Genomic DNA, 144,179 nt, shown 5'->3' with positions numbered 1-144,179 from the left:
TAGAGGACACCACGTGGGCTGCCCAGATCTTCCCTGTATGGCTTACAGGGAAGCTTCATTCCTCCAGCTGCCAGAAGCGTTGGTAGCCATCAGCTCACAGCTGGATCCTTCTCCAGGAGCTGCCCTCAGCTGAGGGAATCTGTCTTGTTTAAGGTTGTACGTCCTTCCTGGGGGCAGCCTCATGCAATGACTGGATGATGTAGGGTTCCAAGAGCCCTGCCTCATTTAAGGACATCTCTGAAGAGTCCTCCCAGCTATGGAGTCCCCTCTGGATCAGCTGAGGTCTCTCTTGCAACTCCAATGCGACTCAACTTCTCCCCTCGCCCATTCCCGCTTCCCTTGCTCCCTCCCTGGTGCTGTGCCCAAGAGCACCCCCCACAACGTTTCCCACGTGCAAATCTCTGCCTCAGAGCCTATTTCCTTAGAACCCAACCTATCACAAGGTAGAAAGGCAAAGGAGTTTATTCTAACTAGAAAATTTGGAAAGGCACTTCAGACATTTATTCAACCAATGTCTACTGAGTATCTATTCTGACCTGGCACTGTTCTAGGCACTGGGCAAGCAGCAGGTACAGTCACTGCTCTCAGACACAAATAAATAAACAAGGTATTTTCAGTGACCAATAAGTGCTAAGAAGAAAAGAAAGTGGCATCAGCTAATAATATGATAGGAAGTGACAAGGAAGGGCTCTTTTGGGTAGGCGGTCTTCTCCCGAAATGACGAAGGGGTCAGCCACATGCAGATCTGGGGGAGGAGAGCCCAGAGGGAGGAAATGGCAAGTGCAAAGGCCCTGAGATGGGTATGAGCTGGGTGAGTTTAAGGAACAGAATGAAGACCCATGTGACAAAATGAGACTGGATGTGGGAGAAAGCCCCACGGGGCCCAGATCATGGAAGACCTTGAAGATTAGGTGTTTGGATTTTATTCTAAGAAAGATGGAAAGGTGGATTGGCGGAGTCAAAGCTGGGGAGTGATATTTTCTGTAGTTTAGAAAGATGGTTCCAGGTGCTGGGCGAAGAGAGGATGAAGGCAGGGAGACGTGCTAGGAAGCTCCATCACAGTGGGGGTTAGAGTTGTTAGTGACTTGGTTTAAGGAGGTGGCAGAGAAGATAGAAAGAATGAGAGGGATGCTAGACCCACGTGGAAGAGAGACAGCAAAACTTGCTGCTGTCCTGCTAGATATGGGTGAGAAAAAGCAGGGAGGCTAGGACACGCCTAGATTTGGGGTTTCAGCAACTAGATGGACAGTGGTGCCATTTGCTAGAAAGAGGAAGAAGGACAATTAGGCAATTCGTGGGTAGACATTAGATGAGAAGGATTCCGGGTGCAGGTGATATTGAAGGCATGGAGATGGGAAAACTCAGCACACATTTGAGAATGTGCTGCTAGTTGAATGCAGTTGGAGCGTAAGGTGGTGGGGGTGGGGAAGGAAATGTGGAAGAAGTCATTCAACAGGACAAGGAACCCAGAGAGAAAATCAGGTGTGAGAGAGGAAGATAACTGAATCTGTGTTGGGCATTTTAAATCAGAGGTGACTGAGTGGCCTCTAGGTAGAAAGTGCTGTCGGAGATTAAAAGTACTTACCTGGAGTTCCCGAGAGACGTAAAGGCTCCAGACGTAGACTCGTGACGGTCGGTCGAAGCGATGGGCGCAAATGGGATCGCACGGGGAGACAGAGCTAGTGATGAGGACTGGGCTGAGGGAGGAGCTCTGGAGAACGGGGTCTGAGGGCGGGGAAGAAAAGGATGCAAAAGGAGACTTCGGGGTCAAGGAAAACCAAGATAGCTCAGAACAGTTGTGGAAGCCAGAAGAGGAGAGGGAGCACTTCTGCAAAGTAAAGGCTCCATTAATGAATAGTCACCCACCCTCTTTCTTTGCATCTTCAAGTCTTCCAGACAGGTGTGGCTCAGGGGTCTGCCCAGGTTTATGGAAAGAGTCGCCGGCGCCTCTCGACTGAATCTGGGTCCCAGCGGCCAGAGAGCATCCCCAGGGACCAACGCCTCCCTCCCCAAACCTCGCTGCTTCTGCTTTATCTTCTTTCCTCCCTTCGTTTCTCACAGCTGCAAGGTTATGGCTTGGAAGACGTTGCCGTCTGGAGCTGAGGTTAATGCAAAGACACTTTACAGCAGTGGTTCTCAACTTTGCGAGCATATAAATCATGGGAGAGCTTGGTAAACTGCAGCCCCAACCCCAGAGATTCTGGTTCAGAAGGTGTAAAGTGAGGTAGGCTCCCAGCTGCTGCCGCCGCCCCAGGACAGCAGACCACGCTTTGAGTTGCAGTGCCTTGAGGCATCCTGGACTGTAGGCAGGCCTCTGGTGTTGTAGTAATATAATAAAAATAAGAGTGCGCATTGATTGAGCTCTGCCCAGGTGCGACTCACTGCCAAGGGCTGCCTATGCCTTATCTTATTGAATCCTAAAATGATGCTATGAGGGAGGCACAGTTATTAGTCTCATTTATTCTCAGAGAGATTGAGTAACTTGCCCAAGGTCACACAGTTTTGGTAGCTGTGAGGTTCCAACACAGGCTGTCCTCCCTATGAGCCGGTGACCTTAACCAGTGCTTGCATGTCCTGCCCAAGTGGGTGGGACTTGCCAAGAACCTAGCACACTGAGGACCAGGCCAACCCTGCTGGTGGCCCTGAAAACTTCCTGTTCTAGAGAACAGCCAACTGTTCACCGTAACCATGGTTCTCACCCATCCCCCACCACTGACACACATTCCAGGTGGAATTCACAATATCCTTCCACAGACATAGCAAAATTTCTCCTTTGCACATGGGTAAAACATAAGAGAAACTTGAAGCAAGTACAAATCACAACTCACAAGCAGTCCAAGAATTCCCAACTCTTACAGGTGAGAAAACATCAACACGGCCATAATCGATCACTCTGAACCACGGCCGAGACCAGAGAGTCTGCAGGTCACGTGTCATTCTTCATACACTGCCGGGGACGCAAGAGGGTGAGAGCAAGGCGTTATGAGCGAAACTTTAAATCCATTGTAATTTGGGGAGTGCCCATCTGTTTGACATCTGTGTGTTTTGTTTTTTTTTAAGATTGGCACCTGAGCTAACAACCGCTGCCAAGTTTTTTTTCTGCTTTACCTACCTCACCCGCTCACCCCACCCGGTACATAGCTGTATATCTTGGTTGCAGGGCCTTCCATCTGTGGGATGTGGGACACCGCCTCAACGTTGCCTGATGAGCGGGGCCATGTCTGAGCCCAGGATCCGAACACTGGGCCGCCGCAGCAGAGCGCGCGAACTTAACCGCTCCGCCACAGAGCCGGCCCCAACATCTGTGTTTTTGCCTGCCTAATATCCATTCCACCTCCACTTCAGCCTGAAGAACAAGCCCTCCCCTTTCTAAGGTGATGTGGGTGGAGCCGGCTCCCATCCTGGCCCACACCCCCAGCCAGACCGTGGTTTCCAGAGTAGTCACTTGACTCAATCCGAGCCCGTCAGACTCTGTGCTGGGGCTTTTGTCAGAAGTGCTGAGAGACGGTCTCTTGTCTCTCCTGTCTCTTGGCCTCAAACCTGGGAGGAGGTAGGCCTGGAGCTCCTGAGGTCCACACAGGGAGTTGGGTGCCCACACAATTTATCATCCAAACCGGGACCAAAAGGAGATGCTATTAATAATTATGCTGGATAATAGGCAAACACCGGGACTGTCTCAGGGAAACTGGGGCGATTGGGCATTCTACCCTTGAGAAGAGCTGACAGACAGTAAGGAAAGCAGAACTCAGAAACAGACAGAAACTGGGTCCTGCTGATATTTTCATTTTTTAAAAAAACATTTTTTAAAAAGACGGTTTTTTTTGAGGAATATTAGCCCTGAGCTAACATCTGCTGTCAATCTTCCTCTTTTTTGCTGAGGAAGACTGGCCCTGAGCTAACATCCGTGCCCATCTTCTTCTACTTTATGTGTGGGACGCCTGCCACAGCATGGCTTGACAAGTGGTGTGTAGGTCTGCACCAGGATCGGAACCGGCCAAGCCCGGGCCACAGAGGTGGAACTGCGACCTTAACCACTGCGCCACCGGACCAGCCCCCAGACTTTATTTTTTAGAGCAGTTTTAGGTTCACAGAAAAATTGAGTGGAAAATACACAGAGTTCCCGTATACCCCCTGTCCCCATACACCCACAGCTTCCCTTACTGTCAACACCTCCACCAGAGTGGGACATTTGCGACAATGAACCTACATTGACACATTATCACCCAAAGTCCATAGTTTCCATTAGGGTCCATTCGTGATGCTTCGCATCCTCAGGGTTTAGACTTGGGTAAAATGTATGTGTCTATGTATGTATGTATCCACCATCATAGTATCATATAAAAGAGTTTCGCTACTCTACAAACCCTCTGTGCTCTGCCATCCCTCCCTCCCTCCTTCCTAACCCCTGGTAATCACTGATCTTTTTAACGTCTCCCTAGTCTTGCCTTTTCCAAAATGTCGTTGACTTGGAATCATAGTATGTAGCCTTTTCAGACGGCTTCTTTCACTTAGTAATATGCATTTAAAGTTCCTCCACGTCTTTTTGTGGTTGATAGCTCATTTATTTTTAGTGCTGAATACTATCCCATTGTCTGTTCACCTACTGAAGGACATCTTGGTTGCTTCCACATTTTGACGATTATGAACAAAGCTGCTATAAACATCCGTGTGCTGGCTTTTGTGTGGACATAAATTTTCAACTCATTTGGGTAAATACCAAGGACTTAGTAAACTTTTTACTTTGGATCAATTTTAGATTTACAGAAAAGTTGCAGAGATAGTACAGAGTTCCCATATATCCTTCACTCGGTTGCCCCCAATGTTAACATCGTTTACATTGCTCTGGGACATTTATCACAGCTCAGAAATCAACACTGGTACGTTACTATTAACTAAAGTCCAGACTTCAATCAGATTTCACTAGCTTTTCCACTAATGACATTTGTGGCTCCAGGATCCAGTCCAGGAGACCATTCCATCTAGTTGTCACATTTCCTTGAGCTCCTATAGCCTGTCATAGTTTCTCAGTCTTCCCTTGTTTTTCATGGTTTTGAGAGTTTTGCAGAGTACTGGTCAAGTATTTTGCAGAATGTCCCTTAATTTGGGTTTGTCTAATGTTTTTCTCATGGACTGGAGTTATGGGCTTGGGAGAAAAATATCCCGGAAGTGAAGTGGCCTCCTGGTCCCATCATAGCAGGCAGTACGTGTTACCAAGATGACTTGTCACTGGTGATATTAACCTCGATCACCTGGCCAACATAATGTTTGCCAGGCTTCTGCACTTGGCGTTACCTTGGTTTTTTCCCCTTTCCATACCCTGTTCTTTGGAAGCAAGTCCAGCTCATGCTCAAGAGAGAGGAGGTAATTAAGCACCACGTCCTGGCTAATGGTGGTTTTGAGCCCCTGCATCTACCTAAACTTGAGCCCTACACTCCCAGCCTTCTCAGTTACGTAAGTCAAAATGTCCTTTTATTGCTAGAACCAATTTGAGTTGAATTTCTGTCACTTGCAAATGAAAGACCACTAGCAGATGCCCCATACCTCGTCTTGCCTCCTCCAGTCCATCCTCCATGCAGAAGCCAGCATGACTTCTTAAGTGAATATATAAGTTCCCAGAACCACCACTAGGTCACAGCCTGTTTGTACAGCCTGCATGGTGAACATCTCTCGAGCTCCCAAACTGATGTCGCCCTGAGGCTTCAGCCCCATCTGCCTCTCTGGGATAGAACATTCTGTTGACCCAACCCTGTTAGGAAAGCGGTCTATTTAGACTTGTTATTTTACCGCATTTAAAGAGCTCAAATAGCCAGAAGTATTTATAGATATGATCTCCACCAAGGTGGGGGAAAGAGGTACTTTGTCAATCTCAGTGACCCAGATTGGAGGTTAATGATCTTGCTGGGTCTGTTAAGTTCAATCTTGTGCGTCTGTACATTTCACAGACTCACAAACTATGAGGAGAGCTCTGAAATACTGGAACACTGAGTTCATTCACTCATTCATTCATTCAATAAATATTCATTGAGTTTGTTATGTGTTGGGTACTGTGCCAGGCTCAGGGAATACAGTGGTGGACAAGACAACATCCTTACCATCAGGGAGCTTATTTCTAGTGGGTAGACAGGTAATAAAGAGGTAAACAAGGAAATAAACCAGGTAATTTCAGATGATAAATGCCATGAGGGAAATAACAGAGAGATCTGATCAGAGACTGACTGATGGGGGAGGTGAGGAGAGGGCTTTACATGGGTTTCTGAGGGAAGATGTCTCTAAAAACCAAAAGGAGAGAAGGAACCAATCATGAGAAACACTAAGGGAAGATCTTTCCAGGCAGAGGGAACAGCAATGCAAAAGCCGGAAGGCAAGAAAGAGCTTGGTGTGTTCCAGAAACTAGAGAGAAGCCAGTACGACTATAGTGTGGAGAGTGGGGAGAAGAGCAATGAAAGACTACATTGACGAAGTAAGCAAGGGCCGTCACATGGGACCTCTGTAGCCATGGAAATGAGCAATTGGAAGAAAAGGGGCGACATGCTCCAATTTATGTTTTGTTTTTGTTTTCTGTTTTTTTGGTGAGGAAGATTGGCCCTGAGCTAAAATCTGTTACCAGTCTTCCTCATTTTGCTTGAGGAAGATTGTCCCTGAGCTAACGTCTGTGCCAATCTTCCTCTATTTTGTATGTGGGACGCCACCACAGCATGGTATGATGAGCAGTGTGTAGGTCAGACCCGGGATCCAAGCATGAATCCCGGGCTGCCAAAGCAGAGCCAACAAACTTAACCACTGGGCCGCCCCCTCCTGTTTATGGTTTTTAAAGACTCTTCTGGCTATTGAATAGAAAATGGAGTATGAAGTGGCAGAATGGAAACAAGGAAGACCAGCCAGCTGTCACCAAAATCCAGGCAAGAGATGATGGTGACTAGATCCAAGGTCATGGCTATAGATGAAAAGAGAAGGGACAGATTTTAGCTTCCTTATGGATGATAGGACATGCTGTTGAACTAGAAGTGAGGAAAGAATTAAAGCTGACCTCTAGTTTGGGGCTTAATGATGGCACCATTAAGCCTGAATTGATCAGGTGGAGGAGTGTAGAGTTCCATTTGGGACATGTTACACTTGTGACATCTGTTAGTGAATGAAGAAGCAGGGTATCTGCTGAGAGGGAGGTGGGGGGAAAGAAGGAGGTTTGAGAAGAGATGGAAACATTTGCAATAGTCTCAGAGAGCAATTAAGCAAGTTTCATGAGGAACATGTGTTGGGGTTTCTGGGGAGCTTTATGTGCCCATTCAAAATTCATGGTCATGAAGCTGAGGTGCAACAAGGCAGCCCAGGTATGTGATTTTCTCCTGTAATATTCAGTTGCATGAGTACAGAGCGATGGTTTGGTCCAACCAGTAATGATTTTTCTTCTAGATGAAGAGATGAAGGGATAGTGGAGGATATTTGAAATAGTGTGATGATAGTAATGGGACATGGATTCTATATTGAATAAGATAGACTGGAAGGATATTCAAGAGGCTAGATGAAAACTTAATTAGGGCAATGGACTAGATTAGAGCTGCTCTGTCCAATATGGTAGCCACAACCACATGTGGCTATTGAGAACTTGAAATGCGGCTGGTCTGAATCGAGATGCACTATAAGTGTAAAGTACACATGCGTTTCAAAGACAATAGGTACAAAAAAGGTGTAAAATATCTCATTAATAATTTTATATCGTTTATAATGATAATATAACATTTTGGATCTATTGGGTTAAATAAAAAATATCATTAAAATGAATTTAATTCTTTATCTTATATTCTTAATGTGGCTACTAGAAAAATTTAAATAACATGGCGTTGCTTGCCATGATGTGACTTGCATTGTGTTCCTATTGGACAGGGCTGAACTAAAGATCTCACTGAGCTGGGAAAAGGTTTGGAGTGGAGGTATTAGAGTAGGAGAGAAAATAATGGTCAGAGAGGAGGAGATGTGAAATTCAGACTTAAGAGGCTGTACAGTTACCATCAATGGCAAGGTTACAGGAAGGCTGAGGAGGGATCGGGGGAAGAATCTTGGGTGTGAGGGAAGGCCAAAGAACAGAGAAGTCAGAAGATTGGCTCTATGTCAATGTCGAAACCACCAAGAAAGATGAAAGGAGGGTGGAAATAAAGATAGTGACTCGTTAGGCACTAGAGTCTTGAAAGATTGAAAGGATGGTAGGTGACCACTTTGAGGAGGAGCAGCTGGTACTGTGATCTGACTTCACTTGAAAGATTCTGGGATTATTTTGAAAGGGAACATGTTTTAAAAGTGGCAAAGGGGAGCCCTGACATACCGAAGGTGAGAGAGAAAAGCAACCTACAATTGGGAAGACTGAGCAGGAGGCTAGGGGACCGCTGGGTTTAAGCCAAGGCAAGAAATGAAAGAAAGTGTTTGGGAAGAGGTTGAGGATACAGAGATGTCTGTGGGTTACCGACTGGGAATTCCAGATGGCACAGAGCAAATGTTTGTTGGGGGGGAGGTGAGGGAAACTGGTCCAATCAGGATGTAGAAAGCACTGTAGATCTAAAGATTCTGAGTGATGACAGATGCCCTAGAAGACTTGGACTTCTGGGGGCGAGTGATGCAATCAGATAGGTGCCTGCGAGGGCGCTGGTCCTGATTGTCTCCCAGGGGCAAGTGGATGATCAGCTGAAGCTGCAGTCCTGACTCCTTAGCTGGATGGTTTGGAAGCAAGGTGACAGTCTTCAGCCATCTGACATCCTCACAGTTCTGAGAGACGTTTTAAAGGAACAGTAATTAGTAATGATTTAAAAAGAAGAATCATTATAATGAGAGGTACTGGGAATAATCAGAACTCACAATGATGTTGCTGTTGTGAAGACGAGTTAGAAAGGGCTTTTGATTAAACTAGATCAATGGGGACAGATATTAGAAACAATGAGTTAGAATGTCTGCAAATGTGTCAGTGGAGACGTGGGTGAAAAATGCTGCTGATGGAGAATTTAAGAATGCTTACCCAGGAAAATTGGCTCGCTTAGAGACATATTTCTTTTTTAGTATTGTTTTAATGGTATATGCAGATTAGTTTATGAACTAAAAGGAACCAGGAGGAATCTACACCAACTAGTTAACTGAGGCCACCAATAGGAATTGAGTTTAAAAAGACATGGTCACTATCATTATTACATATTTCTGTGATGTTATTTTTATCAGCATATATCACTTTTGTAAATATATATATAAATTTTGAAACTATACATTTTGAAACAGGAAGTATACATATCAATATAATTTGAAATTCTACATAAATCCTTTCAAAAGGATTTGAGGTTTATGATATAATGCAGAGCTTGGCAAACTTTACAGATAGTAAATATTTTAGGCTTTGTGAACCACACGATCTCTGCCATAACTGCTGGTCTGCCATGCGACATGAAAACAGCCGCAGACAATACGTAAATTAATGAGCATGGCTGCATTCCAATAAAAGTTTATTTACAAAAAGAGGCCTTGGACCCAGATTTGTCCCACAGGCTATGGTTTTCCAACCCCTGAAATAATACACACACAGAATGAAATAGTGGCCAACTGAAGAGAAACGATAATACAAAAGACACAGGCATTCTCTCATGTTTGCATGGTAAGAGTTATTTAATGTAATTCTGGGTGCAATTTGCACCATATGTTAAAATTTTTAAAGAGAAAAAAGACAATATAAAACAAGGCAGAGGCAATGAAACAGTTATTTCAGACAATCGAGACTGATAGATGTAACCGACATCCTCCAGAGAACTGACCTTGGAGCTTCTGTGAGGTCAAGGCGAAGAAGGAAACATGAGCGCCTCCAAACCTCCCATCAGCAGATGAAAGGAAACATCCTGGGGCAGCAGGAGAAAATGATCTTTTTCTCTCTTTTGAGCTTCAAGAGAATCTTGTTTGCCTTTGGGTCTTTATTTAGGGGAGGGTGACCAATTTGTCCCAGTTTCCCTGGGACCGTCCCACTTTAGCACTGCAAGTTTCGTGTCTTAGGAAACTTTTCCATCCCAGTCTTAAAACTGAACGTCCTGCATCCCAAGAATCTCCTTCAGCCTTGGGCAAATGAGGATGGTTGGTCACCCCAATTAATGGAGGGACATTGAGGATGAGTTCTCAATAATAATGTCTACAAAACACACACAGTTCTTTTTATACGTGCCCATTTCTTGTATCAATCAAAAATAATGGCAACACATCATTTGTGCAACACTCAAATATGTATTGAGTGTCTACCACGTACTAGGCACTGTAGATACCAAGGTAATTAAAATACTTACCTCCCCTTCCCAGAGTCAGACAGTAGGTCCTAGGAAATGGAACAGAAGCCTGTACAGCTTGCCTGAGTTGATGAGACCACGACGGGGAAGAGGAAGACAAAATCCTGGATTCTGGAGGAGGGATAAGATGAGTTGAACTGTGAGGTTCTAACATGCATGGCAGAGACAGTGATGCGATTGTTCTCATGGTCACAGTGGAAGAGGAGAAAGCAGAGGAAATCTCAAGGAGGGGACATGAGCTTTCCTCTGCTGAAACCTCGAAGGCATTTCTGACGCAGAGCTTCAGGTTGGGAACCCTGACTTGCAGAGGCCACCTGCAATCTCAGAATTTTTCTCAGTTTGCTGGAGCTTCTAAACACAACTCAGTGAGGGCAATGCTGCTGAAGGTCACAAACATAAGCCTGCAGGCTGGCCCTGGGCCGTAAACACTTGCACGTTTGTCATCTCTGTGAAGATCCTTGTATTTTTGAAAATTACTGCAATTTAAAAAATCTGGGATGTTCCGCAAAATCATCTGAATTTTGCTAAAAATCAGAAGACCTGATGATTTGCCCCCAATGGCACAATCAGCTGGAGTTAATGCTGGTGACCCCTTTAGACAGGTGTCCATGCTCCAGTTTGCTAAGGCCCCACCACTCCCTGTTACTTCTGACACTGAGGCAAGGCCAGTCACCATATACCATCATACTTGCCCTATTCTTTTGTTCACACTTTGACTGCTTCATTTATTTATGTTAAGTTCCTGCCCTGGTAGGCATTTCTACTCAAGTTAGTGACCCCCCAGGCTAAGCCAATAAGCTAAGTCATGGAGTTTTCTGGTGCTCCACGGGAACTGAGAAGAACTCAGACTTCACAGACCTCTTTAGATCAGCCCGTAAGTGTTGGAGCTCTAACCTCACCTAGGAGATGGTGTCCTTCCCAGTTCTCGCAGAAGCTGTAAAACTCTACCTCAGCCCTATGTCAATCCCTGCCCTCTTCACCTTTAGCTGACATTCTAGCCTCAGTTTCCCTACTGCTGAACCCCACACTTCTCCTTGGGGAACTCTTATCATCTTTATTATCTGCTACCCCACCGACCATCACTTTCACAAGGGCATAGACTATCTCTGTTCTGTTCACTGCCGGATCCTGAGCGCCTAGTGCCAGAAGTTCTCCATAAAGAAGCTGAATGAGCAAATAAAATGTCCTTCCTTCATCCAAGACTAATCTTGCTTCTGGCTCTTAGTCCCACTCGCTCCAAGCACCCATGGACACCGTGCCATAGTCAGGGGTCTTCTCCAAAATCTAGCATCAAGAAATCACCCTTCCTTCCCCCTGAGGAAAGATGAAGATTAAACATTCTAAGATTCAAGGGACTGTAGAGGTAGAAGGCAGAATTCTAAGATAGCCCCCAAAATTTCCAGCTCTAACACCCCGGACTGTGAATATGATGCAAAACACACCTGTGATCACATTAAAAAAACCCTATGTGTCAAAACGGATTTTGTAGATGTAATTAAGGTTACTTATCAGTTGACTTTGAGTTCATGAGATGGGAGGTTGTCTTTGAGCCTAATATAATCATGTGAGCCCTTTAAAAGTTGAGAGTTTTCTCAAACTTATAGCAGAAGAGTAAGTCAACAAGATTCAAAGGATGAGAAAGATTGGACATGCCATTGCTGCCTTTCAGTATGAAGGGGACCAGGTGTAAGGACCAGAGAGTGGGAATAGCCAGCAAGCAGACGGGAACCTCAGTCCTACAACCACAAGGAATTGAATTCTGCCAACACTCTTAGTGATGCTGGAAGTGGTTTCTCCCCAGGGCCTCCAGATGAGAGCACAGCCCAGCTGACACCTTGGTTTCAGCCTTGTTAGACCTGAAACAGAGAACCCAGATGAGCCCACCTTGACTCCTGACCCATAGAACTGTGAGATAATAAATAGATCTATTTTAACTTGTTTTACCTAGTTTGTGGTAGTTAGTTACACAGCAATAAAAAGCTAATACCGCTAGTTATCACCACCTGGCTCTGTTCAACAGATAAGGAGATACAGGATGACCAAGAGGTGAAATATTTCCCACACCTGAATAACAAGGATGAGAAGACACAAGCCAGGGCATGTTTGTTCAGAACTGCTGCCTGTTTATTGCAGGGCCTACTTCCCTGAAGCTGACTGAGTATGCCCTTTGAGGCTCTCTCCACATGAGACATCCCAAGCCCCAATGTGCAGCCAAGCCTGGGAGGAGAGGAATTGGGAGAAAGAACATGGAAGCAGAGAGCATTACAGGAAAGGGAGCACAAGCTAATAAGAGAGCCCCTGAGGTCTGTGACAAGTCATAGAGGAGCCTGGGTCCCACCTAGTTCCCAGGTGCTCTGTTTGTAGTGCTTAGCACACCACACAGGAGAATTATGTAACCTGAGAATGCCCCCAAGCTTACCAGCCTGGGGACGCCAATGAGGTCACATCAGCATTTATGCTCATAATTTGCTTGCTCAGACCCCTTCGTTAGGGCACAGGATAAGTTGCTGGAACAGAGACTCAAATACATAGTAGTTCAAGCAGAATAGAAGTTTATTTCTCTTCCATGTAACATCTCAGAGATATTCGGTGGTGCTGGGCAGGAAGGCCACTCTGCTCCACGATGTCACTCAAGTTCCCAGGTTCCTTCTACCTTGTTGATCCCTGAGGTGTTATTCTCATTCAAGTCAGAGCTCATGCACCACCACTAAGTCCACATTCCAGGCCACACAGAAGAGAAAGAGAGGAAGTAGAGGCCAAATAATTTCCTTTTAAGGAAGTGACACATCACTTCCTCTCACATTACATTGGCAAGAATGTGGCCATGCCCAGCAGCAAGGGAGGCTGGGAAATGTAGTCTCCACTGGGTAGCTGCCAAGTCCTATTACTAAAGGAAGGGAAGAGTATATGCTGGGGAGCAGAAGGGGTCTATGTGACAGCACCACCTCAAGTTTTTCTTGGAGCCTTGGAGGATGTTTTACATGTGCTTGAACACCACCCAGGTACCATGGTTCCCTATGCCAGTGCTCTGGGAATTGGAAGAGAAAGCACTGCCCTGACCAAGGGGTGGTCCCCTGAGTTCCCAGCATTGTATGACTTAGTTTAGCTTCCTCAGAGCAGCCAGAGACAAGGAGTTGAGCGCTGGTAGTTGATTTGAGAGGTGATTCCAAGAAGTAGGAGTGAAGAAGCAGGGAGAGTGATAGGTGAAGGAGGAAGAGCCAAAAAATTGTTCTCTGTTGACCTGATTACTACTGTGAGTAACTAGGACTCAGTCCCAGGGTGGACTCAGGAATTGTCCCTCTGAAGGACAGGAGGCTGGGACATTAATCCACCACATCCCTTATCTCATTGATTGAGGACTAACCCTGGGGGCGTTATCTCCCACTGAGGCAGAGAAGCAGAGAGAAGGAGGCACTTGAGGTCCGCGTGCATGAGAACTTCCCACCATGGCTGCTGCCAAAATCTGACAAGGGCCAAGGAATGTGATGTGGGCTGGACTGAGGGCATGCCATCCTGTCTTCTCTGAGCCTGGAAATGAGCCCTTAAAATGTCCTTGTCACAGTTCCCTTGCTCTCATGCAACCCACCCATGCAAATAATGCCTGGGGGTCCTAGGCTTCTGGGTCCAGTCTCAGCTGAGGCATAGCCCTAATCCCCACGAAAGTTACCCATTAACCTGTCTGTCTTATGGAGATTAAGTGGATTCATCAAAGCATTGTTTGGCTTTCAATAAATATTAGCTACCATTATTAGCTTGAGGGTTTATGAACAACGTCTGGCTCCTACGAAGTAGGCTGCATGTACTATAAAAGCTAACATTATTTGGGGCCAAGATCACACAGTTATTAAATGGTGGAGCCAGGATTTGGTCCAGGCAACATGATTCCCACTCTATGCTCTTTGCCACCATGGCCTGCCACGTCTACAGGGGTCATCACTGGCAGAATTTTATTCTGTCATGTTATAATTGTGACTCTAGTCTACGGGGCTACCTCAGGAAGTACCTAGGAAGAATGCTCAGGGGTGGGAATGGATGCTGCAGGAATTCCCAACCAAACCAAGCCCTCCAAGCAGCCCCATTCTGTCCTGCCCTCCCCAAGCAGCGCTGAAGAGACCATCTCAGCAGTGCTCAGTGCTGAGACCTTTGGCTGCCCCCATCAGATGGAAAGGATCGGGAGGCAGGGACGAGGTCAGGCTTTGGGGAACACTAAACACTGGTGCAGGAGTTTTAGAGCCTCACTGTAAGCGATTTCAGCTTGGTTAGCTTTTTAGGACACTGCAAAGAAATTGGATGTGGAGGGGGCAGGTGCTGGGAGCAGCCGCCGGGCCTGGAAGGCTGCCATGCCACCTGCCATGGGAGAGAACAGAGGAGGAAGCTCATTAACTGTCCCCAGATCATTAACTCATGGTCCCCAGGGGCACAATCACTGAGTTCGGACTTCTCCTTTGTCTCTGCAGGGGTCTCTGGGGGCTCCAGCCTGGGCTGGGGCTCTCGTCTCAAGAAGAAAGTAGTTCAAACCTCCCTTCCAGACAGACAAGTCCAGTGACCATTGTTTGGGCAGACTAACAAAGGCTACTGCCTACTGAAAGCATCATCTGCTCAGGTGGGGAAACTGAGGCTCAGAGGGGTTGACTAGCTTACCCAGGGCACACAGTTTGAAAGCAGCAGAGCCAGAGGTCAAAGAAAGCCCATCTAAACCCTCAGCCCATATTCTTAACCATTACCTAGCCCTCTGTCTTGTAGGATGGATGACAACAGTTCTCCATTGCCGGTGAGAGCATCTGAGAATGTACCACACACGGGCCTGAGCAGCCGGCAGAGGGGTGCAGATAGGAGGAGAGCTAGTCAGACGGCGTGGGTTACTCAAGTACGCACCGATGGTCCCTTGTTCAGTAAAGAAGTGTATTTGTTGATATTTATTAAGCACATGCTGTTTGTCAGGCCTTGGGGATGAAGGGGTGAATGAGAGAAACTGGGTCCCAGCTCTCATGGAGTTGGGGGGGGGGACACCAACACTGACCATTTCAGATGGTGGTGGGGACAGGAAGGAAAAAAGGATAAGACACAGAGTGACAGTGACACAGACTGCAGGGTGGTCCCAGAAGGCCTTCATGAGGAGGAGATATTCAGCTGAAGCCTAAATAGTGAGAACTGGCCCCTGAAAGGTCTGGGGAGAGAGAATCCAAGGGAAAGAGACAGCAAAACCCATGCAGTGAGAACAGACTTGATCGCTTTGAGACCTAGAAAGAAGCAATGTGTCTGGAGAAAATGAGTGAGGGAGAAGTGGGATGAGAGAAAGTCAGAGAGGGGGCAGCCTTGATCCCACCCCTGGCTGGGCTCCATGCCTGCCTCCATCTCCCACACTTAGGTTCTAATTTTCTGTGTCAGGTCTGCTGACCCATCTCTGGCACAGGTTGGGGCATGGAATCAGCGCTCAATTGGTGTTCATGGAACAGATCTGACCTGACCCCTCAAGGAGAATATGGGAACTGTTGGCAGGGTTTGGATGACAGCCCTCATGGCCACCAGGTGGTAGGAAGCAGGTTAAACTTTGCTACCACAGTGAGATGGGCGCCACGGCCTGCTGAGACTTCCCCCTGGATTGAGGCTATTCAGGTCTTCCTACCTGAAGGCCAGGGGTCTTGCATCTTGGCTGCTCCGGGATTAGGCAATGTTCTGTCCCCTCTGCCAGCTCTCCTCGAGGGCTATGTGGCTCGCTCACTCACCTCTTTCAGGACTTTTCTTACCTTCTGAGAAGGTTCCCTGATCACCTCTCCCCCAACCCCAGAACTTCTTGCCCTCTCCCCTGTCTTATTTTTCTCCAGAGCATTTATCGCTCTTAACATGCTGTATTTTATACTTTATATATTGACTTTATCTCTTGCCTCTCTCCCCAGCACTAGAATGTACACTCCGTAGAGGCAAAGATGTTTGTCTTTTGGTTAACCACTGTGACAAGCTCAAGAAATATTTGTTGCATGAATAAATGAACGAACGAATGAATGAATGTTACCAGAGCAAGATGACTCACGAGGCAGAACAAGCATCATCCTGGGCCACCAGTTAAGCAGTGACACCCCCAAAATAAGACTGCTACCATTTCGGTAAACTTACTCAACCGTCGCCCATTAGCCCATCTAGAAGGAAGCTATTTCCAAACGTACACTTTGTGTTTTATGCTTTAGTATTGCTTTTATTTTGAATTAATTGTGGCAGATCTGGGGAACACCATACTCTGTTCAATGCTTAAAGCCTTTAAACTCGCCTTAAATACTGAAGCTCGCCATCCTGCCAAAGCTTATCCATAAAACAGAGCCACCTAGTGAAAAACTCAGCTTCCATTGCCTGGATATTTTTTTAACCTTTCCTCTAAAATTTAGAGCTATATCAGTTAAATCCTAATCTTTCATTTGAGTAAGTTTTACCTGACTTCAGCACAGTTTAGTAAAATGCAGATTCCTGGGCCCAGCAGGTCTGGGGTGGAGCCTGGCCACGGACTCTACTACGAGAAACACAGGTCTCACTCCTGGGAAGGATGGATTTCACGTTGGGCTCCATCAGGACACGAGGTCAGAGGAGGGGCACTCAGTACGGGTTAGTAAACAACCCACGTACTCCAGATACTCTGAGTAGGCACTGAAAATCCTAAAGTGATGAAGAGTTCCAGGGGGGAAGATGGGGACTCCCCCAAGAGGGAGCAGCAAGCGGATTTCTCCATCTCCCAACAGCATTCCTTCCCCATCCCGAATCCTGCCCATTTACACCATGTGGCTAGTTATAATCCTGCACTGGAGAGAGTAAACATTGGCAAAGACTATTTACTCTTGCCCTGGGGGAAGGTGTTTCCGATGGCCTATAAATCTCAGGCAAAATCATCCCCTCGGAGATAAGCTTGGAGCAAGTAACTAGACACTTGAAAACACTAAAGTCCCTCTACTTACTGCCAGCCAGATGGGTCTTTGACATTTTTTCAACTTCCCCAGAACCTAAATAAGCCCCACATACTAAAAAGTGGGGCCCTAGTGAAGTCACCAGCCATGCATTTAAGCCCCTTTGCTGCTCAGTTGTTCACATCTCTTATCTCACTGTCTCTTCGCTGCATGCACCTGAGTCCTGGAGCTTCCATGGTTTGCCCAAGATCACCCAGAGGAGTGTGGAAGGAAGTTTCTCCTGGCTTCTGTAATCTCAGCTCAGAGGAAGGCTGGGCAGCCTTCCAGGGACAACCCCAGCTCCACGGGGGAGGGCCGGCAGATGAAGGTAGACTCAGGCTCACAGAGCAGGGATCCCAACCCAGTGCCCACGGAGACCAGGCAGACAACACTGAAGACCGGAGTGGGCTAGCCTGAAAACCACATGCCCTCTACCTGGGGCAGCTGTTGCTCGGTTTGTTGCCACACAAGATCCTCCAGGTTTGTCAAGACGACCTGAAAGTCTACATTTTGAAATGAAATATCCTTATTTTTCAATGATGTCAAAGAATTCCATTCTTTAAAAGTTGTGTGAGCCATAGAAAACATGTCCATGGACTGTCAGTTTGCAATTCCCTTTACGGACGAGCTGGGAGCCTGGACAACACCCATAGCAAGAACATGGGATGAGCAGCTGACTGGAATCCTGGTTCTCTAACAGAGAGACAGAGATTGGAGAGCTCAGGACTTGGGGCCAGGAGCCTTTTGATCAGACAGGAGCATCTCAAGAGAAGGGTGGCCTGGGACTCTGGGATTCTGGAGATCAGCCTGCAAGGAGTGACACTCCACTTTGCCTCACAGGATCAGACCTGCTTCCTCCACTCTGGCTTGGTTTGGGCTTGGGGCTGGTCCAGTCCGGTAAAGGAGAACTTAGCCCAGCCTCAGCAGGGCTGAGGATGACAGGGCAGGAGCATGGGAGCAGAGGAGGAGGTGTGGGGAGTGAAGTGTGGAGTGAACATCTTACTTCTTCCCTCCCAGCATCTGCTCGTTTTGCCTCTGCTGTGGAACCACCTCGTTTTTCTTTGGGGACCCACCGCTCTGCTACCCGCAGTTCATGCTGTCTGATGGAACTGGCCATGGCCTAGCACTCCCACAGTGAGCCCAGCATCTTATCTCATCCCTCCACATCTCTCCACAGTGATTGGACCCAGGCCTGGCCAATCCACAATCAGTATCCCACTCTCCAACTGCCTTACGCCATCAAAACTCCCAAATGGAATCTCATTGATCCGGCTTGTTTGAAGTGCCCATCACTGAATTAATCACTATGGCCAGGAGGATATGGATCCTGACTGCACTGACCGGGTCGTATGGCCACCCCTGGAGCCAAGGATGAGGTCAGTCCCACCCAAACATAGAGTGGCAGGAGGGTAGCTACCTGACTTATGAGTTTTTCTTCTATGTGTCCTGCAAATGTTTAAGCATCACAATTACTTAGTTAAGGTAGGAGGTCAAAACAGCCCTTGACTGTCTTCTTATAGAGACATAGCCATTGCTGCCAAGTGTGGATAAAAGCATGAGCATCAGGTTCAACTTCTGCCTATTCCACTCAGGGACTGTTTGACCCTGAAAAAGTTGTTTAGCATTGTGTGCCTCAGTTTGCTCATCTGAAAAATGGAGACAATGCTCATATCCACCTCATTAAACTGCTTAAGAGAATCAAAGTGCTTAGACAGTGCCGGCCAGGGTAACAGCTGTTATCTTCTTCTGAGATTCAAGAACCACTCCTCTCCGATCATTCTCTCGTGCCATGATTTGGGAGGGAGTTGCGTGCAACTCTCACTCTGAGTTTCCTCACCTGTCAAAAGGAGATGAGAATAGCTGCCCTTGTTGCCTGGAATTCGACCCAGGCACTGCTGGGTGGGCTGGATTCTGGATTCAATACTGAATGGGATGAAGTGGAGGCAAATGGAATGCAGCGAAGGGGGAAGGCTGAAATGAAACAGGAGAGATGGAGTGAAATGGAAAAGAAACGAGTGGAGCAGATGGGAAGCAGAGGAGTGTGGGTTGAAGTGGGATGGGGGTAAGGAATAGGGGGAGAGAAGAGAAAGGAGTGAGGAGGTGTGAGGTGGGATGGAGGGGAGAAGAAAGCATTGGTGAAGTGGGGTAACCTGCCTCCTGAACAAACTTGGGATCCTTCAACAGTCATTATCTAAACAGGGCATCAAGAGATGGTCTGGGGAGGGGACCCCAAGACTGCCTTCCTTGGTAAGATTAATAGGAGAGGAGGATAGAGAGAGGCCACTGTACTGGTGCAAGTATGGATCCCCCTAAGTGTACTTCTTGATTCTTACCCACTTCAAAGTTCACCAACACTTGTGCTTCCCTCTCTCTCAACCTGCAGAGCATCTCCCTGGACCTGGCTATGACCTTAAACATTCTGTGAGCTCCTCAGTGAAGTGCTGTGACCTTCATGCTATGACTTCATCCATGGTTCTGGTCCAGTAACTAGCCAAAGAGACAATCAGGCTCCCACAGTGAGCCCTCACAGGTGATGGTCAAGTCCCAGGCAGGGCTGGCCTGGTGGCACAGCGGTTGAGTTTGCATGTTCCACTTTGGTGGCCCGGGGTTCGCCAGTTTAGATCCTGGGTGCAGACATGGCACCGCTTGGCACGCCATGCTGTAGTAGGCGTCCCATGTATAAAGTATAGGAAGGTGGGCACGGATGTTAGCTCAGGGCTAATCTTTCTCAAAAAAAAAAAAAAAGTCCCAGGCATTGAGGGCAGCTATTCTCACCTCCTTTGAAACTGGTGGTAGTTAGGTGACTTGCCCCATGTCCAACGGCTGGTGTCAGAACTTTAGTGAGAATCTACATTCCCAAAGTCCCAATTTAAACCATTTTGGAGATGGGCTGACCACCGAAGTGAGAAAGAGACTCCAAGGTGTAGGCTCCAAGGAAAACCCGTTGTAAGTTGGAGCTTGCTGCTCCTCACCCCAGGGGGACTGCTCTCATCTCAGGACACCGCCTCACTCTCCCTGTCCTCAGACTGGGCTCAGGACACCCCGCAGGGGGAGTCTCGAATGAGAACCCTCAAATATCTGGGAGCTGGCTGGGTCTCGGCACACACAGGTTGTGAGTTCACTAATGACTGTGGTTGAGCAGGGCTTGGGCTGGCGGGCAAAGTGCTAGGAGACATATAGCAAGCAGGGAGGAGATGTGTTGGGACTCCAGCTTGCAAGGAATAGAAATGATACTCAAACTTACTTAAGCACCGAAAAAGTGAATATACTGCTTCACATGCCTAAGAAGTCCATGAGTTTGGATGCTTCAGACATGAATACAGATGATAGATAGACACAGATACAGATATAGATATAGGTAGAGGTAGAGGTGGAGACATAGATTAATAGATTATTTAATTAATAGGTTAATTCTCTAAAAGGTCTCTGATCCCACGTGGCTCACAACCCCCTGCATCCCTCCCTCTGTGTTGTGGGAGTGGTGGGTACGGAACTTGCACATCCAACCTTGAGTGTGGGTAAGAGCTCGGGCCTGATAATCGTGGGGTCAAGGCCTCTTTATTGATCACATCATAGAGTTAGAGGGAGAGAGGAAAGGGAAGTTTCCGGAAGTAAAGGACATGACCGTTTTCTATCGGATGGGAAGGCGGGCCAGAGCAGAGGTGATGAGCCCGAGCTCTGGAGTCGATCGTCCAGCGTGTGGACCTGGGCAGGTGCCTTCGCCTCCCTCCTCGGTGCTCTCTCCATCCATTTCTCTCATTAACATTAAAAAAACCCTTTTGATTTTAAGAAATTATAGATTCACATGCAGTTTTAAGAGAAAATAGAGATTATAGATTCTTTTACACAATTTTCCCCAACGGTCACATCTTGCATAAATATAATACAATGTCACAGCCAGGAACTTGACATTGATGCAATCCACCAACCTTATTCAGGTTTCACTAGTTTTACTTGCACTTGTGTGTGTGTGTGTGTGTGTGTTTAGTTCTATACAATTTTATGATATGTTTACATTTGTGTGATCACCACAGTCAAAACATATTACCACAAGAATCCCTTGTGCTGTCCTCTTATAGCCAAAGCCACCTGCATCCCTCCCCTGCTCTCTCATCCATAGCAACCATCACTCTGTTCTCCATTTCTATAATTTTGTCATTTCAAGGATGTTATATAAATGGACTCATATAGTATGTAATCTTTCGGGATTGGCTTTTTTCTCACTCAGCCTAATTCCCTTGAGATTCATCCAAGTTTTTGCGTGTATCAATAGCTTGTTCCTTTTTATTGCTGACTAGTAACTCATGGGATGGATGTTCCACAGTTTGCCTAACCATTCTCCCATTGAAAGACATTTGGATTCTTTCCAATTATTGGCTATTATGAATAAGGCTGCTATGAACATTCATGTACAGGCTTTTCTGGGAACATAAGTCTTCATTTCTCTGAGACAAATGCCCAAGAGCGCAGTTGCTGAGTTGTATGGTAAGCACGTGTTGAATTTCATAAGAAAGTGCCACACTGTTTTTGACAATGGCTGTATCCTTTTACATCCCTACCAGCAATGAATGAGTGATCCAGGTCCTCCACATCCTCACCAGCATTTGGTGTTATCACCATTTTAAAAAATGTTAACCATCCTCATAGAGGTATAGTGATATCTCCTTGTGGTTTTAACTTGCATTTCCCTAATGGCTAATGATGTGAACATCTTTTTTCTTTTTTTTTAAAGATTTTATTTTTTCCTTTTTCTCCCCAAAGCCCCTCCGGTACATAGTTGTATATTCTTCGTTGTGGGTCCTTCTAGTTGTGGTATGTGGGACGCTGCCTCAGCGTGGTTTGATGAGCTGTGCCATGTCCGCGCCCAGGATTCGAACCAACGAAACACTGGGCCGCCTGCAGCGGAGCGCGTGAACTTAACCACTCGACCACAGGGCCAGCCCCCTGTTGTGAACATCTTTTCACATGACTCTCACTAACTCTTACAAGATCAATCTTGAGAAAGTTTTCCCACTTGATAAATGGAGACAGCAGGACTTACCTACACAGAGACGCTTTGAAAGTTTTCATGAAGCACCTGAAGAGTGACTAGCACATAAGTATTTAAGAAACGTTAGCTGATACTATTCCTGTAAGAGAGGGGTTAATAGCATAAGCTTCAGAGTCAAACAGAACCTCACTCTACCTCACTTTATTCCTCTACAGAATGGGAAGAATAACATTACTTACCTTACAGGGTTGCCATGAAACTCAAATAGATAAGACATGCAAGGCACTACTTAACTCTGCTTTTCCCTCCAGCATTCAGCTTATTAGAGGCCCCAATTAAACCTTGTCTCCCTAACAGACTCTTCATGCCTCTCCAACCATTGCTTCCAAGTCCACCAGGGTCACTCTGCTGGGGCTGGGGTGGGAGATCCTGGATGCAAACTCGCCCTTTGAAGACTATTACTCCACCGGGGCCTCCACTGCTCCACGAGAAGAAACAACAGATGTGGCTGGGGAGCCGGGTGAGATCACATTTATGTAAGAAGCTTCCAAATGAAAACTAGCATTTGTACTTATTGCATTTCACCTCCAAATTTGATTACATTTCTCTCCTGCTGTAAATCTGCCTTCCCTTCTGCCAACTTATTATTAAAGCCGGGACGGAATTGGTGGAGTGATACGTAAAATTTCCTCCCTGGCTTTGACATTCCAGGAAGTTACAAACCAATTACAGCTGCTGAGCCCCAGGCCCTGATGAATCACAGAGCACAGCAAGGGATGGAAGAGGCCAGAGCAGGACGTGAGGGAGAGAGTGAGTTGGGAATCAAAGGTCAATTAAAATAAAACAGTCAATTTTAATTTGAATGTCTTGCTTATATTCACATCCTTTTCCCATAAATGAGGAAGCAAATGAAGCTTGTTCGTTTGTGTGGGTGTGGTGTGTGGCTTTTTGAAGACAAGGAGGACTTTTGAAATGGTTTCAGAGTCTCAAAGACTTGAAATTTGAAATGTCCCTGGGAGAAAACATGCAATCTGGTGACCTGCCCAAATGTCAGCAGCTCTTGGGCAGCTGCCTAACAAAGAGCCATTGGCACTAGCCTTAGGGGCGTGAGAGTCTAATGTCAGCACTTCAGCTTTGGAAACCTCTGTGTTTGAGCCCTGGCTCCACCCTTTAATAGCTGTGTGAGCTTGACCAAAGTATGAGCAACATCTCTGTGCCTCTATTTCCTCATCAGTAAAATGGAGATCATAATAGCCACCACGGCTGGTTATTTTAAAGATTAAGATAAACAATGTACCCAAGATGTTAAGCACAACGCCTGGCCATATGTTCAGTGTCATTTCCTTTCTCCTTGGTCAGTGGACCTGAAGCCCAACCAGATGACCTCAAATAACTACAGTTTAACCAGACCTTAATTTAGTGGTATGCACTTTCCTGATGGGGGCTTAGGTTCCAGGGCAGTAGGTTTTAATTTCCTTCATGTGGACTTCCAGATCCTGTTTCTCTCCTAGAGGCAAATGGTTGGAGGGTTCAGCACCATGGACAGCAACCGCTAACATCCTTACCGCGGAGTTCCATCCACCAACTGGTATTTTGGCCCCTTCCTGTCAGCTCATGGCTGAAAGACTTCCTGTGAGCTGTACAGTTGACTTGGTGTTAGGCTGGAGTCTTATGGTTCTGGCCTTCATCAGTGGGGGACAGTTGCTTCCAAGTTTACATTTCTCTTCTCCAGTTCAGGGCAGGGATTCCTCTTGAAGAAATTCGCACTCTTTTCCTTTGAGGCTGCTCGGTCTGCAGGCATGGTACTGGAATGGGAAGAGTGAGATGAAAATTACTAGGCAGAACTAGGAGTGGGAATTACTTATGGTAACCTACAGCAGTGTAGCTTTGGTGGAGAACTAAAAGAATTTTTGAGAAGAGCCAAGTTGCTATAAATCTGAAGGATGAAGAAAAGAGACGAATGGGAGAATGCATAGCAAATTCAGTAGCCAGAAGAGTCAAGTGCAATGAATGGATCAAAGTGGTTCAAGAATATAATCATGAATGGTGAGTGGGCACCAGAATGCACTTTCTATATGATCCATAAAACATGCAGGAGAAGGTAGGGTATTTTAAAGGTAATGGGTCAGCCTGGTGAGAACAAAAATGGAGCACCCAGGGAACAGAGACCAGAAATGGAGCAAGGCCCAGATTGGCAGGTGAGGAACAGTGTAGTAGCAATGCTTTATTTTCCTTTTTCCTCCCTCCATTGACCTTTCCTAGGACATTGAGAAAAATTCTAGCAAAGGTATTGGTGGTGATGGAGATTGTGGGGGTTTCCAAGAAGAAGGCAAGAAGGGGGCTGTTTCTCCACTCCTTTCTCATATTCCTCATCAAGCTACAAACCACTGCCCTAGATGAAGTAGACAGAGCAAAACTGTGGACCTATGGAAAAGTCCCAAATTAAGTATGCACATGGGAAGAGGTCAAGAGCAGCTCTAGCTGAAGGGGGTGAGGTGGTAGTGTTAGCCTAGGGCCAAAGGGAAAAGAAGACAGAAAACAATATCCACACATAACACACCTCTGCCTGGCAGCAATCAACATCTGTTAATTCATTTGCAAGGTTTGGTTCTTGAGAACACCTGCTCCTCTATTCCCCAAGCATCCGATGTTGTCCTTGAAACCAGAATGCCAGCTTCCCAGAGAGGAGCAGAGACACCAACAAACACAGCTGGCAGAAGTCACCCAGCCTGCCCTTTCTCCTCCTCCCAGCCCTGTACCTTTGCTAGCAAGGCCAATCCACAAGCTTCTCCCTCCCTCTGCCCACAGCTGAGCCCCGCTCTGCAGGAATCCCCGGCATTCATGTTTGCCAAGGATTCCAGCCACATTTTACCTGGCCCATGCTCTGAGTGATCAGGTTCGGGCTCCAGGCCAGTGGAGGGGAAATCAGAGGGTACCCCTCATTCTCCTCCTGGACTCCTGCCCAGGCCTCTCTGTCTCTCACTGTGCTGTCCCAGATCTGGACTAGGTCACACTTGAAGAAGATTTTCTCAGTTCTTTCCATATCAGTGGTTCTCAAAGTGTGATCCTGGGACTAGCAGCATCACCTGGGAGCTTATTAGAAATATAAATTCTTTGACTCCACCTCAGACCCACTAAAACAAAAAACTCTGGGAATAAGACCCAGCAATCTGTCTGAACAAGCTCTCCAGAGGATTCTGATGCACACTGACATTTAAGAACCCCCGTCTAAAGGAATTGCAGGAATAAGTTACTTAAAATCCCACCATGTGCAATTGTTCTATTGCTCACCCCAGTTAGTGGACTCCTGGATTAGTTCCGATTTTTTCTTACAACAACAAAAAGTCCGTGTTGGATACTCTTTCATACATAACTTCATGGACCCATGCAAGTATTTCTGTAGGGCACATTCTCAAAAATGGATTTGCTAGGACGAAGGATGTACACACTTAAAGACTGGTAGATATGCCAAATAGACCTCTTAGGAGGTTGCACCAATTTGTATCCCCACCTCTGAAGATGAAAAAGCACGTGTCCTCAGCAGTCTTCCCAGCTTAAACTAAGTGTTCTCAATGTTTTCATTTTCTTTTTCCATCTGAGAGGTGAAAATGATATCTTGTTTTGATTTGCATTTCTTTAAGAGTGAAATTGAGCATCTTTTCTTATGTTTATTAGCCATTTGAGCAGAGTACTTTTTTGGTTATCTCTGTGTTTGGCAATCAGCATGCATGATGTAGAATAAAAAAAAATCAAACAAATGAAAAATGCTGGCCCCTCTTTCCTGCTTAGCGCTTTGCAGTCTCGTGAAGGAGCCTGATGGAAGTTTTAGGGTTGAGTGTAGGGTGACCAACTGCAGCGGGTCAGGGAGGGGGCTGGGAGTTCCCAGGATGTGGGACTTGCAGTGCTAAAACCAGGAAAGTCCCTAGCAAAGTGCACAGAAGGAGCTGCCACCTAGTCAAGTGATTTGCTTCAGCCATCACATAGCAAGTCAGCAGCCAGTCTGAGAGGGGGCTCCCAGACCCCTGACCCCTGTCCAGGGCTCCTTCTTCTCCCTCAGGCACCACTCATGGAAAAACAGACATGGACACAGGGACGTTGGGCAAGAGAACTTTGTCAATCTCCCCCAACTAGCCAGGAAGGTCCTTTTGCTCATTTACCTCTTAAACCTAGCTTTTATCACAGAGCCTGGCAAAGAGTCGGTAGCCAGAATTAGACTAAAGGCATTATCCCAGGTTGAGGAGAGAGAGACCCAACAACTGCAGCAACCCCATCACATGAAATCAGAATCCATCAACTGATTTTTTTTTTCCTGAGGAAGATTCACCCAGAGCTAACATCTGTGCCAATCTTCCTCTATTTTGTATGTGGGTCCCCACCACAGCACGGCCACTGACCAGTGGCATATGTCCATGCCTGGGGAACCAAACCCATGCCACCAAAGCAGAGCACACTTAACTTAACCACCAGGCCACAGGGCCGGCCCCTCCATCCAATGATTTTTACAAGGAAATGTAATTGAAAGACCATGGGCTTTAGAGCAGACAGACTTGAGTTCTAATCACCCCAGTCCATCAGTTACAAGCTACATAGCTGTGGAAAACTGCTCTGATGCTCAGCTTTCTCATCTCTAAAATGGGACCATTAATGCCTACCTCATGGCAGAATGGTTAACATAGGAGGAGGACATGAGGAAGAGAAGACAAAGAGGGTAGATTATCCTTTCTCTTAAAAAACAAAATTCAGGGCCTGGCCCTAAGGCTGAGTGGTTCAAGTCCCATGCATCCACTTTGGTGGCCCGGGTTCATGGGTTCGGATCCCGGGCACGGACCTACTCCACTCATCAGCCATGCTGTGGAGGCATCTCACATACAAAGTAGAGGAAGATTGGCACAGATGTTAGCTCAGGGTGAATCTTCCTCAGAAAAAACAAACAAACAAAAACAAAATTCAGGGGCCAGCCTGGCGGCATAGTGGTTAAATTCATACACTCTGCTTTGGTGGCCTGGGGTTTGCAGGTTCAGATCCTGGGTGCAGACGAACATGCTGTTCGTCATGCCATGCTGTGGTGGCATCCCATATACAAAATAGAGGAAGGTTGGCACAGATATTAGCTCAACAACAATCTTCCTCACCAAAAAAAAAAAAAAAAACCACGAAAATTCAACTGAGTCAATTTTAAAGATCTTATTGATTTCATTCAACAATTCATGAATCAGGCAGCATCCGATGTGGCAGATAGAAAGGAGCTCCAAAGAGCTACACAAGGCAAGAGATTTTCTAGGCAGAGGGAGAAGAACAAGGACATTGTACCAGGCACAAAAGCAGGTTGGTTGTGGCAAGGTTACTCTCCTTCAAGGGATGGCAGGGTCTATCAGGCAGGTTACCTCACTCACTGGTTTAAGATGACATTTCTGGGAGAACCAAAGCTGTAACTAAGTCTTGGTTTGGTGACATGGGGCTTAGCATAAGCAACTCCATTTTGGGCCTGTCCTCTTGTTTTTAACACTCTCAAGGTGGGAAGACCCAGCACCCAGTTGCCATGGGGGAACGTGCAGCATCTACATCAGGGCTCTGCACTAAGGTGCCTGCCAAGGGGTCAAGTGGGGCCTGAAATACAGTCCCCACCCTCCTCACCCTGGCATGTTCCCTGGCACGGGCTATATGTGCCGGGAGAAAGAGGCACATTGTCTTCCTAGAAGGAACACCCCCCTTGCCAAATGGTGTGGCAGTGGGGCGGTGTCCACCCAGGGGGGCACATTTTGCAAATCCACACAAAGGCGCCATATAGGCTGGCAGCGAGCCTTGCTCTGCCTTACCCCTGAGCTCTTGTGGCCTCTCCCATCCCTCCTACCCCTCAGAACATGGAGAAGAGGGTCCTCTCCCATGGACCCCAGCCTTGGCTCAGGCTCACCCTGACACGTCATCTAAAGAGCAATTTTTTGCTCATTATGAATTACATATCATTTGCAAATATGAAGTTTCCTAAATGCTGGCACGAGGTATCTGTGAATTATTATAGGAGGCAGATGGCTACCAATTAAGGAGGGCCTCGCCATCATGAATTGAGGATGGCCTCAAACAGGGTGCCTGCAGCGGGCTTTGTTCACAAGCTGAGGTTCTGGCTCTGAATGCCTGGCCTGGCCTTGTGTGTTTACAGCCCTGACGAGCCCAGCTGTGGATATTCAGGGACATCTTCGGGCAGAATAGCAATCCTCCCGGCCGCCAGCCCCTGTTCAATTAAGAGAAGAAGAAAAGATGACTGCTAAATGTTCAGTTTACTTCCATCCTTACAAACATCCAACCCAAGGGAGAGGGTAATCTAATATATTCTGAGATGATTTAAACTCATTTAAATAAAAAAAGGAATTCTGCCGCAATGAGCTGCAGAGAGAAGGGAGGTTTGATGATTCCACAGAACAAGCAAAAAATGTACTCAGAAAAGAGGAGAAACCCACAGAGGTAACTCAAAGTACGACCACTCAACTGGCTAGCTAACCAACTAAACAGAGAGGCAACCCAGGACCTGACAATAAGCCCGGAACGCCTTGTAAACCAGCATGGATGGTCCTTAGTCTGTTTTCAATGATAAACCTGAATGAATTCTCCTGGAGGAGGGAGAGCTGTTATCCATTAAACGGAAATAATATGCTGATAAAAGAGCTGTGTGATGATCAAATTAAGCTCATTCATTCAGGTGCTGCACACACATTTCACACCCTCTTCTCAAGGCACAGACTCCTCATCTGTCACATTCACACAGACACAATGCGTGCACTCCCTCTGATGCTTTCAGAGGCAAAACCCCACTCCCTCAGTATGCACACCGCTCACCCAGAGACCACCCAGGGAAAGCACGCCCACACACAGACCCCACACACACAGTCATTCATCACCCACCTCAGAGCCCCGCCTATACTGGTGGCCAACCGTCCCATGCGTGACAAGATGGTGGGAAATTCTGCAGCTCTGGTGGTGTCAACTCCACTCCTCAGGAAGTTGCCACTCCCCAGTGGCTTTGTGTGGCCCCTGGCTCAGGTCACGGCACTGCAAGTGCAGCTCTGCTCTCCCGTGGGTGTAGACTCTGTCCACCAGGACTCCATGTTGGGAGTTGGGGAAATGTAGTCTTTAGCTGGGAGCCATGTGCCTTTCAGACCCACTGCAGAGGGTCTGAAATCCACTGACGTTATTAGCCTCTGCATCACCCTCCTGGTGTCACAGATGTTTGTAAATGATGGGGCCTTTCACATCTTACAAGATTTGGTGGTTGTCATCCACCCAACAACCTTCTCATGTATTTGCAACGTAGAAGGCCCAAAGAAGAGCTCAACAAGGTAGAGAAGTTCCCAAAGAAGGCAGCCTTCTTGAGTTCTAAGAAGTCTGATAGGGAGGCCTTTGCTCTGGTGCATTTCGGAGGTTCACCATCCAGTTCTCGGTTTATTAGGCTGAAATGTTGTCTGCACTCCGACAGTGGACCAATTTCACGGGGGTGGACTCCCCCACCTCAGAAACTGGGGCTGGACTCAAGCTGTAATTCCAAAGGATTCATTCACAACGAGAAATACAATTGTTCCCTAAGCCCAGCGGGCTGCACACTCTTTGCTATAGAGAAAGCAATGTGGGAAGCCAAATTATAATCAAAAGCTTGCCAATTAAAAATAAAACTGAACAAAATGAGTTTGATTAACCTCAAATGTGGTGGCCATGATGAGTGTGGCCAAGACAGGGCCTCCGACTTCTCATTCACTGCTGAAGCCACTGCAGGCTCTCGAGAGCAGGAATGTTCCAGGCAAAATCACACTTTGTACCTAAAGGCTTTTGTCCCCAATCTAAACCTTCTGAGGCATTCTAGAGGTAAGCCAAAGTCCTCCTCCAACGCAAGCAAGTCTTTCTCCGGGGTCTCTTCCGCCTGCATTTACTGCTTGATCTTGGGCCTGTGGAAGACACGGAGATGCATCACCCAAGTTCCCCTTCAAGAGAGAGCATGCTGCCTGGCGCCAAGGATTGTGAATAACTGACAGCCTCCATCTGGCAGCTCCTTTAGGTCCTCAGCTTTCGAACCAAGGTCACCCTCTTCTTGCACTGGCCACTGGCTAATGACTGAGCACAGCAGTGGTACTGAGGGCGGGACATTTCTGCCCACTGCAGGACTCCTCTAATGGGCAACCTGTGCTCCGGAGCTCCCCCTGTGCTGGCAGAGACTTCACGAGGGCTGCCATGTAGTCTCACGGCTCCTCTGGCCCCTTCCTGCCTTCTCCTATTTTCTTTACACAGGTGTTACTCCTCATAAAACCTTTTGCACTCTAACTCCATTGCAGCGTCCCAAGGAGCCCAGCCTTCAGAGTGCTCTAAACCAGAGGTCAGCAAATTACAGTCCATGGTCCAATCCTGGCCTGTGGACTGTTTTTGTAAATAAAGTTTTATTGGCACACAGCCAAGCCTGCTTGTTGATCTACTGTCTATGGCTGTTTTTGCACTTACAAGGGCAAGGTTGAGTAGTTGCAACAGAGACCTGCAAAGTCTACAATATTTAGTATCTCGCCCTTTACAGAAAAAAGTTTGCCAACCTCTGCTCTAGATATTACAGTTTTGATGGCAACCAAAGACTAATGCAATGAAAAAAGAGGGTCTCTTCCCGAGGCCTGGACTCATGAACTTGAGACACCCACTCTGTGCCTCATTTCATATGTGTTCCTCCCTGGTTCATACCTGTTCTCGAACAAGACCCTACAGTAGATAAGGGAACTATAAGTCCAGAGTTCAGAGCCTGAAAGATATTGGAAGATCAAAGGCAAGATGTGCATCCTCTCACCGTGTCCAGGTTGGCTCCTCCCTCTGGCCACCGCCTTCATGATGCAGCTACACCAGCAATCCTACCACGCCCAGAGTGTGTCTGAGCTTAAAGGGACTTATAAGCTTTTGACCATGACCGTGAAAATCAGGAGGTGAGGATGTGGGGTAATCTGTTATGTTACCCAGCAAACGTCTACCACCTTAGGGAATTGTACTCTGATTTTCCTTTGGGAAACCACCCCCCTCCCATTCATAATCATGTTGTTTTGATAGGGGCTAATCCCACCTCTGGATCCAGGGATGGGCATGTGACCCTGGCCTGGCCAATCTGAATGTTCCACTCCTCTGGTTGCTGTAATTGGACTGGGATGGGCACATAACCCAAACTAATCTTTGACTAGACCCATTAGCAGAGAGAAGCCACCTTTGCTGAAAGGCTGATGTGTAAACTTGGTGCTTCCGGGAGCCATCTTGCCACTACATGGGGAGAGCTTGTCTGAAAGTAACACCAACACCCAGGGAAGCAGAGTCAAGGCTGAGGGGGGCGGATTCCTATGGACATCATTTCAGCACCTGAATCCAGTCATGCCTGAGGCTAGATCTAGCCCTGGACTTCTCAGTCACATGAATCAACAGGTTCCCCATTCTGCTTAAACCAATTTGAATGGGATTTTCTGTCACTTGCAACTGCCAAGACCTGACTTATACTAGGACTACATCCAGACCACACCCTCATGACTCACGGGGTGTTCCAGAGAGAAGACTGGAACTCACCGAGAAGGGGGGAGATGTTGAGAGGATACAAGGAACGGGTGACCTGGGCTTGCGTCTCTACATTCCCAGAGGCTGCGGAAACTCAGACCTCAGCGATGGTCGGTATCTTTGTCCCGAAGCCCTCTGCTACAGTTGTGGTGCCCTGAGCAGGTATTTTTCCAGTTGCAGTGAAACAATTCCTTCATGAAACTGGCTGAAGTTATTTCCAAATCCTCAAAGCTGGGTAACCAGAGGGATTTTATTAGACAAACTTATTCTATAATCAGCATCTCACAAGACATCCAGGGGTGTCTTTTAAGTTGCCTCTCCTCCCTCCCAGGCAGAATTCTCATGTTGCTTCTCAGCCATAAAAAACTAGATGAAAAAGCCCCTGATGTGCAGGCTCCTGCTCCCGCCCAGCCAGCTGGTGGACATGCCTGCCTTCCGCCTCCTTCCGGTCAGCTAGACCTCCGTGTGGCCAAGTCTGCGTCCGCCGTGGCCAAACCCGCTTTCGACCTGCAAGGCTGAGGAAATGTTGAAATGCAACACAAAACTACACTATTTATATTTTCACTTCTATTAGACCTTTATAATGATTTCTTATTGAACTGAAGCTTAAATGGCTCAAGACTGATCGTAATAGAACATTTAATTGTTTGCTTGTCTAACTCTCTCAGCCCTAATTAAATATTGTTTTTCATTGAGCAGCTTACCCAGTGATGTTTTTTTCCTGTCACTGAAGAGAACAAGGGGACTGAGGCGGAATTCAGATGAGCCCAGGCTCTCATCCTGTTCATTTTTCATCCAACAATGGGAAGCAGAGCCCTCTGCAGGCAGAATCGCGGAGGGAGCAGCTTTCGGAGATGATCTCATGCAGGTCCTCGGAGTGGAAGAGAGAGGTTAAAAGCGGAGTTATGAGAGATTGCGTTACCTTGCGGGGTCTCCTAGAGAAGGAATGAGTTCTTGGCATTCAAAGCTGCGGGTGGAGCCATCGCCACCACCCCCTTTCTCTCACACTCCCTTTCTCAGCAGCACTATCTTTGGTACCGTAAGAATCCAGCCACTTCTCATCACCTCCATGCCATCCTCCAGGTCCACGCCTCCACCGCCTCTCACTCAGATTATTGTAGAAGCCTCTTAATGGCCTCCTGCATTTATCCCAGCTTCACTACAGTCTGTTCCCAGCACAGCAGCCAGAGGCCTTCCCGGTCCCTCCCCATCTCAGAACCCTCCGACGGCCCCCAGCTCACTGAGAAGAAAGCCAGGGCTTTGACAAGAGCCTCCACCCCATTGTTCCCTCTGATCTCGTCTCCTAGTCCTTTCCCTTCACTCCCTCAGCTCCAGCTCCATTGACTCCTTGCTGTCTCCTTGAATACTCTTCCCACGCCTCCTCTTTAGGGCTTTTCGCTTGTCATTCCGTCTACCTGGAATCTGTCTCTCCCGGAAATCGGCATGGCTCGCTCCCGGCCCCTGTTCCCCTCATGTCTTGATCCAAATGTCACCTCTCTGAGGGGCCTCTAACCACCCTATTTAAAGTTGCAGCTACCCTAACTCCTTATCCTCCATCTCTGTGTTATTTTTCTCCATAGATCTTACTATTGACGTACATTTCAGCTGACTTATTTTATTTATTGTTTATCTGCCCTACTAGAATGTTAGCTCCAGGAGGGTGAGGATTTTCCTGTTTCACTGCTGAATCCCCATAGTCTAGAAAAATTCCCAGCACTAAGTAGGTGTGCAAATACATATTCTTTTGAGTGAATGGAGTAAATGAATACACGTCAACATGCATAAATGAATGAACAGTCTGTCATTCGTTTCTGGCCATGAATTTCAATGGCCACAGTCTACGCTAGGCCAGGAGCTTGGATGCATTTGCACTTTGCATTCTAGGATTCCGGGCATTAAAGAAATCTTCCCGTGGGGGACGGAGATGCTAGGGGCAGAGTGATGTCCGGAGCTCAGAATGAGCCCCAACCTTCCAGCTGTAAGTGCTGATGGAAGCCTAGGGAAAAATGGTGAAAGAGGGCGTTGGCCCCGTGGCCGAGTGGTTAAGTTCGCAGGCTCCGCTGCAGGTGGCCCAGTGTTTCGTTGGTTCGAATCCTGGGCGCGGACATGGCACTGCTCTTCAAACCACGCTGAAGCAGCGTCCCACATGCCACAATTAGAAGGACCCACAACTAAGAATATACAACTATGTACCGGGGGGCTTTGGGGAGAAAAATGAAAAAAAAATAAAATCTTTAAAAAAAAACTGGTGAAAGAGGAGGGAGCTTGAACCTGAGTTCATAAAGCACCCTGGTTCACAGCATGAGAAGGGGCATCAGAGACGGGGACAGCTCACCGAACGGATAAGGCAGCCCTGTGGACACCCATGGGGTCTGTGGGTGCTCTGGGAGCCTTCGGATGATTTTGTCTGTTAGAGCATCAGGACAATCCAGGAAAAATTTGGGAAAAAGGAAGAGGGAAGAGACGTAGGATAGCCAGGACCATCCCCTATGTACAGGACCCATGAGATCATGGGGCTGAGGTCATGGGGCCCATCTCCAGGACCAAAATGATTGAGACACGTCCTTCTCCAAAGGCTGTTGAGAGGGGGTTCCACTTCATCCCCTGCTCACGAGGTTCAGGGCCCAACTTCTCACAAAAAAGTAGTATTTTTTCATGAGACTTCACATCTGAGAACCTCATTCAATTCAATCTAACATTTATTTATTCATCAAATTTTCAGGGTATGCACATTTTACATTTTGACAGTTGTGTCAAACTACCTACCAGAAATGTACCAATTGATGCCGTCCTTTTCTCATACCTTACACTGAGTATCTATCCTTGTTTTCACCTGCTTTGAGGGGAGTCAGACTTCCTAGAGATTTGTCTAGTTGATTTATCTTTTCAAAGTTCTGGTCTTGATTCAATTAATCAATTCCACTCACTTTTTGCTCTGTGATTAATGCAGGCTCTTATCTTTATTAATTCCTTCCTTTCCTTTTGATTTTGCCGTTCATTTTCTAGCTTTTTATTTTGAATTCTTAATCCAATTCTTCTCAATCTTTCAACATTTAAGCACATTTATTTTAGTCATAACAGCCTTAGATTATGGATTTTACCAAGAATAACTTTCATCACATCCCCAAATATATTTTTATACAGTGGTCTCATCATCTTAAATGTCATCTATCTTTTCAGTATTGATATCCACTTTGACAAGAGTTATTTTTTTATTTTGTATAATTTCCAAATGGATATCACTTATCTTACTTTAGAGATACTCTTGCTATTAATGTGATCAGGAAATACAGTCTGTAAGATTTTAATTTGGGGATTTGTTGCGGACTTTTTTACCTGGTACATACATTGTATCAGTCAGGAGAGGTTAGGTTAAGCGCAGCAACAACCAACCAAAAAAATCTCAGTGGCTTAAATAACATGGGTAACCTGAGAGTTCTTCTCATCATAGTCATTCAGGTACCCAGGCTGCTGGAAGCTTCATTTTGACACATGCTTCCATGATCACAGAGGCAGAGAAAAGAGAACCTGGCTCTTAAAGCCACTTTTTTTTTTTCTCACCAAAGCCCCCCGGTACATAGTTGTATATTCTTTGTTGTGGGTCCTTCTAGTTGTGGCATGTGGGACGCCGCCTCATCATGGTTCGATGAGCCGTGCCATGTCCCCGCCCAGGATTCGAACCAAAGAAACACTGGGCCGCCTGCAGCAGAGCACACGAACTTAACCACTCGGCCACACTTTTGTGCCCATGTCATTGGCCAAAGAAAATTAAGATGCCTGAATTCAACAGAACATGGATGTCTTATCCTCTAAATGGAGGAGTACTGAATATTTGTGAATAGACATTCTAATACGTGCATTCAACAGATCTTTATAAAGGACTATGGAGATACCTCCTATCGTATACCAAAGATTGTTATAGACGTTGGGATCCTGGCAGATACTGTTAGTTGGTGTCCTGCCTCCCATCCCATCCCCATCCCCAGCCCTCCTTTTTCCATTCAGCCAGAGGTGGCCATGTGACTGAGCTGTAAGTGGAAGTCAGCGGGGTTCCTGAAAAAGCTTTTACTTTTCTGATATTGATGCTGCCCTGTCTCCTTTCTCCTTTTTTCTGTCCTGACTGCTAATGTGAGAAAGGCCAAGAGAATCCCAGAAATATTTGCCTTAACATTGTTGAGCATCTGAACCAATACCAGCAGCTGCCTACTTCCAGATTTCTCATATGAAGAAAAAAATAACTCGTTTGTATAAGTCACTGTGGTTGGGTTTCTTGTTACTTGCATCTGAAAGCATTTCTGAGCCATGAAAGAATTCATCATGTAAACAAGATAGACAATTCCCATCTTTAGTGAATAACAATCCTTTGGAAGTATTCTGTTGTGAGATAATATAATATATATACATATTGGTCTCTGCCCTCAATTCTTGCACAGAGCTCCTAAAACTCTTGTAATATCCTAATAAGAAAAGCACTAGGGGCATCTTTTGCTCTAATATTTGGTCAATCTTTGACCCCGGTTCCTGACACAGAGTTCCTAAATCCCTGGGAATTTCCTAGGTGATAGCAGTGTCTTTTGTTCTAATAGGTGACTCTTGGTGGGTTCATGGATGGACGCTGGTCACCAGAAACACCAGGCCATGATTAGAAGCTTGGAATTTTCAGCCCCACCCCCCATTCTCCAGGCAGGGGAGAGGGGCTGGAAATGGACTTAGTAATTGATCATGCCTACATGATGAAGTCTCTGTAAAAATCCAATAGTATGGGGTTTGGAGAACTTCCAAGTTGGTGAACACACCCCTGTACCAGAAAGGTGATGCACCCCAAATTCACAGGGACAAAAGCTCTTGTGCTCAGGACCTCCCAGACTTCACCCTATGTATCTCTTCATCTCGCTGTTCATCTGTATCCCTTATCATCATCCTTTATCGTCCTGGTAAATGTAGGTGTTTCCCTGAGTTCTGTGAACTGTTTTAACAAATAATTGAATCCCAAGTTGGGGTGGGTGTCATGAGAACCTCTGATTTGTAGCCAAGTTGGACAGAAGTTGTGGGTAACCTGGGGACCTACCACTGGAGATTCGCATCTGAAATGGGGGGGGGTGGGGAGCTCGTGGGACTGAGCCTTAACCTGTGGGGTCCTCACTAATTCCACTTAAGGTCACAATTGAATTGAATTGTAGGATACCCAGCTGGTATCACAGAGAATTGCTTGGTTTGAGAAAAAACTCTACACATCTGGTGTCAGAAGTGTTGTGAGTGTGGTATCGTGTGAGAGTAAAGGAGAAAGACACAAGAGGAGTGAGCCTTTCCTATTCATTCGGGGACATCTGAAAAGAAGGCTAAATATGCATTCTAAATATGCAAAAGAGTTTATATGGTTCCAGATTATCATTGATCTTTAAAAATATGCTATGAGAAGAAATAAGATTGGCAAAACATTGATAGTTGTTGTACAAAGAATCTCTTTTTTTCCAATAAAAAATATTTTTATCAACTATAATACGCTTAACAACTGTACTAACAATTAATTAGCCAACTCTAACTTTCACTGATATTATTGATTCACCACTGTCCTATTTTTTTTTTTTTTTTGAGGAAGATTAGCCCTGAGCTAACTACTACCAATCCTCCTCTTTTTGCTGAGGAAGACTGGCCCTGAGCTAACATCCATGCCCATCTTCCTCTACTTTATACGTGGGACGCCTACCACAGCATGGCTTTTTGCCAAGCGGTGCCATGTCCACACCTGGGATCCGAACTGGTGAACCCCAGGCGGCCAAGAAGCAGAACGTGCACACTTAACTGCTGTGCCACCAGGCTGGCCCCTGTCCTATTTTTTATAACAGCTTTACTGAGATATAATTCACATACCATATAATTCACCAATTTAAAGTGTACAATTCAATGGTTTTTAGTATATTCAGAGTCATGCCATCATCGCCATAATCCATTTTAGAATATTTTCATCACCCCAACAAGAAATCCTGTACCCATTAGAATTACTCCCTATTTCACCCCAACCTCCCCTCACCCTTTCACCCTTTCCCCATCCCACTCACACCCACAGCCCTAGGCAACTGCTAATCTATTTTCTGTCTTTATAGATTTGCCTTTTCTGGATATTTCATACAAATGGAACGATACCTTACGTGGTCTTTTATGACTAGCTTCTTCCACTTAGCATGTTTTCATGGTTCGTCCATGTTGTAGCATTTCTCAGTACTTCATTTCTTTTTAATCCTGAATGTTACTTCATTGTGTGAATATATCACATTTGGGGGGTGGGGTGAGGAAGACCGGCCCTGAGTCAACATCTGCTGCCTGAGGAAGACAACCTCCGAGCCAACACCTGCATCAATCTTCCTCCACCCTGTATGTGGGACACAGCCACAGCATGGTCCAATGAGCGGCGAGCAGGTCTGCACCTGGAATCCAAACCCATGCACTCCAGGCTGCCAAAGTGGAGTATGTGAACGCAACCACTACACTACTGGGCCGGCCCCAAATCACATTATTTTATTCATTCATTGGTAGACGGACATTTGAGTTATTTCCATTTTTTTTGCTATTATGAATAATGCTGCTATGAATATTCATGTATAAGTTTTTGTTTGAATACCTGTTTCCGATTCTTTTGGGTATATACACAGGAGTGAAATTGCTTCGTTTTATGTTAACTCTGTGTTTAACTTTTTGAGGAACTTCCAGGCTGTTTTCCACAGTGGCTGCACCATCTTACATTCCTATCAATAGTGTATGAGAGTTCCAATTTCTCCATACCCTCTTCCACCCTTGTTATTATCTGCCTTTTTATTTTAGCCATTCTAAGTGGGTGTAAAGTGGTATCTCATAGGGAGTTTCATTTGCATTTCCCTGATGGCTAAAAATGTTGACGCGTTTTCAGAAGTTTCAGTGGACAAGTTTTGCATCTCTTTTGTTAAGTTTATTCCTGAGTAGTTTTTTTGATGCTGTAGTAAATGGACTTTTTTCTTAATTTCTAGATTTTTCATTACTAGTGTATAGAAGTACAAGTGATTTTTGTATATTGATCTTGTATCCTGCAACGTTACTGAACTCATTTATTAGTTCTAATCATTTTTCAGTGGATTCTTTAGAATTTTCTACATACAAGACCACATCATCTGCAAATAGAGATAATCTGACTTCTTCCTTTCCAATTTGGATGTCTTTTATTTCATTTTCTAGCCTAACTGCCCTGGCTAGAACCACCAGTACAATGTTGAATAGAAGTAGTGAGAGCAGACATCCTTCTTATTCCTGATCTTAGGAGGAAAACATTCAGTCTTTCACCACTAAGTATGATGTTAGCTGTGGCTTTCATAGCGTCCTTTATCAGGCTGAGGAAGTTTGTTTCTAGTCCTAGTTTATTGAGTATTTTTATAATGAAGGGATGTCGAACAGTGTCGAATACATTTTCTGCGTCTATTGAGATGATCATGTTGCCTTTATCCTTTATTCTATTCACAGGGTGTATTAAATTAATTGACTTTGGGGTACTAAACCAACCTTGCATTGCTGGGATAAGCACCTCTTGGTCACGGTGTGTAACGCTTTTTGTATATTGCTGGATTTGGTTTACTAGTTTTTGTTGAGGACTTTTGCATCCGTATTCATGAGATACTGGTTTGTGGTTTCTTTTTCTTGTGATGTCTTTATCTTGTTTGGGTATCAGAGTAATACTAGCCTCACAGAATGAGTTGCAAAGTGTTCCCTCCTCTTCTGTTTTTCAGAAGAGTTTGGTATTAATTCTGCTCTAAATGTTTGGTAGAATTCACCAATGAAGCCATCTGGGCCTGGGCCTTTCTTCGTGGGTAATTTTTTGTTTTGTTTTACTAACTCAATCTATTTATTAAAAGTCTATGCAGATGTTCTACCTACTTCTTGAGTCAGTTTTGGTAGTTTGTCTTTCTAGGAATGTGTCCATTTTGTCTACATTATCTAATCTGTTGGCTACAGTGTTCATAATATTCTCTTACAATCCTTTTTACTTCTGTAAGGTCGGCACTAATGCTATAAGGAGAAAAAACTCACTGTTTCCCCTCTCAAATCTTTACTCCACTACTATTCTCATTACTTCACTTCTGACTCCCAAATGTGGGAGGGTTTTCCTACACCAAGCAGTTCTCCAATTCTCTGCAGACACCAACTCAATGCCTTACAACTCAATAGTTCTGACACTGTCTATCTGGAGTTAGTGCAGACCCCACGGGTTCCCCCAAGGGCTCTGTTCCACAAGACTGCCCCCTCTCCATTTCAGACACCAATTGCATGTCCAGGTTGTCACCTGTGCTTCTGGCCAACTAGCTATAAATCAGAGATTCCCACAACGCCCTCCTCAGGTCTGGTAATTTGCTAAAATGGCTCACAGAACGCAGGAAACAGTTTACTTACTAGATTAACAGTTTATTATAAAAGGATACAACTCAGGAAAGCCAAATGGCAGAGATGCATAGGGCAAGCTATGTGGGTTGGGGTGAGGAGCTTCCATGGCCTCTCCAAGCACATGACCCTCCCAGCACCTCCATGTTCACCAACGGGGAAGCTCTCCAAACCCTGTACTTTGAGGATTCTCAAGGAGGCTTCCTTACATAGGTCTGGTTGATTAAATCATCAGCCATTGGCAATTACCTCAACCTCCAGCACCCCTCCTCCCTAGAAATTGGGGGGAGGGGCTGAAAGTTCCAAGCCTCTAATCACAGGGTTCGTTCCCCTGGCAACGAGCACCCCCCCATCCTTAGGGACTTTCCCAAAGTCACCTCATTAACATAAACTCAGGTGTGGATGAAGGGGGCTTGTTATGAATAACAAAAGACACTCTTTTCACCTTTATCACTCTTATCACTTAGGAAGTTCCAAAGGTTTTAGGAGCTTTGTGCCAGGATCTTGATGAAAACCAAATATGCATTTCTTATTATAAATCACAATATCACAAATGTCCTCTTTTTCTTTCTTGACTCTAGTAACTTGAGTCATCTCTTTTGTTCTTGATTCATCTAGCTAAAGATTTGCAAATTTTCTCGATCCATTCAAAGTATTGACTTTTGGTTTTGTTGATTTTTCTTTATTGTTTTTTCTGGACTCTATATTACTAATTTCTTAATTCCTTCCTTCTGCTCACTATCGGTTTAGTTTGCTCCTCTTTCTCCCATGTCTTAAGGTGGAAGGTTGTGTTGTTAACTTGAGATCTTTCTCATTTTTTTTTTAAATATAGTATTTACAGCTATAAATTTTCCACTGTTTTAGCTGTATCTAATAAGTTTCGGTATGTTGTATCTCCCTTTTCATTCATCTCAAAGAATTCTCGAACTTCCTGTGATTTCTTCTTTCATCCACTGGTTCTTTAGGAGTATGTTATTTAATTTCCACATATTTGCGAATTCTCTAAATTTCTTTCTGTTGTTGATTTCTAATTTACTCCATTGTAGTTAGAGAACATACTTTGTATGATTCAATTCTGTTAAATTTACTGAGGCTTGTTTTATAGCATATTAAATGATCTACCCTGGAAAATGTCCCATGTGTGAACCTGAGAAGAATGTATATTCTGCTGCTGTTGGGTGAAGCGTTAGACGGACGTCTGTTAGGTCTAATTCATTTATAGTGTTGTTCAAGCCTTCTATTTTCTTATTGATCTTCTCAATTCTATCCATCATTGAAAGTGGTGGGTTGAAGTCTCCAACTATTACTGTTGAATTATCTATTTCTCCCTCAATTTTGTCTATTTTTTCTGTTTTATGTATTTTGGGGCACTGCTGTTAGATGAGCATATATCTAAGCATTATATCTTCCTGATGTGTCAATCCTTTCATCATTATAAAGTGCCCCTCTAGTATCTGGTTTTTTGTTTGAAAGTCTATTTTGTCTGATATTAGTATAGCCACTCCAGCTTTCTTATGGTTACTGTTTGCATGCTATTTCCTTTATGTCCTTTTACTTCCATCTTACTTCTATCTTTGAGTCCACAGTGTATCTCCTATAAATAGTATATAGTTAAATCTTGCTTTTAAATCCAGTCTGACAATCTCTGCCTTTTGATTATATTGTTTAATCCACTCACATTTAATCTTATTATTGATATAGTTGGAACCCTGTTTTTTGAATATCAAGTCTTCTCTTTGTTCGGTTCCTTAGTTTGAACTTTTCCATTTTGCTGGAGAGCTGCTTCAAGTAAGTTTCTTATAGCTATATGTGGATGGTATCTTTTCTGAGTTTTTGAACAACTAAACATCTTTTATCCTAATGCAAAAACAATGGTTGGGAAGGGTATAGAATTCTAGGGTCATAATCATTTTTCCTCAGAACTCTGTAAACTTTTTGCCTTTGTCTTCTAATATTCAGTGTTGCAAGGGAGCAATCCAATGCATCTATTTTTTTCCCTTTTTAATAATCTCATTTTAACCTGACTTTAATATTTTCTTTTTATACATAGAATTTATTTTAAAAAAACACAAAATATGTCCAAGTGCAGAATTTTTTCCAATTAATCCTGAGCATAAATCAGAAAGCCCTTCTGACATAAAAATATAAGTATTCAGGTCAAGTAAATTTTCTTCTTTATTTCTTCTCCATCTACTTCATTATGTATTTCTGGAACTCCTTTTACATAAATATTGAATCATTTGATCTAGTTTCATATCTTATTTTGTCTTTTATGATTTTTGTCTCTTTGTCCTCTTTAACTAAGTTCTAGGGGAGTTTCTTGATAAAGCTTTTAATTTATTCATTTGATTCTGCTATTTCATTTTTTAAATCATACTTTTTTATCTCCAAAAATTCCTTTTGCTTCTCTGACAATCTGTTTTCATAGTATCCTGTTTTTACTTACATCATTGCCTTATCCTCCTAACCCTCACCACAGTCATGTGGCTTCACAATGTGCCACTTGTTCTGAGTCCTCCAGGTGGTACCCCTCTTTCACTCTGATTATTTCTTCATGTGTCTGGAGAGTTTTCTCAGCAATAAGGTGAAGATGCCAGGAGCTGAGAGTGAGTTTCATTAACAATTCCTCATGTTGATAAATTGTGAGACCAGAGAAGGAAATTCTTCTTGTTTGATGATTAGAATGCTTATCTAAATTGATCTCAGTTGCAGAAAGTTGAAGTAAATATACCCCTCAGTTTACGGCATATTATCATCATTAGTCTCTGAAAAGCCTCCTTCTCTTATTTTATTTATGCATTTATGTAGTTACTGCCCTTTCCCCTTAATTCATAACCCTTCTCCATTTGGCTACCCAGCAGGTACTGATCATGGCAGGATCCCACTCTCTACCCCTACAGGTGCGAAGGCAGGTTCTAGGCAGCCCTGTGGAATCCCCACTCTCCGGAACCTCCATCCACGGTCAGAAGCTCAGGACTCATCCCTCTGATTGTTCTGCTCTCAGTGGTCCTTGTCTCTATCCGCTCACTGATTCCACGGATGCTAAAGGGTTTAGGGAGGTTGGAGGTGGGGGAATCCTTTTACCATTTTAGGAGGCAAGCATCTTCTCAAGGCCGTGGGTTTCAGTGGGCTACTCCTTCCCCCCAGACTGAGCTCTCTACCGACGCTGTTCAAGTTTCGGGTGTGGAGAGGCTCCACTTTTATTTCTAGCAGTGGCTTACAGCTTTCTCCTTTGTTTAAGCTAGGACACTTCAATGGGATATTGGAAGAGTGAGCAGTCAGACACACGGCTTTAAATCATCCCCTGGTCTGTAAAAGCTTATCTTTTGCTGTCCCATCAGCAGGAAAAACCTAAGTCACAGGAATCGAAATAACATTAGAGTTCTTCCCCATTTCCAAGAGAAAAGCTACTGATGGCTAATATTGCTCTCTTATTTTTCTGATAGACATGAGCAAAGCAGAAAAATTCTCCGTGAATGATGTGGGTCTGTGAAGTTATTCAATTAATATCTTTCTCCTCACCTGACTGCAAGCTGCATAAAGGCAAGAGCATGTCACTTTTGCTCAACACTATATCCCCAGGGTCTACCACATTGTAGCTAACACACAGTAAGCATTCAATAAATATTTGTTGAATGAATGAGCAAATCTTCAGCAAACCACTGGGCAGACAAGTGGAATCTACAGTGAAAATGTGGGGCTTCAGCTGGACCTGCCGTTCCATGTTTTGACCCCAGGAACAGGGCATGGAGTCTGGTTGCAGATCATTGCTTCCTGATGGCAGTAAGACACGGGGCTCAAGAAACAATGTCCCTCTGCCCTGCCAGGCTTTGGACAACAAACCAAGAACCTGAGCCAGCTGAGAGCAAACTTGAAGGGGAAATGGGAGCGAAATCAGTGTGTAAAATCACAGTGTGATAAACGCTGTAAACCAGGGGTGCATGGAATCAAAGAGGCGTTTGACAGTGGCTTTGGGGGATGGACCCGGTCACAGTCAAGGATGACTTTTCCCGTACTTGAGAAGAGATTAATAGAGATCACCTAGGTGACAAAGGGAGAGGGAAATCCTCCTCCTCTTTCCTTCTTGCCCTATGCTTCTTCCCCTCCTCTTTCTTCTCTTCTCTGTCCTCTTCCTAGAATTCTAGAGTGTGCCAAAATTAGAGCCAAACGAATCATATGTTAGGGTACAGGCTATGCTGTAGAAACAAAGACCTAACAATGTGGTATCTCAAATAAAAGAATAGGTTTTATTTTCTCTCACATAACAGTCCAGAGCTGCAAGATTGCATTGCCCTCCCCAGTATGTGGCTTCCATTTCTGCCCTAGGGGTCACCATTTCCCAGCCAGCAAGAAGCGGGAGAGAGAGGAAGTGGAGGGCAGTCGGCTTCCTTTTAGAAGATATGATGTGGAAGTTGCACACATCATGTCCTCTCACACTTTCCCGGCCAGAACTTAATCACATGACCACACCTACCTGCGGGAAGGCTGAGAGAGGCAGCCTCTGGCAGGTAGAGAAGAATCGGGGATGGAGGACAATTGCCAGTTTCAACTGCAGAGGCAAGGGCATTAACCCAGAGAGATAATTCCATTTCTCAACGCCTCTTAACACCTGTCTAAGTGTTCACAGAAGTTCCTACTTCATGGGCTACAGCAGGAAACCTGATGGCCCCTCAGCCCCAAACCACAGTAAATGATCTATCTCGGAATTCTCCCAAACTCCGGCCATTTTAGAACAACTTTCCTAATTTTTGCCATATTTATCATCCGTGTCCCACGTGCAATCTCATTGCAGCCCTGACACCAGAGGTGTGCACACCTTTCCTGATCTTGTTGTCACCAGTGCTACACACCTTTGCAGATTCTCCTGACTCTTCTCTTCTTTAACAGGGAAATGTGTTCCAGAACGACCATATAGGAAACCATAAAAATACACTGTTACTTGGGCTTCACCTTAGACCAATTGGATCTGAATTTCTAGGCAAGGGTTCTAGACTTCAGTAACTTTTTTAAAACTCCCCAGAAGATCATAGTGTGCAATGAGGGAAGAGATCCAGTGTGTTGACATTCAGAAATACTACTTAATTTCCACAGAGGGCAGGAAAGCTTTGTTCCTTTCTATTTCATAGGAAGAGAGTGCCTTGCTCACTTGGCCCTGGCTTGAGTGAAGAAGGTTCATCTCGCAAACCTAACGGCACATTTACGTTCATCCTTGGTGGGGAAGGGCGGCGAGGGGGATTCCTTTTCTTCAGTGAGTCAACTGGACAGAAGAGGATGTATATTTTCCCAAGGCCATTCGGCAGGTTTGCAAGCTCCAAAGCTGTAGTCACATGACCTTTTCAATATGGCTCAAGGCTCAGTCACTGAGTTCCACGGTCCTTCCTCATCCACTCACCTTGGATGAAGATCAGGGAAATCCAAGCGATAATCCAATTAACACCAAGTACCAGACATTTTTCTAAGTACTTTACATATACAAACCGAGGCACAAAAATGTTAAACCATTTGCCCAAGGCCACAAAGGTAGGAAGTGGTAAAGCTGGGGTGTGAACACAGCAGTCTGGCTTCCCAGCCCATGATTTTAAAGCTGCTACACTAAACCATGCCGGCTGCAGGAAGGAGGTGGTTATTCCCACTGCTATGATCATAGGTCAGAAAGAAGCCTGTGTGAGATTCAGAGTGAACAAACATTTGCTGAGTATCTAAATGTGTGGGGAAACTTCTCTGCTACCTCTCATGGAGGTTCTGAAGCAACAGATGCTCAAAGCGCCCCTCCTCCCTCCCTGACCTCTGGCCCACCTGTTCCCCAGTAATCCCACACCGGCCTCTCTAGAACATCTCTGCCCTGGCCTGCTCTCTGAGACCCTCAGGGGGCTGCTCCCCTCTTCTCTTTGCTGTGCAGGAGCGCTCAGCAAAGACTGGTCAACTGGTCACCCAGCTCTGACCACAGCCACGTCTGCTCCCGTTGGGGTTGGGGGGAGCGGCAGCACGCTGCAGACACACGGCCCGAGCTTCTGCAGAGACGGCTCTGCGCCCTCAGCGCAGGGAGGGCCTGGCTGCTGGAGCCCCATTAGCCCCCACGCGCAGGCTCCAGAGAAGGCGTTCAGGGAACACGAGAGCGGGTGATAAGTAGACAGCACCATGCGTGTCGCCCCTTTGTTATTCCCTTCCTGCACTGTCACTCTGACAAGCTCTGCCTGACACAGGGGCATTAATTTTTCATGCCACCCTGCCGCAGACACAGATTTGTTTGGAGCGATGATAAATGAAATGCAAATGTGGCTGGAAGCCCAGCGCTGAGTCGCCGACACTACGGGTCACATCACGCTCCCGCCTCCTCCTGTCTCTGCGACACCTTCGGCTGCATCCCTTGGCTCCTCCGAGGAAAAGGGACTGCGGAGGAGGCGGGACACAGTATTCTCAGCGGGGAGCAGGAAAGCTGATTAAGAAAAATTCACTCCCTCAGTACGGTTTCTGATCTCTTGTTTATCTTCGTTTGAACCGTCCTGGGTAGATGTGTTTTAATTGCGAGCCACTTACATTCTTTCTCCGGAAGTAGGCAGGGCATAAATTATAAAATAAATAAATGATTAAGAAACATCTAATTATTGTTATTAGTTTCTTACTTGAAGGTACTTCCGAGCTGCTGCTTATTAAAGTCATTCATCATGGAGCCACCGTGCCCTTTCTGGAGGCGCTGCTCCCGGACCAGCGCGGGGCTCGCCGCATCCCGCCACGCGCGGCGCGTAATAAACACGGAGAATATTGATGGGCGCGAGTTCCTCCCCCACCCACACCTCCCGCATGATGGATTGATGCTTCCCAAACATGGCGACTATTTCTCCGGCCATTCATCAGCCCTACCGCAAACACAGGTGTCAGCCCAAGCGGGCGTCGGCCTCTGCCTGCCTGCTCCAGAGCACACGCAGAGAAAACCCCGCACCTCCCACACTGGGACCTCATCCATTTTTCATGCGGTGCAGTCCCTTGACTTATTAAATATTTATAGCTATGTCATTATTTACCAAACAAGCTACCAAGCTGTGTCCGAGGCCCCCAGAGCCAGATTCCTGTGTGCACAGAGCAGGGACCTCCCCGGGGCCCCCTCTTGCTCTGAGAACCTCCTCAGGGGAGGCGGTTGCGTCTAGCAGACAGGTTTCCCCGCCTTCCTTCAAAACCGCCTCTGGAGGTCCTCTCCAGGCTTTGGTAGGAGGACTGCAGGCCGAGGGCATCATCCTGCAGGAGACCGAAGCATGAAGAAGCTAAGGGTGTTGCCAAGCTGGGGACTCTCCCACCAGGGTCGCACACTTGCCCCTCTGCCATCCCGGCTACACTGGCCTCACCATTCCCCCGAGCCAGTCTCCAGTCACTCTCTTCTCTCTGATTCCCCAGGCCAGAGCTCTAACGCTTCCAGCTAATGGCAGGTTTGTCTCCGGGCAAGACATGGAGAACTCATTCAACCTGCAAAGATTAGCTGAGCACCTACAGGTGCGGGGCACTGCCTCGGGCGCTGGGGAGGACACAATGTGGCAAAAACCAGGGGCTGCCCACCCCTCAAGTGCTCACTCCTCTGAGTTTCTTCTCCACCGGAGCCCACCCAGCCACCCCCCAACACTGGCTGGAAATGCCACATACTCACGTCCTTCGCTTCCCTTACAACTTGGTCACGGGCGGGTAACCAAGATCCTGGTCAATGGGGCCCGAGGGAAGGTTTTCAGAGAGCAGGGAGAGGATCTGAGAAATATTTCTCCTCACTGGTCGGGACACCTAGGCAGGGAAAGGTCCTGCCTTCTTCAACAGGATGTTGCCACTGAAGGCCAAAGCTGAGGACAAAAGCGAACATGCTGAGAAGAGCAGAGAGAAGACTAAGAAGAGCCTTGGTCCTTGATGATGCTGTTGGCACTGGGCCAATCTCTGCACCTATCCCACTTCCAGACTTCTTAAGTGAGATTTTTAAGTGTCTTTCTTTCACCATTAGAATACCATAATAATAAAAATTGTTGCAGGCAAGATCCACTAATGGATGCTAAAATTAGTGGGCCAAAGTTTGAGGAGAAACAGGACATTTGTATGATCTAACAGGATCTCCCTCAAGACATTTATTAAGGATAAAAGGAAAAATAGTAACTCTACAGTGGAGAAACCCAGAAGACACCACCTTAACCAACTCACCAAGGTTTTAACACCACCAGTAATAAGACAGATCAATGTCACGTTCTCGCTATGACACACTGAGAAGGGCACCTTGCTTTTGTGATATTCTTGCCAAAAAATGCAAAACCTCAATCTAATCATAACAGTGCATGAGACAAACCTAAACTGAGAGACATTTTATATCATAACTGGCCAATAATCTTCAAACTTGTCAAGGTCATGAAAGACTGAGAGCTGTCACAGATTGGAGGAACTAAGGAGAGAGGACATTTAAATGTAATGTGAGATCTGGGATTGGTTTCTGAAACAACAACAAAAAAGGTGTTAGTGGAAAAACGGGTAAAAACCAGATAAAGTCTGTAGTTTAGTTAATAGTATTATACCAATGTTAATTTCAGGTTCTGATCATTGTACTATGGTTATGCAATATGCTGACATGAGGGGAAGCTGGATGAAGAATACATGGGAATTCTCTGAACTATTTTTGCAACTTTTCTATAAGTCTAAAATTATTTTTTGTAAGGTTCCCCCAAAAAAATTGAGTCAAAAAGGCCCTCCTAAATTCCGTTACCAAAAGTAGAAATTTCCTCACTTCCTGAATTTGCTGTAGTAAAAATTACTCAGTGACTACAAATAAAAAGGACTTTATACAATGTAGAAAGATTCCCTTCTAGTAACTGCATTACTAAATGCAGGTGTATATGTTGTTTATTAAACTCCCTTATTTAATATAGTGTAGGGTATTAGAGTGACAATGTAAAAAAACAAGCTTTGAAGTAATAGGCTTAAGTTCATACCCAAGATCTACCACTTATTACCTGTGTCATTTCTAGGTAAGTTATTTACTCTCTCTGAGCCTCAGTACGCTCATGTGGAACACTGAAATAATGGAGCTGACTTTGGACATTTTGTTACTTAGCCAAAATGACATAAGTAATAGAGCAAAGACAAAGACTCTGCTCTCATGGTAACTACATTCTGGTGGGGAAGGCACATGATAAACTAGTCAATAAATAAATAAGAATTTCAGAGACTGAGAAGTGCTATAAAATAGATTAGGTGTCAGGACAGGGGTTGAGGGAAAGGGCAGAGTCAGGGATGGATCCCTGGTTTCTGGACTGAGCAGTTGGGACAGACAGTGATGCCCCTTACTGAGTCCTAGAAGAGCATGGAAAAGTGGATGAGATGCAATATTTCAAGAGATAATGGCTGAAAAGTTTCTTAAGTCTGATCTATGAAGAGCAGGATAAAAACAAACAAATTTTAAAAAAACCCCACACCTAGGTCCATCATAATAAAACTGATGAAAAACAAAGAGAGAAATCTTCAAAGCACTTAGGAGAAAAAAAGTCATACCCTCAAAGGAACAGCTATAAGACTAATAATTGACTTAGCAAGAGAAATAATAAAAGGCAGAAGACCATGGAATAAAAATGAAAGAAAATGACTTCCAACCTAGAATTCTATTCCCAGTGAAAATAGCCTTCAAAGGTAAAGGCAAAATAAAGACATTTTCAATCAAACAAAAGTGAACAGAATGCATCATTAGCACAGGCTTAAAAAAGAAACACTAAGGGGAATTCTTCAGGCAGAGGAAAATGATCACAGAAGAAACTCTGAAATGCAGGAAGGAATGAAGAGCAATGGGAAGTAAACACATTGGTAAATCTGAGTGAATATTGACTTCCACTATTAATAATAAAGTTAGTTATATGAGTTTTATATCTATGTATGTTAAGTATACGTAGTGTTAGAATGCACAACAAGAAATAGCAAATGGTGGAAAGGGTAAATGGAATTAAAGTGTTCTATGGCCCTTAAGGGATAAAAATTACTCATTTTTCTTAGACTCTTATAAACAAGAATGCATGCTGAAATCACAAGGATAACCACTAAAAGAAGAGCAAAAGAATGAATAACAAGCTAACAGAGGTGAAAAATTGGAATTTAAAAAATGCTTGATTGATCTAAAAGGCAAGAAAGACGAGAAAAAGAAACATAAAACAGGTGGTACAAATATCAAAGAAACAGTAGGATAGGAGATAAAACCAAAATTACATTAAATGTAAATAAACCAACCATCCCAGTTAAGCCCAACGATCATATAGATACTATTAGCCACATTTTACAGGTGAAGAATTTGAGGCACGGAGAAGTTGAGTGACCTGCCCAAGGTTGTCCAGCTAGAAGTCACGGTACCAGAATTCTAGCCAAGCAGCCTGCCTCCAGGGCGCGAGCATGTCACCTCTCTGGGAGCGGTCTGCCTCACGGTCCACCCAGTGCTGCTTCAGCTCAGCCCTTCACAGACACCCAGATTCCTCAGCAAGCTCCTAACCAGGGCTCCTACAGCTGGTGCCACATCGCTGCCATGGTGACCACGCTCAGGCTCAAACTGGATCTCCTCTCTCTCCTAAATTAAAATCTCTTCCTGGATTCTCATTCACTTCCAGACAAACGTAGTAGGTCATAAAAGGTCCTTCTAGATGAGGCCTCTGCCAATCAATTCCCTCCCCTTCCATCCACTGCTTCCTGCCTTCCTGCCCTACATTCCAGGAAGACTGGACTCCTGGGCTTTCCAGAAAGTACAAGCCGTTTTCCCAGCCTGGAATGTGTGAGTTATACTCTAGTGCCCCTCCTCTGTAAATCTCCCATGAGGGTCAGTGCCCCCCACCCCCAAGTCCGACCCCTACTGTTACGATGATAAATGGCATCCATCATTCACTGAGCACTTTCTCTGCGCCAGGCACTGTGCTGAATGCTTTATAGGCATCGTTCCACTCTAACCCTCACAACTCTACAATGCAGGTACTGTAATTCATCTTCTAGAGAGAGGAAGGCAACTCAGAAGGGTTGAGTGGATTACCCAAGCAAATCTATTTATTCAGTTAGTAAATATTTACTAAGTAACTACCATGTGCCTGGCACTCTCTGAGGTGCTCAGAAAGGAGCAGTGAACAGAACAGGCAAACATTCCTGCCTTCCTGTGGGCATATACACTGTACATGCATCTATACTGCGGCAGTTGGTGATATGAAGAAAATAAGCAGGGAGGAGGGAGAGAATGTGATGCGGGTTGCAACATTATAAAAGGGTGGTCAGGGAAGGCCTCGCTGAGACGGTGACATTTGAGTCAAGACGTGAAGGAGCTAAAGGAGTGAGCTGTGTGGGCATCTCAGCAACAAGCCTTCTAGGCAGAACAGCAGGAAGTGTGCTGGAAGCGAGTGGGAACATCGGGATGTATGAGGGAAGAGCACTGAAATGTTAATTATCTATCAACCAACTTGACTCCCTGACTAGACAGTGACCTCGGGGTGTGGTCGTATCCCCAGCATTTGTGCACACAGGAGCCCCTGCTAAAGGCAGGCACCTGGACTTAGAGTGTGGCAGTGAAGGATCGCCTTCTCCACTGCAACCTTGTATGGGCTGGCGCCACCCACCCTTGGTCCACACTGGCCACCCTGTGTCTTCCCCTCCCCACCCTCTGAAGGGATGATGAATCTGACACCTGTCCCTGAGCCTCGGAACTGGATCTGTGTACTGTGACCTCTATGAATTCTTCGTAAACAAAGGAAAGGCACAGGAGGGCCTGCCAGGGGCAGGGAGGCCTGATTCTGACTACAACACTGGTGTCACTCACGTTATCTTCCTACTTTCTTTAAGAAAAATTGAGCTGTTACAAGTCCAAAGAGCAAGTCAAATTAAAGTCATATCCCTGAACGCTCTAAGAAATGGGGTGCAAGGCCACTGGGCTGCAGAGCATCATGAAAATCCAGTCACTCTGGGAGAGGAGAGCCCTTGTCCTCTCTCTCTGCAGCAATGTTTGGCAGGGGGTGAGAAACATGGGGCAGACCAAATCAAGGCTGAATTCCAGAGGGTTCCATATGACATAGACCCAACCCACCCAGAGAGGTGACATTTACGAGATGACCTGTGTGGGGACACCTGAGACACGGAACAGGGTTGCGAAAAGGAAAACCGAAACAACCCCCTGGGAGAACTCAGGAGCTGGCCTGGGAAAGAGAAAGGGAATATTGGAGGTGGGGACAGGCCTCAAGCCACATCCTGCAGAGTGAGAGCGGCCTAGAATCTCTCACAGGGCACACAGGAACATGTGGTCCAGGGCAAGGGGCTTCATCATGGCTTTGCTTTCTCCTGGAAGATGGACAGAGGAGAGAAAAGTGTTCAGGGAGAGAATGATCATTCAAATATTTGTAAATAATCTTCCAAATTCTAAGGCAAGACAAAATGATCCTTAACTACTTGCATAACTATTAAACTCGACGTACTTAACGACATGTGAACACTTTCAGGCATAACGAAGCTTCCTGAGTAATCTGTGTACTACATGGGTAAGCTTTTTAAAGAACCCAGCATACAATTTTACCATTTAAAATGAGAGAGGTTTGGAAGTGCTGAACCTCGGGTTTTACAGCATGCAGTTTACACTTGTCCTTGGTTAGGAAGTTTCTCTGCCCCAACCTTAAACCACAATGTTGTGCTTTAGGAAAACAAGATCTGCTCTAGGACCTGTATCTAACGGTTTCTAGGAAAAATGACGGCTGGTGCTACTCATCGACAGTGAACCCCCTGCTCCCTGAGAACACACTCATCTCATCCTGAATGAGCATTTCCACAGAGAGGCTAAGAACACGCCCGGGGGACTTCTACAATACGCTTGATAATGACAATCTTTAGTGCCCCCAAGTGGTCGTAAGTGATGTGATATCCTCAACAGGAGTCCTGAAGGGTGGTAAAGACGGCTGGAAAATTTGATCAGAACAGGATGGTTAAACAAGAAGATATCAGGGGCAAGAGAGGGCCCAGAAAAGAATGGTTCCTTTTATGCCTTTCTTCCCATCATAAAGTTTGGCAGAAGGCGATCATGTGAAATGCTGAAAATCCACTGGAATGGAGTCAGAATGCAAGCTCTTGTCCAGCACCACGGCCCCGGACAACTGCCTCCTGGAGAGAGTGAGAATCATCACCCCTGCTTGTGAAAATTCAATAAGCATGGATGTGACTTTCCTTTTAAAATTTTACAGAGTATCTGTATGAATCTTTCTGTAACTTGCTTTTTTCATTTAACACTGCGATTTTAGAGTGTTTCGTATAGACTGATGTAGTACAAATACAATTTCTGCTTAATTTCCAAGGTTAGTCAACACCAAAAAGATATAGGTGGGCAAGGGGAGACAGAGGAATATGGCTTGAAGAGGGCATCATGTAATAAATTTATTATATTTTGTTACATTTTCCACTATTCTCTTAATTCCAACTGTATACTGTATTACCAACTGCTGTTCCAGAAATAAAACGTTTTAAACATAAAAATATAAATTCTGCTTCTGAAAAGTGCATACACCTTGAATAAGAAAACATACACATAAATAACAGAAGTCAGTGACACATCCCATGCATTTGTTGTAAAATAATTTAAAATGTATGATACACTTCTCTTCCAGCCTGAAGGAAAGACATCCTGCCTTCCAAATTACTATACAACTAAAGAAGAAAATTACACAGAAATCCCTAGGAACAGGGAATGAACGATCCGAAAGCATTTTTGTGTACAGTGATAGGACATGCAGCTTTTCAGACAGCCATAGAAATTCCAGTGTAGAAACTCAAGAGTTCGCTCCAGAAATTATTTCTGTAATGGGGCTTGAATTCAGTTTTAACCAGTGGTGAGAGGCACAGTTGGTGAGCGAGCCCAGAGGGAACACTAAATGCATATCTGACAGGCCGACAGAGGGAACTGGAGCTCCCGACTGCCCCTCCCTGCTGCCGCGACACCATGCCGACCAGAATAGCACCTGGGAGATCTCTACTTCATCTTCACCACGACAGCGGCCCCCATGCTCTGGGCGGCCTTTCTAAAGAGGACTTCCAACTTGGATTTTGACTTACATCTTTCTTCCTTGAAATGTTGAAAATGTCAGGTAAATTGTGTTGTTTTTTTTGTAGGCAGCATAATGCTCACCAGTATGAAAGCACTGGTGAGGAGAGGCAGGGTAGTCTGAAGACGTTGCAGTGTGCTCAGCTCACCATAGATTAAAACTAAATTTCATCTGCTGCCATAGGTAACATATACCTGCCCAGTTTTTGGATGAGTATTATTTGATTTAAGTTACATGAAAAAACGCCAACGAAAGTTGCAAAAGAAGACGACTTCAAATAAAATACTTCACATTCATTTTTAAACTAAAAATAATTCCTGAAACTACATTCTGGAGAAGTAGAGAATGAGCTGAACAGGACATGTGGTGACAGCCTAGGGTTTGCTGTTATAATTACTACAAAGAGATAATCATTCTATCAAAATCAGGGACAGGTTTTCCACGGCCAATGAAGGCTTTACTTCAGCATTTTCTAACTCAAAGTGACTTCCCTACCGCCCCAGGGTGGCATCCAGGGGAAAGGCTCTGGGAAGGACGCACACCGCACAGGGCTCTCTGCTAGCTCTAGCAGACGAAAGACCAATTCCCACCGGACTGGCAAGTGCTGGCCACCCACAAAATGAATGCTCCCAAGTCAGGCCTCCACTCAGAGAGGCCCCCTCATTTCAACAGGAGGCTGAAACTAGTAGTTCTCAGTCTTTGTTTCTTTCCTCTTGGACGTAACAGAGGAATCTGAGTCACTCCTGAGTACTTCGTATGGCAGTGATTCTCGCCACAGATCTCGGCAAAGGGAGGTCAAATCACAGTGGTTCTCAGTTCTGACTGCAAATCAGAAACACCAGGAGCTTTAAAATATATGGCAATTCCTGGGACCTGCCCCTACGCTAATTAGATCAAAAGCTTCGGAGGAGGACCCAGGCATTTTCAAAAGTTCTCTAGACGATTCTAGTGAACGCCGGGTATCAGAAATCTCAGACAAGTCATTCAGAAGAGGCTTAACAGAATGTTGAGGAGGGTACGTGTGAGATTTGAAAAAGCTTCCCAGGCTGCTATGCACCTCCCTTCTCCCCAAATTGGGAAACACCAGTTTTAAATGAATGTGAGATGGATCTAGAACCTAATCCATAAATTCCACAAGCTTAGTCTTATTGTGACCAGCGGTTGGGAAGCTCCAAAGCTTTCCAAAACAGCTCTAAGTCTCTACAAAAGTGTTTTAAAATTGTTAGCACTATTAGAAGCCACATTCTCTCCTTGTGACCAGGATAGAACCCTGGAAGATATAAAAAACTAAAATCTATAGAAAATGGCAGGTTATTTTTAGAACAAAATACTTTAGCAGTCTCCAGCTAAATAAGGTATATAAACCAGTGTGTGTTCAACATACCCAATTCCACTCCTGCTTGCAAAATACTTTACACACGATCTTGCCAATGATCAAAGAAATTGGCCAAGAGAAACATGTGCAAAGCAAAACAAGAAATCAGATTCGTGCTCTTCTATACTGATGCTTAAGCCACATTTAAAAAATCACAAGTTCAAAAATAGAGCTCCATAATCTAAGAGTTGCCTTTTTTTTTTCAAACTTACATTTAGTGTCATCTCTATTCTTTATGAGTTGCTTGCATAGGTAGTAACAGCATGCTTTCTGGGTTAGATGGAGGCCACGCAAAACTGTTGGCATTACTTGGGGGAAAAAAAACGATTGGTCACGCCCAAAATGCAGCTGCAAAACACTTTGTGAGCTGACCACAAGGCAGTGTGAAACACTGTCCATTTAAATAAAAGCAAAATATTTCCCCCAAAATATGTAGTTTGGTTTAGCAGTAATGTACCCTTTATGAAATTAAAGACAGTCTGCACGGTAACAGCTACTTTTTGTGTTAATGTTTATGACACAGGCACTGGTTTGTCAGCAAATTTTGCCCTTCTCAATTCCGAATAACACGAGTTCAACGCACCTCAAAGAATATGTGTTTTATTGAAACTGTGCTTATGATTTGCATATTATCTCAAAAACCCAACCCAGAAACACTAATTGTCTTTGCATCCAATAATTATAATAACCTACACGGGACACAATAACTTTAGCTGTTCAGTAATTTGTCAGAATGAAACGTAAGGTGAGATGTCAATCTACTTTTAAAAACATGTTTATTTGAAATAAATGAGCTTTGTTCACAGCTCTTCTCTGCTCCAATTTTCCTAACGGCTGCCACTACTGTTTCCTTTACATACTGTTCCTACTTTTTTTCATGATAGCTATTTTACAGGGATGACAGTTTTTCTCTCCACTCTCCAAAAAACCCCCACATCCAACTCATACAAACGTGGATGACCAAATTCTAATGAAAAGTGACTTCGTAACGGATTTTCAACCCCTAAGTAGTAGAGACAGCTCAGTCTGAAAAAGTGGATGTAAGAGTAAAATGCTCCAGAAGAAGGGCACTTTTGGTTTCCAGAACAGAACAGACTTGCTCAAGAGGGGCCACAAGCCTAAGCTGATTCACCAGAATCCATGTGACCTTTTTGTTCGGGAGGATTGTCCCTCCATTTAGGACATCACTGGCATCCCCTGGTTCATAGGCTGAGCTCCCAGGACTCCTGAGCCCCAGCAAATTCCTGAAGCTTTCAGCTTGCCTTTACGAGTAAAGCAGGGCCTCAACAAATGTTGGCAAAATGAACAAATGAATGATGAAAGAATGGTTACAAAAGAGTTCAGGGCAGCCTCACAGATAATACAATATTTTACCATACCACAAATACTCCCAACATCCGTTTCTATTGGTCCAGCGCAGTATTACTTAACTTCAGTTAAGCTGCTTTTAGGATGAGAAGATACAAAAAGGGTGGGAGATGGTCTTGAGATGACATGAGCTTAACAGTTTCTTTGTGCTTCCACATTATACAGGGGATTACAAAAACAAAGGTTAGGGCTGTCTTAAGGAATGATATAGCCTTAGTGCACTGGATGTTTACAGGAAAAGAAATCAAGAGTAAAAAGTTTTTTTAAAAGCAAACAGACATGCAGCACTACTGTTGGGGGTTATTTTGTGCCTACCAGGAAATGTCTGCTCTAATCGGGGCCCCCTGGTCGTCAAGCAGAAACCCAGGCCTACCATCCTGAGCAGGCGATTCTTAATCCAAAACACATATATGCTCATTGTGCCAAAGAGCAGCGGGAAAATAAAAACAAACACCACATCCCAAACCCTCTCAAAGAGCTGAGCTGAACCAAGTCACGATTTTCCATAAGATACTTCACACCTCAAGGACCACTTCCACTTCTCCTTTTCTGTGGCTTAAAGGTTGTACCTCGTAGCTAGGGATGAAATTCTCATTGTTCATCAGGCAGGGAAATATAATAGCCTAAAGATGTCTAAACGATGCCATAATACTTTCTGATTTTTTTTCCATTTAAATCTGAAATAAGGACTAAACTCCATAGACATACAGTTTATAGGTATTAAAATTTTATTTCTAGATCCCATGGAAAATTAAAGGAGTTTGTAGTTTTTTTTTTTAAGACACTAGTCATAATGGAAAATCCATTCCTGGAGGACTCAAGAATAAAAATATTTACCATTGTGAAAATTAAACTAGTTTCTATTAATGCTTAACTGATTACAGCCCCCCCCCAAAAGTTGTTATTAAAACCCTTTGTGCAGTCAAACTATTTAATTCTAAAACTGTTTCAGAGCTTCAGGTAGGAGATTTCAAATGAGATTTACCTACTAAAGAAAGATGAGAGGCTCAAATCAGACATTCGATTCCTGATATTGACAACCCCATATTTGGTGTATCTTTTTCAGGAAATAAAAACGATACAGGAAAACTAGCAGTGGTTAAACAGCGATCTGGCTGTCAACGTGCTGTTGGAAGCAGTAACAATATCGAAGGCAGCCAGTTGTTGGTAGTCACACTACAGCAGAGGAGGGCAACGCCGCTTTGGGAAACCAGATGCCTGTCCAGCGGAAGGAGGACAGTAGAGAAGTGGTGAGTCCAGGACTGAGTGCAATGGGCAACAGGCTCATGTTAAATGAATTTCACGGAGCACTAGAGTAACTTTCACAAGGCTGAACATGTGTCTTAAATATTGCAAGGGTCTAAAATTCCAGCTACCCTCAACAAAAATGGCCTCCAGACTTGCAAGTTACCTGCTAATGCTCAAATTAGCAGCAAAATAAAGTTAAGGGACCTACTGGAAACATTTCCCAAGAGGTATTCATGGAAAAAAAAGAAAAAAAAAACAAACAAAAAAAGGCAGTGCAGAATTCATAGCTATGCGTGTACATGTGTTCTAGTTACTTCACACACAGCAATACTGAAAAAGAAGACTATAAATGGATCTGTGCACCAAGAGTTCAGGAAGAAGTTGAGGAATATGATTTTTTAAAAAGTTAACATTTAATAGCATATAAACTTAGCATGCTATATTTCATGGCAAAGTGACAAATGCTATTCAAAGAGAGTCAGGACCATGACTCTCCTCACATTTAAAAAAAAAAAAATAGAAAAAGGGGGAAAAAAGCTAAAAATTCCCGGGATACCCCCAAAAACCTTGAAAAATTATGCATCTTGCTTATCTGTAAGATTTTTGTGAGGTTCCCTTTTTTCTAAACAAGAAATGCAATTTGCACTGACAATGCCAGATGGAACATGCTCCAATCCTGCTTGTGAGTTCTGGGTAAGAGATTAAATCTTAAGCACAAAGAAGAAATAAATGAGTTACTGAAAAGCAGTCACAACTAAGACTGACAGGCAGGATCAGAGGCGTACATGTAATACTTCGTCACACATCGCTTCAACATACCATCACTGACTTTTGGCATTAGGCAACTTCTTTCCTCTCCAAGTTTCAAGATGAGGAAACATGGGCATGCACACATGGGACAGCATGGAGCTTTCAACTTCTAACATAGGAAAAAGCAACACCAGAGGAGGAAAATGGTACAGATTCATGCATCCAGTTTAGAATCCATTTTTTTCCAGGAATCTTTCAAAGGTGTTAACTGCTCTATTACATTTCAAACTCCCAATGGCCTTAGCTAGCAAATTTAGAAGGAAAAAAAATTTAACTACCAGTGACTGACTTTCTGGCTATCGAATTTTCCATCTCTTAGGACACAGCCCAAGAGGCAAGAGAGCTCATGGTACACACATCTTTGCAGATATTAAGGTAGTGAAAGACTTCATTTTTACCTCTAAAAACTTCTATCTATGGCAGGAGAAATGACAGTCACCCATAGGCCACCTTCCTCTCTAATCCTGTTACTGACGCGCATCCATCCTAGACTAGCTGAGTATATACCTGAGAAACATTAGTGTTAAAATATCGCCCTTTACAAAGACTGGTAGATGGGGCCAAAGTGCAGAAAGCAACAGTTTTCTCTCAGTTTGTTTCGCTGTTAGTGTCACAGTTTTTAGAGCTCCTGGTGCCACATGACTATCCGTAGTGAGGACAAATCCTGCTTAGATGAAACCCAAGTCAAACAATTCATCCTTCCACAGAGCACACTAATGACAGCTTAACTGGTTCACAGGTTCCAAAACCCTAGTGTCCAACAAAAGTCATTAGAGTCCTCTAGAAAGAAATATGTACAATTGCTAAAGGGACCATCCAGGGTATCGTCTACAATTATTCCAGTTAGCTTGGTATCAATGCTTTGCCTATGGCTGTTATTTGGTTCAATGGTAGAATAAGGCGACGCTTTTAACAATTTGCAATTGAATTCTCCTCTCTCTCTCTCACACACACACACACACACACACACGCACAGACGCCCAGATATACACACATCAGGCACATGACCCAAAAAGTACAAAACAAAAGCATAGAGGGCTTTGGTGGGAGGGACAGGGTTCTAAATAAATAAACATCTTTACAGATAAAACACTTGGGTTGCAGAAATATCACTGAGGTTTTTGAGAAGGCCGTGCAGAGGTTTGCATGCTAGAAGATAACTTTTTTGAAGACTTCTCAGCAGACTGCCTGCCTCCAGGAGACGAGGGCACTCCAGAATCTAGCTGGGAAGACTTGGACTTGCGAGCGGACAGCAGGGAATGTTTAGCAGAAGCAGGGTCCTTGGAGACAAGCTGCTCTTTTCCAACTGCATTTGCACTTGGCTGCTGGGAACCTGGAGCCTGGTAGCCTTTCTCTGCCTTGTCATCCATGGCATTCTTACAGGCCGACTTGACAGAGCTCCCGCTGGCCTTCTTGGAGAGCAAGGTTGTCTTGCCAAGATCAGTTGACCGCCGAGTTTCCTTCTGTCTCAAGGCTGACTTGAAGAAGGACAGCCCCTTGTCCTCCGACTTGCTGTCCCTCTTTAGACCGGCCTTCATGCTCGTGTTGGGGGAGCGCAGGCTGGCCATGGAAGAGCTCCTGACATGTTTCCCATCCCCTCGGCCCTCCCCCACCCTGGTCTGGCTCACCCTTGGGGAGTTGGGTTTGGAGCTGGAGGCTATGCTGGCTCTGTCGGAAGCCAGGCTTTGTCTGGAGCCCTCTCTACTTAAGCTCCTGTCTGAAGTCCTGCCCTTCCCAGGAGGGAAGGGGCCCCTTGAGGCAGGGCCTGAGGCTTTTTTGGCAGACGTGGAGGAAGCAGTGTACGTGAGAGCAGGGGCCAACTTCTGCTTCTGGGGTGAAGGAGATGACGCGGAGTCCTGGCATTTGGGGGAAGACTCTTTTTTGGGTTGGGCGGGGACAGGAGAGGAATGGCGTCCACTGGCCCTGGAAGAGGAGTCTGCTTTGCTTCGGGAGCGGGAGGGCTTTACAGAAACTTTCACAGGAACAGGAGAAGAAGGGGACGTACTTGAAAGCGATGATTCCTGGCTTGCCAACACTGGTCTCCCCTTCCGCACACCTCTATCTGGCTCAGAAGCGCCTTTGGAGCTGGGGGATCTCTTGGTTGTGCTCTCTGGTTTCTTCGTGAGGGAGCCTGGGTGGCTGGGGGGTTTCACCTCTTTGACTGGAGAGCTGTCTACAGAATCACTCTGATCCACATAAGCAATCTGGTTATTGTTATCAAAAGGATCAGAGATGGGGGGCACACGATCCCCTTGTGCTGAGTTTTTGCTCTGTGCATCTACAACACTGGAGTTCAATTTGCGGGTGTCTGATTCGTCCTTGAACACACTTTCCATGACAGCCAGAGGGGCCCGACCCACAGCCTTGTGCTCACGTCGACTGTGACTATCGCTTGGCTCCTGGTAACTGCTGGAAAGGTTCCTCAAGCTACCAAAGCAAGAGATGGAGACCTTGTCGTCCACTGCCTCCCCGATCTTCTCCAAGGTGGAGGCGGAGGTGTGAATCGGAGAGTCCCCTGAGAATCGGGAAGGAGAATTGGAGCGCATCTGCAGCTTAGCAGACAGGGACCAAGAAGGTCGAATGCAATTTTCAGTGACGGCCAAGGGGCTGGTGACAGAAGATCTGGACGACAAGCTCTGACGCTGGACACTTCTCACGAACGGTCGAGTTGAGAAACCTCCTGAATACAGCAAAGAGAATTTTGTTAAGCTAAATGACAAAACTTGCCCATAACATCTAAAGATGGAAGGGACATGGAAGGCAGGCAAAACTCGTGGTATGAGAGAAGCATGGCATTCAGAGCCAGCACGTCTGGGGTTAAAGTGTGGCCATATGACTTCTACTGTCCTGAGCCCAGTTCGCTTATCTATAAGACAGGGACATTCTAACCTAGGGGTCGCCACACTCTCTCTTTACCTTCTTACTCTACGCCAGGGGTCAGCAGACTTTTCCTGTAAAGGCCCAGATGGTAAATATTTTAGACTTGTGGGCTAGCTACCCAACTCTGTCACTGTAGCACCAACACAGCCACAAGGGACACAGAAACACATGGGTGTGGCTGGGTTCCAGTAAAACTTGATTCACAAACAAAGGCAGGGGCCATGTTTGGCCTGTGGGCTGCAGTGTGCTGACCCCTGTCCTAACTCACACGGCTACTCTGAGAATTAACTAAAATCTTGAAAGTCTTATGCCCAGCAAGGCACCTGGCATTCACAGATGCTGAATAAAGGTGAACTACTGACCCACCTTCTTCCTCTTACTAAGGACATCCAGGGCTCACCGCAGTGAAGTCCTGCCCGTGATTACAGAGACATTAGAGGCAGTGCTAACAGCAGAACCACAACCGCTTGTCCCGCGCTCAGTGCCACATGGAGGTTGGCCTGCAATCGCTGATTATCCAAGTGGACTCGTGGGAAGAACTAAAGAGACTTCGAAACAATGCACCCCTATGCAGAGTGACTTAAAACTTTCAAAGACAATATTCATAATTGCGATAATATACTCCCACCCTGAGTAACTTAAAACTTTCACAGAAAATATTGATAATTACAATATACTCCTATTTTGAATCACTTAAAACCTCCAAAGAAAATATTTTAAATTAAATTCTATACATACTTGACACCAAAGCTGTGGTATTTATACAACTGTGTCTGGATGAGATCGTACGAGATAAGCACTGTTCTCTGGGCACCGCCCAGCATCACTGTACGACGAGGATGCTTAAGAGGATATTGATTTCACCAACTGCACTGTTTAAAAATAGATTGGGGGCAAACAATGTCTAGGCTTATTGTTAAAACAGCAGTAAATTCTAAGTTTAAAGGCTGTACTGCAAATAACCTCTACCTAAACAAGCAAAGATGCACTGCTCAGTTTTTCATAAAATGTGAGGAGCTTAGCAATTATGGCCTAATACTCTTATTTTACAAAGAGAAAAGCAAGAAGCTAGAAGAAGTGGCAGAGCCAGAGCTACGACACAGACCTCTTAGTCTGGCATCCTTCTTCCAACCTCCTGCTTTTTTCCTCCATTTCATGTTCTCAGAATTACCCATCACCACTAGAAGCAGATTACAGCGATCGAAATGCTGGCCACAGAATGAGATCTGTTGGAAGATGAGTCATCGTCCTCATCATAGAAACTGAGCTCACTCTCTCCTCCCAGCTCTCGGTGCTTTGGCTGCCTGATCCTTCCCACACCACCTGGGGGCCCCGTTAGAACTAAGGGCCGAGAGGCCATTACTCAAGCAGTAAGTTGAAGGTAAAAAAAAATTTTTTTTAAAAGAGGTCAATTTTTATCAGATTTTCAAAGTTTTCATATTACGACTATCTTCAGAATCCCTAAGAATTACTTTTATGCAGAGGTGACAGTTTTTGTCCTAGATGCTGTACTTAAAAGAATATGCCACAAATTCCTCTAAAGGTGAGCAGCTGAGAGTCAGGGAGCCTCCATACCAGGCCCAGCACAGCGACTCTTCACCAGGTGGCCCTGGGCTAATCACAACCTCACGGAGTCCCCTTACAGCTATTTTGAGGATCTTAAAAAGCACTTTGAAAAGAAATGTATACACTACTATACAGTTAGCTCCAGCCTGCACACTAGACCTTAAGAGTGGAAAATAATAAAGTGGAAGGAAAAGTCCTAGGGCGCGAGGAAAAGCAAATGCCCCCGTTTCATCAAATGTTACTTAGGATCATAACCCACAGCTATGCAGCCCCACTCTCTGAAACCCCTTTTACGTTCTCCTACAATCTTCTTGGGACTTGTTCCTAAACATGAGGGACTCTCTGCTGTGTCCATGAGTTGCCATTTTGGAAATCTGTGACCAAAACCCACACCTACCATCATCTTCACTCCTTTCCCCGGTCATTTCCACAGACTCAGACAGCGAGGCCAGGGAGGTGCGTCTGGAAGAAGCTGCAGAGGTCACGCTGGCTTGCTTGCTCCCTGGGAGCCGGCTCACCCAGTGTTCACACAAGGAAGAGCTTGTGGAGCCTGCGGAAAAGGAAGCTGCCATTGAGGTCAGGCCAGAATCCCAGGGCTGGCCTGCACTGCACACACCCACAGGAAGGTGCTGCCGCCTGAGCTGGCGGGCGGCTGGTGTCCTCACCACCAGGACAGCATGAACTCCCAGACTCCACACTGTGTCTGCTCAAATAACCCCCGTTAAGATGCAAAACTTAATACGGAGGGCAGGTTCCCGCACACATTTGCAGTAATAAAATACAAGCACAAGGATGGACACTTGATAAAGCAAAGTCCAAGTCTTCAGTGCTGGCAACAGAATGGAATATAGTCCATCATTCATTTATTCATTCATTCTATAAAAATGTAGTAAGCACCTACATGCCAGGCACTGTTCTAAGCACTCACAGTAATATTTCTGACACAGAGAAAGAAAATAAAGAGAGGGGTAGTGTGTTGTTATTTCCTTAGCCTGTTTTGTGGAATTTTTAAATCATTTTCACAATATTAACACACACACACGCACACACAGGGCTGTATGTCAATCTGTCCTGTCTGTTCCAAGGATGCCCGTACGTATAATTAGAGCAACAGAAGCTGCTCTTAAAATTAAGAACAGGACTCAAGTAGACCTCAAGAGGGTGTAATTTCTGAGCCTCTCTCAGACTCGGGAAAGCACTGTGGGAGAGCATTAGAGTACTGGGTTCCCGCTTGCTGTTACCAGAGTGAGCGCTACAGACAGACAGGGGTACTGGGTGGGGGTCTGACTTCAGCATGGCGTCACTCTGCTTCAGTGATGCTTCCCTTTAGCGGCTTCAAACTTAGCCCTTGAGAGCTTCAAGGGGAGCAGTGATTAATATTCCCTACCCTGAGCACACCTGACCACGCCCCAGTCCTCTGTCATATTCTTTTAACCTCCGCATTAAGAAGCATGCGCCCCCTTGTTTGGATTGTGTGTGGATCCATCCATATTGGGTGTAGGTTTGGGTTCCTGCATTTATTAAACACAACAGACTAGATCCCATCAGGCTAAACCCAATCTATCTAATATTATTATAGCCTTCAACGCTTCCCCTAACAGAAGAGGTCACTCTTTCTGGAAAAAAGAACTATTTCTAATGGTGCTTTACCCTTTAGAAAAGGCTGTAATGTACATTTTCCTCATCTGACGAGTACACCACCCCATGAGGTAGGCACTGTTATGATACCCATATCACAGATGATAAACACGTGGCTCAGATGGGACGTGCTCCAAGATAGCCCAACCAGAATGTGGCAAAGCCAAGTCTCCATTCCAGTTCCAGATCCCTTGTTCCCTCCTCTCTTAGAGGAGCATGCCCTGCTGCTTTTAGCTCATTCATTCATTCACTTATTCCACAAGGAAATATCCTGAGCTTACTTTGAGCCAGGCTCTACTCCACCTCCATGTGAACTCTGCTGCCCACACACTCCACTCCATTTCCTTGATTGCAATCATCTTGGTTTCCAGATTAAATGCAAATGTAAGAACTAATCTGACCAAACTGACAGAGTCATGAGACTTTCTGGAGAAGTTCTCTGCACCATTAATTATAATCTTCTGCTCTGGAAAAAACTGCCCAAGAAGAGAGCCAGCCTTACCTGCCACTGAGCTGTTGGCCGACCACGACGGTATAGCCGTCCGCCTCTGGTAGAAGAGGATGTAGGCCGTCTGCGTGCAGACCTCCTCTTCTGACAGCGGCTGCACATCGCTGTCGTCAAAGCAGTACCAGAGGCCGTCCACGGAGTTCTTACAGTGCGCTGCCAAAAGAGCCCCCCGTCAGCACAAGGATGGCTGCGCGAGCCGCTCCACTCCACCCACACACCCCACTTCTCTGGCTCGTATAATTAATTCAAGAACTTTGTAAGACTGTATGTAGTAACACAGAAAGAAGTAAGAATTCCAAATCCCATATCACACTCAGGCAAAATGTTTCAAGAAATTCCAAACTATTCCAAATAGATGAAATTCTATTTAATCTTAGAAAACACAATATACTTATTTAGTTAAACCAGTGGGTCTCAGCCAGGATGATTTTGCCCTCCAGGGGATATCTGGTAATGAATGGAGACATTTCTGATTATCACAAATGGGGGCATGATGCTACTGGCATCTAGCGGGTAGAGACCAGGGATGCTGCTGAACATCCTACCAAGCACAGGACAGCCTCACAATGCAGAATTATCCAGTAAGAATGTTAACAGTGCCAGAGTTGAGATATCCTGATTTAAGTATGTCATAACATTTTAGTGTTTGTTAAAAGAGATAGAAAATAAGAGAACTAGAAATAATGATATCAGTAACAGCAGCAGCTAATGTTTGTTTACTACTTATCATGTGCCCAGTATCTCATTTAGTCCTATGAGACTTGTTCTATCATTATTCCCATTTTACAGAGGCCCAAAAACATGAACCAGCTTGCCCAAGGTCACACAGCTGGTGAAGGCCAGGGCACAGCTCATTTCAGATTCTCTAGACTCTGAGCGTGCACTTACCCCGACCCTACCCTGCCTCCCCCAGGGGTGGCACCAATGATGCCCCATGGAAGTCCCCTGGCAAACTGAGAACATTTGAGTTCATCAATGCACGTGGCCTTCTCTCTAGGCCAAGTTCTGAGCCTGAGATAGAAATAAAGAGCATCCAAGCACCAGCAAGAACAGACAACTTAGTGTTCATGAAGCCACATCATCCTGTAAGGATATATCACAGGGCATGATAAGCTTGATCTAGAAAGGTACATGCTTATCCTACTTTCTAAAATACCCATTTACTGGGCTGAGAATAAATGAGCACTAGAATATTTAGCTGAATGCTAGAAGAGACTCACCATGGCCCCAGGGGCAGGGCACATAAGGTCCTGAGAGGCACCACGAGTGACCCCTTCAATAGGCCCCAAGCACTTCTGCAAGTATGGAACCCTAAGAGAGGAAAGGGAGCCAGGAAAGGAAGGACCATACCAGACAGGTCCCGAATAAGAAGAGCAGAATACGAGCCTACGATTGTAGGGAGGAAAGTCATGTGCAGCTATGGCCTCCCTAGAACCAGAAAGGGAGAGAAACGGAGATACAAGCAGCAAATGGAGCTAGTACAACAGCGACTGTTTGGTCAATGGTGGCGAGTCAGGCTTGACGGATCGCTGACCCAGCTGGTGAGGTGGCTGCTATTTCTGGAGGGAGAGTGGGAGCAGAAGTGTAAGGGGCAACATGCCAGGCCCCGTGAGGCAGGCATGACCCCTTCTGGCTTACTAACGTGGTCGCCAAGTTAGAGTAAGGTTCCTCGCCTGGGGTCACGGAGCTAGGAAGGTGTGTGCAGCTTCTAACCCAAGCTTCTCTCCCTAACTTGTCCTGCCTCCAAGGTAGTTGTGGGTTTTCAGAGATTTTCCAGTCTATTCTACATAAAGAGCAACGTGATAGTTAAAACCTAGCACTGTCCTATTTTTCTCAACAATTTCTTGCCAGAAACTACACAACACGCCAGTGCATATTTTCCTGAGAAACAGCGTTATACATGGAAGATGCATTCTTTACCCAGGCTGAAGGTGGAAGAACACCAACCAGGGACGCCAGCCAGCAAAGGCATTACTACACCAGCTAATGAGTGAAATTAAATTACTTCTAAATCTCTCAATTCTAAGAGTCCATGAGTATATAACTCTATGACTCAGTCTCAAAGAACACAGATATGACTAGCAATGCCACAAAAGCAAAGATCCAGCTAGACACACATTTATTATACAAGTGGCCCCCAAAAAATATAAATATAAAATATGCAAGACACAAAATATACTATTATCAGAATTTAAATTTGCTTTAAATGAAAAGACAAGGTGAAATACATTTAAACATTTAATTAATATTAACTTTGTCTTCTATGGACTGAAGAGGATCTTTTGAGCTTCTCTATCTCCTCTTCCTCCTTGACAGTGCTTCCTAGGGCAAGCAGAGGCAATCCACACTGCTCCACTATGAGACACAAAGTTGGGATCATTCCTCTCACAAACAATTGTTGCTGGCAGCATCTACATATTGCAGAACTTGAACTGGAAGGGTTTCAAAAATAAAAGATTATCGTATCCAGTGATGCTCTGCATCCCCCACCTCCCGTGGGGAGAGGTTAGAGGGTGTGCTGGGCTGACGCGGGGTTGGGGGCTTGACGGGCTCCTTTACCTTGGTGGTGGAGGTCTCGTGGCTAACTGCGAGGGAAGAGCCTCAGAGACTGAAATACCAACTGGAAGAGCCCACCCTCCTCCACCTCCCCCGATCTTTACGAATCACTAGCACCCTGGAGTCTTGTTGCAGAAACCACTGAATTAATGAAGGAAAAAAGTCCCTGAGAAGCATACATGCCAAATATGCTGAGCATGAAGAATGCAGAAACCCGAGTCCTGGCCTCCCATACCTAAATTAACAGTGATTCCCTCACATCAACTCCACATACTCGGGTGTCCAAGTAAGAACCCCCAAATCTACCTGCCTCCCCCACGTCCTGGTATGCCCTTAACTCAATAATTCTATTTCTGAAACTCAATCTCACTGAAACACAGAACTAAAATACAGAAGATACAAATATGCACAGAGATGTTCATTAGCGCTATATGCAAAGTTAAAAACCAGAAACAATACATGTATTCAACAATGGGGAACGGTTATATAAAGTCAGAGTTCTATCAACAGAATATTCTGTGGTCATTAAAAACAGTGTTTATGAAAATCAAGCATCTCCCACATTAGCCCCTAAGGTCCTCACTGCAGGCAGCAGGCTGCTCCTCCTGTCCCTCCAGGAAGAGAGTGCTCTGACCACTGTCTCCTCTGGCTCCCTACTCTACCGCTGTTCACACTTCCACACGAACCTATTACACGTCACTCCTCCTTCATTTCATTTGTACCCACATCCCCCTCCTTGATTACACTCTTGGAAGGTAGAGGTTGGGACCTGTTCGTTTCCAATGTGCCTCTCATATGGTACAACCCAGTGTAAGCTATAGAGGAGGTGCTCTGGAAATGTTCACCTAAACCCAACATGCCAGTATAATCACAAGTGTAAAATAACGGCAAAAACCTACGGAGAAACACTGGAAGGAAACACCAGACATCAAAATGTTACCTACATACAATGAGATATTATTCAGCCTTAAAAAAGGAAATTCTGACATAATGTGGGTGAATCTTAAAGACATTATGCCAAGTGAAATAAGCCAGTCACAAAAGGACACATTCTATATGATTCTATTTATCGGCAGTATCTAGAGTAGTCAAATTCATGGAGACATAAAGAATGGTGGCTGCCAGGGGATAGGGGGAGGGGGCAATGGGAGTTATTGTTTAATGGATATGAAGTATCAATTTGAGAAGATAAAAAAAGTTTTAGAGCTGGATAGTGGTGACGGTTGCACAAAGATGTAAATGTGCTTAATGATGCTTAACTGTATACTTAAAAATGGTTATAATGGTAAATTTTGCTACGTATACTTTACCACAATTTTTCAAAATGTTGCCAGTGGTTATTTTTGAGGGATAAACCTAGGGATGACAGCACTGTTCTTTCCAACTCTCTCTAGTCAATGAGCACTGCTGCTTTTACAAATGAAAAAGTAAATTCAACCTTAAAAGAAAAAGAAACACTCTTCCAAGTCGCTTTAAAGATACTATAAAAGTGGTTCACAATCACTTCAAACAAGGGAGAAGCTAGAACCTCGAGGAAGTGGATCGAAACGTTAACTAAGAAGTGCAGGAGAGAGAAACACAAGTCTGCAGCGACCCAGACGACGCTCTCTCTCTGCACACACCATTGCCCGATCAGGTCAGACAACCACCGGATGGTCCCACTCAGGATAAGGGGAAGAATTCCGTTTCTCTGTTCTTGGACGGAGATCCAGAGGATGAAAACTGCCCTCATAGTTGGCATACCGCCTACTGGAAGAGAAAGTGAGGTTCTAAAGCAAAGTGATCCTGTCACAAGCAAAACACATCTGAAGGAATGGTCAGCACAGACACCCAGCCTCTCGCACTGCAGACCTGTGTAGTGCCCCCCTTGCATGGTGCCATGATGATTGCACACAGCATACAGGTCATAGATGTAGTCCTCAGGGTCCCTCCCGAGTCCATAGGGACGTCTCCACGGAGACCAATGGGATGGCAAACTCCAGCTGCTCTGGCTCCTCTTAACCACATGAGGTGTCATGTCCAGGCCAGTCAAGGGGAACTTGACCATGTTCTGAAGTTTCATACGCCTGTCTCCTTCCTGTTGCAAGAAGAAAGAAGAAAAACAAGTTCTGATGATATTTTCATGCAAGCAGATGGTAGATCAGTTTAGCGTGGAATGCAGACTCTATCAGCTGAAGTGGGTTAGAATTACCTATCTGATGTTTCCCAAGACACATACAAAATAAGGAAACAGACTAACAGTTTTAACTATCTGGAGGAACAGGTTTTAACGTCACCAAAAATGGAAGCAACAAGGATCTACATATAAGGGGTAACGAGCCTCTCTGGGTCTTCATTTCCTTATCTGATGAAGAGTTTTTAGGTTTTTGACTCACAAAATGACAATTTCAGGTGATTCATCCTGACACTTGTCACTGAGGCATGCGTGGCAAGCAACAGAGTAATAAGACACGTGAAGGGCAAAGCACAGAGCTGGCCTAGAACAGCCATTCAGTAAGCAGTGCCTCTTTCCTCCCCAGCTCCTCCAGCAAGGACATTAAGTTAACAGTGACTTAGCTTAATCTATTCATTTAGCTGACAATCTTGGGTAATCTGTATTTTTCATTAAGCCCACTGGGAAATCCTTTGAAATCCAATCATCAGTTGAATAGATATTTACTGAATGTTTCCTGCGTCTATGGAGCTTTAAAAAAATTAACTGGGCATGGATAATGCCCACTCCAAGGAGCTATGATCTACTAAGAGAAGAAAAATTTTCACGAGAGAGGTAGGGTGGGCCCTGGATGGTCAGGAAGGTCAGGCTAAAGAACTGGATCCTGTTCTGTAGTCAAGAGGGAAGCACCCAGGCTTTGAGGGAGGAGGTGATGTAGTCAGAGTTGTGAGTGAAGAGCCGCATAAGTGTGCATAACACATGGAAGAAAGGGAAGAGTACTGTAGGTTAAGAAATCAATTAGAAGACACTGCAAATGCAACCAGCTGGAAAGTATGACAAGTCTGAACTGGCAGGGTCACAGCAAGAATGGGGAGAAAGAGACACAAACAGAAGTCAATGAATGGAGAGGCACAACCAAGCTAAAGAGGTGACTGCCTAGATGAGAGTGACAAGAAAGAAGAGTCAAAGATGACACTGCAGTTTGAGTCTGGGGTGCTGGAAGGGTGACGATATGCCTTCAAAAGAAACAGAAAGCAAAGGGAAAATGTGTGTGTGGAAGGAGACAGGGAAGGCTGGGGTCTAAACCCTCAACCAGCCATCCACCTGTGGATCCCAGTGGAAGTATGCAGTTGGGACACTCAAAGCAAATGCCCATTCTTGACTACTACAGGAGCTGGACCCCAAACCTGTGTGTGAAAGCCCCAGCCCTGGAGACCATATGCGTGCCACCTCTGACACCTTCACGTCATCAGCAAGTCCTAAGCATCTCTCAAATCTATTCAGGTCTCTCCACCTCCACTGCCACAACTCTATTCCAAGCCAGGAGCATCCCTCCCACATGGATGACCACAATGGCCTCCTTCAGATCTCCCTGTCTTCATTCTTGTGGCCTCTAAGTCTCACACAGCAGGCTGAACGGTCTCTTCAAAACACAAATTTGGTCATCCTGCTTCTTTGCTTAAAACCCTCATCAGAATCCCACCCTGCCGACAAGGTCTGCTTGGATGACCAGCCCCTGCCCACCTCTTCTACCTCCCCTCACTCCTTTCTCCCACCCTCTGGAGCTCCAGCCAAGTGGGCCTACGTGCAGTCTCCTGTACATGCTTTGCACCCACTGCTCCCTCTGCCACTACGCATGTGCAGCCCTGCTTCCTCCTCGCCTGGTAAAAGCCTACTCTTAATCTTTCAGATACAAACCCTGCGAAAGCCGGGCCTCAGAGACTCATGTAACATTTACCTCCCATGCACCTCTCTTACAATGGGGCTGCCCAGGATAGCCCTATCTTTAGGGAATAGACAGGCTTTTTGGAAAAACTGACTCACAAAGCCATACAACTCAAAGCAGATCTTCTTTGTATATATTTATGACTCATCTCCCCAACTACACAACAGCTCCTTGGGAGCAGGTCGACAGCTGTTATTACTTTAGGTAGAAATAGAATTCTACGCACTCACAGAAAGGAGCTCTACTTTTTTTTTAATCCCAAAGTACACTTACCTAAGCACAACATTTACAAACCTAAAGCAAACTCTCAAGAACAAGTAAAATATCTGCAGTATGAACTAAAATGTTTAGGATTTAGAGTCACAGGAGCCCAAATGTTGCTTTGGGAAAGAACAAAACATGACCCCAAACACAGGGGCAGAGAGATGTGTTTCTAACAACACAGACAAACCACTGGATCAGGCAGGGACACCAAAGAACCCCACACAGCCCACCAGCAGGGGGCATAAGAAACTTGGTCACAGCCTTTTTGCCTATGACAGAGGATTTCCTTACCTGTCGAAATCTCTTTAGATGTATAATAAGCACATCAGGCAGGGTCCAGAGGCTTAACGTAATGCTCCCCTGCTGCAGCTGCTTACAGTGTGGGCAACGCCAGGCGTCATCCGGGGCAAGCTGAAAACAAGGAGCACGACTTCCGTTAAGTGCCACTTTAGGCAAGACTTTCTTACAGGAGACAGCTGGACGCACTTCCTGGCCAGGGCATGGTCAACTCAGACTCTCTCTGGAAACTACATATGATGGAGTCAATGGAAAACACAATCAAAAGTGGCACCTGGGCAGAGTTGGCACCCAGATGTTTGCTGAATAGGTTACCTCTCAAAAAGGAATGACTAAATAGGTAAATATTTACAAAGAGGATGTTAAATGCACAGAAGCACCTCACACTCAGCATACTCCCAAACTAACTCACTGCCTTTCCATCAATACAGTTCCCCTTTCTCTTCCTTCTGTATGTCCCACCTCAGCAAATACCACTACCACCCGCCACAAGCAGAACACAGGTAGTTATCCCAAATCCTCAAACTCTTTCCTCTTCCTCCTGCTCCACATCCATCCTAAGTAATCCTCTCTGCCATTTCTGATACCTGTTTCCTCCTCTCCAATCCCACTAACACTGCCTTAATTTAGTCCTCGCTCATTCTCTTACCTGGACTTCTTCAAGTGTCTTAACTGTTCTCTCTCCCCCAAGCACTGAACTGCCCCAACACTCCTCCCCCTCCTGCTGTCAACAAGACCTTTCTAAATGTCAATCTCAGGCCTCAAATCCACGCATGTCATCTCTGTAGGGAAGGGTTTCAGGATGGGCACACATTTCAGAGGTACCAATAGGCATGTCTGGTGAGAGATTTTAAAAATCCACTCTGGAGTTTAGAAGATGCATTAGATCTGAAACCATCAACCTGATGAGGTAAAGGAAGCATTGGGAATGGATGGCAATGTCCACCATGATGGAAGAGAAAGAAAGAAGCCAAGAATAGAATCTTGGGGAATGCCTGTTTCTAAGGGAAATACAAAAGTTGAGAAACCAGGAGAACCTGAGGGTGCATAGGCAGAAAAACAGGCACATCAGAAGCATTCCCTTTTATGCATACTAAGAAAACAGAGTGGCGAGAACAGGATGGTTATCAGACCACATCCTATGCAGAGGTCAAAAGTACTGAGCAGAGGCCATGAGGAAACGAGGAAACGAGGGGCCACTGAGAACTTCAGAGAGCAGTGTCAGACATGCAAGTCAGAGAGACGACAAGAGGTTTGGAAAGGAAGGAGAGAGGACGAGAAAAGAGCTGAAACCACTAACGGTGAAGTTAGGCAGAAAAGAGGAAGAGAAAGACTGGCGAGGTAATTTAAAAGGGAAGCAGAACGGAAGAATTTTCTTTCAAGACAGGGGGACCCAGTCATGTTTGTAGGAAAGGTGGGAGGGACAGAAGTTTGGGTGGATGAAAGTGAATCAGAAAGTTAGACTGAAGGGACCTAAACTGTCATCTCCTAAGTCCACATCTGTGTGACATAATAGTCTACAAACGTGGCCATCCAGCCCAGTGCTTCTGGTAAAGCAGCAGGCTGTTATTTATTTTCAATTTCCAATACATTACAAACACACACTTTTCTAAGATGCAATAAGAATGTCATGACAATGTCTGACAGCTATGATGGTTTCTAAAACACTTCTCTGATTTTTGTACTTATCTTGTTGTAAACTGTTAAAAAGAGCTCCCAGACCCGCAGACCACACTTTGAGCATTGCTGGTCTAGCTAACTCTGCCTAGCAAATGAAGGGGAGCTATCTCAGGAGGCAGCTACTCCATTTTCATAGTCTGTAACCAAGTCCTTCCTCATATTAAGACAAAATCTCTCCCTGTAATTTCCAATCTTTACGTTCTGCTTTTTAGATAAAATTAAGCCCAATCTCTCATCCACAGACAGTCCTTCAGGCGCCTGCAAGTAACCATCGGATCCCCACTGAAGGCCTCCTTTGTCACAGTACATGCAGTGAGTCCTGATTTCCAGATGCACCGTTCCTTATCCACTCTCTCTGCCTGTGCCCCAGTTTGTCAGTCTCCTAACAGCGAACATTTAAGTACTGAAAAGAGCAGCACTATCATCATCTGAGCGCTGGACAGGACTCCTAAGGTAGCATGACAGTGGCTGACACCCACACAACACTGCTGGTCAATACTGAGCTCGCAGACAACTAGACCCTCAAGTTATTGCCACACGGCCTACTGCGAAGTCTCCCCTTCTCCCCTTCTATGTTTGTACTGTTATTTTTGGACCCAGTGACTGAACCTCCCAAGTAACACTCATTCATTCATTCATTCCAGTCTAAATTTATTAGATGCTTTCTATGTGCCAGGCACTGCTAGAACCATGCCAAGTGCCTTCCCACCCCAGGGCCTTTGCTTCCTTTATTTACTTGTTTATCCCCACTAGACTGTAAAGAGCCTGAGGGCAGAAACGGCAGCTGTCTTGTTCCCTTCTCTATCTGCAGTACCCAGCACGTAGTGTGTACTCGATAAACATCTACGGAACGAGTGAGTCCCTACTAAAACGCATCATCCCCCTAGATCAGTGGGATGTTTTATAGAATACGAATGCTGCCATCTAGTAGATCTGCTCACCTTTAGCCTTTGTGACATTTTCAAACATCTGCCAAATCAATTTTAAAAAGCGAAATAGGATAAGGTGCTACACAGAGGATGTAATCAACCAGTTTCAAAGCCAACTATTTTATATAAGCCCCAAACTGAAAAAAGATGTCTTATGAAAAATTATTAAAGGAACTAGCTATGAACAGCTCAGGGCTAATCTTCCTCAAAAAAATATAAAAAAATAAAAATTAAAAAATTAAAAATAAAAGTGAGCAGTAACAATTGGTGGTTAAAATTATGGTCCTAAACATCAACTCAAGATTGGATAGGGGCCAGCCCCGTGGCCGAGTGGTTAAGTTCGCACGCTCCGCTGCGCCGGCCCAGGGTTTCGCTGGTTTGGATCCTGGGTGGAGACATGGCACCACTCGTCAGGCCACACTGAGGCAGCGTCCCACATGCCACAATTAGAAGGACCCACAAGTAAAATGTACAACTACGTACTGGGGGGACTTGGGGAGAAAAAGCAGGAAAAAAAAAAAGAAGATTGGTAACAGTTGTTAGCTCAGGTGCCAATCTTTAAAAAAAAAAATTGGATAAACTCCATGTGGTCTAGTCAAGGTTTCTCAAAGTGTATCAATTGGGAGAGTTTTAAAGCCTAAGCCTGGGCCCCATCCACAGAGACATTTATCCATCTATCCGTCCATCATTTCAGTCAAATATTTACTGAGTCCCTACTACCTGCAAAGCACTGTGTTAAGTGGTCCAGAGCATGCTGTCCAGTAGAACTTTCTGCCTATATCTGCACTGTCCAACACGAGAGCCACTAACCACGTGTGTCTATTGAGCACTCAAAATGTGACTAACAAAACTAAGGAACTGGATTTTTAACTTTAATTAAGTTTAAATTTTAAATAGCTCCTACCACCTATGTCCCTAGCACCAAAAAAGTTGAGACTCACTGGTCTAGTTACTAAGGAAAATAATTTTAAATCTCTAAATTGAAACATAAAATAAATTTATCAAAATTTATCAAAAATTTATCAATTTATCCAAAAAGGAAAAAAAGAATTAACTAGAAAGGTTCATTTCTAGAGCATTTCAGTTAATCAAGGTTTTCTGGAAACTTACACTACTTTTTGTTAAAGCCCTAAAAGGAATAATAAGATGCCCATTATGTGTATAGAACTGTATGTAAATGAAAAAATCCCGGAGAACTTTTTGGAGCATAATTTGTTCCTTCATTGTCATCTTGCCATGCCCCCCTCCCTACCACCCTCCCCACCCAAGAAATGCTGCCCAGTCCTTACCCGTTCCTCTTTGGTGTAGAGTTGGAAACACTGGGATAAAGTGCAAGTTTGAGGCTGATGATGACGCTCCCTTTGCAGACGGACACTTTCTGCATCAGGAATATACTCATCTTCAGTATTTACAAACAAGCTATAATTAGGGGGGTAAAAAAAGCATTGTTATCAGAGACCATCTTGCAAAACGGACACAAAAATAAAATCGCAACTTCACAATGTAACCATAAATTCATAAAAAAAGAGTGTGTAAGAAAGCAAAAGTGGTAAGCCAACTTTTCTATGTTCCTAAATGTGCATGAAAAGTTCTCAATCTATAAAGTCATTTTCAAGAAATAACCTGCAGCTGGTTTTTCTGGGATTGGCCATCAACTGTGCTGATTAATTCATATACTATTGTCCTTTGTCTCTAGGGGCATTTGACATAACTTACTAGAGTTAATGGGCCTGTAATAAAAATCAAAGTAACTGGACCTATACAGTAGTTAATGAATATACAGCTTCTGTCTCATTAGCAGCAAACAAATGTTCTAAGGTTTGGGATCCAGACAACACAATGTATAGGAAAGAAAGAATAAACTGCTTACATAAAGGATTAGCACTACAATTGGATACTTAGCTAAAGAAAACAGAGATTTGTGTTTCAGCTAATTTGAAAGATCAAAGGTATACCACTAAAATGATCATTAAAACAATGACTCTATAAACACTAAGTAAAAAAATACTCACAAATCTTTTGTCTCCTTGTCCCATTCTACCACTAATTTCACATGAGCAGTGCCACCTGGTCCACAAGATTTTAATGCCCTATAGGATGGGAAGGGGAGGGGAAGGAAGTCACACATTGTTTTCTAAATAAACGGATTTTACTTAAATATGATTATGTCATATCTGAAATTGGAAATCACAATGTGATTACTGAAAATCTTCATCATCATTCTCCATCAGAAAATGGTTCTAGCAAGGCCATTATAATGTCATATTTAATAACTAGGTTACAATTCGACTGAAAAATCCTTAAACTAAAATGTCCACATAGAAACAGAGATTGGAAGAAATCCAGTATCATGTTATAAGGCTGCCCACAATCACTCCTAGATGTTCTTTATGACCTTTCCAACTTTTTGTCCCATTTCTCACCACCCCAAACAGAGACAGGACAACGGTCCCTCTGGGAACAAAGGCTGCTCCTGCCCCTCTCCACCTCCCCCCATATACATGCCTAGTCCTCGGACTATGCCCATGCCAATCTAAGCAACGTGCTCCCTGCAAGGCACCACACAAGTTCCACCTCCTTCCTCCCTAAAGCCCCCCAGTTCCTTGGCTCACTGCCATCTCCTGAGAAACTCTTGCAGCACTAATAGTCAACGTTACTAAAATGCAGACAGTATAATATTTGCTGAAAATATTGTTACAATAAAAATAATGGTTTTATACTTATGTATCCATATATGTGCAGTGAATATATATACATATATATACACACACATACATCTCTTTTTTTTTTTGAGGAAGATTAGCCCTGAGCTAACATCTCCTGCCAATCCTCCTCTTTTTGCTGAGGAAGACTGGCCCTGAGCTAACATCCGTGCCCATTTTCCTCTATTTTATATGTGGGACGCTTGCCACTGCATGGCTTGACAAGCGTTGCCATGTCCGCACCTGGGATCCTAACTGGTGAACCCCGGACTGCTGAAGCAGAACGTGCAAACTTAACTGCTGTGCCACCAGGCCAGCCCCCACATATCTCTCTTTTTTTATCAATACAGTAGAGTGTTTTAATGTAACAGAAGCATGTAGAAAGCACGGAGGTGGCAGAGTAGAGTAACTAACTCTACCAGAGGGCAGGGAAGGAAGGACAGTGCAAAGAAAGACTCAAAGGAAAGGAATTTATCAACAGAGGAAACCACACATGCAAAGACACACATAACCCAGCATCACATGTGCAAATCATCCTCAGGACTCTGATATTGCTGAAGGTTTAAGATGCTGGGGAGAAGAAGAGCGAGGCCTGACAAAAGGGAAGTAATCAGAGTTCAAACTGGAGAACCTCACACACTGTGGAACATAGGCTTTTTCTTTTAGGCCACAAGTTACCATTTAAGGATTTCAAGGAGCAAGTGGTATAAATAGAATTCTACTTTAGAAAACTTCAATCTTGGTGACTATGAAAGTGTAATTCATCTGTAGTCCTGGGACACACATGAATTTACTTTCTTAACATGAGTCCTCCAGGCTTATCTGATTTCCAAAAAGATCATAGAACTTATCATACTCAAATAGGAATCAAAAAGTAAAATAAGTATTGAATTTCTAAATGAGCCTGAGGAACCTACCACATTTATGTGGAAATTATACCAGACATCACTAGAAAGTATACATGAGTATGTATGAAATTCCACAAGGTGATTTTTTTTTTTTTTTTACCTTTCTACCGTTGGGTGGCACAGGGGCTGCTCCTCCTGGGGCAGTAAGTATGTTATTCCCACAACACTGACCACACGCAAACTGAATGGACACACCTGTGTCAAACAGTAAAGGAGAATTAGACTGAATTTCTCTTCAAGGGCATCTGTTTCACAGTGGCATTTCCAAAACACATTAGAGGGATAGCAAACTGTTTTGCAAAATTCTGTTAGGTTGTTGAGCCACTCTAATGTACTTCAAATATGATTTACCCAAATGCAATTTACATACCAAATATGTTATGCAGCACAAGTAATATGTTACTGCAGCTGGACACTAACTTAATGTAAGTCTTCCATGGATAGCTTAATATAGGAATCAAAATTTTGAAATATAAAGACAGATGTTCCACAAAATCTCTCCAAGCTAATCATGTGCTGATCTTTATTAGACAAATATTATAAAGGAATACCCAGCAGTTCAAGGAAAATCTTGCAGTGGCCAGCTCCCTTCACACAATGAGGGATAAGTCCTCAGCCTTGAAAAGCTGAACATAGCTGACTTTACGAAACAGCTTTTCCGCAGGGCTTCCCAACATTCCAGCTCAGTGCCTAGCGTTCCCTGAGGGCAGAGTCTGAATTTCAGATTTCACTGTAATGACTGTTTCTTCACTGGGTACACACGCGTGCTATGCTGGAGTATCAAAATGCTTACACACCTGAATGCAAACCGTGGGCCTCAAGAAATACTTCATCTTCTCCAAGATTTCCTTCTGCAGAAGGTCCCATGCTATTGTCTTCTCTAAGTGCAGCACAAAAGGCAGTCCAAATCTAACACACATAAATATTGTAATTGCCTTAAAAGTATGGCAATTCCTTTAATACTGTAATTCTTTATTCACGATCTTTTTAAATGGAATCACTATAAAATTGGTTTTAGGATAGTTCTCAAAACAAACAGGAAATTTAATAGTAACTCTCATAAGTAGATAAGTCAGTCAGAAGAAGCTTAGATTTTTAAATAAAATTTAACAGCTCATACACCAAAATGGATTCTAGGGGAGTGTAATGCTAGGATATTAGGTAGCAAGAGGACAGGACTAGTGGAGATGGTGAGGGAACCACGTGCGATTGGACATGAGGCTGGCACACGGCATGGGTCAAACATATATGGGGTTAGGTGTCAAAAGAATAGACAGGGCTGGAAGGTCTAGCAGGCAGGCGGCCATATCCCAATATCTGACAACAAGGAAGGCACTGGCAAGACAGTGACACAGAAAGTCAACTCCTGGCCTAGGGTAGAAGCCATGTGGCCCCTGCCAGTGCTGGGCTCTCAGGTGTTAGAGAATTAGAGGCAGTACTGTGGTTCTCAGCTTTGGGTGCACACTGAAATCACTGAAGGAACTTTAAAAAACAAGGATGCCCAAGTGCAGCCCCCCAAGATTCTGCTGTAATCACTAGTATGTGGCTTGAGCACTCAGATTCTTTTAGGAGCTCCCTCCCCAGGTGGTTCTAATATGCGGCCAAGGTGGCGGACCACTGGCCCAGCCTCACTCTCACCCAAGCCCCAGTCATTCAGACCTACTTGCTGTGCCCTGAAGGTGTCCTCCTCACACACCCAGGTCTTTGTGCAGCCAGTTCCCTCAGCTTGGAATACCCTCCCCACCCTCTTCTGGGCGGTCTCCTACTCATCCACATGAAAACCTAGTGGAGACATTCTTCTCCAGGAAGCACTCTACAGACTTGTTCCCTGTGCTATCTGCACCACAGCACTAAGTACACTGTGCTACCAAGACTGTCCATTTTTTTGCCTCTACCAATAGACTGAGTTATTCGACAGCAGGAACTGTGACGCATTTATCGTAGCAGCCCCAACAGCCACTGCCTAGGAAAGAGTAAATGCTTAATGAACGAAAGACTGAACCAACGAATGAGGTAACAGACAAACCCTGACTCAGGCCGAAGCAGAGGTGCTAAAGTCACCAAGAAACCCATCCCCGACAAGCATCAGTTTACTCGCAATTCTCAGCGGTGAACCTATCTGTCTAAAAATGACTGTGATGTGAAATAAGTTACAAGCACATGTAAATCAGCTGACCATATTTTCACATAGTGTCTTTACTTTTAAGTGACCAGCATCAGGAAGGGGACTCTACAATTCCTTTATTTTATACCAATACGATGAGCTGCCTTTCCTTCTGTCCCTCAAACATGCTAAGCTCCTTCTAGTCTCCGCATCTTTATACTCACGTCCCCTCACCACGGAGCGTTTTCCCCAGAGGCTCACGCTCTCTCCTCACTGGGGCTGGGCTCAGTGGCTGCCTCCTCAGGGACGCCTTCCCTGACCCCTCTCTCACACAGTTTGGCCAGCCCCCTACCAGGACACTATCACACCAGCTTGTTGTAGTATCTTCACGGCGGTAACGACCGTCTGGAGGTAAACATGTTCGCATGTTTATAGCCAGCCTGTCCTAACTAGGATGTCAGCTCCATGAGAGCACAGACCCTGTCTGTCTTGTTTGCTCCTGTACCCCGTGTTTAGAACAGTGCCCGACACACTGTAAACACTTAAGTATTTATTAATGAATATCATAAATTTACACATCAACACATTTTGCTTTTAGGTTATTTACCATCCTTAAATAAGGAACTTATTTCCAACCAATATTTCAAAAGGCCAATATAAATGCTACCCTGACAAATACTGGAAACACAGTCCTTTCTCTGTGAAACATATCCATATCTTGTTATTACTCAGGTTACATTACTACAGTGATAAAGCTTCTTTAAAAGCTAGCCTTAAACTTTCAAAAATTGTTACAAAGGGAAACAGATTTGAGAGAGATTTCTGACATAAGCAGCTGAATGAATAGTGGTGCCATCTGCTAAGACAGGAAATACTGGAAGGCCAGGTTTATAGGGAAAGATAATGAGTTCACTTAGGGACATAAGATTGAGGTGCACATACCATCCAAGTAGGTATGTTAAGAACTTAAAAAAAAAAAAAAAAAGCTGTTAAGAAAGTAGCTGGATATAGGTCTATAGGTCTGGAGTCCCAAGAGGAGCCTGAGCTGAAAATAAACATAAGAAATGAGCCTTCAAAAACCAGATGAACTTGAAGAGCCTTTCTAACTCAGATTCTTTCACTCTAATTTTATTCTCCCCCACCCAGCCCCTCAAATCAGGTCAACTTATACATGTATTCTTTCTAAATATCAGAATCAAAGATTAATTACTAAAAATAAGGATTTTTCATCCCTACTTTTAAAAATGTTTGAAAGTATTAGAGTTTTAAAGTCTCAGTACTGGGGCTGGCTGGCCCCATGACTGAGTGGTTAAGTTCATGTGCTCCGCTTTGGTGGCCCAGGGTTTCCCTGGTTCGGGTCCTGGGCACAGACATGGCACCACTTGTCAGGCCATGCTGAGGCGGCATCCCACATACCACAACTAGAAGGACCCACAACTGAAATATACAACTATGTACTGGAGGGGTTTAGGGAGAAAAAGCAGGAAAAAAAAATCTATTAAAAAAATAAAAAGCAGTTTCTACCTTTTCCCTTGCTGCCCAGTGCAGGCTCGGTTACACACTAACAGAACAATCTTGTCAGTTCCTGTTCTTGTTGGGGGCAAGTCCACTTTCCCTTGCTTTGCTGCTGTGTGTATAGGAGAAGACAGCCTGCAATGATCCAAGCCAAATTTCAAGTGATTCAGATTGTTGTTTAAGTGGATTCCTGAAACAGAATGAAAAAACAACTTTTTTATCTCTTCAAAATTCTTTCCATTCATTCATTACAAAGAAATTTACCCAATAGGGAAATTAAGAAGTTTTCATTATGTAATTTAAACTGCAACAGAAAAAAGGAACAAATGGTCTGCTTTGAGACTACTCATTTAGCCATCAAGATAATTTCCTTAGTGTCCATTTTTTCCTTTAAACAAGCCTCACCTATCTTAAAAACTGGAAATTAAAACTCGTTCCCTTAGCAAATATTAGATATAGTGTTAGAAAGGCAAGTTTGCAGAAAGAACCTACCAGACAAATTTAAAGGGAAACCATGCAACTAACAAGCAAATAATTTTAAATAAAAAATGAAGACTAGTACGTGTGGAATGATTTTCAATATTCCAGGAGCAGTTTCTTCTCCCTGAAGAGCCAGACTTACAAGAAACAGAAGCTAAACTACACTTACTAGACCCACAGCCATTATAGACCACGTCAACTTTAACACCATCCACCAGACTGGATCAACCTACATTACAGTGAACGAAAATATGTTTCACAGGCACCGTTCTGGTTGCTGAAAACCAGGTCTTTAGAAATGCCCCACAGCAGAGCTATGTGTCAATCAAACGTACTCAGCAACAGCACCTTAGCACAATGCCCTGCACTCAGGAGGAACTCAATAAATGTTTGACTAAATAAGGGTTCATTTCTTTAATCCTTCGGAAATGCAGACTAAGGAAATGATACCTGAACAGGAGAACAGAAGGAAGCCCTCAACTACCACTACACCACCACCACCACCCTCCATCACCAGCACACACACACACACACAAATAACAATACCACCAGAAGGAGAATAAAATAAAAAATGATTTACACAAAAGCATTCAGAGCAGAATTCTGGCAATAGCCTAAACATGGAGCAAGGAATACGAGACTTGCTGAACCTATTAAGGTACACCAGCATGACAGCAATTTAAAATGACAAGTTTATGGTTAATACCAAAATAAATTCCAGATAAATTAGAGCTTAAAGAAAGAACACAGAAACTAGAAACGAGGGAAAACTGAATCTTCATCAAACTTCTAGAGGGAAGCAAACTTTCTTTTTCTCTGTTTTATTTTTTATTGAGGATATGATAGTTTACAACCTTGTGTTTCAGTTGCACGTTATTATTTGTTGGTCACACTATAGATGCGCCCCTTTACCCTCTGTCCCCACTCCCCACCCCCCCTTTCCCCTGGTAACCACTAATCTGTTCTCTTTGTCCACGTGTTTGTTTATGGGGAAGCAAATTTTTGAAGCTTAAACACCATGAAGAAATCAGAAAAGGAAGAGCAGATTTCACTTCATAGCCATTTGAAACTTGGGTGTGAGAAAATAAAAATAACAGAAGTCTGGAATTGAGACAATGCCTGACTTCCTTTCCCAGGTTCTTGGCAGAAGACTGGGAAGACTGTTCTAAAAGCGATGAGGATCCCTAATGAGATGAGGAGATGCCACAGAAATCAAGCTCTACATTCAAAGTGTAGGCTCTTTACTATCAGCCGGGTAACCCAGGCAGTTACTTAGCCTCTCGAAGTCTCAGCTCCTATGTTTGTAAAGCGGGGAAAGTAGTAGTTTCATATGCATTAAACAAAAGATTTATAAGGCTCTAGAACAGAGGCTAACACATACTCAATAAGTGGGTATATTCTTCCAACAAAAGCACTATCTGCCTATAATATGATAACCTTGGACCTCACCAAACTCACTTAAAAATAGAAATTCAGTCCTAACTCTTAGCAACTGGGGTGCAAAGGGAGATTTGGGGAAATTCTCAGTTGAACACATCAATTGAGCTCTTGTTGTATATTAGGAACTATACTGAACTGCTGGGTACAGAAAGATGAAGCAAAACGTAGTCCCAACTGCAGAGAATTTCACAGTGAGGTGGAAGGACAGGGGAGAAAACAGATCATTTCCACACAACTTGCTAGAGTCAGAGATTAGCAGAAGTTACGAGTGGAGCACAGAAGAGCAGGAGTCAGCCACCCAGCCCAGGGTCGGGTATGTGGGGAAAGGCTTTCTGGATAAGGTGATGATTGGGTATTTTTGACTGTAAAGCAATTAAAATTAGAAAATAAACAAACAAAAGCACATGCATGAATACGCAACAACTGGAAAACAAACAAAAAATGTTCCTGGGTCACAGAAGAATGAAAACTGAAATAAGAGACTGTCTGTCGACAATAATGCTCACATGAGTAGACCAAAGAAAATTGAATCCTAAACTGGCTATGGAGAAAGCTAACCAACCCATTATAGAGAATTACCAAAAGGTTCTGAAACTAGAGGCACCAGAGATTTCTGGAAATAGGAGGTGAAGGAAGAGAGGAACTAAAATAAGGACTTTCAACAAGGGCATTAAGACATTCAATGAGAAAAGAATAGTCTCTTCAACAATGGTGCTGACACTACTGAATATTTACATGTAAAAGAATGGAGCTGAACTCCCTACTTCACACCATTTACAAAAACTAACTCAAAATGGACTAAAGACCTAACTGTTAAAAATGACCAAAAAAAAAAAAAACAAAACCTCCTAGAAGAAAACATACAGGTAAATCTTCATGGCCTTGGATTTGGCAATGGATTCTTAGATATGAGACAAAAAGCATGAAATGTGACAAAAAGCATGAGCAACATAAGAAAAAAAGATAAATTAGACTTCATCACAATTAAGAACTTTTGTGCATCAAGAGACACTATGAAGACAGTTAAAAAGATAACCCACAGTACAGGAGAAAATATTTGCAAGTCATATATCTGATAAGGGTCTAGTATTTAGGATATACAAAGAACTCTTACAACTCAACAACAAAAAGACAAACAACCCAATTGTAAAATGGAAAAAGGACTTGAATAGACATTTCTCTAAAGAGAATATACAAATGGCCAATGACCACATGAAAAGATGATCAACATCATTTACCATTACAGAAAAGTAAATAAAAACCACAACAACATATAACTTCATACCCACTAGGATGGCTATAATCAAAAAATCTGAAAATAACAAATGTTGGTCAAGAATGTGGAGAAACTGTAACCCTCATAATATTGTTGGTGGGAATGAAAATGATGCAGCTGCTGTGGAAACCAGTTTGGCAATTTCTCAGCAAGTTAAACATAGAATTATCATATGACCCAGCATTTCCATTCCTAGGTATATACCCCAATAGAATTGAAAACAGGTATTCAAACATATACTTGTACGTGGATGGTCAGCACTATTGTACATGAATGTGAAATAGCACTAATATTTCACAATAGCCAAAAGGTGGAAACAACCCAAATGTCCACCAATAGAGGAATAAACAAAATGTGGTATATACACGTAACAGAATAACATTCAGCCGTAAAAAAGAATGACGGACAGATACATGCTACAATGTGGACGAACCCTGAAACATGCTAAGTGAAAGAAGCCAGTCACAAAAGGCCACTTATGATTCACCCACGTGAAAGTCTAGACCAGGGAAATCTGTAGAGACAGAAAGTCGATAATGGCTGCTTGGACCGGGTGGGATGGGAGATTGAGGGGATGTGTCCGTAGGGAGACAAAGGAGGAGCTAATGAGACAGGAGCTGAAGAAGTAAATTTTCATCAGAGCAAACAGTACGGAAAGGGTAAAAGCATGGGGTATGTTTGAGAAAGAAAGAGGATCTTGGAAAGGGGGGAAGGGGTAAGAGATGGCATATAGCAGAGAGGCTGGAAAGAAAGGCAAGGACCAGATCCTGGGGAGCCAGGATTCTTCCCAGGAGTTCAATTTAATCTTACACAAAGGGAAACCACTGGTCAATCAATAAGCATGTAACATGATCAGAACTGTATGTCAGAACAGGCCTGGTGGCACTGTGGAGAAATAACTGAACAGGAGAAAGCCCAGGGGTGAAGATAATAGTAAAGAAGTTACTAGAAAAGCCCAGCTGATTCTGGTCTGAACTGTGTCCATGGCAGTAGGATGAAGAGGAAAACTGCACAGAGTGATTGATCAGTTCTATGTGAATTTTGAGGGAGAAGCGCTGGCACCCAGCTTGGGTAAAGGGAAGGATGGTGCTACCATTATTCCACAGAAGAAATCCAAGAGGACCCAGTCTAAGAAAGAACCACTGAGCGTAAAAGCCTGTAGGACTTCTATGCAGAGATTCTAGGGGACAGCTGGAAGTCAGGAAATGGAACCAGAAGGCAAGTGGGGGCTGGTGGGAGTTTTAGTTCTAGAAATCATGGCAGTAGAAAATACTGATAAGGCTGGGTAGAGTAGTAGTTCTCAAACTTTCATGTGCATCAGAATCAGTTGTTTAAACAGATTACCGGCCCCTGCCCCTGCATTTCTCATTCAGAAAGTCTGGGCTGGGATCCCAAGAATTTGCATTTCTAACCAGTCCCCAGGTGACACTGATGCTTCGATAACCGCCGGAGTAGAGCAAAAAGAACAGGAGCCCCAGAACCAGGAAGAACACTAAGGCCGGGAACAGTTGCCTGGCAACTCTAGAATCAGAAATAGCCCCGAAATCCTCCAAGCATAGTGGAGAGACAGGCTAAGTTCCAAATCACAGCCCGAACGGAGGGCAAGATCAGCGCTGTCCAGTTTCACTATCTTTTGCTGCCTATTTATGAAGAGTTACATGCACATTTCTTAAATGCAAGTATCAAGAAAACATTCTATAGCAATGATTTTAGAATTTAGAAATTAAGCATCAAAGCTGGTAGCAAAAACCAAACAAAAGAAAGCTACAGCATACTATACCTTCCTGAGTGCTGTCATAAGGTGCCACATAAGGCCACTTAAAGGAGGACATATTCTTGAGCTTCAGAAAGGGGCTGCCCCAACTTCAGACAGGAAAGCTTAGAAATTAAGGAAATAACTTTGCCTAAAACAGTGCCTTCTTCCAGGGAAATGTGTTACCATAAAATTTATACGATCATTTAAAAAAAAAAGCATTATAGGTATTTTATTACAATTAAAAAAAATTATACCATCATATAATAGACATCTAAAAGGGTAGACTTTTGTTAAATCTGCAAACCCAGGTGGAATTCTGGAAACAGATGCTCATTTACCTCTTTGACTGAGAATTCCTTCAGGCCTAAATATTTCTGGAGTCTCAAAGGCAAAAATGCAGTCGCTTTCATGGACTGTTTCCAGGTCATCTGTGTCACAAAAGGAACGATGGAACCCATCATAGTACATTTCTGTTAACACAATCTAAAAATGGGAAAAATGTAAATAGTTGGATAACCAGAAAGGCAATACGAATTGATCTCCCAATTCTGATATGAACTTCTCCAGACCGTCAGGACTCGCAGTGATCTGAGAGGGCTCTGAAGCATCTCCTAGAGCCCACATTACTTGCCTTCGATGAGAGAATCTTAGAAGCACAATATTCTCTATAATTGTATAACAACATACTCTGGTTTCAGAATACTACGGCAGGAAATCCAGAGTTCCTCTAAGTTTTGGTGAGGAAGAGACCCAGGGGACTATAAAATTTAACGCCTTGTTTCACAGGGGGAAGAAACTAAGGAGAGAGGGAGTGACTTGCCTAAGGGTACACAACTCTTCAGTCTCACAGCGAGGATAGAGACTGCATCTGACTCTGAAATTTTCTCCTACATCATTACATTTTCTTTTTTTCAGGTTGAAAAATGTCAAAGAACCATGGATATTTGTATAGAAAAAAAAGATGATATCAATTCAAATGTCCAACAATAGGAACTAGTTACATATATTACAGTCCTACCGGAATTATAAAGCTATTACAAAGAATGAGCTACATATATCTGCACTAATATGGAAAGAGCTCCTAAGTGAGTAAGAAGCGAGGTAAACGACAATGTGTGTAAATAATGCCATTTTTAGAAATTTAGTATATGCACAAGATAATGCACAATAATAAATGTAGTATATGCACAAGAAAAAAACAGGAATGAATATACCACATAGTATTAAAGTTAGTAACCCCTAGTTCTAAGATACTTAGTACGAGATACTTTCACTTTCTAAGTCACGTTTCTGAAACGGTTGAGTATTTTACAATGAAACAGAAAAACAAAAGATGGGGAAAAAACAATGGAGATATTTAGAGCCTTCACTGCATGCTCAGCAGCATTGTTAGTGAAAAAGCACTGGACTGGGCACGAGGAGGTTCCAGTCCCGGCCTGCCACCAACCAGCCCTGTGACCTAGAGTAAGTCACATGGTTTCTCTGGACCCCTTTCAAATGAGAGGGTTGGACTGGACCCCTGAGGTCCCCTCTACTAACACAAACACACTACGAGTCTATGAGGTGAAAGGAGCTGGGGGCATAGTCCACAAATAGTCCAAGATAAATATTCCTGGAACATTTTCCGTCAATGATTTTAATGACCACGTTGTTTTTCTGCAGGTGAACATCACGTGTAACTCACTTTCCCCAGCAAGTTGAGGTCAAAAACAGAAACAAACTTGTACTTATATCACTGAATTAAACCACATGCAAAAAGAGCCAGACAACCCTGGGAGCTTTAAAGATACCACCAGATTTGCCTTAGACATACACCTCTCTCCCTCTCTCTTTCTTGTTCTCCTCATCCTGAAGGAAAGAATAAGCATCAGCGAGCTCTTCAGAGTCAGGAAGAATATGAACATTTTATCAATGTGCCAGTACTTGGCCTATGAAAATATGAGATACTTGCTACACATCAGGGCAACAGTGCTGGCTGTATTTGTTTTACTGTGGTAACCTCCCAGATGAGGTCGCATGAGGCCAAAGTACAAAACACCTTTATTATCCAAGTGATTACAGAGAGGCATCCAGAAGCTATCTGGGGAAAAGCTATTCAGCCACTGAATCATCTTTCTTTAGTAAATCCTAAATAGGAATGTTTTTCCAAATAAAATCATAATAGTGAATTGAATAAAAAAAGTATGCAAAAATACGTCAAGTCACAAATAGGCCAAAGAATTTTGGGTCAATTTAAACATAATTACTTATCAAAAGTTTACCCACAAAGCAGGGGTAGCACACAACTTTCCTTTCTCTTATCTAAACCAGATAAGAGACTGAGGCAGCTTTAATCAGAAAACAAACTGAAGTGAGCATCTATTACGCACTGTACTAGCAAGAGGAGGCCCACTCTGATCACCATAATGGGAAGGGCTTTTCAAGAGCCACCAGCCGAGTTTTCTAAGCCTCTCTGACCCTCAAATACCACAAGGATGCTCCTCCCTCTATCCCAGCGATAAGCATCCATAAAAATGATTTAAAAAAGGTTAAGTAATTATACTTTACTAAAAAGCTAAACGAAAGTCTTGCTGTAAACTCACAGCTTTTCCCTTTAAAAATATATAAACAATTAAACAAAGCATGAAAAGTTGTGTACATTTTTCTCCTTTGGGTCTTGATTTTTTTTCCCTCAACACAAAAACAATTGGGTTTACATTTATATCTAACCATATTTGGCAGAAAAGTGTTAAAAAATCTTAGGAGAACAGAAAGTGACACTTTTGCGGCTGATGCATACTTCGTTTTAGCAGGCTTCTTACCTGATCAGTGGGGATCTTTGTTTCCACGGACACTGCTTCCCGAAGTCTAGCGACAGTCCCAGACAGAGGCACGGCCACACCAATCCTCATGCAGTGAGAACACTTCCCTTGGTACACTACGGTGACATAGAGAGGCCTGTACAGATCAAAGTCAGATCTTCTCATTAGTCGCTTACTTCAACAAAAATATAGAAGCAAAAGAAACCTGATCTGAAATCAACACAAAACTGAAGCTAACCCACATCTTTTATTTGGAAGCCAAATGGAAAAACTTCAGTTGGCCTGAAGTAGAAGTATCAAACAATAATCGAGAGATCTTCAGAAACGGCAATTTTCATAAAACAAAAATATAACATAATACTTGGTTCTGTGCTTTATATTTTCTTTAAAACAGCATAACTCCTAGAAATTGTGAGAAACAGTTCAAATAAAGCAATTAATTAGAAGTGCAATGTAAGGTCTCTAGAGAATCCAGAAGGCACTTGACAACCTTTCCCCTTGTCCCCCACACTGTCGATGGACAACCACCTGAACAGACTTGCTTGTCCCATGAACCTGCTCACCCTGCAAACTCAGACAGGCATTCATAAATTTCTGTAAGGTTTTAAAAATGCCTGTATTCAATTTATCACTAATCCCACTACTTGTCTAAATAAGTAAGAAGATCTAAGAGGAGCCTACAGAGGAAAATGAACACATAGGAATATACAGTCTTAATTTTATTAAATCTGTTCTTACCTTGTGTGGGGTAGAGGAATTGGCAAAGAAATGCAGAGGAAAGGGTCAAAAGTGTTGCTCTGCTTCTGACAATGAGGACATGTCAAAGAAGATCTTCAAAAACAAAAATGTAACACACTCACAGTAAGATCACCTAGAACTACATAAGGACACAACATAAGGGAAAATTTAATTTGCTCATACCTGTACTGGGCTTGAAAAAGTTCCTGTACAAAAGTGCTACAGACAGGAAAGGATGGTCCCTCAGGCATCATATCAGTCTCTGATGGTGGCTTAAAGAAAAAAAGTATAATTTCACAGACTAGAAGTACCAATTAGTCACTGAAGATGAACCTGAAAAAGTCACAAATGTCGTTGACTTCCTTTATAAGCTATGTGTCAGGTCCAGATGTGTCAGTGAAAGGCTTAAAGGAACCAGAACCCAGCTGCCAGGATGTGGGTCCCATGGACTCATCTCCTCACAGGCACTCCCATAGCCCATGCTTACCCCTGCCTCTCCACCCCATCCAGGCAGTCATACACTTCTCCTTCCCAAGGATGCTCCAATCTCCCTCCAACTCTCAAAGTCCCCCTCCAACCTCTCCCAGGAAATAATCCCAACCACTTCGAAAGGACCAATTCCCCCCATGTCTAAATTCTCCAGCACTTATTAGCTGCTTATTTTGGTATCTAATGTCTACTTCATATTTTACTTAACTTTCCCATATCCCTCCACCTAACAATGAGTTACTGAGCATCTGCCACCATGTGCAGCAGCACTGTAAAGGGCATTAGGATACAAAGATAAATAAGACACAGTGCCTGACCCTGAGAACATCTCAAGCTAGTGGGAGGGTCAGCAACAAGCATATAGTCATATGATAGGACAGAATGTTCAGGCACAAAAGGACCTTGAATCAGAATAATTTAACAACTTACCAAAACTAGAAATTTAAAATTTGAGGTACAGAGCAGAATTATAAAAACTTTAAAAGTTGCGAAAAGAAGGCAACTCTTTAATTATTACCATTACATAAATCATTTTACCCATATTAAGGCTACAGGCATAAAAACTGAGAATGAATCACTGTTTCTCAGTAAGGATTTTCAAGGGATCGGTTCCTACACTCAAATACAATCATAACAGCAGAGTTATCTATGTGTTTCCTTTTTGATCGTGTATTCATTCCAGTGATCTCTAGGCTACATGTCTCATTGGACTTAGAAAGCAAATTTGTGTTTTAAAGACAGTTTAGTGAAATGGAATTACTTAAATTTATCTAAAGCTAGTCATATAGGCAAATGTATCCACTCTCACTAGATTGGAAGCTCCCTGGAGACAGTGTCTCTTGTAGCTCACACTGCCAATAGTAGTAAACATGGGAAAATCCTCTAAGTATCCACGAATTTTATACTCACCCAGAGTTTAGTCAATTTCACTATATTAACTAATGCCAACTGCAACAACTCCTCAGTGGAGCCCTGGGAGAAGAATGTACACTCTCCTTATTCCATTCACCAAACAGCCACTCCCTGACTGCCCCAGCGGGATGCACATCCTCACCTTCAAAGGAGGCTGGCCACTCTGCTTCACAGCATGATTGAGGTCTTCGTGAACTCGGTCCAAAAGCCACAGCAGAAACTCCTGGGCGTCATGCTGGGAATTTCCCCGATATTGCAATGCATTCTTTGACACAATACTCTATACAGGCAAATAAATCAGCATGAACAGTTGTGAATTCCCAGCTTTAAAGATAAACCATTCATAATGGCCAAAGAGGGATGTAAGATCTCAAGGGTGTTAGAGAGTACTTCCCAGAAAGAAAACAATGTAAAAACCCCACCCCCAGAAACATGTACCAAAACCTTTTTTTTTTTACTTTTTTTGAGGAAGATTAGCCCTGAGCTAACATCTGCTGCCAATACGCTTCTTTTTGCTGAGGAAGACTGGCCCTGAGCTAACATTTGTGCCCATCTTCCTCTACTTCATAGGTGGGATGCCTCCCACAGCATGGCTTGCCAGCAGTGCATAGGTCCGCACCCAGGATCCAAACGGGCGAACCCCAGGCTGCCGAAGCAGAACATGCGAACTTAACTGCTGCGCCACTGGACTGGCCCCCCAAAAACTTTTAAATGTACCTACCCAACAATTCTACTTTTAGGAATATATCTAAAGAAAACCATCAAAACAGCATGTCAAGAATTCTAAGAAGATATTCACCCATCTGGCTTTATAATAGCAAAAACTTCGTAATAAGAAATATTTTAAAAAGGAGAATTGGTTAAATAAGTAACATAGTATTTTGAATTATAAACTAAAGTATAAAATAAACAAGTCTACACAAACATAAATGATTGAATGAATAAACAAGTGGGAAGAAGAGACAAATCTTCCTTAGAGAAGAATTCCAAATAATTTATGTCAATAATCCCCCTTCCAGGAGGTGGACCTTAACCCCCACCTTGCATGTGGGCTGTGATAGTGACTTGCTTCCAAAGACCACAGCATGGAAAGAGGGGCAGCCAGTGAAAGGCTAAAAGTGAACTGGTTAAGATCTTGTGCTCAGGAGCATACAGCCCGGGGTCAAATCTCTGTCCCACCACCTACTATTTGTGAGGCTTGGACCTACTCTCCTCAAAGTAAAAAGGCTAATAATGATTTAGTGTGATGGCTAAGTGAGAATGCATGCAAAACATTTCACATGTAGATGAGATATAAGCACTCAAATTTTAGCTATGAGTATTAAATTTGGAAGTAGGGAGAAAAAAGGAGAGACAACTACACAAAGGGAGAGCAGTTAGGAGATAAAATGATGAGGCAAGAAATAATGAGGGTCTAACCTAAGGCTGTGATGACCACAATATGAAGAGAGCTTTGACAGAGATTTAGGAATTGAGGCAGAAGAATCAACAGGATTTGTGACCTAATGAAAGTGGAGAATGAAGAAGGAGGAATTAACACCACCCAGGCGTCTTATCTGGATGACAGGCAACTGGTGGTACCCTTCATCAAGGCAAAACAAAAAAGGAAGAAGGCTGGGAAAGAGGATGATGAGTTTCTGTTTGAATCCACTGTATTTAAAGTTATGTGGAACCTCCAAGTGAAGTATCTGATAAACAAGTGAAAAATACAGATCTAGGACTCAGTGGAACAGTCTGGCTAAGGACAAAGGTTTGGGAGTCAGCAGATGGTGGTAGTTGAAATCATGAGTATGGCTGAGACTGCCCAGACATATTCAGGAGAAATCAAGCCAGAGGACAGAATCTAGAGGACACCTATATTTAGGGGGCCCTCAAAGGAGATCAAGAAAAAGCCACTGAAGATGTGGCAAGAAATCAGGAGAACAGAGTCTCAAGAGTCAAGAGGAGAGTTACAAATGAGAGAGAGAGATCAATAGTGTCAAAAGTTGAAAAATGATCAAGTAGGCCAAACAACTAAAACCTGTCCACTGTACTTTCCAATTCAGATAATGATAACAGAGATGAAAAGAAGGGACAGATTTGCAATTCAATTATGAAGAAGAACCATCATAACTCAATGGTCAATTAGATGTGAATGATAACATAAAGCTGATTTACAAAGATTCAAATTTAGGGAGGAAAAATCAAAGGGACACAAACGAGAAAAAATATGGAGGTGTCACTGGCAAAACTTACTAACTGAATAAAGTGAGCAAGAGAGAGCAGGGCCCTTACAACAAACAAGGTTTCAAGCGACTGGAAGGATACCACTCGGATGCCATCTCCAAAACAGGTACACAAGTGGAAGAAAGATGTGGGGGAAAGTCTTCACTATACTATAAAACTTCTCCCACAAGTCAGATGCCACTTGAATCACCAAATCCAATTTCTTTCTTTGTTTTCACCTTCCTCAATCTTCCTATAGCCTTTTATATACTTGACATCTTACTCCATCTTGAAATGGTTTGGCCTGTGGGCTTCTGTTCTCAATTAGGAGAATAGAAACCAGAGCCACTGGTATGGACAGTGGAAGAATGGGAGCTACAGAAGAAAGAGGAGATTTCCTAGTAAAGAAAAATGGATCAATAAAAAACTTAGCACTAGCAGTACTGCCGATCATGTTGCTGACTCAGGATGGAAGAGAAACAGGTAACTGGTGACAAGTGAGGTTAAGTCTGGTGCTCAGGAGAGATCCGAGCTGGAAAGTTAAATCAGAGCACCCATACCCGATGGGAGAAAAAAGTTCTCAGCTTATGCATCCTAAGAAACAAATTAGCTGAAATCAAACTCTTCACTGTGTGTCAAAGCAGACATTTTATACACATTGTCTGTCAAATTTCAAGGAGGACACAATATTCAATTCTTTATCAGGACTGCATATCATAAATGTTTGTGCTTCCTGCCATTATCACTTCAACTCATCCAGCATTTGTCCACCAATCAGCATGCACAAGGCTCCGTGCTGGGGCTGCTCGACAGGATTTTTGTTGGGCATGACCAAACAGGCCACAGGACTTCCACAACCCTCTGGAACTGGGGCAAAAGCTGCTCTGGGTCAACTCCACTCTAAATCACTACATCACAAACTAAAAGAAATCTTACAGAAAACCTCCCTGAACGTACTCAAAGGCTCCTCTTTCTGCCTCTTTTTCTCCCTTCACAACGGTGACTTCTCACTGCAGCAACTCAAAGCACTGTTTATTTTACTTCTTCCCCAGACAAAACAGAACATGGAAAAATCTAATAACCATACTTAGTATGTGTTACGGAAGCAAGAAAAATAGTGGGAGTCGAGAACCCTGGGTTTGAGCCCTGGCTCTGTCCCAAGCACTGGTTGTCTCGGGTGCCTCACTGGACCTGTGATTCCAGGTTTACAGAACGAACAATGGAGCTGGGCCATCGATGAGACTTTGCCTGGCACCCCAAATCTTCACCCAAGCTCTTCCCCTAGAGTCCAGCAAGTGAAGTGATTCTTGGGGGGCCCACGTCTGCACTGCTATGATTTGTCTTTATGATTTTTTTCATAATTAAACCTTGGTTTATTTGATATCCTAAAATTAATCCTTCTGTATTTTTGCAGTTTTAAAAAAAGTTGTATATCACTGGAATATGTCAGCTGTAAACAGAAGCATTACTAACAACTGAGAAATTATTTAAATTTGTCACTTCTATGAAAAATAGAATATAAACTTCTTAAAGTTTATATTCATATTTGTGTCTATTTTATAGAATTTTAGAATTTGGGCATGATGTTTGTTTGGAAAAATATTAAACTAAGTCTATTGGCTTAAATCCTATACATCCTACTATAAATAAATTTGACCATCACTCCAATTTTCCCCTCAGTTGCGATGATCTTTAACATCCAGTTACTAAACAAGAAAGTAAAAGTCAAAATATATTTGCACGGGGCCAGCCCCGCGCTCTGCTTCGGCAGCCCAGCGTTTTGCCGGTTCGAGTCCTGGGCGTGGACATGGCACCGCTTGTCAGGCAATGCTGAGGCGGCATCCCACATGCCACAACTAGAAGGATCCACAACTAAAAATATACAACTATGTACTGCGGGGCTTTGGGGAGAAAAAGGAAAAATAAAATCTTAAAAAATATATATGTATTTGTAGGGCTTTCAAATTTCATAAAATTTCTCTTTACCCTTCAAATAAAACCTTAAGGACTAGAGCTCCAAAAAGGACTTTTCATCCCCTTACAGGAAAAAAAACCAAAAGAGTTGGAAACATGGCCCAGAAAATAGAATGAAGTCTATACACCTGGAGCTATGAAATTAGACATAAGGGTCTTTCTTTTCACAGAGCCCTAGTAAAGAAGCAGCACAATCCTGGGCTCCAGGGAAACGACAGTACACCTGGTTCAAGCCACCCTTTATCTGATCCCAGGAAGAAGACAAAGCAAGGGCCGTGGGTGACTTCCTCCCATGGGGAATGGTCGTGGCAATATGGGTCTAACATGACTGATCAAGAGCTGGGTTACTCTTTTGGGGAAAAAGTAACTTGCCAAGACTCATCAAACCCAATCATCACCCACGCTCCTTGATTCTACGCCAGAAGAAACAGAGAATTTACTTCCAGTGATTCTGGGTAAGAAACAGAAGAACTTGGGAGGACAACAGCCATGGCATTTTAAGAGAAAGATGAAATGTGACCAGCAGGGTTCACAGATGGTATCTAAAAGTGAAACCTGGTTTCTGGAGCACTGGAAAGAAGAGAATGATAAGCACTTGCCTTGAGAAAAGTTTCATCTTTTGAATCTGACTTTCTGGACACCTACTAAGCTGATAACAGAATAGTTAACTAAAACACAGGGGATGAAATTGGTACAAATGGATGAACACTATAAAAACACATATGATTATGAAACACAGTGAAAAAGAAAGTGTCCATACCATAGTATTTCACACCAGGGTACAGAAAGCAGGCATGCCCCAACAGGGCTCTCTGTGCCCTTCATCCATTCTTTCCTCCTCATCTTCACCTCTGGTGGAGAGGTCTTCCCACATAACAGCAAAAATTAGGCTGAGAGGCCCTCAGTATTAGCCAGCTGTGGCAACAACCAGCCTTTGAAAGAGACTCTAAGGCCTCCAGACTTTCTCACACACTTTCCCTATGAGTGGAACGTCCTCCACTCCCATGCCCTAAATGCACCCCCTCACTCTCCTTCCTCAGCAGGATGGAGCTGGGACCGTGGTGGGAGAAGAGAGAGACAGAAAAGGGAGGAGGCAAAGGGAAAGGAGCTTCCGTCCAGGATGGAAAAACAACTCAATGAGAATAGCAGAGAATGCCATGAACAGCCTGTTCATGTGTTCATGTTCGGCCACACAGAAAAGTGAGTTATTTCTGGTACAGAGCTCCTTGATCCTTACAGACAGAAGGGCCTAACACAGGGTAACTCAAGTACAGATGTGCCTTGTATCCAAGAGACACGATCCAAACTCAGGAACTAAATTAATTTGGATAGCGAGGGATACTTGCACAGTTATAAGATTAGCTTTAGATATTATTAAACAAAGACTTGGTCGCAGAGACTCATTGCTGAAATAAAGATCAAGAAAGGATGCATATGTGTGTGTGTGTGTATACTATAAAGAAAAAGCTATAATAAAAGAGTTGAGAAATGCTTACTATATTTCAAGAAATTATAACTAAGCGTAGAAGTATGGTCAAGAGCATTAGGGCCAGGACAAAAGGGAGAAATATAAAAACGAACATACCACGAGTGGTTCAGCCAGAGGAAGAATGAGCAAAGATTTCCCAACAGATCATAAAGCTGTACAGGTAGAAAATATAGCCAGCAAGAGAAGACCTCCAAGTATTTGAACGGTGGTTGGAAGTTTCTGTTAGAAATGCGATAGAAACCAAAAGACTAGATTCTAAAGACTTGAGGTCAAGTCTTCTTTTCATCACCTTTTACTTAACATGTATCTTCTCTGAGCCTTGGCTATCTTTTCTACAAAGGGGGGATGACAATATTTTTTTAAAAGGATTACTATAAGGCCTTAATGAGATCATAAAAACATTTTATAAACTCTAAAACTCTACACAGCTGCTACTATGTAAGTTTAAAAAGTCAAGGAAAAAAGAAAAAGAATTACCCTGCAGTATTATATAATCCTGGAAAATGCCAAAGAGAAAGAAAAGGGGACAATATCTAAAGCACTGGCTCTCAACGCTGGCTGCATAGTAGAATCACCTGCAGAAATTTTAAAAAGTAAAAACCCTATCGTGGCAGGAGCCTAGAGATGCTGATTTGGTTAGTCTCTGGTAGGGCCTAATCATTGCTAACTTTTTTCCGAGTGTGATTTTTTTTTTATGATTCTATATCTAGTGTGAAGCCAAGACTGAGAATGAATATGGCCACACTGGAAAAGCTCTGAAGTTTCAATTCCAAAAGCATGAAAACTTATGGGAGGCTCTCTTGTCACAACTGTACTGTATCACTTATTACACTGTATCTTATTCATATCACCAGAACATAAAATCTCATATCTGTCTCCAACACCAGACAGTAATCAGGAATGTCTTATTCAATATTATTTCCCCGTATCTAGCAAATATGACACTTGACACAAAGAGTAACAATAATAATAACAGTTAATATTTGAGTGCTTGTAATGTATCAGGCACTACACTAATTATTTATAGGTGTTATTTCCTATAAAATTAATCCTTAGACATTTACAATCGCAACAAAAAGAATAAAATATCTAGGAATAAATTTATCCAAGGAGGTGAAAGACCTATACAATGAAAACTATAAGACATTACTGAAAGAAATCAATGATGACATAAAGAAATAGAAAGATGTTACATGCACGTGGATTGGAAGAAGAAACATAGTTAAAATGTCCACACTACCTAAAGCAATCTACAGATTCAATGCAATCCCAATCAGAATCCCAATGACATTCTTCATGGAAACACAACAAAGAATTCTAAAATTCATATGGGGCAACAAAAGACCCCGAAGAGCTAAAGCGATCCTGAGAAACAAGAACAAAGGTGGAGGCATCACAATCCCTGACTTCAACACGTACTACAAAGCTACAGTAATCAAAACAGCATGGTACTGGTACGAAAACAGACACACAGATCAATGGAACAGAACTGAAAGCCCAGAAATAAAACCACACATCTATGGACAGCTAATCTTCAACAAAGGAGCTGGGAACATACAATGGAGAAAGGAAAGTCTCTTCAATAAATGGTGTTGGGAAAACTAGACAGCCACATGCAAAAGAATGAAAGTAGACCATTATCTCACACTGTGCACAAAAATCAATTCAAAATGGATAAAAAAGACGTGAAGGTAAGACATGAAATCATAAAACTCCTAGAAGAAAATATAGGCAGTACACTCTTTGATATCAGTCTTAGAAGGATCTTTTCAAGTACCATGTCTACTCACGCAAGGGAAACGAACGAAAAAATAAACAAATGGGACTTCATCAGACTAAAGAGTTCCTGCAAGGCAAAAGAAACCAGGAACAAAACAAAAAGACAACCCACCAACTGGGAGAAAATATTTCCAAATCATATATCAGACAAGGGGTTAATCTCCAAAATATAAAAGACTCATACATCTCAACAGTAAAAAAACAAACAACCTGATCAAAAAATGGGCAGAGGATATGAACAGACATTTTTCCAAAGAAGATATACAGATGGCCAACAGGCACATGAGAAGATGTTCAACATCGCTAATCATCAGGGAAACGCAAATCAAAACTAAACGTCTGGCAGAATGACTATAATAACCAAGACAACAAACAGTAAATGTTGGAGAGGATGTGGAGAAAAGGGAACTCTCATACACTGCCGGTGGGAGTGCAAACTCGTGCAGCTACTATGGAAAACAGTATGGAGGTTTCTCAAAAAATTAAAAATAGAAATACCATACGACCCAGCTACTCCACCACTGGGTATTTATCAAAAGAACTTGAAATCAACAATTCAAAGAGATTTATGCACCCCTATGTTCATTGTAGCACTATTCACAATAGCCAAGACACGGAAGCAACCCAAATGCCTATCAACTGATGAATGGATAAAGAAGATGTAGTATACACACACACACACACACACACACACACAATGGAATACTACTCAGCCCTAAAAAAAGACAAAACTGTCCTATTCACAACAACATGGATGGAACTTGAGGGCTATTATGTTAAGCAAAACAAGCAAGACAGAGAAAGACAAACACAGTATGATTTCACTCATATGTGGAAGATAAACAAATATACGGACAAAGAGAACAGATTAGTGGTTACCAGAGGAGAAGGGGGTTGGGGGATGGGGGATGGGCATAAGGGGTAAAGGAGCATACATATATGGTGACTGACAAAAAGTAATATACAACTGAAATTTCACAATGTTATAAACTATGACCTCAATAGAATAAAAAAATTAAAAAATTTAATACCTAGAAAATTCCCTATGCTATAAGTATCATCATTATTATTTACAGATGAAAAAAATCAGGCTCAAGAGAAGTGAAGTAACTTGTCCAAAGTTAAGAAACAGCCTTAAAACGTTCTTCAGTAAATGACGTTGTTCCCTTACATGACTCAGGATCACACAGGGCTGAGGTTCCCCATTCTCAAGGTCAATCCTCAGCGCAGACAGAAAACATGTGCTGGAGACTAAGGTACAGCTGCACTAAGCCCGAGGCTTCAGGGAGTTTGTTTGCTTTTAAATAAATCCCTGTTAATCAGTATTTGTTTTGGTGTAATTTGCATTTTTTCCTACAAGTGAAATATGGCCCAGAAACAAAAATGCAGTTTATCTAATTGAGATGTTATTATTTGAGGTTAGTTGGGAGGAATTCAGAATATGCCAGAAGATCAAGTTGCAGCATGTAAAGAACTATGTCCTGCCTTAGTGTCCTAGGACACTAGAGAAAGCAAGCAAGAGAGAGACAACAGTCTGGCTGTGGAGAAATACATGTCTCTCTCACCAGCTAATGTAAAGGGGCGTGTTCTTCCCTTTATACTGCCCGAGCCGCTCTGCTGGTGGAGACGAATTCTGATCCCATCCACCCTTCCCAGCACACTCTAAATGGCCAAGCCCAGTCGCTCCAAGTTTACAGTCAGCTGGAGTCACCAAAATGTGTCTATGCATCCAATCAAGTAACTCAAGACTGTCTTCTTTTTGGTCTCCCTGTCATTTTCCAACACAATCTAAGATTCTTCCCAACTATAGTAAGATGAAGCCTTTTTTTTTTAAGGAGGAAGTGGGGGAAATTTTGGCTTACAACCAAAAAAGTAAATACCCAGTCCTGATGTAACTAAAAGGTCGTCACACCGGGAATGTAATAATCTTCAACAGTTAAAAGTCAAAACAGAAAAACTGGAAAAGCATCTAAATATCTAAGAAATTATTACATATTCCTACCATGGAATATTACAAGTGTTTGAGAGTTTTAGAAAACATGAAGAAATGAATACATAATAAAATTAAGTGGAAAGAAGATACACAACTACACTTGAACATGATTTCAAACTTTTTAAAAAAAATTTTTAAAGATCTTTCTGTCTTTTTTTTTTAAGACTGGCACCTGAGCTAACATCTGCTACCAATCTTCTTTTTTCTTTCTTCTTCTTCTTCTTCTCCCAAAGCCCCTCAGTACATAGTTGAGTATTCTAGTTGTGTTATGTGGGACGCCACCTCAGCATGGCTTGACGGGTGGTGCCATGTCCTGCCCAGGATCCAAACTGATGAAACCCAGGGCCGCGGAAGCAGAGCATGAAAACTTAACCACTCAGCCACAGAGGCAGCCCTACCTTTTTGTCTTTTATTCTTCTCAATATACACCAAAACATCAACGGTCGTTAACTTAGAATAGCAAGTTTTAGGTGAATTTTCTTTTTCTTGTTAATACACTTCCGTATTTTTCACATTTTCTAAAATGAATTTGTTGATAACAATAACCAAGTACTTAAGGGTGATCTTATGACAGCACACCCTGGTATTTTGGCCAGGGAACCCAAATCTTATGCAAAGAAAACAGGGCTGGCAAAACAAAAAAAGACACCTTATTTCTAGCTGAGGCTTTGGCCCCTAATCCCAAAGAGTTAGGCTGCACCATGCTGAGAATTTCTTTTTTTCTCTGCTGGACAGATCTAGGGAGCCTTAAACCAGAGTTTTCTGCCTATATTAATATTAAACCTAAGCCCAAACCAATCTTTCGATCTTACCACTGAGGGGAAAAAAGTGACAGCAGGTAGCATCAAAGAAAAACAAGGGAGAGAGAGAGAAGAAGAGAGTTTATGCCTACAGCCACCCACTGGGGCCTTTTTAGGCCACCCTGGCTTGCCAGGTGGGAGGTGAAAGCTTAGTCCTAGGAAGAGAAAAACAGAACAGCAGCATTAGCTTCCTGATCAAGTGGAGGGAAACAAAGGAGAAACATGGGCTTGGCTTATGAACTCAGCACACGCCCTACTCACCAGCACAGGGCCAATCAATGTTCTAAGTGGCACTCCTCTTTGGGATGGAAGTAAAGTAACCTACACATCCTTGGAGGTGGGAAAGGGTGGGAAAGACAAGAAGTGGGGAAGGCATAAGGTCAGGCCTTGAACTACCCCAAGGCCAAACATGCATCTATTTCTTCGATAGTCACTGTGTGTGTGTTCACACACAAACACAGAAAGAAGCAATGTATACATCCTCTTGATCTGAATATATTGGTATTTGATGATAAACAAATCTAAAATGTTTTTGACCAAATGGCCAATTTTATAAAGGGATTCAAAATATTCTGGAAATAATCTTGCTCTGAATCAATATTCTGTTACTGCATTTTCATAACTGAAACATCAATTAGTAGTAACCAAGAGATATTATTCATAAGCAGATAGAGATGCAGCAAGTTTCACTATAAATTATGTATTTATATTGCCATAAACCCAGAGTACTCCCAATAAAATTTTAACTGGCTAAAGATGCTTTCAAGTCATGGGCCTGCTGTAGCACTCTTCACCACACTCAACACTGCGGTCAAGCCAGGCTGACGCCTAAGCCACACACAGGTGTAGTCTCCAAATCAATCCTGGCCTCCGCCAGGTCTTTCAACCCTCACCACAAGACTCAGAGCACATAAAACCAGTGCAGGGGCAAGCCTCCAGCTCATCCTGGCTCCAGGGTTTCCTAGCAAAGTCCATTTAGAACTTTCCTACCCTAGTGTGGCCTGCCCTAACCCTGACCAATTCTAGTCGGTACAGGCCTTGGCTACTGCCTTGGAATATGAAGGCTAAATGGAAGAGTGTGAATTCAGAGATAACAAAGACAAGTCTGTGAAATCAAAATAGCGTAATTCCCTAAATTATCACAATGTTACTGTCACATAGATACATTCCCACTTCAAAGAAGAGATGAATGCAAATTAGAACAAGAAAAGGTTATTTTTCCATTTATCAACTTGAAGATTTCTTTTTTGCAACAGTGCGGTATGACAGACGTTCTTACACTGCTAATGGCATAATCCTTCTGTAAAATAAAGTAACAATATGATTTAAGAACCTTCATAATAGATAATCACTGACCCAGGAATTTCATTTCTATATATCCTAAAGAAATAATCAAAAAGTGAAGGATTTATGTAAAAAATATGTTCACTGAAACCAGAAACTATCCAAAAATAGGTTAAGTTCCTTCATACAACCATCTGAAGACTTTTTGTGACAAAAATGACTTACAATACAATATGAAATGAAAGTCACATAATGCAAAACTATATACACAGTTGTATCCCAATTATGTTAACACACACACACAAAAGGAAAAATAAAAACAAGAAAGTAACATGCAAAATAACTTCTATCCATCTTCGATTTTCCTTTTTCAACTTTTACGTATTTTCCAAGTTTTCCACAATAATTCAGATATTTTTCTTATCAAAATAGATGTTATCTCATAATGAATTTTAGCAAAAGAAACCAGACACAAAAGAATATACTATATTTAATGCAAATCAAACTACAATGAGAGACCCACTAGGATGGCTATAATAAAAGTCAGACATTAACAAGGGTTGACAAGGATGTAGAGAAATTGGAACCCTCACACACTGCTGGTGGGAATGTAAAATGGTACAGCTGCTGTGGAAAACAGTTGGGCAGTTGCTCAAAAAGTAAATATGGAATTACCATATGACCCAGCAATGTCATTCCTAGGTATATACCCAAGAGAAATGAAAACATATGTCCACACAAAAATTTGTACACATTCATAGCAGCATTATTCATAATAGGTAAAAAATGGTAACAGCCCAAATGTCCATCAACGGGTGAAGAGATGAACAAAACATGGCATATTCATATAATGGAATATTTTTCAGCCATAAAAAAGAATGAAGTATGATGCATAGTACAACATGATGAACCTTGAAAACATCATGCTAAGAGAAAGAAGCTAAATGCAAAAAGCCACATGTTGCATGACTGATTTATATGAAATGTTCAGAACAGGAAAATCTGTAGTAACAGAAAGTAAATGAGTGGAAACCCAGCACTGGGAGGTCAGGGTGCAATGAAGAGTGATTGCTAAAGGGTATGAAGCTTCTTTTGGGGATAATAAAAATGTTCGAAAACTGATTGTGGTGATGGTTGCACAACTGTGTGAATATACTAAAAACCAGTGAACTGTATACCTTAAATGAGTGAATTATTTTATATGGTATGCAAATTATATCTCAATAAAGCTGTTTTTAAAAAGAATATACACTTTATCATTTCATTAATAAAATTCAAAAGGCAAAACTAATCAATGGTGTTGGAAGCCAGGAGAGTGGTTACCCTTGGCGAGGAGAGAGAAGGTAGAGTTTGGGAGGGGGTAAAAGATGGAGCTTCTGGAGTGCTGGACATCCCCTTTCTCAGTCTGGGTGATACAGTAGCACTTTAGGATTTAGGATTCAACACGGTGTGCACTAATAATGTATGCATTTTTCCGCTTGTATGCCATACTTCACTAAAAAGTTAAAAAAAAAAAACAGTTGACTACAAAAAGGAAAACACTCAAGTTTCCTAATTTAGCCAGACCCTCAGGCCCTAACTCAGTTTATTTAGTCTTATTTAAAGCTGACTCTAGTTATCTGGTTACTTAACTAGAAGCAGATTAGAAACTGCAAAACACAGGAATGAGGAAGTAGGAGGCAGAGGCTCCCAGGACAAAGCAAGAGAAAACGAAGGAAGGCCCATGAAGGAAGACGGTGGGGAGTGAGAGGGAGTATCACAAACAGCAGAAATAAGAACTCAAACAATAGAGCAATCCAGGACCATTCATTAAGTCCTGCATAGTCCCAGTGGCCCCAAGAAACCTCCATCTTACAGAAAAAGAGTGCAATGGATGATGCTCACAAAGAAGACTGTAAATTACCAGACAGAGCCAAGTAGTCCAGATTCTCCTGCTGGGATAGCACGTGTGAAATACACTATCAAGCCATCTATAAAAAAATAGTTAAAATTTTAAAGACCAATGTTCAAATAAATAATTATCTGGAAAGTAACTTACATAAAAGATTTATTCCCCAAAAGGCCAGATGTACGGGTTGTTATTGCGTGACTCAAAAAGCTCATACAATGCCAACACAGTGACACACAACATATCACATTGAAAAGTACCCTCTTGGGGGACAGATGCCTCAGTGAGTCATCTAGCACTGCTAACACTGCAGATTTTAAGACAACTCCTACAAAAACAGTCTACAACTCAAGGGGTCAAAACTTAAAGGACACATGCACCAAGGGTGAGCTATCAAACAATTAGAGCTGCAAGGCCAGACCCAGAGAAATTCTGAGGCAGGACACACTTCTCTTTAGCACTTAACTACAGTGCCTTTTGCAGGATCCTCCACATCTTCCCACCAAGGTCCCTTTCCTATGTCCCAGGCTTGCTCCTGCAGGCTGAGTGGCTGTGTGGGCTGGCTGGCTGGCTGAGTTTTCCTGCTAAAATGTTCCCATCACTCAGGTGTAAAGGAACCCATGGTTGTTAAACATCACAGTCCATGTGGTTGATATTATTGTACAGCAATGAAAAGGAAAATAAGGAAAGTGAGACTCAGTGCCCAGCCCAAGATCTCAGCTGCACCAGGATTCTGACTAAATTCAAACTTCATGGGATCACAGACTTTCCAAAGGAAAGGAGCAGAGCTGTAGCTAGCTCCCTCGCCCTCCTCCCAGCACTGAGCCTCTGAGGCTGACGGCCTGAAGCCTGAGAGAGAATCCTAGGAAGCGGGTAGGGGGCAGTTACAACAGTCTAACCAGCTGCCTGACATCAAAACAGAGCCTCAAAGAGGAATGACCAACAGGCCTCCAACCTAACCAGCGCTTCCTCCTGTTGCATATAAGATAAAAAGCTGCCAAGGCTCCTCTTTCTCTCCTGCCTGCAGGGAAATGAGGCTACTCTCCTCTCTCCTTCCTTCCTTCCTGTCACTATTAAAAGCCTGAAATCATTAACTAGTAGTTATTTCTCATGAGTTGTTGCTTTTAAAGGAGTTTCTCTTTTCTTTAGCTCTCCTGGTTTATCATAACTTCCACAGAACAAAGCCTCTAAAATGAGGGCAATCCACCAAGTTGTCACTGCCCTGTTCAAAAGGGACTCCTATTTTAGGATAAGATTAAAGCACACTCCAAGTTAACATATCTTTTTAATACTAGGAGCACCTCTGATCAGGAAAGAGGTTCTTACTACTCTTCCTCTCCAGCTGTAGAGAGCGATGGACTTTGAAGAAAAGGCTGCATTTCCTTCCCCACATTTTAAAAACAGCCTTCCTCTGTCCCCATCATTGCTCGAAGCAAAGCAGATACAGAAGTGAGTTCCCTGCTCATTCATTCACTCATGAACAAGCACACACACACAAGGGACAGGACCAATTACTACGTGGAATAAAGAGAATCACAGAATTAAAGGTCTGCAGACATGCCTCTGTCTCCTCATTTGTAAAACAGAAATAATATGTGCATCTACCTTACAATGTCATAAGGAATAAAGGAAATACCCACTGTGCAGGGCATATGGTAAGCACTCATGTTAGCTACAGGTAAAATGGAAGACAGATAAAATTATACACAGTGTGCTACCATTTATCTAAATAAGAGAAAAACACGAACACAAACATTTGATTACATTAAAATAAAAGACTAAATCATAAAATTTAGGGAGAAAGGGAATAGGATGTAGGAATCAGACAGAAACTAGACTTCTTTGAATAGACCTTGTTTTGTAGATAAGACTTCAGACCATATATTTTATTTTTTACCTAATTATGCAATAAAATTAATTTTAAAAAGCAACCCTTCAAAATCAAAAGCAAAAAGAAACAAATAAATCTAACTATGTATCCAGTTGGTAACAAAGCCATACTGATAACTATTCTAAGTGACTTTAAAACATATTAATTTGGGGCCGGCCCAGTCGCACAGCGGTTAAGTTAGCGCACGCGCATTCCGCTTCAGTGGCTCGGGGTTCACCGGTTTGGATCCTGGGTGTGGACCTATGCACGGCTTGGCAACCCATGCTGTGGCAGGCATCCCAGATATAGAGGAAGATGGGCACGGATGTTAGCTCAGGGCCAGTCTTCCTCAGCAAAAAGAGGAGGATTGGTGGCAGATATTAGCTCAGGACTAATCTTCCTCAAAAAAAAAAAAAAACCCACATTAATTTGAGTATTCGGTTCTAGTATAGGTCCATAGGTCATATCCTATGGACAAGACATGAACCTTTTTCAAATACTCATACTGTTGGTGGTAGTATTGGGATTATTACTCTAAGACTTATGAATGCACTGTGGGATAATACAAATGAGAATTTACACTGGTGTTAAGAATAGGATTTTCAGCATGGGAGATGGAAATACAAACGTACTATCAACGAGGTTAAACTGAAACTCTGAAATCCTGAATGGAATTATCAATATGAATTCATGATTTATTATACCTTGAAAAAAAAAAGTATACATTTCCTAGCTCTGTCTACTTAGAAGACAGGGAAACCACATGTACTCTAGTGCCCAGACAGTGGTCTCTCAGTACCATTGGGCACCAAAACAAACCAGGGCTCCTTAAAGAAATGACTGAGTCCAGGCAGGAAATGTATAAACTGAGCCTGGAATATCTTAATTTCCTGCATTCTGGTCTGACATCACAGATTACCAGTATCATGTCAAAAGGATTTAGGAGCCAACTTGTCCCAATGGCCAAAATTCTGACAATTTGAGCATTGTGGGGGATGAGAATTGGCCACCCCAAAATGTGTCTCTTTGGCTTATTCTTAAGAACAAAAGACTCTCAAAGAAGCTTTGACCTTCCCCTTAACTGCCTAAAAGAATTTAAAATAGAAGGGCCTGTTCCAGGAAGGAGCTAATACCATAAGATAACTGTAATGTAATGTAAAATGTGTCTCTCAGGTCACACTGTCTGTAGCTGGCCCATATGTATTTGCATCTCCATGTAAATTACCTTCTTCCTCCTTGAAGTCCCAAACCAGTACCCTCAAATGCTCCTTTGTCTTTAGCTGAAAATGGTATTTATGGTGGTGGCTTAGGCCATTCTGGCAAGTTACTCAGTTTTCCTGGGTTTCTCCCATGTATACATGTTATAAAGCTTTGTTTGATTTTCTCCTGTTATCCTGTCTCATGTCAGTTTAATTTGTAGACTAGTCAGAAGGACCTAGAAGGTAGAAGAATTGTCTTCTTCCCCTACAGCATCAATAAGGTTAATAACCGTAAACATCAAATATGCACTTAAATCCATGAGTTCATAGAGTTACCACAAAAAACTCACCACATTTGGAAATCAAGTAATTATTTTGAAAACGGAAAAGAAAGAGGGGAAAAAATCAAGTATTTACCTTGCCTTCTCCAAATTTACTTTGGGGTAAACAAGTGCCAAGGGCAAGAGTCTCTATAGAAGTGTTCCAGCTAATAAGTGAAGAAGGAATGTTGAAATTATAACAGCACCATTTTTCAACACATAATGAACTAATGGATCAAGGAATAACCATCAATGACTGCTAAGACTACGAGAGACAAAAACAGACATTATAGCTTCCTGATGGAAGTTTACAACACCACTCACAAACTGGTTCTACCAAAAAGGGGGGTGGGAACTCAACCCTGAATCTCATTAAGCATCTAATCTAACTACCAATTTACAGGAAATACAGGGACAGAAGAACATTTTAATTCAAGCTACAGGAATACAACTGGCAAAATCAGACCGGGAGGCTCCACAGTCATACTCTTCAAGGTATGATCCACAGACAGATGCCCATCTGTGAGCTTTTGTCACCAGTCCATGACAAGATAAGTACAGAAACTGAGAGTGAGCATTTAGAAACACTTAGAGCTAATTAACAGTAATTTTATGTCTACTGAATCTAATAATTTTTTTAATGGACCTGGTTTTATGTATGCCTTTTTTTTTTTTTGAAGATTTTATTTTTTTCCTTTTTCTCCCCAAAGCCCCCTGGTACATAGTTGTATATTCTTCGTTGTGGGTCCCTCCAGTTGTGGCATGTGGGACGCCGCCTCAGCGTGGTTCGATGAGCAGTGCCATGTCCGCGCCCAGGACTCGAACCAACGAAACACTGGGCCGACTGCAGCGGAGCACGCGAACTTAACCACTCAGCCACGGGGCCAGCCCCTTATGTATGCCTTTTTTATTTCATTTTTCTGGAAAAGCTTAAATGCCGAGCTAAGAAATTTATACCACATTTTGTAGATAAAAGAAAAAGTAAAGGCAATTTTTGAGAAGAGAAATAATGTAATTATAGGTAAACTTGAAGAAGATTAATCTGGCAGCAATAAAAACTGTCACTTGGAAGAGAGTTTAGAAATGGCGAAGGGTACCTGCATGACCACAGACCTGAACGAGCACCTCCATTGTCACCACCCACCATTTCTGGAAAACTGACTGTGTGAGAGTTTCCACACTAAACCCTCACTTCCATCTTCTCCTGTAACTTTCATAACAACCACACAAGCTTGGAGATCTGGCTCTCCTACTGACTAGCACTGAATCCCAATGTCCTAATTTTTAAAATGGAATGACAAAGCCTCTTTCACAGGGCTGTCGTGAAGATTAAATGAAAAAACTGTATATGAACGTACTTTGCAAATGATCTGGCTTCACGTGAATAAGCGGTACTTCATTATTACGATTACTATTGTTTCTTAAATCTCCTGAGAATCAGACAGCTCTACCTTGCTCTTAAATATGAGAAGACCAAGAGTTAAAGTCAAAGAATTTACGGAGCTGGTGATGAGCTTACAGAGGTTCAAGCAACAAAAGTGTTTCCTGACCAGTCCTACGAAATCTAAAGCGTGAACTGCTGGTTTGTGGACCATGTTTGCTGCCATCCAAGCCCAACAACTGGAGGTAAAAAGCAGCAGATGTTCGGGGACTGGTCAATTCCTCTAGGAACTGCCACAGTCTGCGGCAGAAAACAATGATTTCCAAACAGAGAAAGATCACAATGAAATGAAAGACAAGACAGCTCGATGTGCTCCACTGCAAAAATGTTGTTTGTTAGACACAAAAGGTCATTTGAGGAATAGCCAATGAACAACTAATTAGCAGAGCAAACAAGAATATTTTTGAAGGAAAAAGCCACAGAGGACAGAACTTTAAATTACTCAGTTTTGAATGATTTCTTTTCCACTACTATATATAAAAGGTTTTTTTGTGGAAACCATGAGGTCATTGTTTTCCAGAGTCTTTACTATAGGAAACAGCTGTGGGGAACCACACAAACAAAGAACACTGCCCTTTTTACTAGACCCTCCTTGTGGCGAGTGGATAGATGGGGACAGGAAAAATCCATCACACCACACACTAATAACAAAACAAAAGTGGCAGAGTCCACTAAAAACATTCAGCCAGACACAGGAAGATGTAAAACAACTAAGCCAGGGCAAGCATCTGTAACTCAGGACAAGCATCTGTATTACTACATCTGTATCAAAGCATCCACATTACTACATCTGTATTGATTTAGAGAGATTTCCATATTTAGACCAGATCAGCTCCCTTCTACATGGGTCACCAAAAACTTAAATGATTCACTTCTGCACAGTGCCTGATACATGACATTCAACAAATGTAACTTACAGAAATAAAGCTTTCCTAGGATTCATGTTCAAATATGATATGACCTGACTAAAACCGAACTTATCCCCCCCACCTCCAGAACGTTTTCCATTCTGTGCTTCCAGTCTTGAGGAGCCCCCATCCCAAGACACCCTGTGTCAATACCTCAAAGTTATTTTCATCTCCTCCTTCTTATGCACCCTTCACACACCCATAAAGCTGTCAATCACTGTCAACTCTGCTTCAAATATACATTTTACATATGTTCAAAACTCAGAGAAAAAGCAGGAGACAAGGAAAAGGAAAGAAACTGAGTCCAGCCCAATCTAGTATGTAGTATGTGCTTCTCCCTTACAATATCACCCAAGACTCTGCTTTAATTTGTCTGCTGATAAAAATATTATTATATAAGGCAGCTCATTTCATTTTCAGACAACTTGCTCAAAAAATTCTGTCTACTGAGGTATGTCACCCCCTTTTCCAATTTCTCCCCCTTCTTCTCATAGCTTAAAGCCCAAGAGCGATCACAGTCCTCGAGCGAGGTCTGACCCACGCCCACAGCAGAAACGGCCCACCAGCAGCACGTCTACGTGGACAGCTGAGGCTGGTCTGCAAGCTGTCTCTGCTCGTGGCATCTTCAGTTCAGATGAACCAACACACTGTGCAACTCCTACAAACCAATGCTGAATAAGACAGGCTCACTGCCTTCGTGGGATTACAGTGGAATGGAGGAGCCAGACACAAACAGGTTTAAGAAACAGAATCTTCTTGCCTTTGAGAGGAAATTTTTCTACACTTTTGACAGTCATATAACACCAGGATTATCTGATCCTTGGAAGAATGTATGAGTAAATCCATCCAATTCCGTTATCTTTTGGGAGAACAGGCAGTTCTTTTAATAACTCTATTTCTTCCTCAGTTATCAGTCAATTCAGGCTTTCTTACTATAACATTGTTATTAGTTTACATTTTGTTGAAAGTTACCGATTTTATAGGTGACAGGCAGTCATTCAGCAAAGATGGTTATTTGTCCCAAATTAATGTAGATATTTAACACTAAAATTCACACAGGGTTACTTTATTTTTTGAAACCTAACAAAATGATTCTAAAATGTGTCTGGAGAACTTTTAAAGAATAGCAAGATAGCTCACCTATTACCCAATGTACTAAGAACTTTTCTGCACTGGTTTTAATCGAGTTAATATTGCAAATATAAATGTTTCACAGTGGGGGAAAAAATAACATGAAAAGAAGCATAAGCAACAATAATGCCATGTGATACCAATAAAAGTACTGATGAAAGAGAATACAAAACTCAGAAACAGAACATAAAATTCTAAATATGGAGGAGCCTTCTGCAAACTAGCAGGGTGATGATAAGGTTGGGGTGACTATCAGTTAATTTGCTCGGCACTGATGACATGCCAGGCCAAGTTTTTCTCTTATTTGTTTTTAAAATAACCAAATGAGGTAGATATACTCTTATCCCCATTTTACAAATGATGGAACTAAGCCCAGAGAGTTAAGTGCCCAAGGCCCCAGGGCTAAAGTGATGCAGCCAGGATCTGAACACAGGCAGTCTGGCTCCCCAGCTCAGGACTTCAGCCACTCCCTACACTATACAAGACGGGGAATCTCAAACCTTAAAATCAATCCCCACTTTACACATGCACCAAAGTAAACTCCAAACTACTGAAGAGATAAATATTTTAGAACCTAATAGGAAAAAACTAACAAAAAATAAAATAGAAACATTATCCTATATGCAAGAATAACTTTTTCAGCTATATGGTAACAAAACTAATAAGAGAAAGGGACAGGTTCAAAAATATAAATTAAAACCTTCTATAACACACAAAAGTAACAAAACTAAAAGAGTAAGAGACTGAGGGAAATAGCTACATCAAATGTATCAAAGGCTTAATGAAGTTGTTACCTTACACACATCTACATCTATAATATATAGCACCTATAAAGAGCTATTACAAAGTTTTAAAAAAAGGAAAGGAGATTCAAAATCCTAATAAACACCCTGACCAAGTGGGATTTATTCCTGGAATGAAAGGAGGTTCAACGTAGGAAAATGAATCAATGTAATATGCCACATTAATAGAATGAAGGAAAAATATCACATGATCATCTCAATTGATGCAAAAAAAATTTGACAAAACTGAACACTCTTTCATGATAAAAACACTAAACAAACCAGGCACAGAGGGAAACTTCCTCAATAAGATAGAGGCCATATCTGAAAAGCCCACAGCTAACATCATATTCAATGGTGAAAGACTGAAAACTTTCCCTTAAGATCAAGAAACAAGACTAGGATGCCCATTTTCAACATTTATATTCAACAGAGTATTGCAAGTTCTGGCCAGAGCAACTAGGGCAAGAAAAAGAAATAAAAGGTATCCTAATTGGAAAGGGAGATGTAAAATTATCCCTGTTCACAGAAGACATGATCTTATATGTAGAAAACCCTAAAGAGCCACAAAAAACTGTTAAGGGAGCTAATAAATGAAATCAGCAAAGTGCAGGATACAATATTAATACACAAAAATCAGTTGCATTTCTATACACTACTACTGAGCAATCCAAAATAAATATACATTAAGAAAACAACTCCACTCACAAAAGCATCAAAGAAGAATAAAATATTCAGGAATAAATTTAACCAAGGAGGTGAAAAACTTGTATGCTGAAAATTACAAAACTTAAGTGAAAGAAATTAAAGAAAACATAAATAAATGTACAGATATCCCATGTTCATGGGTTGGAAGACTTAATATTGTTAAGATAACAATACCACCCAAAGCAATATACAGATTCAGTGCAACTCCTAGGAAAATCTTAACAGCATTTTTTTTGCAGAAATAGAAAAGCCTATTCTAAAACTCATGGAATCTCCAGGGACTCCAAAGCCAAAAAAATCTTAAAAAACAAGAACAAAGTTGGAGGACTCAAACTTGCTGATTTCAAAACTTGATACACAGCTAGAGTAATCATCATTGTGTGGTACTGAAATAAAGACAGACATACAGACCAATGGAGTAGAACAAAGAGCCCAAAAATAAATCCTCACATATATTGTCAACTGATGTTTGACAAGGGCACTGAGACCATTCAATGAGGAAAGAACAGTAGTCTCAATAATGGTGCTGGAAAAAACTAGATATCCATGTGCAAAAGAATGAAGTAACTTTACACTATAGACAAAAATTAATTCAAAATGAATCCAAGAGCTAAACATAAGAGCTAAAATCATAAAATTCTTAGTATAAAACATAGAGGGAAAACTTCATGACATTGGACTTGGCAATGACTTCTTAGATATGACACCAAAAGCAAAGGCAACACACACAAAAAAACAGATAAACCGGACTTCATCAAAATTGAAAACTTTGTACATCAAAGAACAGTATGAAGAGAGTGAAATGACAACACACAGAATGGGAGAAAATATTTGCTAATCACATATCTGATATGGGAGTAATATCCAGAATACATAAAGAACTCCTACAACTCAACATCAACATGAAAAAATCCAATTCATAAATGGGGAAAGTACTTGGATAGACATTTCTCCAAACAAGATACAAACAGCCAGCCAATAAGCACTTGAAAAGATGGCCCAAGTCTAATGATCATTAGTCATTAGAAAAACGCAAATTAAAACCACAATGAAATACTTCACACACTAGGATGGCTATTATCAAAAAGAAAAAGGAAAATAACAAGTGTTCACAAGGATGTGCAGAAACTGGAACCCCTGAGCATTGCTGGTGGGAATGTAAAATGGTGAAGCCACTGTGGAAAACAGTTTGACAGTTTCTCAGAAAGTTAAACATAGAATTACCACAATCCAAAAAAATTGAAAACAGGGACTCAAATACTTGTACACCTATGTTCACAGCATCATTATTCACAATAGCCAAAGAGCAGAAACAACCCAGGTGTCCATCAACAGATGAATGGATAAACAAAATGTGGTAGATACATATATAGGAATATTATTCACCCATAAAAAGAAATGGAATTCTGCTACTTGCTACAACACAGATGACTCTTGAAAACATTATGTTAAGTGAAAAAAGCCAGACACAAAAGGATTTTGTGTATTGTACTGTATAATTCTAGGTATATGGGGTACCTAGAATAGGCAAATTCATAGAGACAGAAAGTAGAACAGAGGTTACCAGTGTCCAGAGGGGACTTACTGCTTAATTCATAGAATTCCTGTTTGGGATGATGAAAAAGTTCTGGAAATGGATAGTGGTTGATGGTTCCACAATACTGTGACTGTATTAATGCCACTGAGTTGTACTTAAAAGTAGTTAAAATGATAAATTTTATGTTATGTGTATTTAACCACAACAAAAAAAATTGGGGAAAAAAGCCAATAGACAAATGTGCAAAGAATGAATATAAATTGATGATAAATTAAAATTATACAAGCCAACTCACTCTACAAATGGTTTTTCAGCATCCAACACGCACCATTCACTGGGCTGGGTGAAGTTTATGATCAAACTAGAGGCACTGTAATTTTTTTAATTTCTTGTTTTTGAAGAGTAATATTACAACACATATAAGAAGTCAAAAAGATATCCAAGAGCTGGCCCAGCGGCACAGCAGTTAAGTTCATTCAGTGGCCCGGGGTTCACCAGTTCAGATCCTGGGTATGGACCTACACATCCCTTACGAAGCCATGCTGTGGTAGGCATCCCACATATAAAATAGAGGTAGATGGGCACAGATGTTAGCTCAGGGCCAATCTTCCTCAGCAAAAAGAGGAGGATCGGCGGCAGATGTTAGCTCAGAGCTAATCTTCCCCCAAAAATTTTTAAAAAACTAAAATTAAAAAAAATATATGTTCATAAGCTTTTGATGTTCTGAGGACATGTCTGGAAATTTATGCTAAATAAATAACATGGCAAAACACAAGGCTATACACATGATTCATGTTCATTCTAGTAAAAAAGAGTTGGGGGGAAACGCCCAATAACAAAGGACTGGATGAGTAAATGATCACTTAGCAACATGAAACCATAAATATCATTAAACATTAAACTGTATTATGAGTACTACTTAGACACATGGAAAAATATTTTATAAGTTGCATGAAAAGAATCATGATCCAATGGTCTGGCCAGGAGGATAGCAACTGTGTAGATTACGCATGCACGTGGACAAGTACAAAAATGTACACTGACGGCACTCTAAGGCAATGTGCTCAGCAGGGTGAGTGCAGGAACGTTATCATCACACTGCCCTGGGATCAAGCTGAAGCTCTGCCCCTGCAAATGTATAAAGAACCACACTAGAGCAAATCAAAATAACAGATTTAGTGCTGGTTTATGTTGCTGGCTGGAAAGCTATATTTAAAACCTGAGAATGGTGGTTTCATAAATCCTTCAAGACAGAGTCCACGTACCACCTCTTCAGTGCCCCCACAACCCTCCCATTCCTCCCTCAGGTGATCTCCCTGTTGGATTTGCACAGCACTTTTGCGCTATCTCCATCACACCACTCATCCTGCCCACTGCAATTGTTTCTTGACCCGCCTCTCTTCCCTTCTAGACCCTGAATTCCTTCAGGGAACGGACCATCTCCCTCATCTTCATATTCCCTGGACCTTTCAACAGAGGACCAGTGCGGGAAATGTGCTCAACAAGTCAGTGGACTTAATAAATCATGTCTACCAAATACCAACCTGAATCTGAGGATAAACTGACATTTCTGCAGCTCTGCACTGTATTCAGGGCTGAGAGCAAGCAGTCAAACCGTAGAGCAGGCAGGCAGGTTTCACGACTCTGCCTTCCTGGTCTTCCACCCACCTGTGACTGCCCCTTCAACAAATCCTCTCCTTCCTCCCAACCTCTTATTTTTAGTTTTCCCCCAGGGCCTGGCCTCTGGCCTCTGACTTTGAGACACTCAATGCCCCAGGCTTCCATCATGACCTCTATGCAGCTGAATCCAAGCCTATGCAGCTGGTCCTAAATCGCACCATATTTCCAACTGTCTATTAGGAACCCCCTTCTTAGGTTAGATATCCCATGACCCCCAACCCCACATGTTCAAATTAAATGCATGATCTCTGCCCCATATGCTCCACAAACCATTCTGCCCTTCCAAATGCTCCATTTCCATCAGATATCCCCATTACTTTCTCCATCACCCAGGTCTGAAACCTCAGTTTCCCTTTACCACTCCATCTCTTGGAGTCTCCTTAATAATGTCAGCATGTCTTCCAAAATGTCTCTTGGACTCACCCTTTCCTCCTCCTCTTCCTCACTTCATACCTGTGATTGTCCTCTCCCTGCATTTACTTTCTCCTCTGTCTGATTCATTTTTGCTCACCGTCAGACCTGTTTTTCTAAAACATCTTTTTCATCAAATCAGTGTCTGCACAGCTCAAGAAGCCGCAATTGAGGCACTACTGATTGCAGCCTCAAGGCTAAACCGTTGTGACAGACTTTCAAGGCCACCCACAATTTGCCCCCTCTCATCTCTTCAGCCATCTACATTTATTTCCCCTTCTGTCCACATCAGTGGTTTCAAGCGGGGCAACTTTGCCCCCCGGGACATTTGGCAATGTCTGGAGACATTTTTGATTGTCAGACCGGGGTGGGAGAAGGGGACTCTACCAGCATCCAGCAGAGAGAGGTCAGGAACCCTGCTAAACAGCCACAAGACAGGGACAGCCCCTCACTTCAAAGAATTATCCGGTCAATAATGCCAGACATGTCACCAGTGCCAAGGCTGAGAAAACTGCTCCAAACCAAGCCTCCTTGTCCCTAGACCATGTGCCATCTCTACGCCTTTGCCCAGAATTTCCCCAACAACCTGGAATGTCATCTCTCTTCTCCTTAACTATCCAAGCCTTCAAATCCCATTCTAAGCCAGATCCCATGGCTTTAAACCCCATCTACAGGCTGATGACTCCCAAATCTTTCTCTCCAGAGAGCCCGTCTCAATCATCTGAACTCCAGACTCCATTATCCAGCTGCCCACCAGACATCTCGTGAGTGTCCTAATTAATCTAAAAATGAACTCCTGATCCCCCCAAAACTGCTGCTCCTCAAGTAACACTGCTCCTGAATCAATCCATTAGCAAACCCTGTGCGGGCTACCTCCAGATAAATCTCAAACCCATCCACTTCTCCATCTCCGTCCACCACTTTTACCTGGTCTATCACAAAACCCTCCCAACTGGTCTGCCCACTTCCCTTCTATTCACTACTCAGCACTGCGGGATCATCCACGTTTTAATGAGATCCTGCCAGAACTCTGCTTAAAACCTGCAACAGCACCCCACTGCTCTTAGAATCAAATGTAAACCCCTTACCTTGGCCATGAGGCCCTATAGGACCCAGCCTCTGCCTATCTCTTCCCCAGCCTCGTCTATCCCACTCTCCTCCTGGCTCTCTAAGCTGCGAACAAGGCCAATCCGACTTGCAAATGCAGCCCCTTCCCACTGCAGGGCCTTTTGCAACCTTTCATTCCCCCTGCCTGGCCACATCCATTATTCTCTCTCATACCTTTTCTCTTTTCCTCCCTAGCTCTTATAACTTTAAATTTCATATTTATTAGTGTGTATTTGTTCATATCTGCCTCCCCTATGACAATAAAAAATTTCCAGGAAGGAAGGGACCACATGGCCTTGTACCAATTTTTCACCATTACCATACCGTTTGGTTTACCACTGTACCCAAGGACCAGCACAGCACTGGCATGGAGTCAAGCGCTCAATAAAGTAGTAGCAGCTTAACTGCTGGCAATGAAAGCATCTTCTACTGACACTTCAGCTCACCACATCTCACCCTTCTCTGAACTTTCCTAGTCAGGACAGTTTAAAACAGCCTCCCTACAAGTAGGGAAGTTCTCTGAGGGCAAGAACCTTTCCTATAATCTTTGAATTTAATCCTCTATTTCCAACCCCTCCCCTCACCTCGTCCCTTTACACACAATAATTGCTCAGTAAAAGTGGTTTAAGACAGCAAACACGGAGTTCCATAACTGTCCCATGTATTTTTATTCCCCAACTAGTCCTCTTGGAAATTTTCTTATGCTTTCTGATGATTCCCCTTTACCACCTGAGAAGCTCCATACATCAGCTGGACACTTACTGGAGGGAGATTCATTTGTTGAAAAGAGTGGAGAAAAGGCGAACCTAGAGGAAACAACACTGATCTACGTGAAAGAAAATAACTGTAAGTTTGAAAAACGAAGAACAGGGCCATCAAAGCGCATGTCAGGAGGCTAGACCCTGGCACGCACCACGGATCGGTCAGAGGATCTTGTCCTGTACCACCTTTTGCTGGGCAATCTGTGAGGTGTATCCACATTTTAAATGCACATCCCCTTTGACTCAGCAATGCCACTTCTAAGACTCATCCTTGAGAAAAGGAGACTTGATGTATGCTGAAGGATTGGCTATGATGGTTAAAACCTTTATACAACCTAAACATCAGTGGGTTTCGATATAACTGTTAAAAAGAATGAGGCAGCCTTGGATGTATCAACAAGAAACAACCAAAGCTATGCTACCCGTGATATGTTTTCAAGTCCAGGGTAGGGGAAAGGAGGAACTCAAGTTACAGAACTATATGGAGAGTATGAGTCCATCAATGTAAAAGATGTATACATGTTTATACATGCATTTAAATAGCTCAAAGGATTCCTTTTTAAGGGAGATTCCCAGAAGTGCCTACGTCTGAGGAGCAGCAGCACATACATAAAGCTAGCTGCAGTTGACCTTACTTTCACCATGATTACACCACAATCTTAGAGGGAAAAAATGCTACACGTTTCAGCACGTCCACCCTGCCTGTTTATGTTTTATGTTGAGACCTGTCGTTTCAGTGGTTGTACTAAGGCCACCACAGATGCAGAACTCAGTGTGCGCCTCCACAACGCAGGGGTGACAAGCAGTGCAAGTCGGAACTCTGGTTCTGTCCTTCGGCCTCTAGCCATCAGGTGACCCTCAGTTCCCTCACCCAGAAAGGCTAGGGACTACTCACCTCTCACCCAAGTCTCCCTCCAAGCCTACAATTTGACGATTCCACCACCTCCTTTCTCCTCCAGAGATCTAGAGCTTCACTAAAACAAAAGTGACAGCATTTGACAGACGAGGAAACTGACCAGGAAGAGACGAACTTTCTATTTCATACTCCATCAGAAATCTAAACGGGACCTACACAATTTCATTTTCCGCAGCATGAAATCAGAGCTCCCAGCCTGAGCCCATGAGAAAGGTGGGAGATGGAGCCAGTGAAAGCCTGACTGTAGCTTGCCATGAGTCTGCCACTACCCATTTATGCACGTTTATTCCCTTTGTAACCTGAGAACTCTCACTAATAAATAAGCACCACCACGCACCAAAGTTCAAGGAAAAAAATATGGGAGAGAAAATTCTATTCATCAATTACTTTTAGCTTCACTGCAAATTTGGAAGAAGTCTCCACAGTTCTTTTATCAGAAGATCACTCTGTTCTAGTTGTTCTTTGGGAGGAAGGTTTGAAAACTACTGCTATGAAACTTATCTTTGTTACTTGAAAGATGACCATTCGTCTTTTACTTACTGCAAAAGGCCACTGAGTACCAGAAATCACAGAGCAGCTGTAAGAATCTGGAGCACCCAGGCTAGCATCCTATTAAAGTTAAGATAACAAGCTGATTCTCTCTTAAACAGCACATTTAGTATTCAGATTCCAAAGTGCTTTACTTACTCACATTGTTTTATTAAGTGATCCAGGGGCCAGCCTGGTGGTGTAGTGGTTAAGTTCTCATGCTCTGCTCCAGTGGCCCAAGGTTCACAGGTTCAGATCCTGGGCACAGACCTACATACCGCTCATCAAGCCATGCCATGGCAGCATCCCATGTACAAAATAGAGGGAAGACTGGTAACAGATGTTAGCTGAGGGCCAATCTTCCTCACCAAAAAAAAAAGAGAGAGAGAGAGAGAAAAAGAAAGAAAAAGAAAGTGATCCAAGTGGCCAGGCCAGTGGTGTAATGGTTAAGTTCGCACGTTCTACTTCAGCAGCCAGGGGTTTGAAGGTTCAGATTCCAGGCGTGGACCTAGCAGCATCTGTTAAGCCATGCTGTGGCAGCATCCCACATAAAATAGAGGAACACTGGCACAGATGTTACCTCAGCAGCCATCTTCCTCAAGCAAAAACGACAAAGATTGGCAACAGAAGTTAGCTCAAGGCCAATCTTCCTCACAAAAAAGAAAGAAAGAAAGTGATCCAAGGATCCTGCCAGTGAAGTCCAAATTTTACTGAAGTGCTGCTGCAAACACATCCACACAGAAAGAAGAAAAAGCAGCAAGGTAACCATTCCAAAGGCTGGGAAGCAAGGGAAACTTGTGCTAGGGAGGCTCAAAACATTCCTCCAACAGTTTCTCAACCTCAGCCCTACTGACGTGGTGGGCTAGAAAATCCTGTATTGAGGGGGCCGTCTGCACACTGTCACAAACAGCCCCATCCCTGGACTCTCCCCCCTAGATGCCAGTAGCACCCTCACCCCAGCTGTGACAACCAAAGTATGTCTCCAGATTTCACCAAATGTCCCCAGGAGTGAGAGGCTGGGAGAAGGCAGAAGCATCTGGTTGGGAGCCACTGCTCTGAGAGCAGGAGAAAAATATCTGCCTAAAAAAGAAAAACTATATAGGTGGCAGCTAGAGAAGTTTCCTAAAGCACACCAGGGTTGGTCCAGTCGACCCATTTCACTCTGGGAAATGAAAATCCAACCTTAACAACTATCTAGCTCATCCAAAACCAAAACTCCATTACCAGGCAAGCTCCTTAAGCTCCAATCAATGTGGTCAGAAAGCAAGAAAGAATTCTAATTGAAAAACTTACAAAGAAAACCATTAGTAACTTATGGAAGCTTAAGAGATAAAAGCACATTCAAAGACATGCCGAGTGCTTTTCAAGACCTCAAGGCAAACTATCTCATGATGGCAAATGCTTTGTCTCCTCTGCCAACTCCAATCACCTGGTACGGCTGCCCTGCCCGGAGCCCAGAACTGAGCAGGATCCTGAGGCGGAATGTGAGCTCAAGAGAAGAGTATCTGCCTCAAAGATCGATGTCTGCCACCAAAAGGCGAGGGGTTGTGGTGAAGAGTATGCCTCGCATCCACCTTCTTGGGGTTCGACTTTTTCTTTTCTTCTCTTGCCCAAAGCCCCCCAGCACATAGCTGTATATTCTAGCTGGAGGTCCTTCTAGTTGTGGCATGTGGGACACCGCCTCAGCATGGCCTGACGAGCAGGGCTAGGTCCGCGCCCAGGATCCGAACTGGGGAAACCCCGGGCCACCGAAGCAGAGTGCGTGAACTTAACCAATCAGGCACAGGGCAGGCCCCCTCAACTTTATGCTCAAAATAATACCCATCAAGTCTGGCTGTAAGAAAACATCATGGAAAAAAAAGGAATCCTCCACAGTGCCAAGAGGCTTACCTAACTGCAGGGGGAGTGGATCTGACCCTACTACTCTCCTGCTTGAAAACTGGATCTGGATTCTCCGCTTTCAGAGGATAAAGTCCAAACCAGCACAGCCTACAAAGCCCTTCAGAACCCATTTACAACACACTTCTCCCAGACTTTCTGCATCCCCATCGCTCTCCACGGCGTAACCAGCCACCAAATGTCTCACTGTTCCCCCAAAACCACATGCCCTTTCATGCCCCCTCACCGCTTCTCTGCCCAGCAAATTTCTATTCATCCATCAGAACACCGCTCTGTGATGCATTACTTGTTCCCTGGAGCCTGCCGGCCAAAGTATGGTCCTTGGCCCAGCAGCATCAGCATCACCAGGGAGCTTATGAGAAATACAGAATCTCAGGCCCCACCCAGCTCCACCAGATGCAAATTTGCTTCCTAACAAGATGCCCAGGAGAAGTATGTGCACATTAAAGTGTGAGAAGCGATGTCTTGGGGGATTTACCAGGTCCCACTAGACTCAGTTCTTCACAGGCAGGTACAGGGTCTTCCCCAAACGAGAGTGCCTGGCACATGGCAGGTGAGGCACTTTGGCAGGCTGCCGAGGGGGCAAACTCCTCCTTTACTCCTCTCTTCTATTAAGGCAGGAAAACCCAAATATTCACCTTCCAGCCTCCAATGTAGCCACAGGTGGCCAACCAACACGATTATAGTCAACGAAATGTCAGCAGAAGCCTGCTGAGGGGACTTCTGGAAGAACTTTTATTGCCCTAATGACTTCATACCTTCACAAACATCAGGGACCAAAAGCCAATAACAGCTAAGGACAACAGGGTGGAAACACAGAAATGGTCTGGGTCCTTGTTGGGCCCATCGAGGCAGTGTACCACCTTAGAATCACCTACCTCCAGACTTACTGTGTGAGCTAATTCAACATCTCTATTGCTTCAGGCATCATCATTAGAGCTTCCTCTTTTTTGCGCTGAATGCATCCCTAACTGACTGAGTAAACCCTCAATAAATGGGAAGGAAGGAATGAATGCAAGGTGAAATCTACTAAAGGTTGAGATTACATTTTTTAAAAATAGGGCCTCTAAGAATCTGTTCAACTTTGCCAAAGCATGCCTATAAATCAGCCTCTGCATTTGTAGAATTATTGACCCATTTCTGTTCACAGCTTTTTCATGGATAAGAAAATGAACATAACCTCTTAAAAAGCAATGGAAATGTTCACATACAAAAATGCTGTAGAAATTGATTTTCACATTTTGGAAAAGAGTAGAAAACCAACCTTGACACAGTAGCTCTGACCTTGAAAAGTTTGCAATTGCTGCGGCTACTTACAGGAAACTACAAGCAAAGAGAAAAAAGAAAGGCTTATAGTAACTGGTCGGTTGCCATTCTCTCCTATTCCTTATTTTGAGATCTCCGACACGGATCTCACTTTTTTCCAGTCCCTATCCCAGTCAAGTATTGCCATTCAAACTTCCCAGATCAAACAGCAAACATTTTTTCTCTTTGAGAAAAACAGGGCAGAACAACATAAATATAAATAAAACATAAGTAAACTGTATTAAAAGGGGAGGGGCACACCTCTTTTGTTGTTGTTCCTCAGCAAGAAAGTAGGCCACTTGAGTGGCCGGGGGCTCCCTGGTTCAGATCCTGGGCATGGACCTATGCACTGCTTATCAAGCCATGCTGTGGAAGGCGTCTCACATATAAAGTAGAAGACGATGGGCACAGATGTTAGCTCAGGGCCAATCTTCCTCAGCAAAAAGAAGAAGATTGGTGGCAGATGTTAGCTCAGGGTGAATCTTCCTCAAAAAAAAGAAAGTACGTCCTCTACCAAGTGCTGACTCCTCAGAAAGATTACCATTTTAATCAAATCATTTGCTTTTACTTAAACAAAATTATTTTAGAAAGAAGCTTCATAGCACCAATGGAAAGCCAGTACCAGTTGCCATAAATAGAAGACAAATGTAAAAACAAACCCAATGAAAACAGAACCTTATTAAATTCTAGCTCCTGTTGCCTACTAAAGCCTCTAACTTGAAGCTTGTTCTCCCTTGTTTAAAAAAAAAGGTGGGGGAGTGAGCAAGAGGTGGTAAAGATGGGCTACAACCACGCTGAGACTTTCTCTTGGGCATGATCAGGACAGAAAGAGAGGAGAAAAGGAATTCACTTTCTCACTGTGCAATTTCATTCTATTTAATTTCATTTTATTTATATCCACTTCCTACCTAAAAGTATCCCTCATACAATCTCAAACCATCTTCCCCTTCTGCTTAGATAAGAGCCCACTTCTTTAGTGCAGCCTAAATGGTCCGACACCATCTGGCCCCAGCCCACACTCTGCTCTCAGCCACTCACTACAAGGACCCAAGGGCCGTACCCAGCCCACTGCCTGCTTTTGTATGGCCCGTGGGCTAAGAATGGTTTGCAGAGATGAATACTTGTCACCAATTTGATGACAGGAAACACTAATTTTGAACTCCAATTAAGCTAAACGTAACCCTCTTCAAAACAAGAAGCCCATTCTCATTAGTAGACCTGCATTACGAAACACTGGACTCAATTATTTTATTTTTATTTTAGTCAATAGAATATTTGTGGAAATTTGCTTTTTCTTGTCATATGAGTACCTACATAACATCCTCGATTTTGCATCTTGATGCGCAAAGCCTGAACTATTTCCCATGCGGCCCTTTACAGAGTCTGCCCTTCCCAGAGCCACATGGCTCCCAGGGCACCAGCTCACTCCCACCAAAGGACTTCCACTGTCCTGACCTCCTCAAGGCTGCCTCTCTCTGGGGTTACTCAAGTCTCAGTTCTAACACCACCTCCTCCAAGAGGTCACCCTAACCTCCCCCTCCCCATTTAAAGCAGCCTGCTGGTACGTCAATTCACATCGCTCGCTGGGTTTTCCTTTCTCCAAACCACTATTTGCTATTAGCTCCTTAACCTATTAAAGTTTACCATAAAAATAGTCATGGCAGCAAATATTCATGGTACTATGCACAACGGAAGCAGCTTACATACTAGTTTGAATCCTATGAAAGTGCCAATCCGGAAGGCTTAGTGTCGAAAATGGGTAATTTCAAAGGGTTCAACCACACATATCAAGTTTGCAGCTCACGACCACCTTAGGAGGTCGATACCAGAGGAGAGGAAACGGTGGCACAGAGAGGTTGTGTACCTTGCACGAGGTCACACTGCTACTAAGTGGCAAAACCAGGATTTGAACCCAGGCTCAACACTCCCACCCGCAAGAACGCAAGTTCCAGGAAGACTGTGGGTCTCGTCCACGGTCAGAGCCCTCCCTCCCCAGCGCCCCTCGCAGGGCCTGGCACGCGGTAAGCCCTTAACAGATACACGACGGATGGAGGGCTGGGTGAGTGAATGAATGAATAAATGAATGAATGACTCTCCCCGACAGACCGCGGGATCCTCCCAGGCTGGGGGCCCGCACCCCTTCGGACAACCGCGGGCCGGGAGGAAGGGCGGGAAGACGACGGGGCAGGCGGGGCCGGGGGTCGCGGGCTCACCTTGAAGTCGCGGCTGTGCTGCGGGGTGTACTCCAGGGTCCAGAGGGCCCGCACCAGGTGCGCCAGCTGCTCGGTGACCTCGCCGGGGCCCTGCGCGCCGCGGCCGGCCGGAGGCTCGGGCTCGGGCTCGGGCTCGGGCGGGGGCTCGGGCCGGGCCGCGCGGTACTGGCCGAGCGCCAGGTACTCGGCGAAGAGCTCGGTGTTGCTGAGGCACTGCAGCGTGGCGTTCATGAAGCACGTGTTGCCGTGGTTCCGGAGCCCCGCCACCCCGGGCACCGGCTCGGCGCTGGCGGCGGCGGCGGCGGGCGGCGCGGGCGCGGCGGGCGGCGGCGGGCAGGGCGGCGGCGCGGGCGCGGCGGCCGGCCCGGGCAGGAAGCAGCTGCGGAGGCCGCCGCGGTCCGGGGCGGCGCCCTCGGAGCTAAGGTGCGAGAGCGTGGACAGCGTCTTGAGGACGCGGCTCATGAAGCTGCCCACCGAGCGTGCCGACGAGGGCGAGGCGGGCGCGGCCGGCCCGGGGCCCCCAGCGCCGCCGCCGCCGCCCGCGCGGCCGCTCCGGAACAGCCGCTTGCTGAAGGAGCGCTTCTCCTTCCCGCCCGCCGCCGCCGGCGGCCCGGGCCCGGGCGCCGTTACCTTGGACATGGCGGCGGCCGCCGACGCGCATCACCGAGCCCGCCCGCCCGGCCCGCGGCCCCGCCACGGCCGCCGCCGCATCCCGCCGCGCCGCGCAGCGCTGCGCCTCACCGGGCCGGGGGCTCGACGCCCCGCACACCTCAGAGCGCCCGGAGCGAGCCAGCGAGCGAGCAGCGGCCGGCGGGGCGGGCGGGCGCGCGCGCGGTCCGCCCAGCTGGGCCGCTCACGTGACGCCTCCCGGCGCCGCCCGCCCCGCGCTGAAGCCGCCGCGGCCGCCATGTTAACTGTGGGAACGAAGCCGCCCTTTCAGCCCGACGAGATGGCCCCACGGCTGGGCGCGGTCCTGCTGTGTGAAGCCCCAGAGAGGCCATGTCTAGTGTGGGCATGGTCCAGGCGCGGCGGAGAGCGCGGGGCTGGCGCTGGGTGGTGGACCCTTGGGGGAGATCTTTGGCTTCGCTAATGTGATGGCGGAGGCCTTGGGAAAGTCCAGGGAGCAGGACGCCACCCCTTACCAGACCCTGGAAGAGGTGATGAACACGGCCCTGACCAGTCCTGGGCAAGCCAGCCCCACCCGGCTCCCAAGGGACCCCGACCGCCTGCGTGCCCACCCGAACGCCATCACAGAGCCTGGCACATCCCGGCGGGCTTGTCTTCCAGGCGGTACCTGGAAGTGAAACTGCAGTGAAACGGTATTATCAGAATTACTGTCCTTTTCAGATCAACCTTTAAAACCCCGCCGAGCTCTACCATCCTTCATTCATTCAACAGATAGTTATTGCTATGTGCCAGGCATTGTGCTAGATGCTGGGAATATGACGACGTATGAAACTAACACGGTTTCTTGCCTGCCCTCCTGCGTCTTACACTCCTAGTGGATATTGATAATAGCTGCTGTGTTCCAAGCATTGTGCTAAGCGTGGAATATCTCCTTCGATCTTCAATTCAGTGCCTTTGAGAGTGGTATGACTCTTATCCGTTTCAAACCCGTGTGTGTTTCAAAGCCCCTAGACTTGATCTCTAAAGGAAAGGTCACAGACCCAGAAATATCACAGGGACCAAGATAGGTCATAGCAGTGAGTGAAGAATCCCGATGTTTCAATCATCACATTAACCTGTTAATACTTCAGTGTTGGGGAGAATGTAAGGAAGGGTGGGGACTATAGCAAACTGCAAATCAACATCCTTCTAAAGAGGGTGGGTGCCACTTAACTCCAGCCAATTGCCCTCATGCCAAATTGAGGGCTCAGATCATCTTATTTTTTAAGAGAAGGTGGAAATCCTATTTTTAAATGTTGATTCAATTAAAAAAGAAAAAAATAGTGCAGAGGCAAAAAAGGACATCTTTGTGCTGCCTTCAGCCCAAAATCCACTGGTTTGAGACCTCCTCTCTGTAGATTTTCCTCTTTGCTAACCCTTAGCCTGAGTCCTGGTTACTGCAGAAGGGAGAAATAAGGGTAGGGAGAGCCCTTCCCCTTTTTAAAACATAAAGCCCACCCTACATCACAGTTCAAAGTAAATGGCCTTTGCCTCTGGCCTCCCTCCGCATGGTAAGGGGCCCTTATGGTGACACCCCTGAGGTGCTCAGCACTAGCCCCCAGATCACCTCTATTCCCACCTCCTGGTCAAAATGTCCACTCCTCACTGCACCTTGAGCTCATCTGGACGTCAGGAAGAAAGCAGTCTGATTATTCATGCTAAAGAGTGAATGCGATGGCCCTAGACCTTTGCAGATATGCGTGAGTTTTTTCAAACATGAAAATTGTGAGAGAGGGAGGGACAAAAACAGATACAGCTTTTGGTAGAATTTCTAGCAGTTTGATAACAATTTTATCACAATATCCAGTCATTATGTTAAAAGTTTGCTTGTTTGGGGAGATGGGAAGGATCTTGGGGCTGTGGTTTCCCTAGATGTCAAGCCGACTTGGAAGTTAGCCTCCAAGGTTGGCTTCCCTACGCAGCTTTTTTTTTTTCTAAGCACTTTTCCATTTTGAACTCACATGTTCATTGCACCCATCACACTTGCTCAAAATCCACAAAAGACTGTCAGCCCTTAAGGCAAAGACTAGGTCTGTTTTGCTGACCATAGATGTCCAGCACTGACCGTCATTCTAACAAATGTTTGCTTGAATGAATAAACTGCCTTAGAGAGAAATTGAGCATAGCAAAAGCTTTTCATCCCCCATGTCTTGTGCCCTAAGCTCATCTCTAATATCAGCCACAGCTATAAACTGTGTAAGCTGTGGCATTGTGACAGCCCCCCACTTCAAATGCCTGCCATTTATCTCTTTGCTTTTCTGCCTGAAAGTTCTCTCCAAAGCCAGAGATCTCCCTGGGGGTGAGTTAAATTCACAACTCTCCCTCCACCAACAGAGGCAACCCTCAACCGGTGGGAAAGACCAGCCAGTGGATAAGCGTCCCAGCCCCCCATCCTTTGGATGGACATCCCTGAGGCACATCCGATAGAGTTCTTCAGGGAGTCCCCAGAGGGATTGAGCCCCACATGCCCTCAGTGGTAATAACAAGTTCAATAACAAACCCTTTTCTGGATTTCTCGACTTCCCTCTCTCTCTTCTTACTCCCTCACTCTTGCTTCCGGGATCACCTCCCAAATAAACTACCTGCACCCAGGTCTTTGTCTCAGCCTCTGATCTAAGGAGAACCCAATCTAAGACGTTGGGCGACTTTATTTAGCACTAGGAAATTCAAACCTAAGACAGATCTGGAATTGGTGATGGGGTTTTCTCTCACCTGCTGTAAGTAACCCTCGGACTCCTCCACCAACAGACCTTGTCCATGTGACTCTCCCACTGGCTGCATTACAGAACACCATTCCTTCCTTTACTAGCATGTGTGCCCGGCAGACAGTAGGTGCTAACAAACGTTGTTGGTTTTTTTAAATGTACTAAACTGAGAGTCAAAAACCAGTGGAAGTTTGCCACCCTGCTTCTCTTCCTTATCCTGGAGCCTTAGTCTCCTTTGCCCGGGCCTTCCTCTCCAATCCAAGCTAGCCACTTGGAATCCCATTCTGTCCTGTGCTTCAGAGAAATTAGGACTGAGCCCATCACCAGATCTGACTCCCTTGATTTCACACCACCAGACAGGGGCAAGCTGGGCTTCACCCATTGAACGTTGCCTCCTCCCCAAGCCCAGTACTACCTAGCTGCCACTGCCACTTTTTCCCACCAACATGGAGCCAAAATCCAAATTGTACTTGGTATAGTTCAGCAGTAATCTGGAGGATGGTTTCCTTGGTCACTGGAGTCCAGTAAAATGCAATTCTCTCTAATCTTCCTCCTGTAGGGGTTGTCCTCCAGTCCCCACTTAGAATCCAACATCCAGGAATGTCTTGGTCTTCCCTCCACACCCTCAGGCAATTTGATCCAGACATAGGGACCTTCACTCAAGCTGTTTCCTGTCGCCAACACCTTTCCTGAGCCTCTTCACTTTGCTAACCTCTCCTGATCCTTAACATCTCACCTTGGGGCTCACCTGCTCCAGGAGGCATCCCTTCTGCAGGCTTTCTTGGGACCTCTCAGTTGTGACACCAACTTTACCGTACTGGAAGTCAGCTTACAGTCTGTCGCCTGCCCTAAAACGTAGGTGTCAGCCCAGCAGTGGCTCATCTTACTCATTATTGGATACCTAGTAAGGTATAGCATATTGATTATTTGGCAGCAGGATATCTAAACAACGTCTGAACTCCTTGGTGGGACATGTGAACCCCTTCCCCGACCTGGCCCCTCCTACCATTCCAGGCTTATTGGTACAATGGGGCCCCAAAGCCATCCTATCCCAGATTGGCTGGAACAGGCTTGGAAAAGAATCTCTAGTTGGAGCACTCAGATAGTCATTCTTTGACATCCACCTCAAACAGCATTCTGTAGTAAATGTTCCACCATCCCTCTCTGTACCCGCCCCTCACCCCTGAGCTAGGGAAACACAAATTAGAAACAACAGCACAGTGAACATCGTCGTGATCTAAACTTGGCTCATTCCTGCAGCTATCTCCTTAAGCTGCCACCTCAGATCAAAGGGTATGCACATTTCGTATTCTGACACCTATCGTCAAACTGACCTCCAGAAAGGTTTTATCCCACCAGCAACGGACGGGGAGCACACATTTCCCAATCCCAAGACAGTGCTGAGTTTTTCAGTCTTTTTCGCCTTGCCAAATTCAATGAACGAAAGGTAGTATATTAATGTGCTTTTATTTGTAGGAGAGAAGTTGAACATCATGTGTTGGTCTTTCAGCTCTCCAGTGTGTAAACAGACTTCCTCTTTGGAGGGAACACCAAACCAGACAGGACCACTCAAGCTCCCACTATAAAAACTGGGCAGGGGATGGGGAGCAGGTATTTCCCTTCCCACCCCTGGAAGCTAGAGTCTGGGGAGATGACCTAAGAAAGACCAATCAGGTGCCCCCACCTGGCCCTTGGATCTGGTCAATACAATAACCTTGTACTGATTGATCAAGGTTAGTTGGAGATAATGCAGTGAATTAAGGAATCTAGCACTCTATATTCAACGGTGAGGGTCCAGTGGCGTCAGTGCCAGGAATGGTAACAGCGAGCGTTCAGCCAGCTGCTCTAGTGGCAAGTTCTTACTGGTGTCTGCCTTCCTGTGTTTCTGCCCAAGCCTGTTTCTCTGGCTCTGTTTATTCTCTGAGCTAAAGTGATAGGCTTCCCATAAATTCCTGTATTACTGAGACTAACCAGTGTCAGTTTCTGTTTGCAATCAAGATAATAACTAGTGATGCCTTTTTACTAGTAATTTGTATTTTTACTGGTGTGATTTACCTGCCCACATGATTTACCCATTTTTCTTTTGGGGTGTTCCTTTTATAAATGTTGGCTAATAAAAGTACTTTGTATACGAGTTATATTATTCTTTGGTCTATACCATTCCATTTTGTTATTTACCTTTCATCATATTTATAGTGTTTTCATATCAAATAGAGAATTTTAACTCTTTTATATAGTCAAATTGATCAGCTTTTTCATAAAGGTTTCTGATTTTTTTTTTTTCAGGACTAGGCAAACAGCCTTTCCCCACTCTAAGATCTTAAGAATACTCATCTGTGTTTTCATTTAGTGCTGTCATGGTTACTATTTTTTTTTTGTTTTTCTTGCTTTTAGTGTTGGCTCCATCTGGAATTTATTTCTGTATAAGAAATGAGGTAGGCATCTTGCTTTCCCTCTCTACCTGGCTAGCCAGTTGTCTCAGCACCATTTTTTTTTAAAACATAATCTAATCTCTTCCCACTGCTTTAAAATATCACTTTTTATCATATATTAAACTCCACATACATTTAGGGTTTTAAAAAATTCCATTCTTGTTGATGTGTCTCTACATTCCATGATAATACAGGTTAGAATATATTGAAATGTTTGGTAGGGCAATACCTCCTAGTATTTTATTAGCTGTTTGGTTATTCTCTCAGATAATTTAATCATTTGGGGACATTAATTTATATAGATTAATTTAGAGAAAATAGACATCATCGTAATATTTATATTCTTATCTGAGATTAAAGTATGTCTTTCTAAAATTACACAAGGGCTTTTCTTGTCTGTCAGAGAAGTATAGTTTCCTTCCCTATGTCTGTGTTGCATTGATAAGCTTATTCCTATTGGTTGCTATTATGAATGGGATATTTTTATGCCATTATGTTTTCTTAGCTCTAGGACAAAATTATTTTTATAACCAGCCACCTTGATGTCCTTTAGTTCTTTCTCATAATTCTCAGTTGATGTCTTGAGTTTTTCAGGAATTCATATCAGCACATGAGATAATAACCTCGCCTCTTCCTTTATGATATTTGTAGCTCCTCTTTTTTTCCTTTTGCCTAATTGCCCTTCCAGAAGTCTGTTAAGTAATAGTAATGAGAGTGGGAAAGCCTGCTTTGTTCCTGACATTAATAGCAACGCTTCCAGTGCTTCACCATTAAGCGTGATGCTTACTTTTGCTTTGAGATATATATTATTTATTGCATTAAAGTGGTATCCATTTATTCCTACTTCAGAAAGAGTTATCAGAAATGGATCTTGAATTTCATCAAATGCCTTGTGGGCATCAACAGAGATGAGCATACGCTTTTTTTTCTTTGAGCTGTATGCCTATCATAGGTTCTTGGTAGCAAACAACATAAACTACTTTTAGCTAATGTAAGCAGAAAAGGAGTCTATTGGAAGGATGGATATTGAGCTGTTCACAGACCTGTCAGAAAGCTTTAGAATCAGACTTGGGAAACCAAGGAAGCCAGTACATAGCTAGGACCCTGCTCCAGAAAATGCTGCTTATGATGTCATTGTTGACACCCTTGGTGAAACTGGACACTTGCTGCTACCCCCAAGGATGGCACCACCATTGAGCAGTGGCAACCACACTGCTGGACTCTTGGTTCTGCTATAGCCGCTGTGAGTAACCTTGAATAATTTCTGATTGTCCTTGCACTTTTGCTATCATACCTTCAAAATTCTAAACCCAAAGTGGAAGCATCCATTGTGTTGGGCTAGATCCTAGGTCTGGTCACCAACTGCTGGGAAGTAGGGAAGGGACCATATCTTCCTACAGTTTCCATAATGGGAGATGGAGCTGCCTCCATTTATCTTGAGAGGCCCTCCAAAAGGAAGATTATTCAATGCTGGCAGCAAAAATGACACAGGTTCAGTACAACCTATGCATGAGTGTGTCATAGGGATAGCATTAAATGCATTCCTTTATCTACTCGCTAACATTTCATATAGAATTTTATATCTATTTTTTATAAGAAAGCCAGCCTGCAGCCTGTGTGTGTGCTCGCTATCCTTGTCAGGTTTCATTTTTACCAGTTTTTGAAAAACAACTGTGAAGTGTCCCTATTTTCTTTAGGCTCTGGAACAATTTAAATGATGTGTTTTCAAATGTAGTAAGAATTCACCCAATGTACTCTCTGGATCTAGTAGGGCAGGCAGTTCTTTGAAATATTTTGTAATTTTCATCCGTTAATATCGGTCTGCCTACAGTTTCTTTCCCCTCTTGAATTAATTTTAGTCATTTTATTTTGCAAGAAAATCACACATTTTCTAATTTGTTAACAAAATCTTACAAAGAATTATCTTAAAATTCTATTTTCTTTTTTTAGCTCAGGGCCACGGAAGTGAGTTAAATGTATTCCTCAGTTTGTGACCCCTTTATCATCGGTGTGCGGTGATGGCCTTCCCTGTCCCCTAGTCGTTTCTTCTTTCTGAGGACATTCACTCAGCTCCAGGATTGTAGCCGGCACTCTCGGTGTCCCACGCAGATCCCTTGGGATCCTTTAGCCTTTTCTGTGTGCCTGTCCCTAACTGTGTGCTTTGCTTCGAATGGCTGCACGTGTGACCGTCTTCTGATCTTTGGTCTACTGGCACCGCCTTGTCTGCACCCACAGAGAGCTGGAAGTGCCTAGAGTTTATGTTTCCTGGGGTGGCCCTTAGCTAATGACTGTTGGGTACAGGAGTCTGGGAGCCAGCTTTTGTGCCTCCAGTCATAACAAATTCTGGGACGTAGCTTACATTCTAGAGCTCCCTGCAAGACTAGGCTGAAGGTCCTCTTTCCAGGACCTTGCCCCAAATCCTATCCTTGCTCAACTTCTTCCTATTCCATGACCTCCTCCTTTCACCCCTTACGAGCTTCTTCTAAGAGTTCTTCCTTAATAAATCACTTGCACATAACTTCTCATCTCAGGGTCTGGTTCTGGGCAACTGATCTAAGGCAAAGTTGATTTAACTTAGTCCCCACCCCAAAGACTGGCATACCAACTAAGGAATTACACTGTAACACCTGGACATTGCATAGAGATGCAAATGAAATCCTGTGAGAGTACAGAGGATAAAGTTAATAACCCAGTTGGGAGGAAATAGCCAACACTTCATTTAGAAAGTGCTGGTCAGTCTGGGTTTTACAGGATGAATAGGAGTTGACCAGATAGGAAATACAGTGTGGAGGTGAGGTGTTACAAGCAGAGTCAAAATGGGCCAAAACTTAGGATTATGAATAATATATGGTTCCTATGCTTTAGGAATTCAAAATATGGTGAGTGAACTTGGAAAGCCGAACGGGTCTCAGAGAAATTACAACACAAGCAATCAATAAAAGTTAAAATAAACAAGATGTTGTTCTTGTTTCGGAGAATGGAGCTGGGTTTGGAAGAGTGAAAATGAGTTTTCCAGGCAGAGAAGGGAGTGAAGGAAACTTGAGAAGAGAACTTCACATGCGTAATGATGCAGGGACATGAAAAGGCTCGGTGTGTCAAGGAGGCTCAAGGTCACAGTAGCTCTGCAGACTCAGAAACGCATGATAAGCAAAGTACGCGCTTGGCATTCACTTTCTTTTAGAAGGAAAAGTCTCAGTGTGGGGCTAGTATGTTTTGTAAACCTCTCCACCGCTTGCTAATAGTCTCTTCCTTTCTTGCGTTTTTTAAACACAAATGGAGCAGGCCTCAAGTTCACAGCCTTCAGCAGGCAATGGTGTTGGGGTCATTTGCGGTTTGTACCCCATGCACCCTCTGAGAACCTTGCCACTCCCCCGTCAAGAGTAGAATCTATACCCTCCTCCTTTTGAAACTTGGTGAGCTTCTGTGACTACGTCGACTGATAGAATTTAGTAGAAGTGACACTAGGCGACATCTGAAGCCAGATCATAAAAGATGACATTCCTTCCATTTGGCTCTCTCTCAGGATGTTCACCCTTGGAACCCAGCCCCCATGCTGTGAGGAAGCCCAGGCCACACTGAGAGGCCCACGTGCAAAGGAACCAAGGCCCGGAGCCCTAGGCCCTGGCTGAGCTCCGGTTGACACACCAGCACCAACTTGCCAGCCATGTGAGTGAACAGTCTTGGAAGTGGGTCCCCCAGCCCTCAGTCATTCCAGCCCAGCGATGCCCCAAAGAGCAGAAACGAGGCTTCCCTGCCGAGCCCTGCCCAGATTCAGATTCACAGGCAAAACAAATTAGTGTGTTGTTTTCACCCATTAAGTTCTGGGGTAATTTGTTACGATCGGATAACTGAAGAAGTATCTAGATAGATTTTAATCACGTTGTTTTGTTTTCCTCTATTCATTTTTACATTCGTCCTCTATTTATAGCAACACTGATGATTTTCTACTTTCCTGCAGTGATAGGAAGTTTTCTTTCAAAATACACTTTCCCCTTGAGTGGGGGCTGGACTCAGTGACTCGCTTCCAGAGAACAAAGTGTGAAAACGGAGAAATAGTAACAGCGATGGAGAACCCAGCAGACACTACCTTCACCAAGTGATCAACGTTCACGTCACCCAGCAGTAAGTCATGTTGATATCAAGTCACCCCTTGTGTTAGTCAGAGTTCTCCAGAGAAATAGAAGTAATAGGGTGTGCATGTGAGTGTGCGTGTGTGAGTGTGTATAGAGAGAGACTTATTGTAAGGAACTCACTCACAAGATGGTTATAGAGGTTGACAAGTCCCAAGATCTGCAGTCAACAAGCTGGGGACCCAGGAACAGCCAGTGTTTCAGTTTGAGTACAAAGGCAGGAAAAAACCAATGTCCCAGCTCATGCAGTCAGGCAGGAGGAACTCCCTCTTATTCGGGGCGGGGGGGGGGGTGGTCTGTCTTCTTGTTCTACTCAGACCTTCAACTGATTGGACGAGGCCCACCCTAATTGGGAAGGGCAATCTGCTTTACTCAGTCTCAATTTAAATGTTAATCTCATCCCAAAAGACCCTCACAGAAACACCCAAAATGGTGTTTGACCAAATATCTGGATGCCCCATGATCCAGTCAAGTTGATGCATAAAATTAAACATCAAACCCCAATACAAGGTAATGAAGAAGGCAATTCACCTGTGTGGTATTCTTCACCAAAAGCCACAACCCAGTTTAATCATGAGAAAAAACATCATATAAACCCAAATTTAGGGACATTCTACAAAAATGACTGACCAGTACTCTTCATAACTGCCAAGCTCAGGAAAATCAAAGAAAAACTGAGGAACTGCCACTGACCAAAGGAGGCTGAGAAGATGTGCTGACCAAACGCAGTGTGGTCTCCGGGACTGGATCCTAGAACACAGAAAGGATGGTGGTAGAAAACTGGATGAAATACAAACAAAATCTGTACTCCAGCTAATAGCGCTATACCAATGTTAAATTCTTAGTGTTAACAAATGTACTGTGGTTGTGTGAGATGTTGTCATTTGGGGAAACTGAGTAAAGTTTATATAGGAATTCTCTCTATTATCTTTGCAACTCTTCTGTAATCTAAAATTATTTCAACATTAAAAAGGTTATTAAAAATGCATTTAAGGGGGCCGGCCCCATGGCATAGTGGTTGAGTTTGGTGTGCTCTGCTTTGGCGGCCCGGGTTCGCAGGTTCAGATCCCAGGCACTGACCTATACTGCTTGTCAGCTGTGCTGTGGCGGCATCCCACATATAAAGTAGAGGTAGATTGGCACAGATATTAGCTCATGGTTAATCTTCCTCAAGCAAAAAGAGAGGAAGATTGGCAATGGATGTTAGCTCTGGGCTAATCTTCCTCAGCAAAAATAAAAATAAAATAAATGCAATTAAGTTTTTTTTTTTAAAAAAAGGAGGGGTAGATTTAAAAAATAATATTGAGTAATCAATAAGCCAAATTTTCTAAGGATGGCTGAGAGTGACTGAGGAAATAATGATTCCTTTGAGGGAGAGTTCATATCTGGGCACCTTGAGAGGCAACTGATGTGTTTGTGTGGTACAAGGGGCACACGTTGGGGTTCTCGACTTCAGGTCTCCGAGATCAGGCGAGCCAGAATTGGGGGGTCGGGGGGGGGGGGTGTCTGGTGACCCTTACTGATGCAGCAAAGGGTGAAGGCAGAAGTCCTCCTGTGAATCCCAAGACCGTCATAGACAGGAGTCAGGAACAATGGAATGGAGACTCTGGGGGAGTTGAAGATGCCTGAGTGGAGCTCAGTGGAAAGAAAAAATAAAAAACCTATAACTTCCTTTACCAAAATAAGAGAACTGTGAGATTCATTCCAGTGTAAACATTCAACGAATATTGGAGTGCAGACTATGTGGCATGTGCTTTTTCAAGATTCTGGGGATGCAGCAGAGGAAATACAAAATGTTTTCCATTCTAGAGAGAGACAACAGGAAGTAAGCAGATAAACGAAAATGTAATTTAATTTCACCTACTGATAAGTGCTTCGAGGAAAACTAAAAGCAAGTAAGAAGATAGAGAGTGAGGGGAATAGACTGTCTTACGTAGCATGTTGAAGAAGGCCTCTCTGAGGAGGGATGTTTGAACAGAGAACTCGCTGAAGCAAGGAAACGAGCAGGTTTGGGAAATCTGGAGACCATTCCATACAGAGGAGTCGGGGAGGAAGAAGTTTTCCTCTATCCTTCTAGGGTCTTCTAGCTAGTCTAAGAATTAAGTTGACGTGAGACAGATTAAGAGGAGAAAATGAAATTTAATTTTGTATACACAGGAACCCTACATACATGAGAGAGCCAGAGACCCCACATACATGAGAGATGCAGAGGCAAAAAGGTGAAATGAGGTGTGTATGCCATCTTGAGCTAAGGAATGGGATAGGAGCCTGAGGCTTCAGAGAGGAGGAGGTAATTCACAGGACGATAAGAAGAGCAGATGTTTGGTAATTAGAGATTTGCCCTGCCGTACAGATAGGTCATAAAAATTTATTTGTGGTAATAGCTCTTATTATGGACAAGGCCCCTCATTTAAATTCTTTAGGGGAGAGGTAAAAGTTTCTCTTGAGCCTACAGGGTCTCAATTGCCTTTAGCTCAAAATATTCCACATGCTGAAGTGGCGCATCTTAGGGAGGCCTGTTCTGAACCCCTTTAATAGGAAGAGGTGGTGCAAAAACCCTGAGTTGAGAATGAGTTTGGCGTGTTCAAGGAAGAGAAGGTCAGGGTGGCTGCAGTGAATTGAGCAAAGTAAAAAATGGCTGGAGATGAGAAGATGAGGTTAAGGAGATGGCCAAGAGGTCAGATAATGTAGGGACTTGTGGCCATGGTGAGGAGCACCGAAGATGAAAATGTGCACAAAATGCAGAAGATGCTGTCAGTTATAATTTGGATATGATGCTATGGGTAATGTGTAATTGTCTAAATGAATCAGAACTTTAGAAATTTGAGGACAGAGATATTTCTAGAAAAATGTGCCAAATAAACATACAAACTTTCTTCTGCTCCATACCAAAACACTACTAAGATGAGAGTAAAGGAATAAAAAAGATATAAATCCACAAAAGAGAGATCAGTAAAGGAGAATTCAGTTGATGAGAGATTGTATAAGTCCAGGTTCCATGAGGAAAATGGAAGCCACTCAGTGTGTTTTGAGTAGGAGAGGGGAAGTTGAGGCTTACTTCACAGTCACTTGGAAGGCTGAGGAATGAAGGGCAGGCAAGCCACTGTCAGCAGTCTCAGCCTGGAGCATCAAAGGGAGGGAACCTCAGAAGCGACCTGGAAGCTCTGTTGCAACGCAAGGGCAAGGTCAGGCCTAGGGTGAGGCTAGTGAGGAGTCACCTTGGAAGCAAATTTTAAGAGGGCACCGAAACACTCGTGTATTAGTCAGGGTTCTCCAGAGAAACAGAATCAATAGGATGTATAGAGACATATATTAAAGCAGATTTATTATAGAAATTAGCTCACACAGTTGTGAAGGCCAAGAAGTCCCACAAGCTGCTGTCTGCAAGCTGGAGGCCCAGGGAAGCTGGTGTAACTCCCAGTCCGAGTCTGAAGGCCTGAGAACCAGAGGTGCCGACGTCCAAGGTCAGGAGAAGAACATCCCAGCTCAAGTGAAAAAGGCGATTTGCCCTTCCCAAGCCTTTTTGTTCTATTCAGGCTTTCAACAGGTTGGATGATGCCCAACTGCCTTGGTGAGGCAGATCTTTACTCAGTCTACTGATTCAAACGCTCATCTCTTCCAGAGACACCCTCAGGGACACACCCGGAAGTAGTCTTTTACCAGCTCTCTGGGCATCCCTTAGCCCAGTCAAGTTGACACGTGAAATTAACCATCACAACTCACCTATCAAAATAAAGAATAGTTTAATACAATATTTTTTTTAAAAAACAAACAACGTAAAAAAAAAATCCATGATAAATAAAATGTCAAAATTTTAAATGAAAACAGAATCTGACCCTGAACTTGCATGACCCTGCCTCATTCAACCTCACCCTATTCCCAGCCCTGCTCAAGAGCTCTGGGAAGACCCACTGTCTTCTCAGCCACCCCCAGCACTAAAAGGAAGGATTCTTAGTAGCCTGCCTGGAAGCTAATGAGAACATCAGGTCTGCAGCCTGCTCATTCCACTGCTGCGCCAAGGAATAACCACCTCTCTTTTATCTTCCAAATCCTTTGCAAGTACCTCCCATTAGCAAACTCTAAGAAAGAGATTCTTGGAAATGTAATTCTAGGCTTCTTCCCCGTGATGCAGAGGAAACTATAGAAAAGGGAGGTAATACTGTCAAGTTCATAACAGATGATCCAGCAAAGAAATGTCAAGAAGTTTCAGAAGCTGGAAATCAGGTAAAGAGATTAGCAGAACTGAGAAATATGAATATCAAATAGTTGCAGAGAGGAAGAAAACAGGCAAACCAATTTGTAGAATCTCTGAATGGTCGATGTTATGAGCTGAATTGTGTCTCGCTCCTCCCAATTTATATGTTGAAGTTCTAACCATCAGGAGCACAGAATGTGACTGTATTTGGATATAAGGTCTTTAAAGAGGTAATTAAGTTAAAATAAGGTTATTAGGGTAGGCTCTAATCCATTAGGTTTGATGACCTTATAAGAAAAGGAAGTGAGGACAGAGATATACACAGAGGGAAGACCATGTGAAGAAACAAGGAGAAGACAGCCGTCTGCAAGCCAAGGAGAGAGGCCTCAGAAGAAACCAAACCAGTCAACACCTTGATCCCGGCTTCTAGCCTCTAGAACTGTGAGAAAATATATTTCTGTCTTTGAAGCCACCCCGTGTGTGGTAGTTTGTTATGGCAGCCCTGGGAAACTAATACAGTCAGGAATTAGAGGCATCAGATGCACAAAAGATTGGGTAAGTCATGGGACTTTAAACAGGGAGCCTGGTTGAAACTCTACATATTTAGACCCTTGGGGACACTCATTTATCACGCACATCCAGGCAACAATGCTTCTAGACCCCACCTCCAACATGAAGTATGTTTGACAAAGACATTAAACTAGAGAGGCTCCAAATTTGGAGAAACAAGGCCTAGAAAGGGCCGGGAATTGGAACTGTTCTGAAAACTGAGTAAGCAAGTAAAAGATCATCACCTAAAGACTGCGACGCCATCCTCGACCCAACCCACTTGTGCCATTTGGTCCAAGACTAGCGTAGAAGACGATCAGAGGAAATTAGTGCTCTTTTCTAGAGAAATAGGGCTCAGATAAAGGTCTGCACACAGTGACATGTGGGAGTCTGACACAAATGGCTGGAGTCCATCTGAGTATCTTACATTGAAGCCCTCTGAGTTGAAAAGTTACGCTTCACATCCATGGTTTTTTAATACCTCGCTGTTAAAGGTGAATAGTCAGCTCAGGATCATCAGACAATGAGGAAGGGCCCCCAACTCTGAAAAGCAAGAAATTAGGGGAAAAAAAGGAAAAAAACTCGGAGGAAATTGAGACAAGGCAGAGAGCTGAAGAAAATATTAAAAATTGTACTTACGCTCAAAGAGATAAGAAAAGATATTGCATCTATAGAACAACAACACTATTTTTTAAAAACAAGAATATAGGGGCTGGCCCCATGGTTCAGTGGCCCAGGTTCAGTTCCCTGGTGTGGACTGGCACCAGTCGTTGGCTGCCACACTGTGTCAGCAACTCACTTACAAGGTAGAGGAAGACTGGCACAGATGTTAGCTCATGGCGAATCTTCCTCAGCAAAAAACAAAAATAGAATATAAATGGCTTTTCAAAATTAAGGATTTGATAGAAGAAATTTAAAATTGAACAGAAGCGTGGGAAGATAAAGTTGCAGAACTCTCCTAGAAAGTAGAATTAAAAAAAAAAATAGGTGGGAAAGAGAAAAGATAATGAAATTAGAGAATTAATTCATTGAAGTTCAGTAATCAATTAATAGGAGTTCTACAAAGAAAGCAGTAATTTCCACTAGGAAATAAATAGAAGAAAATGTCCAGGACTGGAGAACATGAGTGTCTGGATCAAAAGTATCCAGCACGATGTATTTGAAAAAGATCCCCACTCAGGCATGTGACTGGGAAATTTTAGAACGCCAAGAACAAAAGAGCTTAAAAACTTTCATGGTAAAAAATAAAAAAAAAAACAGGCCTCAGAGTCAAAAAAAAAGAGAGAGAAGTAGAAACTGGAATCTCATCAGACTTTCAAAAGCAAAATGAGAAGCTAAACATGATGAGGCGATGCCTTCAAAATAATGAGGGATTATTATTTCCAATCTAGAATGCTATTCTCAAACTATAGCCATCAAGTGTAAAAATGGAATAAAAGCGTTTTCATGCAATGCCTCAAAAAATGTATTTCCCACGAAACACTCTTTGTCAGGAGGCTATTGGAAAATACAATCAACCAAAAAGAGGGATTAGACCGTGAAGACTGACGGGACAGCCAGGGCTCAGAAAACCCGACCCCGGAGGAGGCTAAAGAAAATTCGAGAATGCTTGGAGAACAAGTTCAGACTGAGTAAGATTACAGAAGGCTCCAGGAAAAATGTCTCCAAGGGTGAAAAAAGAGAAACTTGATGTGTCTGACTACATGAAAAAAAAATTTTTTAGTGAGATTTTGCAATTCTGGTGGAGAATTAGGAAAGAATTAGAGACGGTGACGTAGAAAACCAAACAAACAAGTACAAGAAGCCATAAATCTAAGGAGAACAGAAAAGTTGACCAAGCGAGGAAATGTAATCACAGCACATGACACAGATCAGTGTGGAACAATATTTACACAGTCAAAATAACATAAAACCTTAAGTTAAATAACAAGTGTGCCTTAACCCTACTGAAAGGATGGCAGGAGTTCACGGTGCTTTGAAATGCTCAATTCCTTTCTACACCATGGCTGTCACTGCTAGGTGCCCACCTAATACCTGTTCTCCCCTTAAGGTTTACCAAGAGAACTCCGATTTTGTTTGGGGCAGCAATGTACGGAAATGACAGCAACTCCGTCTTCACCTCCCCTGCATCTAGGAGTAGCTGACACTGTTCTAATGACTGAAAAGGAACAGAAGTCTAGAGATTTCTGGGAAAGTTTTTCTTTCCTGATCTAGGAGCCATAGCTTCCACCTTGTCACTTGCTTCTTCTTCCCACGAAAGCAGATTCCAGACGTGGGGATGCAGCAGCCTCCTTGTGACCCTGAGATGCTAAGGATGGTGGAGCCAAAGAAACAGGAGACTGGTCCTTGACAACATCCTTGAGCAGCTGCACTAACTTTTAGGTACTAGTAATACACAAGCAGAAAATGAAATTAAAAACAAAACTATTTGGAACAACACCGAAGCCCATAAAATATCTCGGAGTAAATCTAACAAGAAACGTAAGACCTCTACACCTTACAAAATATTGCTAAAAGAAATTAAGAAAACCTAAATAAATGAAAGGATACCTCACGTTCATGGTTAAAAGACTCAATATTGTCAAGACACTATGGTAAAGCCAGTTCTCATACAACTGGTCTGTAGGTTCAACACATTCACTAGAAAAATCGCAGTGAGCTTTTTTCTGGAAATTGACAATCTAATTCTAAACTTTATGATGACATGCAAAAGACCTAGGGTAACCAAAGCAGTCTTAGAGAATGAGGACTTACGCTACCAGAGATCAAGACTTTATGTAAATAACTTATCTTTATTACTTTGTTGTTATCTGCTGTGTTATTTCCTTCCTTCTACTTTCTTTGGGTTTAATTTACTATTCTTGTTCTAGCTTCTTGAGATGGAAGCTTAGAGCACTGATTTTCAAAAATTCTTTTTTGAAAACATTTAACTTTTTTTAACTTTTTATTGAGATTATGATAGTTTACAACCTTGTGAAATTTCAGTTGTACATTTTTGTTTGTGAGTCTTGTTGTAGGTGCATCCCTTCACCCTTTGTG

General features: G+C 43.6%; 1 protein-coding gene across 2 annotated transcripts; it reads right to left on the bottom strand.

Annotated features, from left to right (window-relative positions):
* Window positions 1-56,351: 56,351 nt before the first annotated feature.
* USP31 (ubiquitin specific peptidase 31) lies at window positions 56,352-127,237 on the bottom strand. 2 transcript variants are annotated; one of them, XM_014864726.3, is made up of 16 exons: window positions 126,464-127,237; window positions 92,478-92,615; window positions 91,118-91,206; window positions 90,935-91,027; window positions 90,197-90,332; window positions 87,734-87,878; window positions 82,453-82,633; window positions 79,622-79,733; window positions 78,925-79,019; window positions 77,227-77,304; window positions 76,504-76,633; window positions 72,600-72,719; window positions 70,018-70,243; window positions 65,605-65,763; window positions 63,862-64,014; window positions 56,352-61,698 (listed from the first exon to the last, which is right to left on the bottom strand). In XM_014864726.3, exons 1-16 carry the CDS (start codon window positions 127,100-127,102, stop codon window positions 60,128-60,130), a joined length of 4,065 nt encoding a protein of 1,354 aa, XP_014720212.3. In that variant the 5' UTR covers window positions 127,103-127,237; the 3' UTR covers window positions 56,352-60,127. The 2 variants fall into 2 exon arrangements, with proteins under 2 accessions (XP_014720212.3, XP_070340795.1); XM_070484694.1 differs by lacking the exons at window positions 78,925-79,019; window positions 79,622-79,733.
* Window positions 127,238-144,179: the final 16,942 nt, after the last annotated feature.

The sequence above is a fragment of the Equus asinus genome, chromosome 14 (genome assembly GCF_041296235.1).
Source record: "Equus asinus isolate D_3611 breed Donkey chromosome 14, EquAss-T2T_v2, whole genome shotgun sequence".
NCBI lineage: Eukaryota > Metazoa > Chordata > Mammalia > Perissodactyla > Equidae > Equus > Equus asinus.
The sequence above is the reverse complement of the archived record's forward strand: the minus strand, read 5'-3'. Positions and strand labels throughout refer to the sequence as shown.

Bases quoted from the DNA above. Each gene is read 5' to 3' on its own strand.
- USP31 (XM_014864726.3), bottom strand. From the start codon at position 127,102: ATGTCCAAGGTAACGGCGCCCGGGCCCGGGCCGCCGGCGGCGGCGGGC. The intron at 91,028-91,117 runs GTATGAGCAAAT...TTGTTTTTGAAG, and splicing joins CTTTTTCAAGCCCAGTACAG to ATCTTCTTTGACATGTCCTC. The intron at 87,879-90,196 runs GTAAGAAGCCTG...TCCCATTTTTAG, and splicing joins CAAAGATCCCCACTGATCAG to ATTGTGTTAACAGAAATGTA.